General features: G+C 31.5%; 7 protein-coding genes and 1 long non-coding RNA gene across 10 annotated transcripts; 2 read left to right on the top strand and 6 right to left on the bottom strand.

The window, feature by feature from the left end:
* Positions 1–6,908: 6,908 nt before the first annotated feature.
* LOC134714209 (uncharacterized) lies at positions 6,909–9,344 on the bottom strand. The gene is made up of 3 exons (XR_010106511.1): positions 9,264–9,344; positions 7,228–7,383; positions 6,909–6,964 (listed from the first exon to the last, which is right to left on the bottom strand). It is a non-coding gene; the product is annotated as an uncharacterized LOC134714209 (long non-coding RNA).
* Positions 9,345–18,147: 8,803 nt separating this feature from the next.
* LOC134714208 (uncharacterized) lies at positions 18,148–28,143 on the top strand. Its single transcript, XM_063575449.1, has 6 exons — positions 18,148–18,258; positions 22,429–22,538; positions 23,141–23,228; positions 24,795–24,908; positions 26,968–27,116; positions 28,055–28,143. The coding sequence occupies exons 1-6, from the start codon at positions 18,210–18,212 to the stop codon at positions 28,064–28,066; spliced, it is 522 nt and encodes a 173-aa protein (XP_063431519.1). The 5' UTR covers positions 18,148–18,209; the 3' UTR covers positions 28,067–28,143.
* A 1,992-nt stretch (positions 28,144–30,135) lies between these two features.
* Positions 30,136–41,474, bottom strand: LOC134716030 (DET1- and DDB1-associated protein 1-like). Its single transcript, XM_063578702.1, has 5 exons — positions 41,429–41,474; positions 36,509–36,589; positions 35,633–35,684; positions 34,772–34,833; positions 30,136–34,349 (listed from the first exon to the last, which is right to left on the bottom strand). Exons 1-5 carry the CDS (start codon positions 41,429–41,431, stop codon positions 34,251–34,253), a joined length of 297 nt encoding a protein of 98 aa, XP_063434772.1. The 5' UTR covers positions 41,432–41,474; the 3' UTR covers positions 30,136–34,250.
* Positions 41,475–48,977: 7,503 nt separating this feature from the next.
* Positions 48,978–63,354, top strand: LOC134716028 (COP9 signalosome complex subunit 2-like). 2 transcript variants are annotated; one of them, XM_063578698.1, is made up of 14 exons: positions 48,978–49,072; positions 51,981–52,094; positions 53,746–53,826; positions 54,468–54,593; positions 54,872–54,889; positions 55,029–55,196; positions 55,567–55,671; positions 56,219–56,288; positions 57,607–57,706; positions 58,413–58,544; positions 59,280–59,377; positions 60,190–60,272; positions 61,134–61,192; positions 62,769–63,354. In XM_063578698.1, the coding sequence occupies exons 1-14, from the start codon at positions 48,998–49,000 to the stop codon at positions 62,908–62,910; spliced, it is 1,371 nt and encodes a 456-aa protein (XP_063434768.1). In that variant the 5' UTR covers positions 48,978–48,997; the 3' UTR covers positions 62,911–63,354. The 2 variants fall into 2 exon arrangements, with proteins under 2 accessions (XP_063434768.1, XP_063434770.1); XM_063578700.1 differs by lacking the exon at positions 54,872–54,889.
* Positions 63,355–63,474: 120 nt separating this feature from the next.
* On the bottom strand, positions 63,475–66,821 carry LOC134716029 (protein TTE1956-like). The gene is made up of 4 exons (XM_063578701.1): positions 66,333–66,821; positions 65,576–65,700; positions 64,696–64,826; positions 63,475–64,046 (listed from the first exon to the last, which is right to left on the bottom strand). The coding sequence occupies exons 1-4, from the start codon at positions 66,779–66,781 to the stop codon at positions 63,810–63,812; spliced, it is 942 nt and encodes a 313-aa protein (XP_063434771.1). The 5' UTR covers positions 66,782–66,821; the 3' UTR covers positions 63,475–63,809.
* Positions 66,822–71,806: 4,985 nt separating this feature from the next.
* Positions 71,807–77,164, bottom strand: LOC134716027 (translocon-associated protein subunit beta-like). Its single transcript, XM_063578697.1, has 6 exons — positions 77,051–77,164; positions 76,162–76,325; positions 75,612–75,710; positions 73,711–73,822; positions 73,002–73,079; positions 71,807–71,969 (listed from the first exon to the last, which is right to left on the bottom strand). The coding sequence occupies exons 2-6, from the start codon at positions 76,323–76,325 to the stop codon at positions 71,859–71,861; spliced, it is 564 nt and encodes a 187-aa protein (XP_063434767.1). The 5' UTR covers positions 77,051–77,164; the 3' UTR covers positions 71,807–71,858.
* A 5,884-nt stretch (positions 77,165–83,048) lies between these two features.
* On the bottom strand, positions 83,049–86,509 carry LOC134716026 (zinc finger protein 234-like). Of its 2 annotated transcripts, XM_063578696.1 has the most exons (3): positions 86,443–86,493; positions 86,331–86,386; positions 83,049–84,441 (listed from the first exon to the last, which is right to left on the bottom strand). In XM_063578696.1, exon 3 carries the CDS (start codon positions 84,315–84,317, stop codon positions 83,166–83,168), a length of 1,152 nt encoding a protein of 383 aa, XP_063434766.1. In that variant the 5' UTR covers positions 84,318–84,441; positions 86,331–86,386; positions 86,443–86,493; the 3' UTR covers positions 83,049–83,165. The 2 variants fall into 2 exon arrangements, with proteins under 2 accessions (XP_063434766.1, XP_063434765.1); XM_063578695.1 differs by having other exon boundaries at positions 86,331–86,509.
* Positions 86,510–88,047: 1,538 nt separating this feature from the next.
* Positions 88,048–93,023, bottom strand: LOC134716025 (uncharacterized). The gene is made up of 2 exons (XM_063578694.1): positions 92,816–93,023; positions 88,048–91,130 (listed from the first exon to the last, which is right to left on the bottom strand). The coding sequence occupies exons 1-2, from the start codon at positions 92,816–92,818 to the stop codon at positions 89,187–89,189; spliced, it is 1,947 nt and encodes a 648-aa protein (XP_063434764.1). The 5' UTR covers positions 92,819–93,023; the 3' UTR covers positions 88,048–89,186.
* Positions 93,024–130,183: the final 37,160 nt, after the last annotated feature.

Raw genomic sequence — 130,183 nt, 5'->3', positions numbered from 1 at the left:
AAATTGTTCTTATGTTGCAAAATGTTTATATGGGTGTAAAATGCAGTTATCTGAGGAAGTTGTAAAGTTACCCGATAATGTATCATTTCTTTCCGGAAGTTTCACGATCCAGCTGCCACCTTGTCCGTGCTTCCTTTGCCAATGCACAGGAGAATCTATATGATTATAACTGCAGAAATCACTGGTAAAGTCGCAAGATAATGCGTTTAACAAATCATCATGTTCTGGTTGACAGGATGACGTTTCTTTGAATGACATGGCAGGTAAAGTGGGCGTTGTCGGTCTAGTAGTAGTAGTCGTTGTTGTCGTTTGCACGTATCCGTCACCTGGATGTAAATTATCTTTATTTTCAATGAATGTATAATTGACATTTGTACCAGTTTCATTTAAGCATTCACCTCAATGTTACGGAAACTAATTATACATGCATAAATGGGATTAAAACATATTTGGTGTAACAATATTAAAACAGTTAACCATCAATAAAAAGAACAAAATAGTTTAACTAAATACTAGTACGCAGACTTCAAAGAATAACGCATTTACACTTTATATGGGCCAGTTTTTCTTTTTGGGTAAACAACTTAATTTTGATCTTTATCGATGTTCAAGATAAAGTAAAAAAATCAGAAATAACGGCAATCGCTGTTTAATTTTCAAAACAGATATAACAAAATAAAAAAAATTAAAAAATTGACGAGACTATCGTCATCATAATGCCAAATCGGTACAAAGAAACATATCTATATCTTTACTAATGTCTGCAATTTTATAAATACAATACTTCCTTACGTTTTTATTCTTTACAAAAACGTCTTTACAACCAATTTAAATAGTTGTTCCTCCTGTAATCATAAAAATCCATTACTTACAAATGCCCTCTTCTAAATGTATATCATCTATGGTGACTATACATCCTGGTTCTCCTGTGTAAGCGCCTTCTATGACAATCTGTAAAACACATTTTCCTTTTAACATAAAATCCCAAAATCAAGTCGTAGAAAATAAAATTAATTCAACAGAAACTTTATACAGAATAACCATGCACAGAATTAATGGTACGGTTTCATACGTCTTACTAAAAAAAACAATATTATGAGAGGGAGTAAAGCAAAGTGAAATAAGCTATACTATTGTTTTAAAAAGTTGTCTTTTAATAGTGCTCATTGATTACCGTGGTTAAAAAGATTGAACGAGTTAAAAAGCTAGAACTGATGAATCTTATGTAGACGAAACGCGCGTCTGGCGTACTAAATTATAATCCTGGTACCTTTAATAACTATTCACACCACTGGGTCGATGCCACTGCTGGTGGACGTTACGTCCCAGAGGGTATCACCAGCCCAGTAGTCAACACTTCCGTGTTGACATGAATATAAATTATGTGGTCATTTCTATAAATTTCCTGAATATAAAACTTTGACTTTTCGAAAAACTAAGGATTTTCTTATCCCAGGAATAGATTACATTAGCCTTATTTGGCACAACTTTATGGAATTTTGGATCATCAATGCTCTTCAACTTCGTACTTGTTTGTCTTTATAAATATTTTGATATGACATCACTGATGAGTCTTATGTAGACGAAACGCGCGACTGGCGTACTAAATTATAATCCTGGTACCTTTGATAACTATTATTAGTTCGATATTTTAAACCTTGTAAATTACTCTCCCAAAAATGAAACCGAAGAAATAAGTATAAAAATAAATGTAATTCCTTACCTCTAGTGGGTCAATTGATGGTACGAACTGTACAAATGTTGACTTCCAGTTTGGACCATGGTAGTCCGACACTTGTCTCATTAGTGTAGCAGTACCAGTATTCGTATCTGTCTCAAAAACTTGTAAACTACCACTGGTGTGGCTGGGAAGACTGTAAGCAAATTTCAAACACGTCATATTCCTAGTACGTATTGCAGGTAAATATAAATTAGCTTTGTCTCCACTCAAAGCTGTCTCTTCGTCTATAGTTAACGAAAGATATGAACCTACAACATAAGAAAATATAATTGATATACTATGTTGAAAATATACAACCAGAACACCGTAATACTAGTGTTTTAAACTTAAAGAAGGATTTTTTTTACAAATATCGGCTTGCTAAGCTGTTTTAATCTATTTTAATATTCTTCCAAGAGACATCAAAACTTTAAAAACATTCTACACATCCCATTCGGTAAATCCTATCAGAAACAAATTGCTTTCATGATAGTGACATTGAGAATGGAAATGGGGAATGTGGCAAAGAGACAACAACATAATCAAAGAGCTTAAAACAGTAGAAGGCTACCACATTTCTGAGATCACAATATTGAAAAGGTATGTTTTATTCGTCTTGGTGTTTAATATCTTATTTTTTAGAAGTATTTAAAAGAGTTTAACAAAAATACTAAACCTTCAAGAGAAATCCATAAAAACTGAAAAATCAAACACTATACTTTATCCACCATCGGGTCGAACTTAAAACAACTGTCACATTTCTAAATATGTCGACGATAATTGTGAGTTTGAGTTTAACCTGGTTTGAAAGCTAGCTTAACCTTCCACTTCTGTGACATTTGTTTATAGTTCAATTAGTTTACTTCCTATAATCTTTTAACCAATTTGATATTTAGAAGAACAAACGTATGTGGGTTTTTTTTTATTGTAAAATTAACAAAAACAATTATATTAAAGTCTCTTAAAGTATTGGAAGAAACGTGTTCTTGCAATAGAAACATTGTCCGTCTTCTACCATGTAGATATAATTTCTCAAACTGTTTTTTCCAAGCGACATGGTTTGACGCCATTATAATACTTCCCTTAGGTAGAACTCTAACCTTTCATAAAATATAAATCGGTTGTTCTTCTTAGAGCTCTCATGTTTAGCATCAATTTAATTTGTTTTATTGCTTAAATGTGTTCATAGAAAAAAATCAATAAAATATTTCTTTTGTTTGTGCCTAAATAAGCCGAATATGTATGTAGTCACAAAAAAAACCTAATATTCAAAATATAAAAACAATACACATTATCTGTATAGAATACTGTCCATAAAAAATATTTTCTTTATTCGTGTAATCTTAAAATACTGATGTTTACCAGTGCCTGTTGTATTATCACCACGTAAAAACACAACATTCCCAAGTGATTCTGTTCCGCTTTTTCTTGACCATAATACAGATGGAAATTTCTTATTATCAGTATGAAATCCACAAAGACCATCTTCGAAATTACAATGAATTGGTAATGAAGCAATAGTAATAGTTGTCGGAGATGAGGTGCTTGTTGTCCACAGTGAAGACGGAGATGCTGAAGAAAATTACAATAAACATAAATCTGCATACATGTACGAGTAACACATTAAAAATCAAAAATAAAGCAAACATCATTTTCAAAATCTACAAATGTTAAAATAAGCACAGATGATATATATTGTTCTGATATGTAAATTCAAGGTAGCATAAAATTATATTTCCTACTCTAAGGCACAAAGGGATTGACCAATTAGTTTGACGATACTTAAACTAGATTATCAAATCATATGTTTTGTTCAATCTTTACTTTATTTCAATAAATTTCCTTTATCTATACTACTTCAAGAAATAAATACAATTCAAAATATGTGTTTACCTTTTGTCAAGGCTATATCATCTATTGCAAGATCGCTACCATAATGATATTTTGCTGTGGCCTCAAATTCTATCTAGAAGTAAGACAGGATTTCAATTATTGCACTGGGATAACAATGCAATCATACAAATGAAAGTTTATGAACGCTTGATAGATTGTAAAAATAATTACAGAAACATGGATTTGAAAAGAAGTGAAGAAAATACAAAGTACATAGAACGTGATGTTCAAATTTCCATTATAGATATTGTGTTGTTCCAAAAGTTACGGAAGCCATTTTGGAAATTTTATAATGTCAAATGCCACAGCTTTTTGACATTTATGTAAAATTTTATTACGTTTGATGCATTTTGATATTTTTTTCAATGTAAAATGACATAGTAGTTCCCCAGTTTGAATTTCCGGTATTTTTTTTTTCAAAATTGAATTAAACTATTAGTATGTTAATAGATATATATTTTGTATTCCAGATCTTATTTATTCATTTGAGTTTTCATTATTCGTGTATATAATAATGACCTGGAAAACTGTTTAAGTTGGAACTCAACTTTCGTGCATTGAACTGTTTAAGCTGCCAATAATCTAGCAATGCTCTGAATTCAATTTGTATTTGTTTATAATTTACAAACATAAATCAAACTAGTCTGACCTCCTTTTTTTTCGAGACTTCCATTGTGAAGAATAATTAACTTTGGTCTTATCAGTAGTTTAAACTTTAACATGGACAAAATATGCCACAAAACAAGTCCTTTATCATTTTTATATGACAACGGATGGAGAGTTTGCCAAAACATTTATCTTACAAATAATGTTTAACATTGAAAGTTCTCTGCTCTTGTTTAATATCATAAATATGTTAGTTTTTTTTTTAAATGAAATTTAACCTAATTTGATAAGTTGGAATACTAAATACGTAAACGTCAGACATGAATGAAGTATTATCGTTGCTTTCAATCCTTTGATAAGAACGATTTAAACTTTTTCACACTGACCAGGTCATTGTGTGCAATCGTGCTAACACAATATTGATAAAAATTTAGGATGATCGTTTTATCTGTAAATTACTATGACCAGATTTATAGTAATTTTTAAAGAGTCGTGGGAAAAAAATGAGAAAAGATAGTAAGTTCCGAATTCATTGCGATGTTTTTATTATTGCGAAAAATGCGTCAGGGTTATAATCGCAATAATCAAAATTCGCATATTGGAATTTGTATTAAGACTTTTTCTAAATAAAGCAAAACTAAAATCGCATTTTAGCCTAAATTCAAAAAATAGCAATAATAAATGCACGCAATAATTTCTGAATTTACAGTAAGTCATTGCTGAGCAGTGCATTTAAATGTCATTTCTCATAGAAAGTTTGTAATACTGAATTAATTGCATAAAGTTATGATTTATCAGTGTTTTCACAAGTCACAGCTCCTGACTAAATATATCGTAACGTCACGTTATCATAAACGGGTTCTATGTTTGCTTTCAAAAAGTCAGGGATTGTAATTAAGTGGTTGTCGTTTTTTCTTATAAATCATATATGTTTATCGGTCATCATTTTGTACATAAATCAGACCGTTAGTTATCACGTTTGTATTGTCTTGCGTCCTATGTAGCTGACTACATGGTATTAGTTTGGCTTATTGTTGAATGTTGTACAGTGACTTGTAGTTGTTGATTTCTATGTTATTTGGTCTGTGATTGAAAGTTTTCTCATTGGCAATCAAACATTTTCCTTTTTTTATATATATCTCATATGTTACACATATTTCTGTACAATCATGCAGACATCTTTGGCTCATTGAACTATAAAAAAAATTGAAAAAATACAATTGATCACTTTTAGTGTCTGAAATATTATTGCTAGAATTTTGTCCTAATTTGTGAACATTTGTATAGAAAGCATATAAAATAGGCAAAAAAAAGTTCTTAGATCGATCTTACAATTATTAAACTTGATTGCAAGTCCGTAAACTTTCGTAAGAAATTATATGTTGTTATACAAAAAATTCGTGTTTAATGATCTGAAAAATGATAGGCATATTTTCTACGATATATTCATTCAAAGCAGTGTTCTTGGTGGAAAAAACGTTGGAATAATCGTAACGTCATTTGCGTCGTAAGCCGTAAACTTTGATTTTTGCGTGTTTCACTTCCAACTAGGAAACAAATTGTAATACATAAATAAATAAATGTCGCTGAACATACGATCTTTTTTAATCATTTACATGGAAATTTATGTGTCATCAAAGTATATCTTTTCAAGTGAAACCTATGGACCAGCCTTTGAAGATTTGATGATTTGGAGATCTAGTGATTTTAAGACAAATGTCGGAACAACTTTCACCAATTGTACGTGCCTTTTACACTAATTTTTAGTTAACTTTTTTTGAGATAATTTCATCAGAAATATTTAATTACATAAGAGATATATTATTTTTTCGATTTTTAGTTATAGTTCAACGAGAAAACTTCATGCTAAAATGTTACTGTACTTTTAGGAACATGAAGAACTGACCTATGTTAATTCAGGAGTTCCGGTTTCTTTTAATTAATGGTGGGATATACATTGTTACCACTCAGTTGATTGTATTTGACATTAACAAGTCCTCAATTTTCCTAATATGACAACTGACTAGGACTTTGCAAAATACTTTTACTTGACCTCCTATTTTTCCACTTCGTAACCTCTATGACCTAAATGAATTTTATAGGAATGTACATTTTTAAAGCATAACCTACTTTGATAATTTGACAAAGGCGTAGACGTCAGACATGAATGAACTATTATCGTTACTTTCAAGTGTTTGATAAGGACAGTTTAACCTTTTTCGCACTGACCAGGTCATTGTGTATAATCGTGCCAACATAATATTTATAGAAATATCGTACGATCATTTTATCTGTAAATTACTATTACTATGAAACGTATAGTAAGCTTTGAAGTGTCGTGAGACAAAGATTGGGTACCAATTCTACGTCACTATTGACCTATATATAAGACAATGCTAAACAGCACAGTCCTCTTGTTCTCAAAATCTTATCATTATTATTCTATTTAAAAACATGCTTTATTACTATAAATATTTTATTTTACCTGATATGACCCAGGACTAACAGGTATGGTTGCAAGTACCCAATCTGGACTCTGACGGCCGTTTTTCTGCCATATTCTCTGGCGGGTGCCTTTACTAACTAAGTAAACCTTCAAGCTTCCGATCCCATTTCCGTTCATGTGATACCAAAATGAAAGGACATTGTTTCCAGTCAGTTCTATGATTGGACTGTGTAATATTGCGGTACAGGATGAATTTCGAGAACGGCGACCATAGATTACAACATAAGAACCATTGGAGGCTAAAACGTATTATAATTCTGATCAATTTAATAACAAGTTTTATTCGCTTAATTTCAATTGATCCTCTTTGCTGAACCATTTTGTTATTAGTTTCTGAAACGTTTCACACCATATAATAAATTAACTTTTTCGTATTTTTTAATTTTTTTTATTTTCACTCTTCAATATCATATATAGAAAGAATTTTACTTGTGTATTATCTGGTAGATGCTCTACCAATCTTTCAATAGTTGGGTTAAACCATCATTACAAATATACTCACACCCAGTAGAATGATCTGCTATCGGACCAGAAGTTTTGTCCACTGATTTTCCGTTACCAATCGTCCAATTGAAACAACTGTTTTCTTTATAACCCCAATCGCACCAACCATTCTCAAAATTACAATTTATTGTTGCGTTAATTGTCTCTGAAAACACTTTAAACAGACTAAAAATTAGACATTTTGAAAATCTTGGAAAAGGAACTAGGGCAGTAAAACATATTTGTAATAACTCTAATAAGCATATCAACTCCAAAAAAACAGAAATTAGAAAACTATCAGACGATTCATGACCAAGACTAAAATATATCACCGGTTCATGAGCAACATTTAAAACTGAGGTGAAGAGTGAGGAACCTCCAAAGACTATGTATGTACTTTTTGCACAGCAAGATATGAGAAACATCCTCTGGAATATTGCACTTTCTGTCTGAGTAAAGAGTTTAGAGTTTCCTATAGGTTATGACTCTTCAGTCACAGCAAAATGTGATAATAAAATTTAACTATATACCAGTAGCATCTTCTGTATGAGTAAAGAGTGAGGGTCCTCCCATCGATTATTTTATTTCTGTTATAGCACAACGTGGGAAACATTCCCTGGTAATATATACAAGTAGCATCGTCTGTCTGAGTAAACAATGAGTATCCTCCAAGAGACTATGAACCTTCTGTTTTTAAAAGGTGAAGGACATTCTTGGAACTATAGACCTTAGGCTTAACTAATGGTGAAGAATACCCTTTGTACTATGTACCTTCTGCTATAGTAAATGATGAGAAATATTCCCTTGACCTATATAACTTTTGTGTGAGAACATGAAATTACAAAAACCTTTGTACCTTCTTTCATTCAAAGTGCAGTGAGCAACTGTCTGTGTTTATACACACATAACCTTGACATTTAAAATACAAATGGGCTTATTTCGTGATGGGTCGTCCTTCCTTAAAGTCAATCAGAGTGCAAGCCAGTCCTCAAGAAACATTAGATATCGGTCATTATCATTTACAAAGAAAGATAAACTGTAGATCTTAAATCAAATATAAAAGATACAAGATAATTAAGTTTGAAGGACACCATTTATTGATAATGTTTTCTATCTATCCACCACTTAATACTTATTTCAACTGCACTATAATTACAGGCAGGGTCCAGAATATCAAAAGTACCTGCATGAATAGTATAAGCTATTTACGAACGAAAATCGATTATATTATAAGAAGCGATAGTATCACCAACATCGTAAACTGTTTCTCTGTCCTATATTTTTTCCCATTTATCTGTTTATTTATTGTAATCCTGTCGTGTAATTTTGTCATTTCAATGTTATAATTAACACAGCCATTAAAGCGGGAGGTTTGGCATGCCACAAAATTCACCATTTTTTTTTCGTAAAATGCCCTGTACAAAGTCAGGAAAATGGCCATTGTTACATTATATTTCGTTTCTGTATGCGATACATTTCGGTGTTGTGTCTCTGTTGTGTTGTAGTTCTCTTATATTTAATTCGTTTCCCTCAGTTCTAGTTTGTTACCCGGATTTGTTTTTTCGCTATCGATTTGTGAATTTTGAACACGTGTATACTACTGTTGCTTTTATTTAACTTATTTAAAATTCATATCCTTTTACTAATTCGCGCGTAAAATAAGATTGGACCGGGATTAATATATATTACTTTATATAAGATAAGAAGATGTGGAAATATGTCCAATGAGACAAATATCCACTAGAAACCAAATGAAATAGTTATGGATCCTAAATAAGTAAACTAAATAACAAAAAAAACTTAAATATCGTTAATAGTCACTCTTTTAATAAGCAGGTTTTTCTTTAAAAAAATCAATCTTTAAAAATTATGTATTTGAAAAAAGAATGCATTTCATTTTACGTCAAGTTTTTACTTATAATTATGTTCTTTTGATAATTAAACACATAAAATTCGTACTAAATATATTTTTCATAGTTGTTTACGTCATGCAAACACATTTGGTTTCATTCATTATTTTATTTTTGGAGTAAAAACTATTAAATGTTACTTTACCTGTAAAAACTAAAATCAGTCCGAAGTGAATTAAAATTAGCCTGTCCATTGATCTAAGTATGAACTGATACTAATGCTACTTGTACAACTGTAAATAATCTTCAAGCAAATTGATAAAGGCAATTTAAATAGATTATATCCAGTAATTATTTGTACAACTGTTCCGTAATCAACCTCTATATAGATTATCAACTTAACCTTTTTTATATTTAATTGGGATCCTAAAACTAGAACTTGAAATATGTAAATGTGTAAAAAAAAAAAAAAAAAAAAAAAAGAAGACATGTAATTAACGTCTGTAATTCGGTGGTTGTAGTGTGTTGCTATCTTACATTTTAGTTTTTTGTGCATTATTTTATTCATATATTAGGCGGCTAGTTTAATTTTTGAGGGTCGGTTGAAAAAAAAGTTAATTAATAAAAAAAACATTTTTTGTTTATTTTTGATCTTTGAGTTTGACTGTCCCTCTGTTATCTTTCGCCACTCTTCTGTCATGTTGAGCCTTTAATAACGGACTAAGCCGTATGGTCTTTGCTCCTTGTTTCGGGCCATACGATGTACTATAGATGTTAATTTCGGTGTCCGCTGGTCTCTCGCCACTTCTTCGTTTTTCATAATTAACCTCCATTGGATATTAAAACTTTTCTAATATTTTGTCCAAGAAATTTAACCCAAGAAGCATCTGGTAAACAAGTAAGACTGTTATCTTCTCTCCCTCTTAATATAGAGTATTCTCCTTTTACCCAATATGTAGTTTTTAGTTCATCTGAAATAAACTGATTTTGTGCGATGATTGGTATTGAGATACATAACTATATAAGAAGATTAACATTGAAGTCTTTGCTTTGACTAGGCGATTTCACGGATCCATTCATACAACAGTAGTTAATCTATGTTAAATTTCGTGCATCGACAAAATTCTGAGGTTAATTTGAGCCAAAGGGTTTTCCCACTGGCATTTTCAAAGCTATTCAGCAATAGAGTGTATTTAGTATAGTTTCTATTTGGTGTTTATGCTCTTAAAAGCTTAATGATTCTTACATCTTTTTCATATCTCACGAAAAATTAAACAGATATTTGTCGCGCAATCGGAATAGTTATCAAAGGTACCAGGATTATAATTTAGTACGGAAAAAAGATCTATGCGCTTGTGTTTGAGCAATAATAGTTCACTGTGATATAGTGTAACTGTTAATTTTTTATCACATGTATTAACCTTGACCGTACAATACACATAGTCTTAATTCGTGATGGACCGTCCTTCCATACAGTCGGAGTCAATCTAAGTGCAAGCTTTTCTCAGGAAATCATCAGTTATCTTTCATAACTATTTACAAGGAAAGATAAACTTTAGAACTTTATATCAAATAACATGATACAGAGATAAATATAAAAGGACATCATTTAATGATACTGCTTTCACCAATGCACTATGACTTTAATACAAATAAAAAAATAAATGTAGAACACTATGTACTTGTATTTAGAGCTTATAATATTGTATACTAAATGGTTCAACGGAAAGAATAACAGAGCTATCAGCAAATCCAAAGTTTTCTAAGATTACGAGTTTCTCGTTGGCCGAGAAGTCTAAGTTGTCTACCTACTGTATAACTAGCCTGTCAATACTAAGTACTGAGGTTAGGGGTTTACATCCCGAACATGGCAGATGCGCTCGACTCTAATCTTTATTGACTAGGATTTTCAAATGTTTTCCTACCGAAAGTCTATGGTTCTCTTCAGGGACTATCGTTTCCTCCACCAAGAAAGGATGCCCACAAAATACCAACAAGTGCTGAATGTAGTGATAGACACCAATCAACCGATCGATCAATCTAAGATCGATTTTGTGTGTATTTAGTTTTTTTTTGTTACATATTATATTATGATTCATTTTGAATTATACTCTGTACAACTGATTATATAAATTCATTCTTGTGTTGAGCTGTTAAACCACTTTGTATGATTAGTTGATAATGTTTAAGCCCAATCCCTTCACATTCTTTGATTTCTTTTTCATCAAAGCCTTTAATGTTTGATCCATACGAGGTGTCTTTGTCCAAACTAACTAAGGACATTTTTACCACGTGTAAGATTGTGGTTTGTCATTACGTGTGATCTTTTACTGAACGTGACTTATTCTCGATTGCTGCATGTGAATTCGCATTGCTATTAGACGTGTCACGGTACTTTTTATCCAAAATTCATGTATTTAGTTTTGATGTTATATTTGTTATTCTCATCGGATTTTGAAAAATGTCTTATAGTTTGTAGTTTTAAATCTATTTTTTTCTGTTGCATTCGTGTGTTATAGAATAGATAAATAATCACTAAGTTCATTTATTAGAATTGAGTTTGGGTCAACTAAATTTATATGATATATTTGGTTTACAGTTTGATTTAGAAGAAACGCCGACATAGCTAGATAATACAATAAATTTTCTAATTACTACCACAATTTTATATAAATTAGTATACGTAATTGTCATTGTTATAAATAAATGTCATATCAGTATTACAAACCATATCTTGAATTTTATCCTAATTCTATCCTATTTTTTGGACTTGTTTAGAAAATCAAATGTGACGTCACTTTGTGCGTTTATCGCTTTGGCTAATTCGGCTGTGATTTTTTATGTGCTGATATCGGTTGTTTTATGTATCCGTTTTTATTATAATAAGTAGTTAGTCACCACCTCCGTTTTATCATGTATATCTATAATATATTCATTTTATAAAACAATTTACTGTTTGCAAAGGTATGGATTATTCTAAATAATAAGGATGTTCTTATCTCAGTGAGAAAACTCTAGCCGTTTTAGCAATAACTTTTTAGAACTTTTGGTCTTCAATTCTCTTCAACCTTGTACTCTTTTTGGCTTTCGAACTTCATTCGTGTGTTTCTCTGTCATATATGTTCTCCCATGTATGTGTATTGTAGTCCTGTCATGTAATGCAATGATTTTAATGTTATGTTTAACATTGCCATAAAATGGGAGGTTTTGCATGCAACAAAACCAGGTTTAACCTACCATTTTTTTTTAAATATTCTGTACCAAGTCAGGAAAATGCCTATTGTTATATCATAAATCGTGTCTGTGTGTGTTACATTTTAATGTTGTGTTTCTGTTGTGTCGTAGTTCTCCTTTTATATTTGATGTGTTTCCCTCAGTTTTAGCTTGTAACCCGGATTTGTTTTTTTTCTCAATCGATGTATGAATTTTGAACAGCAGTATACTTCTGGTGCCTTTATTTACTTATCTATGTTAAAATCTCGTATATTGATTAAGAAAATACAATCAACGTGGTAAAAAAACTGAGGGACTCAATATTTTTATGACTTTTATTTGGTATTTTGTACTATACATTCCGTAATATTTTATTTTTTCCAGGAAAGAAACAATTTTAAGTTTTACTAGTTTTGCCTTAGAAGCAGGAAGATACTAAGACTGACAACATTGTGACTACAAAAAGAAATAAACAAAAGGACAAACAGCAGTAAACAAAACACTACATTTAAGACAGAGCAAAAAGTATCGCACTTAAAACTAGGAGTGAATCTCAGGTGTTTTGGATAGAGAAGCAAACAATTGTAAATAAAGGTAACAGTAGTATACCACTGTTCAAAACTCGTAAATCTATGGACACAAAAAAAATGGGGTAACAAACTAAAACTGAGGGAAACGCATTAAATATAAGAGGAGAACAACGACACAACATTAAAATGTAACACTCACAGAAACGGACTAAGTAGTAGACAAAATCCGATGAGAATAACAAATAAAACATCAAAACCAAATACATGAATTTGGGATAGAAAAGTACCGTGACACTTCTTATAGTAATGTGAATTCACACTCAAGTATAAAGAGAAAAAAACGACACAACGGAAACACAACGTTAAAATGTTACACACACAGAAACGAACTATGATATAATAATGGCCATTTTCCTGACTTGGTACAGGACATGTTTAAAGATAAAAATGGTGGGTTGAACCTGGTTTTGAGGCATGCAAAACCTGGCACTTTAATGGCAATGTTATATATAATTGAAATGACAACATAATATGACAGGACTACAATACAAATAAATAGGAGAACGTATTAGACAAAGAAACACATGGTTAATAGATACCAAAAGGTATCAGGTTTAAAATTCAATACGCCAAAAACGCGCCTCGTCCATTAAACGTTCATTAATCAAAAACTTTGTTTACACCTACAATCAAAGAGTATTATTTCAATCATGCCTGTACAATTGGGCATGCTACTTTGTCTAAAAGAGTATAACCATTACAAATAGTAATTATCTAATTTAGTTACATTAGACTCATTTCATTATGGTTGCAATGCCGAAATCATTCTGCTCTGTCTATTAAAGACTAATCAGTGATACTCAAATCATAAAAAGTTTAAAAGTGTAAATGGATAAAGAAGTTAGAGAGCATTGAGGATTCATATTCCGAAGAGTTATGCCAAAAATCTCTGATGTAATATGTTCCTAGGGTATAGTCATTTTGAATTTAGGGGTTGAACGATACGTGTTTCAAGAAAAATCATTCAAGAAAAAACATCTATAAAGAACGCTTGATACCAATATAATATTCAAACCAGTCATTTTAACACAGATGTGAAACTAAGAGTTCTACTTTGGTAAATATTTCACAATTTTAAAATACATCGATTATACGTTGCAAAATAATGTTCAGATAACTATTTTTGTAATATGATTTTGTATATCAATCACAATATTTGATTATATTTTCACCCAGCATAAGTGGTAAACAAGGTCGGTATGAATAACATTTTATCGTGATTGATAAAAAATTGTTCAAACCGAGTTTGTTGAAAATGTAATAAGAACTAGAGATGCACGAATCGGTGTATATTTAGGGTTATATTTTTCAAAAGACATGATAATCCATAAAATTACTTGATATTCGCTAATGTCAATATACCCGTCATATTTGCTGTTTGTTTACATTGGATTACCTGGGTTTGGTTCTTTTTTAGTTGGAAAGGAAGTGCTTTTTTGTAATGAAAGATATTTCTACTAAACATAACACTTTACCGAAACTGGCATTGACAATTAATTTTTGACCGATACCTTTTCGTGTGGGTTTGAAAGGTTAATCCTCATTTTTTTTCCAAAAATTCGTAGTTTTAACAAGAAACCAGAAAAAAAAGACCATTTAATTGATATTCATGTCAACACCGAAGTGCTTAAAGGCTTCTTATATTTTAAAAATGCTTTAAAAACATTTCAAAGTAACCAGGTATATAATTTGATTTTTTTACGCCAGACGCGCGTTTTAAAAATTGGAAATTCAGAAAAGTGTTGTATTAATTATATACTTCATATAGAGAGGGTTGATCAATTAGAATATTCTCATTTTCACTGAGACCCTAAACAAATACAGACAGACAGAAAAAAAATCCACTTTTTTGCAATAAATTCCCAGAGTAGTCTATGTTTATTCGAATATATATATTATAAAATAGTTGTGAATTACAGGCAAATATTAACTCATTACGTTTATAAACAAAATTGATATTTCATTAAATTCATTAAGTTTGTAAACAAAATTGATATTTCATTAAATTCATTAAGTTTATAAACAAAATTGATATTTCATTAAATTCATTAAGTTTATAAACAAAATTGATATTTCATTAAATTCATTAAGTTTATAAACAAAATTGATATTTCATTAAATTCATTAAGTTTATAAACAAAATTGATATTTCATTAAATTCATTAAGTTTATAAACAAAATGGATATTGTTCGATGAGATATTCTACCATAAACGTTTAGTTTGTTCTTCCCAGCTTAAATTTTAATCAATGTCAATTCCAAGAAACATAAAAGGAATGAGCATTTTTTCTTTTGGTGTCTTCCTCCTATTCCCACTTTTTAAAAATACTATTCCTTCTATTCCCACTTGCAAATAACAATAGATATTTTGATAAGTAATTTGTTTTTATAACAATCAAGGTTAATTAGAATTTTATCTAAGATTTACCTGTATTTTTTTAAAAGCATAACATATTTGGTACACTGTTTATGTATACTATCTTGTTTAATTGTAATATGTTTCATTTTTCATCAAAAAAATACTTAAAAATGAAGAAAAAATATGAAAAACAGATTGGGGTTAGATTTATTTAAATTTTTTTGGAATTTGTACTAAAAAAAAAGAAAAAAATATGATAAATAGATTGGAGTTAGATTTATTTTTAAAATTTTGAATCTGTACTTAAAAATAAAGAAACATGATGAATAGATTGGAGTTAGATTTATTTAAAAAAAAATCAATTTGTAACCTTGAAAAATTGTCTGCTGTACTTATAAACTATGATACATATAATATTGTAACCAAGTATAATCTTAAGATGTGGAATAAAAGTATACTGTAAAAATATAATTACTTGGACCAATAATCAACTAACAGACAACACAGTAGGGCGTATGCTTATCTTCTTATACACTTTGCTGAGGTGGAAGATGTGAGGTTTTATGCCCTCACAGACATAGATCAGATTGATACCAACATCAACTATACACAGCCTTTACAAACTATGTAACAGCATACTGGATTGAACAGAACAGTCACTTTTGGAACCACTACTTAACACAAGGACCAAGGACAACAAATCGTCAAGAGGGATGGCACAACAAGCTGAAGAAACATGTCACACATCCACATCCAAACAAATTAAACTTCTGAAACATGAGGAAGTCTTCAATGCCCTGACCATGATCCAGTATGCAGCCGGTGGAAAGAGAGTGGCCCCCAAAAAGAAGTATGTAGAAATCAACAACAGACAAGACATACTTAAGATTAGACATCGCAACCAGGAAGTCACAACAGTAGAGTTTGTTGATGCAGCCTCCCACCTTCTTCGCGTGTTTGTGCTACAATGTGGGATTTGATTTAATGCTGTTGTATAATTTGTGTTATATTATGCTTGCTTGAATCTTCAGTTTAATTTGTGTAATAAAATAATTTACTTATATTTTTTTAATTTCTTTCATATTTATTTTGTTTAAAACAAATAAATTTACTACCTGTTCTAATAAAAAAAAAAAGGAAAATTAACAGTTGATTAAAACATGTTTATACAGTATAATCCTTTGTTTGCACAAGTTTTCCTCCTATTCCCATATGAAATTTAACCTTTTCTTACCAGATTTTTAAAAAGTAGAAATAGAGGGAATGAACCTTTCTTTTTTCTTATGATAAAAAGAAATGCAATGTTGAATCATTAGCATTTTAATCCATGTTTGAATGTTTAACAAGAAGTGGTAGATAATTCATATGATAGACATTCTGTAATTACTGTTTGAAAATGTAATTGAAACTTAGTAATCTATGACGTACTTATAGAGAGGGTTTGGTATGCTTAGTTATGGTAATTGGTTAATAACATAAAACGTATAAAAAAATGTTTTTGGTTGTTTCGAATTTTTACAGCGTGACATGTGTGGTAATCATATTAAATATAGATTGTTTTAGTTCAAAATTATATGATTTTGCATAGTACTAGAGAAATACACTTGGACTTAAAATTAAACCAGGTCAAAGAAAACATATAACGAAAGACCAAGCAAGCTGTTGTTAATATCCTCCAAATGCCTATATTACATATAGTAATTTAAGTGTAGGCAACATATAGTATTAGAAAGATAAACGTGATCAATTTTTGTACAGACTTAAATTTAGCCATATATTTCAACAATCAGATTTTGTTTATGTTAGTTGGCACCATCTACACATACATAACTAGTGCAATGTATTTATCTATTCTTGCGAAATTAGTAATACTTGAAAACATGATCTCACAGCAAAAGTAATAATTTTCAAGACAAACAAAATAAAACTATAACACGTTATCAAGATTATAAACAACAGCAGTACCTATAATCTATATTTCAAGGTCAACGTGTATTATTTGTGAAGTTAATACGGATTATTTATCTTCAAGGTCTTGATATCTTCTTATGGACCTTTTTTAGAAACGAGACATTATTTGACATAACCCTGGTTAAATATCGCGATATAAATCATGTTCTCACAGGATAACTCATATGAGAGATCCTTGTTAGACGTCAAGGACGTTAATGATTTTATGAAGTAGGCAGCCAAAATACACAAAATTGAACTGTTTGTTAGTACTACATCTACTTCAAGGTTATATATGTATGTTTGCGTCTGTTTTGTTGCACTTTAGTTCAGTATACTACTATTGCCTTTATCTATATGCAATGCATATACGTTTGATATACATAAATCATATTGAATGCTAGTATTTTGCCTGTTTTAATCGATCTTAATAATACACCATCCTTTTAGTTGCTAGTATGTATATGGTAAAGAGCATTATCAGAAATGTTCATCCTCCTTTGTCGTCCCTTTAGCTCGAACTGCATCTACTATGACAAAAAAACTGTTATTGAAAAAAACATGTAAAAGGACCAAATATAAGTTCAACATTCACATAAAGATATATTTCATTCTCATAGATCGATGTTGAACGTATTTTAAACGTTGTCTGTACTAATTGGTTTAAATTGGAGAGAATAGTTGAAGGGATGAAACTTTGCATAAATTCAATAATCTCCTTGGTGCTAATTTACAGCACTAATGTAAGAACAAAGAATCGACACAAGTATATTTTGACAGTGCCATGCTTTATCGAATCGGTTATTCTTTTCCAGTAGCAGTGACGGTTTTGTCACTTTGTTCAGCAAGTTCATATGTTAAATTACAAAACCTTAAACAAGAGAATAATACGCGAATAAACGGAACACCATTTGACACAACATCGACGATATCATTTCTAGAATGTGCAATGGTATGTACCGATAGAGATAGCTGTTCATCTGCCTGCTATGAAAATGGTTCAAATCTTTGTCATTTACATTCAGCTTGTTGTCCTGAAATGGAGGTTACTGATGGAGCACAGACAATGAGGAAGAAACCAGTAGCTGGTAAGTTTTTCTGTCAATATATCCATATAGTAGTTTTTCAAATTAATGTTCGTATTCTTTAATTTTTTAAACAATCTTTAAAAAAATCTGTAGGTGTTTGATCATAATTTTCTATTCTTAATTATGTTGTAACATTCACTCTAGTCTATTATTTATAATATTGTATGCCTGTTTATATCTGTTAACCTCATCCAAATCATATATATGTATAGGAAATATTTCTTAGTACGATATTATTACATACATGTAATGTATAGGAAAGAATACGGTTGTCCATTCATGAAAAAAAAATCAGTATAAGCAATGCAAAAGAAAATACATTTGCATATTTTTCGAGGGGTTCCAATCTGCTCTATCATTTTCTCAACTATGTGTTATTTAATTTATTATACAGATAATTAAATCTGAGCAAAACGTAGAATTTAAGCATTGTATTTAATTACTTGATGTAATTTCAATTCATTGTCCTTTAAGTTAACGATTTTTGATTGGTCTGGACAAAAGGGTGACATTCAAAAACATTGTCACCCGCTCAGCCATTTGAAAGAGTAAACCAACACCCTCGTATAACAAATCAAAATATGGCATTTTAACGTGAGGTATAATAATAACAAATGACATTATAGGCAACCAAAACATAAAAATTAGGTTTGTTTGTCCTTATTTGAGCTTTGTTGTCTGATTTTAAATTCCAATATTTTTTTTGTCTCCAATGAGTTGTCAAGACAAGACAAGTTTATTAATACACTCAGGCACATTGTGTGCAATAAGAGCAACAAAATGTAGTATACAAATAAATAAATTGGTCAATAAATATTATAAATAAAAAATAACGCAACCCTTTTAACGAAAAAAGTATTTCAGTATTTGTGAAGTAAGTTCGGGATAGTACTAGCGTACAATAAAAATTTAAGATAGATTATAGATAGAGTTCATGCAATTCGGATAGATCTAATATTGGCCAGGCTTTACGAATAAGGATCGTTTGAATCAATTGTGTTCCGCTTCTGATTTTTCCGTTGTTTTAGTATCGGACGATTCTATGGGTAGAAATCACTGGGTTGCGTTGAATTAATGAATGGACTTTTATCTGCTTCGATATTTTGGGTGTTTTTGTTCTTTGTTTCTTGTAGTCCAGTCAAACTCAGATTTAACCTCAAACTAATTGCAACAGAAAATGTTTAAGTTCAAATCTATAGCATTATGCTCTTTATATACAGAGAAAAAAGTCCCGTAAAATCCAATTTTAGGAAAACTCAAAATCAGCATTTTTAATTTCCTATGGAAATTTACATTGGAAGGGGAGGTAACTCTTACAAAAATTGAGTTTTTTTCAATTTTTGATTGTTTTTCTTGAAATTTATGTAAAGTATGATACTTTAATGTGGTTAAGAGTTTGTATTTGACTAAGTTATACAATCTTCTGCTCATAAAATGTACAGAACCGAAGTGTTATGGGTAGTTTTATTTTTTTGGTGCATTTCTCTTTAAAGAAATTGCAAATTTGAAGCTTTGTGACTAGTTCGAAAAAAGATATGAAAACACCTTTAGAATTGTTTGTTATACTCTGAAGACCGCTAAAAAATCAAGAATCAACTCATTCTGATGAATAGAAGCGGTAAAGTTGTAATTTTGTATCAATTTTTTATGATATTTCTGCCTTTTTGCAAGAGTTATCTCCCTTTTCAATGCAAATCTCCATAGGAATTTTAAATGATGATTTTTTAAGTCTTCCTCAAGTTAGATTTTATGGGACTTTTTCTGTGTATATTTGGGGTATAATGTTAAAGATTAAAACTTAAAAATCTCCTGTTGCAATTACTTTCTGGTTAGGGTCAAATTTATGCTAGATTGACTGGACTATTGTCAAGAGACAGATTGACAATTCTTTAAACGGACACTTGATAATGGGGCGTTCACATAGTGCCGATTATGGTCCTGTTTGAGATCAGACAGCGCTAATACAAGGAAAGTGAAACAGTCGGATCACTATTACTGAATGGTCTTACATGTCCTATAATTATCTGAACGCAGTCGTATACGTTCGTAACAGATTCCTACAGATTTTGAAAGGTCCAGAGAGTTCGGTCAAGCAATCCAACAGTCGGTCCCATAAGATTTGAGGAAACTCAGCTGATTTTGTCATATCGGACTATAATCGTGACTTTGTTGCGACAGATTCTGCTGTACAGGGTCAAAATCGTAACAATTTTCGGTGTTTTCTTGACGGTGTCACGATGAACGTGCACAATCTGGAGAAATTTATCATATCATAGCTGACTTTATGCCGTTTGAGTCCACATCGTCCTTGCCAAAACCATTCCGGAACAGTCCCCTTATTAATAAGAAATTCGAAAATAATACTCACATCAGAGTACCGACAATTGTATAACACGATACGAATGAGTTTAGACAAAGCCGCTCGCAATGCGGTACAACATACTGTGATACGATTGTGTTCTGACAATACCTGATCATCTTGAATTATTGGCCGTTTTTTAACGGATATCTTCCGTAAGCGTCGGTTCACTGTCTGGTCACTGACTAATCTCAGTCAGATGACTTTCGGTAGAATCAGGACGCTGTCGGGGCAGATTTTGTCGTTTTTAACCATGAGAAAAATACAAATCGGATTAGAATCAAATCGAGAATGGAACATCGGAACAAATTCAGCTGGAAACGGCTGAATTATGATGCTTCCTGAACAATATCTGATTGTAGTCATTTTACTTATTTTATTTAAAGTTCGAATTGCCAGTCACGATTCACAAGGTCTTGATTAGACTTTTGACAAAATTTTAATCGAGAATGATCCTGTCATCTTGAAAAGCGTTAAAGTATGACACCGGCTTTAGACCTAATTATATATAATCAGCGGTATTTTCCTAATTTTATAGGAATGCGTCCTACAGTAATAATGACAAAGATGATTTTCCGATTAAATTCACATGTTTCTAGTGTGTAGCGTTTTGAAAAGGAAAAAGATTTGTTTTGCCTACTTGTGTCTCTCACGCCTAAAGAAAAGTTCGACCAAAATGTGCACCCTATTTATGCTAGCTAAAAAAGAAAGTATATGAAAATTAAAGAATCATGATCGATTAAAGGAAATTTAGAAAATCACGGAACAAAAACAAGATTATCATATTTCAGAATAATATATAAAAGAAAAGAAAATAACATCAAAGTGAATTGTATAGCATTTGCCACCGTAATATGAAACGCAAGTAATACGACTTTAAAGAAAACAAAGAAAAAAAAGAAATTAAAGATATGTAATTCATACGACAGTTTCGTTTATTATGAACCTATATATGTAACGTCTTAAAAGAGAATCAGACATAATTTTTTGTCACGTAGATGCTTAGGTTAGACAAATTTGTTTCAAAATCCTGTTAAAAAAGGATATGTTTCTATCCAGTATTACATTTTCCCCAAGACTATCAATATCCTGACAGGGATCGGGTGATTTTAAGAAAGATTTATTCTGGCTTGGTAATATCATTGCCTATGACGAGATGAACAAGAATATTCAGCCTATCAAAAGTATCTGATTATGGTCCTCTTATCTCGTCTACTACTCACAGTTTTTACCGCATTGCATACATTTATTTCGCGGATAGTATGATTTAAACATTATTACAGAGTTATATAACTATAAATCAAACACCACATCTACAGATTAAACATTAGAAAAAACAAATGCTGAAATATAAATTTCGTACAATATAAAGTTGATCCTAATAAACTCATCAAAATTACAAGGATTAAATTTTGTATATGACTTAGCTTTTGCTTTCGCTCTCCCGATTGATTGTTTGTTCTTTTACTGATATGTATCCATATGTACTTTGTTTTTATAATGCCCTTCAAACAAGGAACTACTAGTATTTTATAAATCGTTCGGGAAAAGCGAATTTATCGAAATTACGTGCATATTTCCGTAATACATATAGTTGACAAGATTAAATAAGTTTTGCTTATAATGTTCGTTTTCAAAATAAAATATGCATGTTCTGGTAAATGGATATGTTGAATCGAATGACGATTGTACAATGTTGATGCTAGTGAGGGTTGTTGTCCGTTCACTTCATGAGATTTGGTGATTTTTACAATGCTTTTTATAAGCTCTTTGCCGATGTTAGCACATCATGATTGTCGTTTTAATTTTAGCATCGTGTACGTGTCCAAATGGATACACAAAGCTGGATAATCAACAAATTAGTCGTAACTGTTACCTCTTTGGCGGAATAGATCACTGTCTACCATGGCAGTCGGCTGAGGTGAGTCAATAATACAATTACTACATCTTTTTTATCATTTTGCGTAAAATAGAAAATTAAAAAAAATAACCAACTAAAATAAAACAAGACACGTCTAAAAAAAACACACGTTTAACAAACTAAACAGTTTGGTTCATTAACAACAAAACCCTATACCTGCAAGCAAACGCAAAACGAAGTAAATCATAACTTTTGTGGATGAATGAATCGGCATAGTAATTCATTAGAAATAGTGTATTTTAATTCCTTCACAATTGTTACAGTAAAAGTGTCGGTAAGAGTAAGTTTCATTGATATGGTTCAAAATAATGAAATTGAATTTTGAAATGCTAAAGATCTTTTAACCCAGAAAAAGATTTCTTTGGCAATGTTTGCAGAAAGTTTAGAAATTATGGGTTCTCAGTTCTCAACTTCTTATGTTTATTTAGCCGTTATAACTATTTTTTTAAACGGGCTTCACATTAGTATATTGTGAGCGAAACGCGCGTTTGGTGTACACAATTTCAAACCGGGTATCTATGATGAGTTTAAGCAATAATAGTGCTAAATATTGAGATTATGGTAGTATTATTAGGCTTAGGTGAAATTTGCTATGATTCTAGGATATATGTATGAGCACTCGGGGCGCTCACTTATGGGTTCCTGATACCGAAGACGAAGCGGAGGCACTACGGGAAAAGTTTGGAATAGGTAAGTTTATAATATTTGAGAGAAAAAATATATTTGTTTTGCTGTTGTAGATTGAATCAGAGTTTTGTCTACTTAGTTGGTAAATAAAAATAGTATGTTTAGAAGTTTTTGTTTCAACAAACGTAATAAATAGATATAGGAAGATGTGGTATGAGTGCCAATGAGACAACTCGCCATCCAAATAACAATTTATAAAAGTAAATAAACTCATCATAGATACCAGGACTAAATTTGGAATATACGCCAGACGCGCGTTATAGGTCAATGCACGGTCTTCAACACAGAGCCTTGGCCAACACCGAACAACGAGCTATAAAGGGCCTCAAAATTACTAGTAAATTTATTACTTGGAATCACACAATATCGTGTGTTTCTATGCTGTTCGTAACGATACTGTATGGAATACTATATGACACATATATTTTAGTGTAAGTTTGATGATTCCATATCAATGTCAAGTACTTTGCATTTGTTGCTGCGACTTTCCTTGACATGGAATGACATACATTTATTTATTTCTTTATGCTGTTGTTTAATCCTGATTTATAGTTACCCAGTTGCTTGTGTGGTATCTTTGATAACTATTTACACTAATGGGTCGATGCCACTGCTGGTGGACGTTTCGTCCCCGAGGGTATCACAAGTCCAGTAGTCAGCACTTCGGTGTTGACATGAATATCAATAATGTGGTCATGTTTATAAATTTCCTGTTTTCAAAACTTTGAATGTATCGAAAAACTAAGAATTTTCTTATCCCAGGCATTGATTACTTAAGCCGTATTTGGCACAATTTTTTGGAATTTTGGATTCTCAATGCTCTTCAACTTCGTACTTGTTTGGCTTATTACTTATTATTTGATATGAGCGTCAATGATAGTCTTATGTAGACGAAACGCGCGTCTAGTGTACTAAATTATAATACTGGTACCTTTGATAAATATTGTGCTGATTTATATTTTGCAATTTCTGATATATACTTTTTGTCAGTCCTCTGATCGAAAGGATTGACTTCCCATTAAACTAGTTTATCTGGGCAATATGAGCCTGAATGGCACCTATGCAGTAATTGTCTTCTGTTGTATTCTTATATATTTTTTTTAAATCATTTTTAAAGATTTTTTGTTGATGAAAGCTCTATGGTAGTTACTGTATACCTTATCGATTCGCAGTTTTGTTGTACCGTATGCGCATTTTGCTGTACATACAAGATGCTTATTTTGACAATAATTGTTTCTTCAGTGAAGCTCGAGGTCAAAATATTTGGTAATCCAAAAGTTTTTTTAAATACAATCATTGAAGAGTTGATCAGCAAAAGGACCTACAATATAAAGAACTTACGTCAATAACATTGATGTATAGCTATAAAGGATGTAAAGACATATAAATGTTGTTGAAGTCGGTATATCTAAATGTCTTTGGTTATTTGTGTCGTTTGGTCTTTGATCATTGATGTATCTTCTTCCATGTCCAATTAATCAAGAGTTTTTGCTGAAAAAGTCCAGTTACAAATAAGGGGCTGGATTTTTACTACATGAATGTAGAAACATTCAGTTCTATTCCTTTTAGGTGATGACGATGCAGATGTCTGGACCGGGGCCAAAGATCTGAAGAATAATGGTACTTACCTGTTTACAATGACCAATACACAACTCGATCTTGATAATCTACCGTTTGGACTTGGTGAGTGCTAGTGATTATATACTTCTTTTCAGAGATTATCTTAAAAGCCAGGGTGTCCTGTCTTAAAAGTGTTGGTTTAAAAAGAAAAGATTCTTTGGTATTCACCTAATATATATGTAATATATATGAACGATGCTAAGAATTCGGTTTAATATGGTCATTCCAATGAATGAAAAATTGGAAAAGAATATTGACCAAACTACTCGTATATGTTTTATTTGTTCGTACCAATATTTATAAATATATCATGTATATGTGAGCGTCAAAAAGTATGCCAACAAGTCATCAAAAATGTAATGAGAAATCTTTGTCGACAACAAATTAACATGAACTACTTGTATGGTGTATTTAAAGAGTAGATCATATAACCGTTCGATCATATCAATACATAATGCATGATGCCAGCAATATATATATGTTTGTGCATAGGAATATCATGCTAACTATACTCAGTTGCATAAAAAAATACACGATTTCCTGCATGGGTAAATTATTTATTTGAAGACCATGTTCTGTTTGGCATTAGTAATGAGTTTAGAGAATTGAAAAATTTAAAAATTAAACTGCGGCAGTAGACAATTTCAAACAGTGCAAGAATTGAAATTGAACACAAAGAAACATATAGAAGATAACAAATAGGAACAACGTTTCGCGTGACAGTTGCTTTAAAAAATTCAAAATAATTTCATTGATTGTCTATCAATGCATTTATTTTGCTTAAAACTTTTTATTTCTAGTCGTTATTGAATGTAAAGTTTGTTTATTTGGGAAAATATAGTTCAGAAAATACATGACATGTTGAGAATACCATGCACCTGAACAAATATAATTCAATTGTCCTATAACATAAGCCTTTGAAGGTTCATATCGTTTGCTTTCGACGTTTTTTTTTTCTTCTTTTTTTCGGATATGATAGTATACCACTATCCAATGAAATACGTCGAAAGTAAATAATGACAACAGCAGAATACAGAATGTTCCAAAGTTATAAATCGGTTGAGAGAAAACAATTACACTGAGCGTCACTGATGAGTCTTATGTAGACGAAACTCGCGTCTGGCGTACTAAATTATAATCCTGGTACCTTTGATAACTATACACACCAAAACCGAGGGAAACACGTCATTCTAACATGACGTCCTTATTACGCTTTGTAAACAAAGCCGTGTTCTAATGAGCATAAAAAATATGTTTGACACATGCGCACGAACTTACTGTCTATATTAACGTTATTTCCATCGTCATTCTTTAAAATGTATACATTTAAGCAGCTGGCATATATTTTTAATATATATTTTTATAAAATAACTTATATTTACCCTGCTCGTAGTTTTTAAAACTTATCAAAAATGAAATGTAATGCACAGACTCCTTGGGGAGGAAACGGGAAAAGCCAAAAAAATTTACGGTATTTCGTACGCTTCGACCTATAAAAATACTGTATTTGTCCTATTAGAATCGAAATAATTCCTTCGTGTCATGCTCTATGCTCATTTTAACATGGATAGGCATTATATTTGACCACATTTTACGCCTCGCTAACGCTCAGTGTAAAATATCGGCAAATATAATGCCTATCCATGTTAAAATGAGCATAGAGCATGACACGAAGGAATTATTTCTTAATCAATAAGATAAAACAAAGGAACAATAGGAACACTGAAGTAAAACAAATCTAACGCCAACATACATAGAAACGATCTATTTGATAACATCTGCCATATTCCTGACATGGCAACGTAAAACGATATGAACCTCGTGGTTCGGCATTGATAGTAGAAAAAATATCCGATAAAAAACGTCGAATGCAAACGATATGAAAACCTACCTATGTCATAATGAGACTAACCATTTCTATGAACACGTAAACCATACATATTTCATTCGACCAGCGAGTTTACGTCGGTTTGAGAGTTCATTGCTTTAAAAAAATGAATATCATAGTAGGCGACATATGTTATTGTGTTCACTCTACTGTACGCGTCCTCTTTTTGAGCATGTTTTTTTAGTTATGTGATTTGTTTTCCCGAATTATTTCTCAACATTTATCTACTTACAGAAGAAGGATCGAACCGTGGCAGATGTGTAGAACTAGAGTTTAATGATGAAGAGTTTTATGCAGATGGTTACTGGTATGATATATATGGTTGGTTCTGGGATGCTGATGAGTGCGACGAAGATGAGCTGTATGTGTGCGAGTTTCCAGTTGTAAGTTTAGATAGAAAAGAGACAGATATTATAGTAATTCAAAGTTAAAAACTTATTGATTACCTTCCTCAAGCAAATTAATAGTTAACCAAATTTTCCATTTAGCAGCCTTAAAAAGAAGTCCTTACAAAGTTATTGCAAATTTTTTTTAATTTTTCTTCCTTGAAAGGAATTTTGCGTACTTATTCATCAGAGGCGTGGCTGTGTATAATCATACCGGAAAGTCAAAATAAAACACTATTATAATTGCATTGTTTTGCTGTCGGAAGGGAGAAGTTCTGCTAACTGACCACGTTTGTATATCCAAGGCAATTTATGTGATTAGAATCCATACGAAGGAATTACTATTACTATTATAGTAATAAAGATTACTTGTACCAGAGACATAATGTATTATATAACTTTCTGAAACCGAATAATTTATTATCTGTTGTCATGATTTTTTACTTAAGGTGATATGCAGATATGATATCTTTTTTAGTCAATCTCATTCAGTTTTCTATATCATAGAAGATATAACTCGACCAAAGAGCAGAAAACACCAATTGGTCTTCAACGAAGGGAGAATATCTCTCACCCATTGGCGGGCTTCGGGTGACCCCTAAACAATAATGTAAACTAGTTCACCGAAGTGACGTCACACTTACCTCAGAAACAAACAAATGAACAAGGATTAAAAAAACATACAGGATAAAGGTTAGACTCGGGACAGGCTTAAAATTGAGGCCAGGTTGATATATGCCTCCCTTAAATCAACCCCGTCACTGGGTTTTATGAACTACAATGATATAATTCCAACCTATGATAAACTGTCTGAACAAAGTAGGTTAACTCAGAACTGTGAGGATAATATACATAGTTCCTTGTATACACTGTAAACAACATACTTTCCGATAGTATATGTAAATTGACTAAAAGATTATTTTTTTTTGTTACAGGAATGTCTATGACGATTGACAGATTTTGTTTCTTATACTGAACTAATTTCAATCAAAACTGTCTGATGAATAAAAAATTTAAAAACTTCGATCTACATGGCAAGCTTTTCACTTCATTTTTTTTTTTGCATTCTTATGTTCACGCTCAAATTGTTTGTAGAGCTTTTTTCTGAATTGGTGGGAGCAGAGGTGTTTGTCGATAAATTTGGTGTTGACGTCAGATTTTTGGTTACAGTTTATTGTAATTTATACATAAATAACTTGCTAAACAGTAAAAGTCCTCTCTGTGTATATGGCTTAGATGTAAGTTTGGTTTTTTTTGGCTTTGTGTGTTGGCTTGTTTATTAAAGATGTGCACTTGCACCCAATTTTCTTTCTCAAAACTTTGTGAGTTGTTCTAGTTGAATCTAGAGATTGTCAGTACAGAACTATTAGACTATCATACCCATGCCGCAGCTAATTCTCCATGAATTTATTTCACAATATTGGTATATGTATCTCTCAGTCATATACAAGACATAATTTATACTTTCAACATTATTCATCATATCAATATCACTAATCCCTCAGAATTGCATCTGATACAAGAAACCAAATATAATCACTTACAACCAGGTTCAATCCACCTTTTTCTACATAAGAAAATCCCTGTACCAAGTCAGGAATATGATAGTTGTTATCCATTCGTTTGATGTCTTTAAGCTTTTGATTTTGCCATTTGATTTGGGACTTTCCTTTTTGAATTTTCCTCGGAGTTCATTATTTTTGTGTTTTTACTTTTTACAACTCAATTATATATTTTTGTGCTGGTACAAAATCTGGAATTTTTTAATAAGCTTTTGATTTTCAAATATTCTGGCCTTGATTCAAGATTTGTTATTTCTTACAAAACCAAATAGATGGTACAAAGAGAGAATATCTAAATTTATCATATATTTAGTACAAAATACAGCTATTTTGTATATCTAATAAAGGTTCTTTTTTCCAGTCTGTATCACCTACCCTGTATCGCATACCCCGTATCGCATGGCTAAACCCGTATCGCATACCCCGTTTCGCATGGTAAAACCCGTATCGCATACCTTTTTTTTTTTTTTTTTTTTTTTTTTAACTAAAGTCAGTTTTTTAGGGGTTCTTTTTGCTTAAGAATTTTTTTTCTAAAAATAGGCAATTTTTTATAATGACGTCATTGTTTGGTATGTAACGTCACGTACATCAAGTTTTCATATTGTATGTGACGTCACGAACATCAAGATTTTACAACATATTTTTTGGCACACTCAATGCAACTTTAAAAAATACAAAACACTTAAATATATACAATAATAAACAATTTTTTTTCAAAAGAACAGATTGTAAGGTAACCTAGGTGCTTCGTATAAATAATTGAGCAGTTATTTTTTAAAAAGCTTTGAAACAAGACAAAAGCAGAACTGAAGGTAACCCAGTGCTATGGATCAGAAAACAGTTCATATACTATAATACATTACTCTTCTGTTGAAATATATGATAAAGCGTATAATACATGGCAAAATCCGTATCACATGTCGTATCACCCTCGACCAATATCATCCCTCGGGCCTAAAGGCCCTCGGGCTGATATTGATGTCTCGGGATGATACGACATATGAAACGGATTTTGCCATGTATTATTCTCTATATAATAACATACAGATTCTGGCAATGACAAGATTATTCAAAACGAACATAAAAGATGAGAGATTGATGATCAAACCAGAAGAACATACCTCTATACTGATAATTCTGATTCATTTACACAGCATCACTAAAGAGACATGTGTTGTCTTTATGTACATCTGGTGCAGAAGAAATTGGTACATAAAGACAACAGTTAATGTTATTACAAGAAGTTATCACATGTCACTATGACATAATGTAATTAAAAGAAATGGTTTGCCCCTGTAAGATTTAAAGTAGAAATATTGTACAGACAACTATTGTTTGGGACTGTATGTTGCCTTCTAGATATAGTTTGATCATTTGAGTCTCATGGTTGCTGTGTAATTAATGCATATCTATAGTTTATTTCATTCCTATATAATAAAGACAAAAACAAATGATTAAAAAAGTGTTAACATTTTTATTGAATTATATACATGTATGTCATGCTACCAGAAGTAAAGCTTTCCTCCTTTGCATACAAAAGCCATCCATTAATTCCACAACAATTATTCTCCATATTCAACATACATATGTATATATGAAACAATAACAAAAATGATTAGAAAATAGTTGTTTTCAACAAACAGTTGACAAAACAGGTACATCACTAAACAATATCATATGATTACACTACTTTTATTAGATGCACTAAAAAATTGCAGTAATTACATCAATTTTCTTCAGTTGTACTACACTGTCAAATTTTAGTAAAAACTTTTGTTCTAATTAAAAAAAATCTACTATGAAATTATGTGTAGAAGCTAATACGGGAGGTAAATTTCTTGAAAATGAAAAAAAAAAATGTTTGCCTATTAAGCATATATTTTTTTCTCCATTCTATAATTTATAAACCAAACTATGAACTTTAATGTTATTAAACCCTATTCAAATTGAGATATACTGCTTTAGCTTGCGTTTTCAACAAAATCACTTGTTTCATTGATACAAATATTTAACACAGTATATAATGGATTTCAAATATAACTTTATATAAAACAACTTAAAATTAAAAAAAGAAGTTTATTATTTAAAAAAATCCTTGCCATGCTGAATATTTGTGTAATAGTAAAACATGATGTCATTAAAAAAAATTGACATTAACTCGATTAATAAGTTCAGTTCTGTTTTTAGGAATTGCATCTATTTTTTTCAATTTAACAGTAAAACCATATAAATGAGTTTGGTTGTGAATTTTTCTTCATTTTGTTTTTAGAACAAAAGGATATTTTCTACAGTTTATGGAACAAAACATTTATTTATTCAGTTTATAGAAAAAAATATTCAATTATTCAGTTTATCATGTATATAGAACAAAACATTTAATTATTCAGTTTATCATGTATATAGAACAAAACATTTGATTATTTACTTTATAGAACAAAACAATCAGTTCTTTAGTTTATAAAACAAAGTAATTATTATTCCAGCTTATAGAATAAAAGAATAATTTCTTCTGGCGGTAAAAACAAGTTGTTTACTTTAGTTTTATAGTACTATGACTGCTCTAATGGCCAGAATGTAAATTAAAGATTTTATAGGAAAACTTAAGATTTTCTTTGCCTCTTTAACATGAACCATTTACTTAGTTTCATTATGGTATAAATATTATTACTAAATATTTGTGATAAAACATAAATTTAAGAAGAAGGATAAGGATAAGTGATGAGATTTCATATTGTTTTAGAATTGTTGAGCTTAAAAAATCACTATAGGGAAAATATGCAATACACAACCTAGCTAGTATAACATAATGATAATATCATTTGAAGTTCCCATAATTTGGTGTAATAAAATGGCAACCAATTGGAACACATGCTCACATATTACAAAAAAGTAGAAACATAAGTTGATGTTTATTTTATTCTATGAAAGTCCCAAAGTGTGCCAAAATTCAAACACTTTTCTAACCATTTGCAAAAATCTTTAAATCCTGCTCTGAAAATGTATGTTGGATATCAAATGTTTAGTTCTACAATTTTTTGGTCAAATTTTAAAATTTTAAGTTCAAAATGTTAAAATGCTAAATTATTTTCATATTTTTTTCTGTGATCATTCATACAGAAGCAGCTGCCAACACATTATGCTTTATCAAAATTCTTTATTAGTGAATTTCTCTTGTTTTGTAATTTCATAATTAAACTTTCAAATAAAATAAACATGACAGATGTATTCCAGCACTTTGTCAATCAGTTTGGAAAATCACAATGAACCCAGTAATAATATATTAAGGTGGTACCTAACACTACAGGGAGATAACTCCGTAAAGTCAGCTAAACGTTTTAATAACGTTGTGTTGTAAAGGGAATATTAAGCTTCACAGTGATAAAAATTGGTGTTTGGCAAACTGCTATATAACCAGTGTATTTTTCTGATAAAATGGTTGGTTCAAAATTTTTGAAATTTTTATATTTTTTGTTTATGAGTCAAAGTAGATACTTTGTCAAAATTTTATGAAAATTAAACGAGCCAAACTAATTTTAGTGAAAGTGTGTGGTACCACCTTAACTGGACATAATTTATCAGAGTAGGTATTAATAAATACAATTGCACTAAGTCACACTATCCAGATTGAAATAACTTATTCCAGAACTTTAAAAATTGTTTTGATGATATGACAAAAAGTTAACTACATGCATATAGCTTGCCCTTATATCAAAATCTCAACTACATGTGCACAGTATGCAATTAAAATACTATGTTTTTTTTAAATGTAGTGTAATTCCTCTAACATAAATAAAACATAACTAACTGTTATATCACCATTATCATATGACACATGTATAAATACACTTAACTTCATTCTTACCTACCAATTCTATTATTGTAAGACTATATATACAAAATTACATCAAATTACATCAAATATACACTATATACACTATAATTAAAAGTTTAAACAAAACATCTAAAGCACTATCATAAAAAGTTTACTTTTCTTGAATTATCAAATTGAAGTTTATATAATACTATCATGTAATATGATAATTTTTACGATTTCTATAGAACAATTGATTCAATTTAAAGTGCTTCAATCTTAAGACATGCAACCATACTATTCTTAACCTTGGAGGTAATTCAGGTATTTGATTATTTTTTTCTGAAACTATAATAGATCTTTAACCATGTGTAGTGTACCATTAAACTTAATTAATTTGAAGCTTAAAATTCATGTTTTAGTAATAAATTCAACTATTGAAATGTCTTTCCTTTTTTACATTAATGAACATATGAAGGGTTTAATGTAAACCAATATTTTCAACAATACAGTTTCAATAACAACACTTTTCTGTTTAAAACAATAAAATAAAAGGCCACCCGAAACCTCTATTGCCAAACAGACCGTCCTCCTATACATAGTCATTGCAATGAAAATCATAAAATTAATGTCATTGGACTATTACATAGAGAACATTGTGTACATTCAAATGCAATTAGTCTTGTTCAATGCCACAAATAAAATATATGTGGTTCCTTTTACATTCTTTTAAAAGTAGTGTGTAGAAATAATAATTTATGATATTATAAAGTGGGATTTTTACTTTAACTGAGCTTCTTTTAAAAGTAACTACTGTAAATTCAGAAATTATTGCGAGGTTTTTGTTATTGCGAATAATGCGACAGATTTGTAAACGCAATAATTCAAACTCGCATTTTGTAATATTTTATCTGAATATGGCAGGACTTTTCTCAAAATCGTAAAAATTAAAATCACATTTAAATTTAAAATGACAAAATCGCAATAATAAATGCACGCAATAATTTCTGAATTTACTGAATTTTCTGAATAGGAACTGTAGTAACATTTTATTTAACTGATTTAAAAGAAGACAATCTATAACACAATGCTGAACAACCAACAAAAACACTGCCCCTAATTTTTTTTTTTTTTATGCGGAAAAAGGGACTTAAACTTTACTGTGTTTCAGCTATGGTAGCAATGGCCATATCAGTTTACTGTTTATGAAAAATTTCATTAAGATCTTTTGAAAAATCTAAACAGATTGCACTTTCAAGTGAATGTTGATTTATTGACAGTTAAAAAGTGATTGCTGTTTGCAATTTATTATATTTTTAGAGATATTTCACAGTGAAACAAAAGGTATCATCACTAGGGCTGTTCCAAAATTACTTTAGGTGGGGGAAAAGCTGGCAATCAAATTAATGTATTATGGGTGGTTGCATTTACCTCAATTTTTTTTAGGAATTATTTTAAGTAAAATAAAAAAATTATATATTGTACTTGATGGTTGGGGTTTACAACTATGCCTCCCATGCCCCTCTGCATTGAATTCTGGAACAGCCCTCGCCATTTACACTAAAATACCCTTATGTGTTTTAAATCTCATAGCGAATTGATATTTTTTTGCAATGAGAGTTCTCCAATCAGTATTGTCTCAATATTACAGGAAACTCATCCACTTGACAACACTTATCCATCTTCAGCACCTTTAAAACTTCCATACATTCAGTAGAAATCACCATTTGAACACAATTGACATAAAATAAATAGTAACTATGATGCATCGTCGTCACCTAGTCGGGGCATTTTTGATGAGGTTTCCGTACTTGTATCTAAACTGGCTTTACTGGAATCTCTCTTTTTATTGGAATTCTACAAAAAACAAAAACAAATATTATCGTTACCAAATAAATATACATGTATTCCCTCCATTCTCAACTAATTAAAACATCAATATTGTTGTGTTTAAATTCATTATCCATCTTCAGCACCTTTAAAACTTCAGTACATTCAGTAGAAATGGTATAATTAACATATACCATTTTATCAATCTATATTCTCTAAACAGAATGCATGACTTAAATAAAATGTCTGACCCTGATATTGTCCACAGTGCATTCTACAGATCAAGAAAATCTATACAACAAGAATAATAATTATTTCTTGGTAAACACAAATCCCTATTTTGCATAAATATTGGCCTGTTTGATTGTTAACTTTTAATTTTTAACCTTACTTTAGCAAGAAGTTTGGATCTGTAATTATAATCTAAGGACATTTGACATTTCACTTACCTTTTTGTCCCATTGCTGGTGTAGATATCGAAGAAGTATATTTGTTTTTTCAGTTGTTATTACTGTAAAAGACAAACAAACATGTTAAAATGCATAAAAGTAGCTGTGGAACCGTAGCTCTTAGGTCCTAATGATATTTTTTTACTATTAGCAGACGTACTGTTCACCAGCTACAGTAAAAGAACATATGTTTACCTCTAGATCTAATTTGTTTTTTTGTGTTGCTGTCAAATCTCTACTCCACATATATGATAAATCCCCTATTTTCTTTATTCACATGTGCATTTCATTATTTAAACAAGAACATGCTGTATGGAGTTGCTTATCATTGAAGGCAACCTGTAGTTGTTAATGTAATTTCTGTGTCATTTGGTCTCTTGTGAAGATTTGTCTCATTGGCAATCATACCACATCTTCTTTTTTATAAGAAGTTCTACATATTGTTATGTTGAGCCTATCCTTATTCCTAATTCTTAATATGGGAAACAAGAATCATTAGAACAAGTGAATTTCTGACAGGCTGAAAGAGTGTTTATACATTAGGTCAGCAATGCTAAGCTAGAATGCCTAGAAGTTTATTCAACACATCAAAATTTTAAGTGTAAGTCTGTGACAGCCAATACATGAGAAGTGTTGGAGAAATATTTAACAGCCACCACCAGCAGATGGATAGACAGGCAAATAGCAGACAGGACTAGCATGGGGATTGCAGTATTGTCCTCAAATCCTAGAATTTTGGGCTATGAAATCTGCTTAAAATAAAGCAAGAATACTTGTAATACTGTTGAGTGTTGTAAGTGTGAAACAAGATGATTGATATTTAAAGCAACATCTGGTTTATTATATTTGTTTTACATGTACCTTGTTCTGATGGATAATCTTTTGTTGAAATATAAACTGTGGGCTTTCTTATCTGAAATCAAATAAGTAGAATTGTAGATATATATGAAGTATTATCATGATTATACTATATATTTAACATGGATAACACTATGTGAATGTTGCATTAAATGGAATCTCTATGATCTGAATGGCATGCTTGTGCATTCCAGTTGTGTTGTATTTAATGAATGGCTATTATTTGTTTGAGATTTATTGAACCATAAAATTAATTTTTGACCGTTCACATTGAATAATTCGTGAAGCGGGTTATGTAAAGGAAATGAGAAGAGTCAAAAATTTATTTTATGGTTCAATGAATTCAAAATAAATTATTGCCCTTCATTATAAATAAATTTCTATCAAAATTAAAACTGAAAGAACTTTTTATATTATCTATATTAACAATAACAATGTACACACATGTTGGCGTATAAATACACAAGGTCAGAGTAGGCTTGTCGCCAAAAAATTGACAACATTGAAAATAAAAGTAATACTTTCAACAAATCAGAAGACAGTAAATACACCACATTTATTTATTCAGCTTTAAATAAAACATTGTAAAAAGAGTGTTCATACATGTACATTGTGTTTCTTTTTACTATAAACATGTTATTTTCAAGAGTTTCAGCAGTTTTTTAAAACAAAACAAAAAATACTCAAATAATTCTGAAGTGTTACCACATTTCTCTTGTTCATGAAATTTTAGAGTAATAGACTTAGTTTTAGTAACTAGTTCAAAAATGTTAGGAAATTAAACACACTCAATACTTATGACATGGCAATGCACGCAATGTGAAACAATAAAAATTACGTATATATAACACAACACGATTATTCATCTGTAAAACTTACACTTGATTTACAACTAGCATCTGTGTGATATTTGGTGAAATTATTCTCATCATGTGACGGCAAACCTTTTAAAAAGTCAGCCTAAAAACAAATAAAATGTAAATGTATTAATATTAATCATGTTATATTATCTAAAATAAAAAAGTAGTATTTTCAAAAAGCTTAACTAAGAATTTTTCACAATTTACATGACATGCATGATGCACATGTACATGTATAAACATTAGTATTATAGTATATATGTACGTGTAGCATGTACTATAATGTTTTACTTCATACAATTTGTACAAGTCAACATGGTAAACAAATGAATTATTGTTTGAGAACATCTAACAGAACAGAGGTCTCAAATTTTTTTTAAAGTGGTTGTTGGAAAGTTTACAAAGGACGAAGGGCTGACACAATTATGGTATTTTGCAAGAGAAATACTAGAGAGAAGCAGCAGATTTTCTTCCAGTACAACCAGAGAAAAAGATTTGAGAACCAGTTGCATTGGCTCAAAATCCAACAAACAACATGACCAATAAAATGCTCCAAATAGATCCTGTCCCTTTTCAGGTTAATGTACCTTGACAGGAGGACTTCCTCCAGGAGGAATGAACAGATGCACAGACCCAAAAACATAACTGCCCTATTTCATTGTATTTTAAGTTTTTCTTTACCAACATACTTAAATGCTAATTACATGTATGATATCCAAACTGCTAAATGCAATATTATGGTTTCCTGTTGATTTCAATTTTAATTTTATTTATATATAAACATGATGAACATGACATGCATGAGAGAGTAAAGATTTTAAAAGGAGAAAAATTAAAAAAAACAGATGCTCTGCAGGGCGCAGCTTTATACGACTGCAGAGGTTGAACCCTGAATGGTTGGGGCAAGTATGGACACAACATTCAAGCTAGATTCAGCTCTAAATTTGGATTGTGATTAAATAGTTGACACAGCATAGGTTTCTGACACAGAATGAATGTGGTCTAATGAACTTAAAATTTTTGTTTTGCCTTTGAGCAATTCACTATGCATTTGAATATTAATCCTCTCAAAAAAATATTTGAAGAAATTTTCTATCTTTTTATTTATGAAATTTCAAATAAAAAAATTGAACCCCCTTCCCCCTCAATTTCTTTTCACATCCCCCTTTCCTTTCTTCCAAAACCGATCTCAATTCAAATTTCCAATGGAGTTTGCAACACTAATTACTCATTTAAATACATCATAAAATATTTAAATGTAAAAAAGTGCTTGTTATCACTAAATGGTAAAGATTGTTTTAATTTATCAGTTGGCAGTAAAAGTGAATATACATTGTATATTGTATAAAACATTGATTTCAGTTGATTCAACTACTATTATGGGCAAAGAAAGATAACTCCTATTGATTTCCCACATTGTATATTGTATAAAACAATGATTTAAGTTGATTCAACTACTATTCTGGACAAAGAAAGATAACTCCAATTGATTTTTTGCTATTGCACAATATTGTGCAATTAGATATTTCTTGCTATTGCGCAATACTGTGCAATGGAAAATACTTGCTATTGCACAATACTGTGCAATTGAAGATTTCTTGCTATTGCACAATACTGTGCAATTGAAAATTTCTTGCTATTGCACAATACTGTGCAATTGAAGATTTCTTGTTATTGCTGAGTACTGTGCAATTAAAAATTTCTTGCTATTGCACAATAATTAATATATTATTTAGGATCCTGATTTGGACCAACTTAAAAACTGGGGCCATAATCAAAAATCTAAGTGCATGTTTGGATTCAGCGTATCAAAGAACCCCAAGAATTCAATTTTTGTAAAAATCAAACTTAGTTTAATTTTGGACCCTTTGGACTTTAATGTAGACCAATTTGCAAACAGGACCAAAAATTAAGAATCTACATACACAGCTAGATTTGGCATATCAAAGAACCCTATTTTTTTAATTTTTGATGAAATCAAACAAAGTTTAATTTTGGACCCCTATTTGGACCAACTTGAAAACTGGGCCAATAATCAAAAATCTCAGTACATTTTTAGATTCAACATATCAAAGAACCCCAAGGATTCAATTTTTGTCAAAATCAAACTAAGTTTTATTTTGGACCCTTTGGACCTTAAAGTAGACCAATTTGAAAACGGAACCAAAAATTAAGAATCTACATACACAGTTTGCTTCGGCATATCAAAGAACCCCATTTGTTTAATTTTCCATGAAATCAAGCAAAGTTTAATTTTGGCCTCTTTGGGCCCCTTATTCCTAAACTGTTGGGACCTCAACTCCCATAATCTTTCCCAACCTTCCTTTCGTGGTCATAAACCTTGTGTTTAAATTTCATTTTTTTCTATTTACTTAAACTAAAGTTATTGTGCAAAAACCAAGATATTGTGCAAAAACCAAGAATAATGCTTATTTGGGCCCTTTGTTGGTCCCTAATTCCTAAACTGTTGGAACCAAAACTCCCAAAATCAATCCCAACCTTCCTTTTGTGGTCATAAACCTTGTGTTAAAATTTCATAGATTTCTATTTACTTAAACTAAAGTTATTGTGCGAAAACCACTTTTAAGATAAACACTTACAGGGATCAGATGATGTAAAAATACCAGGGGTTCAAATTAACATTTGGTACTGGAAGGTCCAGGACCTTTGACACTCCAAACTGAAAGGTCCACAACCTTAGTTCCAGGTCCTACTTTTACAGTTTTACTTGAAATATTTTATAACACAGTAAGATACAAAATTAATGTGCCTTTGGTGTTAGGTTAGCTTGTTTCATTGTCAGTGTCACTGTTGTATAATATGTTTTATAATAAATGTTATAATTGTCTTGTAAAATATGAATTCATATATAATCTTTTTGGTACATGTATTTGTCCCTGTTGGTAGGTATGTTGTTACACTGATTGGTAATTAATTACTAATTATACCATTATCTCAGTGCTCACACTACTTCAGCTCGATTTTAAAAGCTCACTAGAGCTTGTGTTGCTTTGTTACTTTTTATCATGTCTATTCGCACTATTTTTGAAAATAAACTACAAGACTTCCAGCTATTTACTGGCCCCTCAAAATTGAGAAGAAATTTCCCCTTGGAATTGCAGTAATATGTTTATACTTTAAAAACATCTACATGTCATATCAGCAGTTATTAATGAGAAATACTATACGTCACATTGTATTGGATGTTGACATGCAATTTTGTGAACTAAAAGTTATTTTGAGTTTCTGCCTAAAATACTTCTGCTTTTTCTATTTTTTTCCATATATCTTTGGGTTTTCAATTAATGATTATATTTAATACTCTTAGATCTGTACATATGTATGTATGTATTTTGACACCAGCCTAACATTATGTTTTTTATTATTATTATTGTATTTGATTGTCAAACCCAGAATTACCCTTATCCGTCCCTAGAATCTGATCCGGTTATGTAATTCTCTTCGTTTCAGGTTTATATGGCATCCATTGTTTTTCAATGTTGATTTTGTCAGTCAGAAATTTTGGTAAAAAGGTCTGCAAAGTTGATCTTTATTTCTTTCAAATGGAAGGTCTGTCGGGTGTAGCTAGTAACCAAAACTTAAGTCCGCTAACAATAGTGGAAGGTCGCAGACTTCAGACCACGGCTTATTTGAACCCTTGGATACTGAGCCCAAGGGTGAAAATGTGGAATTACAGTTATCCCGTACCATTGTAAACTCGTACCAACGTCAACTCGTACCACTTTACAAAAACTCGTACCAATGCAAACTCGTACCACTGCTAACTCGTACCAACTTATTTAAATGCATTTAAATGGTGTTTAATGATGTATGTAATTAACTTTCACTTAATACCTCGCAAGTCTGTAAAATGTATATAATTTGAAAGTACATTGACCAATTTGCAGCTAATGTTCCCTGTCTATTGGATAGAAAATACCGTGGCAGATTTGCTTTGTTGTCTCCTTTGACTTTTTTAAACTTTTACTGATTATTATTGAATTTAATTTTTAATCATTCCAAATTAATTTTTCATGAATAAATCCTAGCCTAGCAGTTAATCAAAATAATCAAAATGATTTCCAAAATGAAATTCTTACTTTTTATAAATAACAAGTTACAATGAAATGTAACCGTTTCCTGTTCCCGAATTTTCCCGCCAAAAAGCACATGGCTTTCAACAATTGTAAACATAGCATTCAATTTGAGATCATGGATTACAGCGTTAATTAATTTAATTTGGATAATTTGGATATAGACATTCAACTTAAGGTACAGTTAAAGCAATGTTTTTTCTTTCTTCTGGATTATAACTACTTTGAAAGTTCAGCTTAAAAATAAAGCTTTTTAGAAAAACATTCGTATTTTTGTCTATAAAATCCAGTATAAAATTCAAGTAATTCAACATTAATTTTATTAAGTTTAACTAAAAAATAACATAAAATATTCGTAATTTTTAATATATTTTTGATGGTACGAGTTTGCAGTGGTACGACATCCCAGTGGTACGAGTTAACTTTTTTGGTACGAGTTAACATGGTACGAGTTTCCGTTGGTACGAGTTAACTTGCTTCCAAAATGTGCATGTCACTTGTGACACATATATATGGCACAGTTGGCAAAAGTATCATGTCGAATACTAGGTATAAATACACAGAAACGTTTTTTATAACTGCAAAACAACCACTCTTATGAAAAGGTCAAACACTCATTTTGGAGACATATTCTGTGACATTTCAAATGTAAAAATTATATCCAGACATCCACAGACTAATAAGCAGTAAGCTCCTACAAAGTTTCAATAGAGTTATAACTTTTGCATTGTTATCAATTAACACAATACGCAGTATGTTATGATTGTCTTTACTTTGGATATACCCCGGGTACTTAAAAGTGTAAGAAAACACTATAACAGTGAAAATAATGGGATAAATATTACCATCGTCTTGCCAAACGTCTGTGGTGTCCTAACCGGAAATACAATAATTTCGAATCAAAGTCGGATAATACAAAAAAATCCGGATTCCTTATTAGTAGATCAGTATAAATATTTGTGATTATTGTTGTATGATCAATTTCCATTTTTCAAATTGAAAAATAGAAATTGATCATACAAAACAAAACAATATAATAAACGCATTTCCAATTTACGAGGAAATGAAATAAATATTTAATTAAGAATAGACTCAATAAGAACAGTTTTATTTTAAAACATTCATTCATGCGTTTACAAAATTTTATAGTTTTAAAACTATTAAAATTGAGTTAGAGACTTTTGAGACAATATATTCAAAAATTAGATAAATGAAAATTTATGGTTTGGTACACAAGAGATATGGGTGTTCTAATTTCATTTGCAAATTTCTGTTAACAGGTTATTTTTCACCACCATATATCGTCTAAAAGACACATGGGTTTAAGTGCAGTGGCCTATATACATTTACCAACACAAATATTTTAAACTTGACAATTAACATAAACATACTCTTATATCTGCATGCTCTGGAATTGTTTTGATGTATAAATGTTTAATTTATGTATATTCGGGAAAATCCTGCTAGTAAAGCAAGTCAGTATAGACATTGGCGGATCCAGGAAAGGGGTGACAGTGTCCGGGGGTTGGCCGACTCAATGCATTTGAATAAGGGACATAAAGTTGGACCCCCTTTTGTACTGGATTGGGAACCCCCTCCTTCGTCAAATGGCTGGATACATCCCTGATAGGGTGAACATGCCGCACATGCGATACGTGTCAATTGGGATATATGTAAACGCCATCATGACGATGGGGCAGATGGTATGTTGGAATCGGAATGGATAACATAAGCTATATTTGGCAAAACTTTTAAGGAGTTTTGGAATCCTCATTGCCATAAACTTCGTACCTTGTTTGGCCTTTTTAACTTTTTTTTATTCGAGCGTCACTGACGAGTCTTTTGTAGACCGGAAACGCGCAACAGACGTACACCTGATTTCAATCGTTATACCTATTATTTATTTGCATGCAGCTGATAAACGGAAAGTTAAAAAATGGAAAAATGAAATCATCGCGTTACTCATAGATTCTAGTTAATAGTCGTTCATCTGTGTCAATATCTGGTAATGACTAATGCGATAAACATATGAGTAATAGATTTCTAGTGATTATAATATTATCCTTCATCTTAAATTTACTGGGATATATGTATGGGAAGACATCATCAATATCATCTGAAAGATAAATTATAGTAATATGCTAGGTGTTTTTTGTTTTTGTTTTTGACTCTTCTATGGTTTTGAGTGAATATTGCTTTAAATTAGTATAAAATAAGTAAGCCAGAAGTGGTGCACAATCATTATCCATTGGAATTTCGAAATTCACTCCCAACATATATGGCGTGTGGATCAAACATTCAGGTATCAAACTGATGTCATCCTCAGTTTATTTGTAATTGGATTCAGTGAGGTTGATCACAAAGTGATATTTTTCATGACTAATACAAATGTTTGTATTTGCGATTGCAATTTTTGCTAAAAGCATACTTTCTATAACGAAACCATGTATTCGATCTTTTAATTAAGTATGAGGAACTAAATATTGTGAAAGTGTGACAAGTTTTGATATTACAAAATAATTGGAAAGTTTTATTTTAGATAGAGTGTGATTCAGTGCTTACAAGGGAATCATTATACCAAGAGTTCCAAGTTGTGAAGGTGAATTCGGAATTCGGACGTCAGCACGAGTTGGTTGACCATTGTAGAATATAATTTTGATTTTTACAGATGACGATAGATATGTTCCAACTGTCATAACCATAATCCTGTCCTCCGCTTCTCGAATATGACCTACCGAATATGACTCATCATGGCACCGGTTTTGCACGTACACGTTTACAAAAGCAACACGACGGGTACAGAACGAAGCAGAATCTGCTCATCCTTCAAAAGAACACAAGATCATGATTTTGTTGGGGTTCCTGTTGCTTATTCTTTTTTTTTTTATGTTTTTTTATACTGTTTTTGTCTTTTGGTCGATTTTCTTAGAAAGACAAAACGACAAAAATGAACCTAACACAATAAAACTTGTAAACAGCAACGAAACCCGTACATAACTCCGTATATAGAGGAATTATACAGACCACCAACTTATTGCATTGAATATTTATGTCAAATACCAAGAGATGATAGAAAATCCCACAATTCGAAGATAAATCGACAACATAATTGCCATAACAAAAGTGTTTGATACATGCAAAAAACACTTCATCGAAATCTAAAACCGAGCAATACCACCCACTTTTCCGCCCCAAAAATTGTATGGATATTTAAAATTTGCCAAAAGGGTTAGCAGATCCTGCTCTACAAAATGTGGTCAGGTGCTCATCGTGTTACTTTTGGCAAGTTCCCAGTAGCATTATTTTATAAATCTTTTCGGTTATGTCTCAATCCATGCTATTTGGAACAAATCCTTGGTCATCAGTCACACGTTTAACCAACTTGGAATGCACGTTTCCTTTCACCATGCACTTCTTGATTACTCAGAATATCATTTCACTGAATGGGAGCTACATATTCACTACCAGGCGTACTAACTGAAATGTTCTAAGTTTAACAAATTCGTGTTTGATAAGATGCATGCATTTATAAATATAGTCATCAATTAAACTTGTATGAAAGAAATATATGGTCATTACCAGTTTGCGGTTTAAAATAAAATTGAGAATGGAAATGGGGAATGTGTCAAAGAGACAACAACCCGACCAAATAAAAAAACAACAGCAGAAGGTCACCAACAGGTCTTCAATGTAGGGAGAAATTCCCGCACCCGGAGGCGTCCTTCAGCTGGCCCCTAAACAAATATATACTAGTTCAGTGATAATGAACGCCATACTAATTTCCAAATTGAACACAAGAAACTAAAATTAAAATAATACAAGACTAACAAAGGCCAGAGGCTCCTGACTTGGGACAGGCGCAAAAATGCGGCGGGGTTAAACATGTTTGTGAGATCTCAACCCTACCCCTATACCTCTAACCAATGTAGAAAAGTAAATGCATAACAATACGCAATTAAAATTCAGTTTAAGAGAAGTCCGAGTCTGATGTCAGAAGATGTAACCAAAGAAAATAAACAAAATGACAATAATACATAAATAACAACAGACTACTCGCAGTTAACTGACATGCCAGCTCCAGACTTCAATTAAACTGACTGAAAGATTATGATTTCATCATATGAACATCAGGCACAATCCTTCCCGTTAGGGGTTTAGTATCATACCATCATAACATATATGAGAAGAACATAACCCGTGTCATGCCAACAACTGTTTTTAGAATAAATGTGTTAAGTTCCGACGCAAAGACCTTATCAGTGACTCAATATTAACGCCAAAATATGCAATCTTTAATGACTTGACAACAGTATCGTAATTATATCCCCTCTTAATAAGTCTATTCAAAGGTTTAGCAAGTTTCTGAGGTGAATACTGACACCTTTGTGCTTTATAAAGAATATTTCCATAAAAAATTGGATGTGAAATACCTGAACGTATAAAAAGTCTGCATATTGAGCTATATTTACGAATGATGTCTTTATACCGATGATAAAATTTAGTAAATGTTTTGACTAGTTTGTGATATCGAAAACCCTGGTGTTATAATTTTTCAGTAATACATAAATTTCTCTCGTTAAAATCTAAAACATTGTTACATACACGAGCGAATCGTACAAGTTGAGATATATAAACACCGTAAGATGGTGACAAGGGAACGTCACCATCTAAAAACGGATAATTAACGATAGGAAATGAAAAATCATCCCTTTTATCATAAATTTTAGTATTCAGCTTTCCGTTTGTGATATCGATATCAAGATAGATGAAAGGGCAGTGGTCATTGTAAGTATTAGCTTTATTTAACGTAAGTTCAGCAGGATAAATTTCATTAATATACATACTGAAGTCGTCAGCATTATTGAGAGCCAAAATATCATCCAAATATCTAAAAGTATTATTAAATTTGTTTATCAGATGTTGTTTTGATGGGTCTTTGCTTATTTTTGTCATAAATTGTAACTCATAACAATACAAAAAGAGGTCCGCAATAAGTGGTGCACAGTTAGTCCCCATTGGAATTCCCATAATCTGACGATATACAGAATCCCCAAAGCGAACAAAAATGTTATCTAGTAAAAATTCAAGGGCATATATAGTATCAAAGCATGTCCAATTAACATAGTTTTTTTGTTTATTGCTACTAAAAAATGACCTAAAAGAGTTTGAACATATATATTCACATTTAATTAGGTGTGTGAATTTTTTCTTAATGAGAATGTGAGGCAATGTGGTATACAGGGTAGAAAAATCAAAACTTTGAACAGATTCAAAATCACCAATATGAGCATGCAATTTATCAAGTACTTCCAACGAGTTCTTGACACTCCAAAAGTAATTTATTCCACTTTTTTCGAAGGCCTTATTTGAACAATGTATTATAAGGTTTTTAATTGTACCAAGTGTGCTGGTAAGAAGAATAGACAATTTAGTAGTTGAACAATGGCTTGAAGACGAAATAAATCTATATTTGTAAGGGGTTTTGTGTAGCTTCGGAAGCCAATACATAGTTTGGACTTTCATTGTATTTGGCTCTGCTTGTAAAGCGGTGGCTAAAAGTTTATGTTTGTTACAGATTTCGTTTTCTGAAAATGGAGTCAGTTGGAATGTTGGTGAATTGGTGATTTCCTTTTTCAGAACCTCAATGTAAAATTTACGTCAAACAATAATAATATTATTAGCAGCTTTATCGGCCGGGACAAAAACAAATTCCTTGGCTAGTTCTTTTAGTTTATGTTTAATACGAGAAATAGGTTTATTGTGGTTATTGTTAATAGTAAAATGTTCTTTAAAATGTTGAATACGTATATCAACTATATTCATTACAGAATTAAAAAAAGAGTCCAAAGATTTTTTGTCAGCTTTTTCCCGTTTTATCCATTTCATACAAGTATGGAGTGAGTCGTAGATGATATTACGACACTCATTCCAATTAATAATTGACGGGGCACGATATTTAGGTCCTTTACCGAGGAATGATTTTAACTCTCGGTCTTGAACGATGTTAAGATCTCCTATTATAACATGGGAAATGGGTCCATAAATATATTCGGAATTACTGCAATTACATGAAGTAGGTATATTTTCACTGATATTAACATCTTTACACAATTGACTATAATTAAACACAAATTTCCGGGTAGATTTCTTGTAAATATAACAAATAAGAGGCAGCTCAGTATTGTCAAAATATCCAGGAATTTGTTCTTTAACAGAATGGTCGTTAAATATACCGGCAATATTTACAAAATCAAAGCCTTTATTGACATACTTAATTTTAATAAATTGTTTTTTATGATCTTCAGGGCGATCAATTTTGGGAAATAATTTAGAATAACAATATGCCATAATAATTTGAACAATTTCATACTTAGGACTGCTATATGAAATTGTGTTGCAATCCTCCAAAATTTTATTTAACTTATTAACCGGTAACGAACAGAGTTTTGTTAACAGATAATGTCTGCCGTTGTTTTTTGAAATAGAAATTAGGTCCGAAATATTGGTATGATTGGCCCGAAATTTTCTTTGATTGCGATTTGTTCTACGATCGTGAGAACGGTTTTTACGAACAGTTTTAGAAACTATATCCAAAATGTTAACGGAATTGGTTCTAGATATATTACCAATTCCCATGATATTATCATTTAGACCGAGAGGGTAAACTGTCTAATTTTTTAATCCAATTTAATTCAATTATTTTCCGTGATCGTACAAACTTTGAATGCGATTCACCAGGCTGCTTATTTATTACTTCTAAAGGTTGAACTGCTAAATATTTAAAAGGATGGTTGTGCTTCTTAAGGTGTTGGTAAATGATACTTTTGAATTTATTAGGTCTTTTAAAACGATACAGATGTTCTTGAGTGCGTTTAGATAAATCATCGTCCAGTTTCTCCTACGTACTGAATACCACACCCCGGTTTGTTTCATGTGAGTAAATAAATAATACTGTTTGTTTTTCAAGTTATATCAGTTTCAAAATTGAAAGAAAATGTGCGACCATTAAACGTGGACCTTACCGTATTGTTGGTGGAAAGACGGGGACATGTAAGTCATTTTTTGGCATGACACTTATCGATAGAAGGGTAACCACGATTTTTATGGTTAAAAATGTTAGCGATGGTAGTATTTTTAGATAACCGATTTTGAAGATTGAGACGTGTAGATACCCTTTGAACAAGTTTAGTATTTAGTATTTTTCCATTTCTAAGCTTCATAATTGTTTTGTTAATGAATTACATAATAAAGGAGCAAAGATTGGCGTCCAGAATATGAACCAGCATACAATAATTTAAGTTATGTAAAATTGATAAATTTGTTCGGCTGAAAATGTCAAACGCTATCAGTATAAACTACCCGAAAAAGATGGTGTATATCAGGGTAGGACTGATGGCTGACTGAATAGTAGAATGGGGCTGAATATTGAAATACTACTTTTTGATAAATATTCCTAAAGTAATGAACTAGAGCAGTTCTCGCTCGGACACACACTCCATAATCTAGTATATTATAAGAGCATAAACCTGAAGCACGGGGAGGCACTCTACTGCCTCCACACGGCACTAAAGACAAACTATTTATCTTTATAGCAAACTGTTCGTTCACACTATATATGTTAACCTTCAAGTTTTTATTTCAAATCATACACTTGGTTTAATAGTTATCAAAGGTACTAGGCTTACAAGTTAATACGCTAGACGCGCGTTTCGTCATATGTAAGACTCATCAGTGACGCTCAGATCAAAAAGTTATAAAGCCAAACAAGTACAAAGTTGAAGAGCATTCAGCGAGGACCCAATTGCAAAAAAGTTATGTCAAATACGGCTATGGTAATCTAGTATGCCTGGGATAAGAAAATTCTTTCGTATTTCCAAGGATTTGTGAAAAATTTATGTCCTACTATGATCAATTTTTGCACGACCCGATGCTTGTCTACGAGTTTTTTTTTTTGTAGTGATGGATTTTGAAATTGCTTAACTTGAGGTGTAGGCATATTGAATACTGTTTAAAGGTTTGTTAGAGAGTATTTTGACTGTAAAACGTTTGTACATACCGTGCAATGGTTCTTCATAGCGTATTTTGACTACACAAATATTGTAATCATCCAAAGTTATCGACTAATTGCATGAGAGCAACTGTCCAAATATGCGTGCCGCCGAGAGTGTAACAAAAATGTTATGAAAGAGTATAATGTTTATGCTGCATTTGCAAACAAAATATGAAGCAGATCTTAAAATCTAGTTAAATATTTCATTCAGTTAAAAAAAAACTAAATTTTATAATTCATAAATTTAGTTTTATCAATTTATTGATTAGAAATAAAATATAAGCAAGCTAAGAGTTGACAGAAAGGGGGTTAATCAAGGCCGTTACATATCCCGGAAAGTGCGTTCCGTTATCAGATTGTTTTGATGTTTATAACACTCACAGAAAAAAATATGTCTGACGATGAATGCATGTACGATGACGACGAAGAATATGATTTAGTACGTTCACCAAGTCACATAAGATCATTAATAGTATTTCATATAGCACTTGAACAAATATTGAACATACAAAAATCCCAATTTGTGCCATTTTTATTACAGAAAGAAAAACAATCTCGGATAAAACCGGCATCAAAATAATTTATTATTTTAAAATCTTTTTTAGATGACCGGTCTCTCATTTTGTATGGGAAAACCGACAAAACATAAATGACAAAGACTTTGTAGTCGTTGTAACTTACAGAATTGTTTGAATATTGAAACAAATTCATTGACATAGTCAAAGAGACAGATATGCATGTAGATGCAGCCTTCACTGCTTCAGTATCACCTTTTAAAATTATATATATACGGTGCAGTCCGGTGTATCCGCGCACCTAAGACTTGTGACTTCACTTCATGCAACTGATAAAACCAATAATTGGATAATATTGTGTGAACACATTCATAACATACTTTTATTTCATAAAATCTTCTGTTTGTATGGTTTCATCCTCTACGGCTCTAGATTTTTTGAAATGTGTGTCCAAAATAAGGGAAACCCCTGTTCTGAGAGTTCCTCCAATGTCCAGTGATTTCGCGCATGCCTTCCAAAAATAGCTTATTTTAAATAAAGGAAAGATTTTATACTACGAAATATAGCTGAGTTTGAACCAAATACACTGCCAAGGATGCAGAGCAAAAATTATTTCATTCTGATATACAAAGATATAAGTTTGAACTAAATAAAACAAATTTTATCTGATGATGTATTTTTTTTTATGGAAATTGGCCAAATATGGCAAATCACTGGATTGCAGTTATTAATTATCTCTTGAACTTATCAATTTTTTTCTTTTTTATCCTTTCGGAAGGCTAAAACAATAACAAGAACGATTTTGTTTAAGTTACTGTGTTGATATGACAAAATCAGCTAATGCGCGATATCACGGGCCGCGCGGAAACCGGGGACTCCACTGTACATGCACCTATATGTGTGTGTTTACTTCAGTAATTTAATAATGTAATCGTACACTTTCATTTTTCCATTACACTACTTTCGTGAAATTGATTTTCCTTGGATAATTTACTAAAATTATTTTATAAAGATTCATTTTCAAAGGGAGACAACTCTGTTTTATTTAAATGTACCATCTTCTGCCTCACCGGGCAGTGACACCCCCTTTGGATTTTACTAACCCTCTGTCATGTCTATGGATCTGAAGGGGGTCAATAGTTAATCATATAGCTTGTATTATCCTGCACATAGTTTCTTTCAGATACATTAAAAATCAACCCATGTGTCGCTTCGGGTCGATCCAGCCCCACGTTGATCTGGCCCAAATGTAAAGTCGATCCCGCCCCAATAAAAAATGTTTTTATAAGAAACAAAAATAAAGATATATATTAATTGTATTTCATAAACATGTATGATTTTTATTATAATGTAAAAGGTTTACGGTAAAAAAAGTCCTTTGAAAAATAGATGAGTATAAAACAACTAAAGTGTCTAGCAAGATTTTGTGAGGTAGACGAAATTGATTTTAAAACGATCGTATTGACTATTGATGTCCAGAAATATTAAAGCGGATATAGTTCTTTAACTGGTACTCCAATATTTCACTTACCTGTTGTCATCCCGACACTTTTTGCAATTTCCATTTATACTATTAAAATTTGTCACAAATTCCTTCATTCAAAATCAATATAGTTTATTCATATTTTATTATGGGGCCGGATCGACTTGGGGCCAGATCGACGTTGGACGGATCGACTTTGGCCGGATTGACTTAGTGCCGGAATGACCGGATACCCATGTGTCAGTCTACCATATGACATGTCGAACATGTACATAGCAGAGATACAAATCATTACATATTTGATGATTTCTTATTATCTTACTCATAATTAACAAATAACAGCTATTCAGTTTGATGTTTTACTTGTTACTTATCAAAGATAAGATGACATTGAGCAGACAACAGCAGAAGGTCAACAACAGGTCAACAACAGGTCTTCAATGCAGCAAGAAATTCAAGCACCCGTAGGTGTCCCTCAATTGGCCCCTCAACAAATATATATAGGGGATAGTATATACTAATTTAGTGATAATGAACGCCATACTAAACTCCAAATTGTACACAGAAACTTAAATTAAAAATAGTACATGACTAACAAAGGCCAGAGGCTTCTGACTTGGGACAGGTGCAAAAATGTGACGGGGTTAGACATGTTTATGAGATCTCAACCCTCCCCATACCTCTAGCCAATGCAGACAATGGCAGAAATGTACGTATAACAATACACACATTAGTATTCAGTTCAAGAGAAGTCCGAGTCTGATGTCAGAAGATGTAACCAAAGATAATAAACAAAATGACAGTAATACACAAATAACAACAGACTTCTAGCAGTTAACTGACATGCCCGCTCCAGACTTCAATTAATCTGATTGATAAACTTTTCTGAAACCCCCAGTCTTCTCAACAATATTTTCATTAAGACACATAGGATTACATGTGTTATTTGTTATTTGCTTATTAAGTTACGACATTGTCAATTTGTCAGCGCCATCATTGTCCAATGACATTTAGTTTTCAGACAATAATTTAAGAATTTATGTGTATGTACAATGTACCACATTTAGCATACTTTTATCAATCAGTCAATCTTCATGATCTTTATTTGAGCATTTTTGTGTTGAAGTAGATTCTATTTTTTGTCTTATGTACATAGATATAGGAAGATGTGGTGTGAGTGCCAATGAGATAACTCTCCATCCAAATAAGTTATTTGAAATAACAATTTAAAAACTAAACCATTATAGGTTAAAGTACAGCCTTCAACACGGAGCCTTGGCTCACACCTAACAACAAGCTATAAAGGGCCCCAAAATTACTAGTGTAAAATGTATGTAATTTTATTATAGGAATATTCAGAAGAAAGTAACTCTGAACCAGATGTTGACTTAGAAAATCAATATTATAATTCTAAAGCACAGAAAGATGATGACCCAAGACAAGCCCTGGAAAGTTTTCAAAAGGTACAAATACTCATTTATTTGATCATTGTTGAAGTTTTAGAAGGTAAGATTGAATAGTTATGATAATAAGTGGTAAACTCTTGATTGATTGTTGGTGCTTCAACAACACTTTTTAGTGCCACTTTTGAGAAATAATTAACTTTTAAAAGAGATACTTGGTCTCAAAAAATTTAAACCTATAATTTACCACCATATAAGAATTTTTTTTTGAAAAGCATTCCATTGTCTCATAGCTGGTACAGTTTGATTTTTTACCTGTCAAACAGGAGTATGGTTTATTATATATTTCTCTTCCTGATTATGCATGATTAAGTTGCTACTAGACCTAATTATCAATCAGTTAAAGGCATACCATACAGTTACAAGGGAGATAATGACGTTGCTAACATAAATTGTTATTTTCATGACGTCAAACAGTGACTTTTCAGGAAAAAGATGACGTTTTTGGCTGATTTTTATCATTCAATCTGATAACTGATTGAACTTAAAAACGAGTTCATGGACCCCTCCTTTTGAAAATGACATTTGGTTTGATTACATAAGAAGGTTATGTGTACCAATTTTCATAAAAACTAAAATAGTGCAATTTTTTTTTAATTTAATTAATATGCAGCAAAAATGACGGGTTTTTCCTACATTCATGATCATTTGACTAATTTGAGTTACTTGTAAAAATAAAATGTACAAAGGAGTAGGGGCATGAAGGCCTGGTTTTGGCCCAAGAAAATAAAATGTTTGATTACTTTCTCAAATTGGCACATGATGTTTAGAAATGCATAGGGTCAAGAAATATCAATGAAAAACATTAAAATTGTTATGTGATGACGTCACAATTACGTCATAATATGTACTGTTTTCACAAAAATGATGGAAAATATAGAATTTATGCAGTTTTCTATCTTTAATTCTGTTGTGGAAACATTGTGTGCAGTCAAGAAACAACACAATAATTTAACAGAAGCTTTATTATAACTATTGTCAAAAATTTTACAAAATATAAAGATGTTTCTTTGGTGCACACATACTTTTTCAATCTAAAACATTCTTGAAAATTTTATGAAAAACAAAGAAAATCACGATTTTTTACAAAATATGCAAATTAAGTCATGATTTGTTGTCATAGTAACTTGTTCAATGTCCAAAATTGTTTTGTTTTTCTGAATACCTTGTACCTTAGATATTGTACAGTAATTTGAAAATATGTATGATAACTTTTAAAGTTGCAGTAATTTTTGGGCCAAATGAGGGCCTTATTGCCCCTACTCCTTTATGCAATATTTATATTAAACATAATTATAAGTTACAAATAATTTAACAAAAAACAGATCGTGTTTATCTTTTAAAACAAAAAAGTTATGTTTTCTATGTAAAGCCGGAAAGGAAAAATACGTCCACTAATCCATATTTTTAGGAAATATCTGAAATTTGAACCTCAATTTACTCAAAAGGTATGCTGCACATAAAGGTATATTTTGAATTACATATTTGATTTAATCAGGTAAAAAATAGCCTACATGCAAATTTTCATCAAAATTTAGATAAGGGATCAAAACTGTATTGTATGCCCTTAACTAAACAGGAACCCAATAACATTAGCATAATAAGAAATTTTGCTTTTACTATGTTTATATATTATTTTGTTTTTTACTAGGTTTTAGATTTGGAAGGAAAGGATAAAGGAGAATGGGGGTTCAAAGCATTAAAACAGATGATCAAAATCAACTTCAAACTGGTATTTATAATTTATAGTTTATTTGATTTTAAACAATCTAGCTGTTTGTTATAATTTTCTTCTAGTCCCACAGTATTTTAATGCCCCATCTAGGATAGTAGAGGGGCATTGTGTTTTCTGGTCTGTGCATTTGTTTGTTCATCCATCTATCAATCTGTCCGTCCTGCTTCAGTTTCTGGTCAGGGTAGTTTTTGAAGAAGTTGAAGTCTGATCAACTTGAAACTTGGTACACGTGTTCCCTATGATATGATCTTTCTAATTTTAATGCCAAATAAGAGATTTCCCCCCATTTTCATGGTCCATTGAACATAGATAATGATAGTGTGGATAGGGCATCCGTGTACTAGAGACACATTCTTGTTATTTATGAATTATGAAATTTAATTATATTATGTGCAGAAACCTTGCATGACACTTTATGCAAATGTAGAATAATAAACATGTGTTTATTTATTCATACATACACAGAATGTGGATAACTTAAGTGCTTTTAGGTTATCAGGATTTTTATTATTCTCAAATAAATTCTTTGCTGTACTATTTGTTGACATATGAACACATTTTTCTTCACAAGTCTTATTTGAATTATGTGATAGATATTTCATGAACTGTTATCTGTCATGCCACTGTGATATTTACAGGGGCACTTTGACGAAATGATGAGACGTTATCAGCAGCTACTGACCTACATTAAATCAGCCGTGACCAGGAATTACTCAGAGAAGTCTATTAACTCCATCCTGGATTACATATCAACTTCAAAACAGGTACAAAATGTATATTGTGTAACAAATAAGTACCAATATAATTTATCAGTTTCTATCAATTGATAGTGTTTTCATCCTTTTGGTCTTGTGACACATTGTCTCATTTGGCCCATTAGCAATGATCATTACAAATATCTAATTCATATATAAGTTTCTGTTAACAGTCTGTAAGGTACAAACGTTTAAATCAGACGTAAAATTAGGCTTGTTTTAAAATTAATGCTAATTTTTTTTCAAAAACTGCATGTATTCTTTAACAGTACAATATCATGTTTTAGATACAATTTGATTCATTGGTAAGTATATTGTTCATTTTAAAGAATTTGATTTCAATGTTACTGTTTGGTTAAGGTTCCAGTAAAAACATTTTCTGTTTTAAAATTGTATTTATTATTGTGAAAGTTATATAATTTTGCTTCCACTTTTACTGTTCAGATGGAGTTACTGCAGAATTTTTATGAAACAACGTTAGATGCTTTAAAGGAAGCAAAGAATGAAAGATTGTGGTTTAAAACAAATACAAAGCTTGGTAAACTGTATTACGACAGAGAAGATTATAACAAATTACAGAAAATATTAAAACAGCTCCACCAATCTTGTCAGGTGAGAAAATAAAGAGTTATGCTCATTCAACATTACAACATTTAACAACAACAAATCAACTGTCCCAACTGACTTCTCAGTTGAAAGTTCGAAAGACAAAAACCTGTTTTTATTATATTGTATCTTTTTACTAACATTTATTAAAATTATTTGTTTTCTAATTATAGATTTCTTTTAATATCATGAATATTGTTTAACTCTAATATTAATATAAAGTTCTTTTTTTTTTAAAGATATACACATGATACATGTAACATATTTTAGGTAATTCTTAAGTTTCTTCCATAATGATGGTAAAATTAGATTTCCTGTATTAGACTGACTTAACTGTAGTAATTCACAATATATGTACGAATATGATCAATTTCAGACTGATGAAGGTGAAGATGATCTGAAGAAAGGGACACAACTCTTGGAAATTTATGCCTTGGAAATCCAGATGTACACAGCCCAAAAAAACAATAAAAAATTAAAAGTATGTTAAAAACAAGTTACCAGCACAGCCATGCAAATTTAGAAATGAATTCCTTGTAAATCTTGCTACACATTTATCCCAGATTTTACATGTTGTGGTAATGTAAGTTGAAAATGCAACAGTATAAATATACATGAATTCAAAATTCAATGCTAAGGAAGACCAAAAATGAAGGGAGGGGTAGTACAGAATTTAAGTATAAGGTTAAACTCTTAAGAAGTTTTGGTCATATAACATGTATAAATTTTGAAAATATGCACACAACACTTTATTTTAAACTTTGAAAAAAAACTTAGTGCTTATGAACTTTCCATTCTAGGATAATAACATTTAAAATTTTCATAGTAAAAGTGATACAGTTTTTAATCATAAAAGGAGCTCCTATGGTAAATTGCATTGTCTTTATTTACAGATGTGCAACCTGTAATTATATTTTTTTCATATCAATATTTAATTTGATATGAAATTGTTGATTCCTGAAAAAAAAGTTATGTTGACTGTGCTTATTGATTTGTCCATTTTATAAGAATATGTTTGTGTTTTGTAGGCATTATATGAACAGTCCTTACATATTAAGTCAGCAATTCCACATCCTTTAATTATGGGAGTAATAAGAGGTAAGCTTGTTAAGCTATATATTGGAATCAACTTCAAGACTTTAATATCGGAATTTGTTACATAACTGATGAATCAGTCATTTAGAAGAAACTAAATTAAATAATTAAACTTGAAAATATAGTATATATACCAATACACATAATTAACGGCGCCTGGTGATATTTCATAGCCTGACCGGTTTCGGTCCAAAAAGGACCTTCATCAGAGGCAGAATGGTGGATTAATGTTTGCACACTATTTATATAGATATGTTAACCAGCAGTCAGTTAACCGGCTGTTGAGTTAACTGGCGGTTCAGATTTAACCGGCGGTTGAGTTAACTGGCGGATCAAAAAGTTATCCAGTGAATGAATATATATCTGGTTGATATCTAAACAGGTTCAGTTATCCTTTCAGTGAAAACTCCCAGTGGGATTTACCATGGTTACAGTTATCTATTTATATTTGGCTAATGTACATGTTACAGTAAACTTTTTGACATGTTACTGTAAACATGATACACCTAAATATCAAGTCTTGAAATAGTACTTCCTAGTAGTCATGCACACTTGACGTTAATGCTTGTGATACTCCAAAACATCAAGTCAAAACTATAACCCCCCACCCCCCCTTTACTTAACAAAATTTGGTTTAAGGGGGGGAGGGGTATTCTTATTAAGAAAATATATAAATAGTGTGCAAACATTAATCCACCATTCTGCCTCTGATGAAGGTCCTTTTTGGACCGAAACCGGTCAGGCTATGAAACATCACCAGGCGCTGTTAATTATGTGTATTGGTATATATACTATATTTTTATGCTTTTACATTTTTCTCACTGATATACATAAATAATATGGCTTCTACTAACAAAGCTCCATTTGGAGTTATTGTGTTTAGAGACTACTTATGTCAGTACATCTTTCCTATATTGCCTAAATAATTAAACTTGGCTAAATTTCCCAATTTCCAAATAAACCCATGCATTTTTCCCCCAAAAAAAAGGGTAGAGGTAGTTTTAAAAAAAGACAACAATATCACTGGGCTTATGTTTTGTTAGCTAATCACTGATATCTTAGTCTCATAACATTCGTGGAAAGTATAAAAATGTCATTACATAGTGATTTTTAAACATACTTACTTTCCAAGTCAAACCAGGATTTATTTCAGACAAATCAACAAGAAACATGCTGTTTAATGTTTTACATTCTTGCAATAAGAAAAGTATAATAAGAAAAAGTATAATTTTTCTTCCTCTTTTATAAGTTTAAAACAATGTTACAAAAATGAATGCACTATTGCCTTTTCTCCATAGTTTTAATGAACATTTATTTCCAGAATGTGGTGGCAAGATGCATTTGAGAGAAGGAGAATATGAGAAAGCACACACAGACTTTTTTGAAGCTTTTAAAAACTATGATGAATCTGGAAGTCCTAGGTAATAATGGCCTTGAAAGCTTATTAATAGTTTATTTTTATTACCATAGGATACAAATACTGTGTCAAAAGTCTTGCCTTTTGCAGAATAAAATTACAATATCATTTTAATTCATTAAGTTGGCAACAATTTCCAGCATCAATGGTGTTGCTGAACTTCTTGGTTGCATATAAAAGCTACCTGCAAGCCACGTTTGATTTTTATTCCAGTAACATCAAAATGACAATGTATATTTCACTTGAAATTAATTAATTAACAAAATGACTACTTTTATATATCAGACATTTCAAATATATACATAACATCTTATGACTTACTGATATTATATAGTCGCTGTTGTTAATATTTGTAAAATTAATAACAGCGACTAATATCAGTAAGTCATAAAATGTTATGCATATACATGTAGTTAAAATGTCTGGTAATTTGAGGTAGTGCTTGTGTATCTTTGATGATTTATGCAGTTGTAGTCACATTAAATTTAAACTTTAATAGCATACATGTTCCAATTTTGATGTTTTGTTAATGATGTGCCCAAATTAGGGTTTTAACCTAGATTTTACAGTTCACTGAACATGAAAATGGGATACCGGTAGTTTGATTTGACCATGGTGTCATGTGGACACATATACTTGTTATTTCTATATTGACTGATATGCTTATGCTTTTTAAATAACTTATTTGACTTATTAATTTTTTTAAACAGGAGAACAACTTGTTTGAAATACCTGGTTCTGGCTAACATGCTGATGAAATCAGGAATCAATCCATTTGATTCACAGGAAACTAAGCCATACAAAAATGACCCAGAGATCCTTGCAATGACTAATTTGGTCAGGTAGGTCAAACAACCCAGGAATCCTTAATATAATTTTATCGGTAGATTAAACATGGATTCTACAAAAATGATCCATAGGTGAGGAAGATTCAATGGAGGCATACAAAAATGATTCAGTCTAGTCATATAGGTAAAACAGTTCGTAATAATTACCAGACATACTTACAATAGTTAATGTCAGTAGAAAAAAGTGCAAGAATGGGTTCAGTACTTCCATAGTTAAAAACAAAACAAAAGAACAGAAAAAGATTTAGAATTGAGATTGTTATAGATTTATAGATATGAAAGATATTTGAAAATATTAGTACAATGTAATAAAATACATTTAAACAGAAATTGTTTTTTTCAAATAAAAACATCAACAAGCAAAAAGAAAACAATTTTCAGAACACTTCTACTTAACATGCTAAAGTGAAGAATAGAACCATTACATGTTTGCAAACATTCTTCAATTTTCATACATTTTGGTTAAAAGTAATATAAAAGAGGGTACCTTTTGATGAATTGTTTTTTTAAAGAATGAATATCCAAAGCGTCAAAAAAAGGAGAAAATTATTTGTACTTTGTCATAACAAAAAGTGCAATTTTTTTTTTTTTTTTTATATGTGCCAATGTAAAACATGTATCAAGATGCAAAGGAATGAGTTAGTGGAAAACAAAAAGATGACATGCATTGCATGTTTATTGAAATAGGTACCTTCTTATCGCAGTCTTATGAATATTGTGTATTTTCAGCTCCTATCAGAACAATGACATAAATGAATTTGAGACGATACTTAAAACAAACAGGAGAAATATAATGGAAGATCCATTCATCAGAGAACATATTGAAGGTAAGCAATATCCAATTATCAAACCATTAACCTTTTTAAATGAGGATACTAATTTTGGAACAATTTCATATGTGTCTTTTTATCCTTTGAAGACAATTGATTTTAAATACTAGATTACATATGAATACTGTAAATTCAGAAATTATTGTGTGCATTTATTATTGCGATTTTGTCATTTTACATTTGAATGCGATTTTAATTTTTACGATTTTAAGAAAAGTCGTGCTTAATTCAGATAAAATATTACAAAATGCGAGTTTTAATTATTGCGTTTACAACTCAGTTGCATTATTAGCAATAATAAAAACCTCACAATAATTTCTGAATTTACAGTACCATACATTAAAATGCAGCTAAATGGTTAATTCAGGGTCAAATGAATGATGTAAAGTAACATTTTCTTTTTGCAAAATAACTTGGTTTTTACTAGTTCATTGATATATTTTGTGCATAATTTTCAATGTTACCTTTGAGGTAAGAAAAGTTTTTCTTTTAATATTTATCAAAACAAGCCTGCCAGAAGTTGAACTATTCATTTTAAAATAGATAGACCTGCAATTAATAAAATCCTTTTGCCAATGTATGATAAAAGAATTTGTCTTGGTTGTCTTTTTAGCTTTTAATAATTTTAATCTGAATGAATGTGCTCTTAAATTTAGTGTTTCAATGAAAGGGAATATAAATAGAACTCATTTCTCTTTGTTCTTGTATTAGAGAAACTACATTGCTATCAAACACTCAAAGATCAGAAACACCAAAAAGCACAATGCATAAAAATACAGGTAAATAATTCATACTGCTTTAACTTTCAGATTTACTACGAAACATCAGAACACAAGTGTTAATTAAACTCATTAACCCATACACCAGAATACAGATTCCTTTTATATCAAAAGTAAGTTGTATTTTATTTCATTAAATTTGTGGCTAAAAATAGACACTAGTTGTCAATTTCTTCAATAGAAATTACCTTACTATGATCAATATTCATAATTTATAGCTATGAGATACATATATCGTTTGAATTTTCAACAATACTATCAACTGTTTAGTAGTGATGGCACTTCAATACAAAATTTGCTTGTCACACCCAGAAGTTTGCCTCCCTACTTTTCATTCTTCTCCTATGCCACTCAAATATGCAAGAACACAAAAGTTTTCAGAAGATATAAGGTCAATACGATTCAAAAACCCTCATCATATCAATATATGGAATGTTTAAGATGAGTACCAATATTTCTACAGATAAAGAAAGAATAGAAAACAATGCCAGACTACAACAGTACACTGTACTTATCAATTAGTGGGAGAGTTTTAGCTGCAATGGGATTGAACTGAACAAACTTAACCCCTTTACCCAGCTATGCAGTAGATATTTAAACCTGAATTAAAAAGTAAAATTAGTTTGCTTATGGTCTATTATATCATACAAGTCATGAAACATTCAAAATCAGTATGCTTGTTAATCTAACAAAAGAAATGATGACTAATTGCTGTTTAAAATGAAAAATATCACTTTTGCAACACATGATACATGTACTTGCATTCTTCCCCATGTTTGCCCTAATTCAATGATTAGAATTCTATTCTTATGCAGGAAAAATATTGAGGGCCTGATACCAAATACCGTCAGTCATCTTATGTCATCTACCATGTATACTTGTGAAAGTCAAGACTTAGTTTTGGTTTGGCGAGCTGTATTTATTAAAAGAACAATTTCATTAAATTACTAAAATAATAAATGATTCTATTACAGGAATTGAATATAGAGCCAGCAGAAGTGGAAAATTTACTGGTTTCCTGTATACTAGATAAGTATGTGTTGTTTTAGTTATAACTTTTTTTTTAATTATGTCTTTATGTGAAATTATGACTTGTTATGTTTGAAATGAAGTGAAATCACCAAATGAACAAGAAATAGAGGACATTAGTTGGATGACAGCTTGAAATGATATTGTGGTGAAAGGGAGACAAATGCGAAATGCTGAGTTACAAATGTAAAAGTCACTGTTTAACAATAGATAGAATATTTTAGTTCACTTGATCAAACAAAATTAAATATATATTTAGCCATTAAAAAAGCAAGAACATAAAAATATGACGTCACTTAATAGTCTAAGCATTGTTCATAGTTATTTTGTTATCTGTCTTTTGTATGACCTATTTAACAACAAATACTGTTCAAACCAGAGATTAAACCAGTCTTGAATTAGTTTAAATATTAACATCTTTGTCTTTGTAAGCTCTGTAAAAATTACATGACAAACAAGCTGAATGTGTCTTATTTCAATTGAAGCTTTGTCAATAAACAAACATATTACACTAACCAAATTAGCAAACAAATTTTTAACTGGATGCTCACAACTTATTGCCAGAAAACAAATAACATTAAAAAATTCTGTCACAGTTATGCATAAATTTTTATTTGAATAAAACACATGTATACTTCATAACTTATTTATTTATACCAACGTAACAAATTAATGTTTTGACCTATCATCAGACATCAGCTACCTCATTGTATTTGTTGCCAGGATAGTTATCTTCAAATTTGGGTTAAGGTTTCAAGTTTCAACACATCATTACTGCAAATGATGCTGATAATGAGAAAAAGATCTTCATATAAAACAAGTACAAAATTCCAAAAAGTTGTGCCAAATACGGCTAAGGTAATCTAATTTTGTTTTTTGTTGTCTCATTCTAATCATTTTCTGTTCTTTATTTTGTAATTCATTCATTTGATTGTATAGGTCAAATTTTGGGCACCATGATTGGTTAATAAAAATTATCTTATCTCATCTTATCTTACTCCTGGAATCAGAAAATCCTTAGTTTTTTCGAAAATTTTCAAAGTTTTGGAAACTGGAAATCTTTAAAAATTACCATATAATTGATATTCATGTCAACACCGAAGTGCTGACTACTGGACTGGTAATACCCTTTGGAACAAACGTCCACTAGCAGTGGCATCACTCTAGTGGTTTAAAATAGTTATCAAAGGTACCAGGATTATAATTTAATACGCAAGTTTGTCTTCATAACTCTTGAGTGACACTCATATCAAAACAGTTAAAAAGCCAAACAAGTACAAAAGTTGAACAGCATTGAGGACCCAAAATTCCAAAAAGTTGTGCCAAATATTGCTAATGTTATCTACTCCTGGGATAAGAAAATCCATATATAAGACCATATTACTCTGAAATCATAACTAAAAAGATTCATTATTAACAAGACTATGATGGTAGGTTGTTAAAGCTTTCCTTAATGTGGAGCAAGGAGTGTATATGAGCTTATTTGCTGAAGGTTGTATCATTTCATTTGTTTTAGTACTACCTGAATGATTGTAATACGAAAAACCTTATTTGTGTATCTTTATGTTATTTTATTTCAGTGCCATTAATGGAAGAATTGATCAAGTTAACCAGGTTTTAGAATTAAAACGGGAATCAACTTGTGCCAGATACAATGCTTTAGACAAATGGACACAACAACTATCCAGTCTCCATGTGGCCGTCATCAATAAAACAGCTTAACTAGATAAAAACTGTACAGTGTGAAACAAACATGACAGTGTTGCACTGTGAAATTCATTTTAAAATTAAAGTGAAATAATAAAACTTGCCAAAGTTTGATCTGCATTCATCTAAAAAAAAATCAGTGAAACCCAGACTCATAAAGATGAGCAGGACCATCAATAAACAAAGAACAAAAATATCATGTAATAGTTGAAGAATCAGGAAGAATTTACCAACAGGCCTAGTGAAAATATAACTGACTGATGTCCTGCTTCTGTTTGTATAATTTTATTGTCTATTTTCTATAAAAAGATCAATACTTTTTACAAGTGCTATATATTGAGTTTAACACTGATTACAAATAAAAGTAACATTTATTTCACGGTGTCCCTACACTTTTAATATGTTTTGTATGATCATTCATTGTGAGATTGTTATAATGCAGTAAATTTACAAATTCTGTGCTTTGTCAATTATTTTTTACCATAATAACTCTTTAAGACTTGGTTCAATCAATACATCCTGCTCTGGAGGAAATGGAAATACTGGATTGACTGAAAAGTACATTCATCTTCATAAGGGCTTTTCTTACGGCCATAAACCCAATTATTGCATTTTAATTGCATACATTATGGCACAATTTGAACTTTGTGACATTCTACCACACATACAAAAATTATTGAAGTATCATCAAACCCAAACCACATATATATTTTTTCTGGAATAGCCCTTAGATAATAAAAAATTGATAAGATAAAATACCATACTATGTTCACCTCAATATGCACATTAATCTGTTTTTAAAAAGATAAAGTACACCTCAAAACATAAAACACTCTCCTTATTGATACATGTAATAAAAAAAAACCATGTGTTTAAAGGCGTTTTTATTCAACAAAATACAAAAATATTATATATTATAAGGAATCATGAATATGTGAAGTACTGAGAAATGAAGCAACCATCATTCCGTAATAACTGGGATGATAATTTGCATAAAGTGTTGGTTTCCATGATGACAATTCCCCAGCATGCATCATTCCATGAAGCATGACAAGTCCAGCGTATCCACATGATAAAGCTTTATCAACATACTTTGCTGCTTTTACAGTCAGAACAGATTGGTCCAATGTCATTACCCACTGTCCTATTGCCTAAAATGGAAGAAAAAATTGTATTTACCAAACTTATGAAAATCAAAAAAGGAGGAAAAAACATATACTGGCTGTAACTTCTAATATTTATCAAAGAATGGAATACTGAATTTATGTATTTCATGGTGCAAATTTCTATCTACTTAATCTTTTTTATTGATTTTTTTCTCCAAAAACTGTTAAAATACAGCACTATATTTTTTTATCTAAGAAAATTTTAACTTTAAAAGTAAAATAATTTAATGACGCCTTTTATGCATAAAATAATGATATCATTTCTCCATTATTGTCTTAATAGGATAAAACATGAACAAATGCAGAAATATAAGTGTAGGCATTATACACACATCAAAGTAATTTGTAATATGTTGTTTCTACCTGCAGTTAGGGGAGGATCCACAGGAATTTTTGTAAGTGATGGTAATTTCATAAAACAGATTATAACAGGCTAAGCATATCAAGGCAAAACAATTTTGGACAATTATTTTAAATCACATAAATTGTAGGCACCCACTCCCTTATGGAGCTACATGAATGGTTAATTCTTAAAATTTTAACAGGCCCCTCTTCAAAATTATGTTGCCTAGTTTGTGGACCCAAGTTCACCTTTTTTTCAAATCTGGGATCTGCATCTGGATCCATAACTCACCTGATCAAATGGTTCTGCTGCATCTGAGTAACCATAGGGACCAGACTTGAGGTGTGTATGAGCCAAGTCAGCACTTATAATGGTCACCACTTTCTGTGGTAAATTTTCTAAGTATTTATATAAGGTAGATCCTGAAACATGATGTTAAATAGTCAAAACAATATTATATATTATTAGAGGTCTCCTGAAAGCAAGGTTATTGTAACAACAACAAATTTTTGCAACAAATTTTATAGGCAAAGATGTTTTGATGTGCAGATATTACAAATACTTCTGTACATAACCATTCAAGATTTTTAATCACAAAACAAAAAATTCAGTTAAATAGGTTTTTAGTAGCTTTGGATTTGGAATGCAGTATTTGACAGCAATTATCTCTTCACATTTTAAAAGTACCATAAATCTTCAACTATTAGGCTATGTAACTAACTGTTTTAGGTACAGACAAGACAAGACTTGTTTTTATTGTTAAAACTTTTCATGCTTAGAAAAACACAAACAGTATATGATTGATATATAAATAGAATGTTGGTTTTAGTGTGCACTACAGATGACGTCTCTGAAGTAACCTTCATCAGGTATGCTTAGTTTAGAAAACCCATATCGCAACATATGTAAGAGTCTAGTAGCAAAACTGACACTGACCCAAATATGCTGTTGATGGAACTTCAATTCACAAATAAATTCTGAAGGAAAACTTATTGTAGATTTATGATAGCATGATTTCAGCATGTCAGAAGTTGTAAATAATGTCAAAATTATATGACAGTTCTTATCCATTCGTTTGATGTGTTTTGTCATTTGATTTTGCCATGTTTAGGGACTTTCCGATTGAATTTTCCTTGGGAGTTCAGTATATTTGATATTTAACTTTGTATACCTAGCTTTAGTAGTTCAGGAATCATAGTAACATCCTGTGTATATCTTCTACTGGGTTGAGACAGTATTGCCACTTTAACTCTATTGATATTTGGTAAAAAGTGCAAAGGAATAACTTCTCCCCACCTGAAATGAGTAAATATTTCAGAAATGCAGATTTTTTTAAAGTGATATTTATTAAAAAAAAACTCTTGGGTCATTTTACATTCACATTTATTATAAATGCTAATTACTAAGTGCTTAAAAGGGGCTACTAGCTATAATAATATTATTATAAAGCAGATATAAAGTGGCTGATAGCCTTTGGCTTGATTTATAACTGTATTTTAATATATATATATATATACATGATCTTAATTGATGATAGGAAACTTTTGAAACTGAATGTAATTTAACATTCTATTCCATTTTTGTGTCCTTCAATAAAATAAAATCCATTTGAACTGAACACTTTCACTCATCCCATTTGATGGTGCCCCAGTTTTCTCTTTCTCCTGGTTTATTACCAACACTCAAAGAGCTTTAAAATAAGACTTATAGAAGTTGCAGTTGGGTAAAATGATGGGTACCACTAGTGGAGCAGGAAAGATAAACTTGAACTTGATTTCTATGTAGTGGCTTTGATATTTTGTCTCCTTGGTATTGTACTAATGTATGTGCACCTTTTGTTGTTTTGGGGTTGTTTTTTTTTTTTTTTTTGTGGAACAGTAACTTGGTGTTATCTATTTTACAATTTCCACTAACACCTTTATGCGTACCTTAAAGGAAATAGTTCTTCGCTCTGACCTGGTGGACCAAATGCACTTAACCCACTTATATTTGAATAAGTCTTCATGGCTTGGATTAAATCAATAGAAGTAGAATTGTCTATTTTTATCTTTATTGAGTAACAGCACGATGGGCACTGACAGTTGTCCGTATCTGCCTGTCCATATCCAGCAGGATTCAGGTAAAATACAAAGTTATTTAAATCTGATAAACCATGTGGTGTGCTTAAGAAAACAAGGTCAGGGTCCAGTGAATCAATCACTTGTCCAACTTCTTGACATGATTTGTGTAATATCTCGGCTTCATTCTTTGCAGTTGCATTGGTAGTGTTGAAATGCGTTGGATCCAATGCAATACCACCATGTGGCATTACAAATGTTCCAATAATTCTAGCATGGATGAGCTTTAAAACGATGAAAATGACAGCGGTAAACAACATTTCTACTTTCGGTTTGATGTTTTGTTGACCTGAAGTGATCGGAAATTTAGCGGAAAATAACGATCGACACTCGGATTTAAAATGAAAGTGAAAATAGACGACGTGTCGCGAGTAAAAGATAGATTATATAAAGAAGAAGTTTTATTCATCTAATTATATAGCCTTTGTGAACATATTTTTAATTTATTGAATTCAGAAAATAGGAAAAAATGTCATGATTAAAACAAGGATTTTTATTTTTACTATGATAAACGTATTAAGATAGTCCCAAATCCTTGATTAAAATAAAATAAATCCACTTGTATTTTTGTCCATCTGATGAGTTAAGCCTTTTTCAACTGATTTTCATATTTCGCTCTTATGTTGTACTGTTATACCACCCTCCCAGGTTATGGGGAGGATTGGGATCCCGCTAACATGTTTAACCCTGCCACATTATTTATGTATGTGCCTGTCCCAAGCCAGGAGCCTGTAATTCAGTGGTTGTCGTTTGTTATGTGTTACATATTTGTTTTCCGTTCATTTTTTTAAGGTAAACAAGGCCGTTAGTTTTATCGGTGCCTTTTATAGCTGACTATGCGGTATGGGCTTTGCTCATTGTTGAAGGCCGTATGGTAACCTATAGTTGTTAATGTTTGTGTCATTTTGGTCTTTTGTGGATAGTTGTCTCATTGGCAATCATACTGGCCACATCTTTTTTATACTACATTACAGTCTTCTTTTACGTGCGGCCGTACCAAAATTGTACCTGTTCTTACATTATTTTCACGTAAGTAATAAGTTCATTTATGATACAGAAAAATCCATGCAAAGTTTATTTTGTAGATGTATGATTATTTACTACAACATTCCACAGGCGCTTGGATAGACTGATGATGCAGATATGATATATATATATATATATATTTTGTTGATTAAAATATTTAATTAAGTACATATCATATACCCAATCGCCTGTGTAAAATTCCACTAATTTATTTTTGAATCCATATTGAATTATACGGAATATTGTGTTTGAGCTACCTCCTTCGACCTCCATATTTCTAAAGATAGTAGTTCTTACCCAAAGTTTCATTCTTGCTTAAATTCATGTTTGTATAAATCGAATGACTAATGCTGCACCGGCAGTATCAGACATGTCACAGCATTTTGAGCGCTATGGGCAGTTTATTGCAAACCGGCAAGGGATAATTCAAGATGAAAATTGTGGAAGAGATGTATATATATATGAGTTGGTGTCATGATATCACAGAAGCATGGGTTCGCATCCCGGCGAGGGAAGAACAAAAATTTTGCGAAAGCAAATTTACAGATCTAACATTGCCGGTTGGGTTGATGTTTAGACGAGTTGTATAAAGATAATGTACACAGCCATGTATCACCATCATTGATGGCGATCCGATATATAAATCTATTGTAGAGTTGTCACTGTCACGTTAAATATAATTATTTTCTGTGACTGTATCTTACATTAATTGGTAGGATCCTTTACTACAGATAATTGAGCTGATCTGTAACAATAACATCTTCATGCCTTATATATCATGTACTGTAGTACGCCGCTAGATTAAAACTGACGAGGAAAGGTAACACTCGGCCACTGAAAGCTTTATTTTAGAGGCCAGGTGGTCGTGTGGTCTAGCGGGAAGGCTGCAGTGCAGACGATTTGGTGTCACGATATCACAGTAGCATGGGTTCGAATCCCGGCGAGGGAGGAACAAAAAATTTGCGAAAGCAAATTTACAGATCTAACGATTGTTGGGTTGATGTTTAGACGAGTTGTATATATGCATATTCTGTGAAATGAGAGTAAATGCATTGCGTTTAATTTTCATAACAATTGGTAAAAGCAAACTATCGGAATTCTAATGGGGAACAATTGTGCCCCTCTTCTTGCCTACTTTACCTTTATTCTTATGAGGCGGACTTCATACAAGGACTTCTTAGGAAGAACAAAAAGAGACTTTTCCGCTATATAAATGATGTTCCATCACAAATGATTCAAAAATTTAGTGACTGTTGAACGCATATATTCCATCGAACTAGACATACAGGATGCAACAAATACAGTTAAATCTTCTTTTATCTTTACTTACATCTAGCAAATTGACAATGAGGGTCGGATGAAAACAAAACTTTACGACAAAATAGATTATTTCAGCTTCCCAGTTGTGAAATTTCCATTTCTATGTAGTAACTTTCCAGCAGCGCCTGCATACGGAGTATATAATATCTCAACTGATACGATATTCCTGGGCTTATTTTTCCTACCATGTTGACGCCATCACGTGTTGTTTGACTGTTGTGGATATCGGATATGTTCCTTATGTCGTAACTACCCCGTTTCCTTTCCACTAATGCGACCTACCAAATTAGACTATTGACCGGGTTTATAATAATATGACTCAACACGACAGGTGCCACATGTGGAGCAGGATCTGCTTACACTACTGGAGCACCTGATATCACCCCAAGTTTGTTTGTGGGGTTCGTGTTGCAAAGTCTTTAGTTTTCTTTGTTGGGTCTTGTATACTATTTGTCTATTTGTCTTTACTTTTTTTAACCATGGCGTTGTCAGTTTATTGTCGATCTATGAGTTTGAATGTCCCTCTGGTATCTTTCGCCCTCTTTTATGAAGCAACGTGACTTACGTGTGTACATCAGCAGGACAAGAACAGCACAGTTTATGTTACCTCTGCTGCGACAGGGACGTAAATTCCCAAAAAAATAATCATGGGAATTTACATGTTTAATGGGAAGCTTCAATCTTGCGATGCACTTTTCTTCTCACAAAATATTATATATGAGGACTGAGGCAGTCCATACGAAATAGGACAAAAAGTCTTTTTAATAAACTTGAGTCTTTACAGGACATTTTGATAAAGTTCGTTAAAATATTTTCAGAAAAAGGTTTTTATCCACAATTTTTTTTATAATAATGTATTTGCAACCAAAACGGAAAAAGACATAAAATAACAATTTTTGTACTTCCAAGTGTAGAATCTTTGTTACCAGGAACAAAGCTATACTGATAAAAAAAAAACTATTTTTAAAAGACACTTTAGAGACAAAAGGTACACAATTTTCATCATCTCTACCCATGTTTAAAGAAAGGAAGAACATATTAAAACGTTAGGAAAATGTCAAAATAATGTCATCTCATGCTTTTGAAATTGAAACTTAAGCGCTAGCTTTATCCCCACTGCCACCGGGGTAAACACCTTCATTAAGCAAGTTTAAACATTTAAACTAATATAAACATGGAAAATGATTGAAATATATGTAATAGTTCACCAAAATCTTAATTAAACAAAAAGGGGGGAGTGGGGGTTGAAGATGTGTCTAGCTTACAGCTTATGAATATGAAGAAAAGTAACTGTATTTTAGATCACAAATCTGCTACCAATAATTATGAACTTTTTGGAAATTCGAATTGTTTTAGTTATTGTACTTTTTAAATGGACTAGCTCATATGTGCATAATGTGAAAATTGATATGTACATTGCTGTGAACTAATCTGATGATTATGAAGGTTGCTGTGTTCGTTATCATGTCCATAACCAATACAATTTGTCTATGTGCCAGTTTACAAGCTTACATCTTAAAAGACTGTAGAATTAGTAGTCGTTGTTCTCATACAGAAGATTTAAATGTGAAAAGCTGATGAATTAAGCCTATGTTGATAAATTTGAAGATCACATCTTGCTGATCACTTTTGCTATTTGATGTTTCTCATTATCAATTAGTGTTCATGAAAATAAGAAAAGAAATCATTGTAAATATAAACATCAACATGCAGACATCTTATAGGTCAGGTTTTCACATTAAATCTTTTATGGTATTATTCTTTACAAAGCACACAAATGTCAGTATTCATCTTTAAAGTAGCAAAACCTTTAAACAGACTTATTAAGAAGAGATATATACATGTAGTTACAATACGGTTGTCAGGTCATTAAAGATTGCCTATTTTGGCTTTAATATTGATTCACTAATAGGGTCTGTGCATCGGAATAAAACACATTATTCTAAAACCAGTTGTTGGCATGACACAGGTTATGTACTTCTCATATATTTCATGATGGTATTATACTAAACCCCTAACAGGAGGGATTGTGCCTGATATTCATATGATGAAGACATGATCTTTCAATCAGTTTAATTGAGGTTCTGGAGGTGGCATGTTAGTAACTGCTAGAAGTCTGATGTTATTTATGTATAATTGTCATTTTGTTTATTTTCTTTTGTTTCATAGTCTGACATCAGATTTCTCTTAAACTGAGTTTTACTGTGCATATTGTTGTGGGTTTGTTTTTATTCTACATGGGCTAGAGGTATAGGGGGAAAGTTGAGATAAAAAAAAACTCTTTAACCCCACCACATTTTTGCGCCTGTCCCAAGTCAGGAGCCTCTGGCCTTTTTGCTAGTCTTGTATGATTTTTTATTTAAGTCTCTTATGTATAATTCAGAGTTTAGTATGACGTCCATTTTCACTGAACTAGTATACATATTTGTTTAGGGGCCAGCTGAAGGACGCTTCCTGGTGTTGGGAGTTTCTCGCTGCATGGAAGACCCATTGGTGGACTTTCGCTGTTGTCTGTTCTATGGTCAGGTTATTGTCTCTTTGACACATTCCCATTACCATTTCAATTTCAAAATTCACAAAACTTTTCAGGGTACCAGCTCTGTAAATGAGCCAACCAAACATTGGAATATTAGTAGAACTTGTCTTGTTTATCAATTTTGAAATACAAACAAATATTTTCTCTCTTTTATACTTTTTTTTATCTAATCATTTATATTAAAATTGCAAAAATATGGGATTGTCAACCATGGTTTTAACAATGCTTCAGTAGCATTGCTACCTATTGCCAAGTTTGGTTCTAATTGGCCCAGTGGTTTGTGTGAAAGTTTATGAACAAAGACACCTGATGAGAATAACTCACTTAATTCTTAGGTGTAGCCCTTTCACTCATGCAAGCTAACAACAATCAGTTTATAATTGTTCACTGACAAAACCGGTGATAAAATTAAAAAAGTTTTTATTAAAGAAAAATTACAATTGCATAGACAAAAGTTAATTTTTCTTTGGTTTTGGTTGGTCATATCGGCTTTTGCTTCTGTAAAATAGTAGAAATGGAATGACTAAAGATGGCAGGGTCATCACAGCAAATACTGACCAGTCCAACTGAAAAATAAATAATACATGTTTAAATTTCATTCAAATAGTTTATTTCAAACAGATTCATTTAAGAATTGAATGCTTCTTTTTTTACATTATTGGGATGTAAAAGCGTTGACCGAAGTACATTTTGTATGAAGCACAGAAGCGCTTCATTCTAAAAATGTGTGCACGGTCAACGCTTTTACAAACCTATGAAGTTACAAAAAGAAGCATTCAATACTTATAATTACATTTTTTAGCTATAATCATGAAAACACGAATTTTATATTTTTCTTATTTAATTCATCTGTGCACTTTGTTGTGGGACCAGGGGTTATTATGAATGAAAAAAATGCAATTGCTGAAGGAATAAAATGTGGTGTGCAGTTAGCCAATCAGAATAAAGTATTATAATGAAACATATCTAATGTAATTATAAAAGTATAAAGGTACTACTTTATATGTTTTACAGCTAAACTTGTTTTTATGTGTATGTTGTGAAATGTACATGAATAATAAAATTCAGAATGGAAAGTATGCTTGAGTGTCTACTAATAAAAAAGAGAATAAGATAGATATCATCTAAGTTTTAATTTTAAATTATCTGTCCAACTAAGTTAAACAGCTGATACCCTGATTTTTTTTACTCCTATAGGACATACAAGATTATGATATTGTGAAATACTACATGAATAGCATACTTGTACATTAGTGTTAGTGTGTAACATTGTAAAACAAACATAACTTTTACTTCTGAGTGACTTCTATAAATCTTTTTAACAAAAACTGCTCTTTTCAAAAGCACTAATGATATTTACACCAGTTGAAGCAGCATGCACTGTGTGCCACTTGTCTGATGCCCCAGACTAGTAAAAATTGATTCAGACTAGAGAAAATTTCCAAAATTGATTTTCAAAATTTTATATAGTCATATTATAGGGACAAGTTTGGATATTTACATGTAGTTTCTGGAATAGTAGATGAAAAAGATTTTGATGCAGACTGGTGGAAGACTTATTTGACAATACTGACAAGCTTATAATTTTTAATACTTACTACATGAGGTGAGAATTTTCTATCAAAATCTTTACTATTTACAATTCCTCCTTCTCCTGGGGCAGAGGTGTATCCAAACTAAAAATAGAACAACATTATCTTCTTTGTGCATAGAACAATAAATTAATATAAAACTAATAATATCATAAAACTGGAGGCCAGAGTATATAATGATTTATCTGATTACGAGACTGTCTCATTGGGAAAATGAGAGCAGTGTTCTCCATTTTGCTTTTTAGTATCATGATAAAGTAATGCTATCTTGTTTGAATGTGATTCTATTTGAGACTATTTGCATAGAGATAGTGTTTTGAATGTAATGCTTTAAATTTTGAAAACACAATGGTATTTAAAAGTTCCCATTTTACTGTGATGCTTTATGAAATAATTAGGTAGAACACTGCAGAGAGAAAAAAATAATTCAAAAATGCTAAACTTAAAAATTTCTTTTTTAAGGATTCATGTTCTTTCTCTTAATTTCCATGTAGATTCTTATACAAGGTTGAATTTGTTACTTGCAGGTCTAAGCTTTTTTATCAATATGATTAGTACATGTTTATGTTTCCTAGTGCATATCATGACATTGAGTACAAATTATATTGTCAGATCAGAAAGTGAAATGTGTAAATATGAACTGCTTTTTTTGTAACAAAAAGACGAAAAAGCAGAAATGGAGTCTTGACAAAACAAAATTTATTCACAAACTTACTGTGCTTTCAGCTGCGCCTTCTGTTTCCTTGTAACTAACAACACCAGATGAGAAGTTGAAGTATCCATACTGAAGAGGTTTCACTACAACTACATGTGTAACATTAGATGCACTACAAGTTAAGGAAAGCTCATAACTGTTTTTCAAATGTAATAATTTATTTGGTTCTCTGTAAGGATTTTTGAAGGCAAGTCCAGGGACTCTTTATTTTGATGGTGACATGGTGAGTTCAACAGTAAGGAGAACTCAGAAGATATTGTAATGCAGTACAATTCATTATTTGAGTCCCCATGACATAATGGAGCAATGAAATAACATTAAAATTTGATTACTTTTAAACTTTTGCTACAAAATGATGTGTGTTATGTTTATACAAAATGTATATATATATTATATATTTTAGGGGGTCTCTTATTCTGTAAACATTTTATTATCACCCCTTTTCCTCTAATCTTCAAAAAATTAGACCACACATTTCTCTAATCTTCATTTTTTTGCCCGTTAGTCCCTAATATTCATTTTTTAAGGGCATTATTCTTTAATCATTTAACCCCATCCAAACCCTCGTGGACTTGCCTTAGTGAGAACCCTGTTCTTTTAATTGTTCTGTATTCTATGAATGGAACAAGTTTTAAGGTCAAGTGAAAGTAAATGGGCTATGTCACAGATTTCATTAAAATCTTACATGCAACTCTGGAACAATGAATTAAAACTGAAAATCAAAAACATAATGCAATCCTATCTTTTATTATTTGAAATATATTGGATTGTATTCTTACAAAATGTGTGAACATTTGTATTTATAGAAAACACATAAAATCAGCAAATAAACCTCTAAAATTTGTCTTAAAATCGTCAAATCTTTAATTCTACTCCATAATTTTTTCTTAAAAAAAATTCTGTTGTTGATACATTAATTTCCATTTGAACAACACATAATCAAGATAGTCACTGACTTCGTTTTTACAGTAAACATCATTCAAAGTGCTGTTCTTCAAGAAAAAATCTAACAAAACGTAGAAATAATTGTAATGTCATCCTGTTGCAGGCCATGTTGTGTTTTTTTTATGTTTTTCACTTCATTCATGGAAATAAATGGAGCAATAGACCAAAAACGAATTTCGGTGACCATATGATTATTTTATATCATTCTATTTTTTTGTTTTTTTGCCAATTTTCTGTGCATAAAGCATCTTTGTATACTAAGAAATTTATGTGTCAAACACATATAGTTTTTAAGAAAAATATATGGAGAAGAATTTAACACTTTTAAGACAAATTTAGATGTTTTTTTGCCAATTTTCTGTGCAGAAAGCATATTTGTATACTAAGAAATAGTATACAAATATTCACCCTTATTGAAAGATATTAATCTGTAATATTTCGTATATTAAAATAAACCAATGCATTGTTTTCTTCAATTTTCAGTTTTAGTTTAATGAACCAACATGACCAAGGTTGCTTGCCAAATTTAAGCAAAATCTGCAACATTGACCATTTACTGTTCCTTGACCTTAAACTAAATTAATGTTAGAAAAATTGTTTCTCATAATGTCCGTATATCAGGGTATTAATTTGAGCTTCAATTACACTAATGCAAAAGTCTCATTTGTCATGTTTGTAGTACATGCCATTGTATGCAGTCTTAAATAAAAGAAAAGCAATATTGAATAGTTTCAGGATTTAACCATTTATGATAATATCATTTATCCTCCAGATTTAGTGAAAATATTCTTGTTTTGTAAAGGCCTTCTTTTTAAAAACACTTCAAAAGTATAAAAAGTTCAACATTTTGAAAAAAAAAGAAAAGATAATGATTTTCAAATCAAACACATACATGTGTAGCTAATAATAGATCTTATGATGGTGAATGTATGTAACACATGGTTGAGAAAGGATACGGTGCAATTCTGTCCCATTTAACTTCTAAGTTTCCACGAACTACTTCAAAATCTGCTTCAGGGAAACCTTCATCCCGCAGAGCCACATCTAAGGCAGCACTGAAATCATAACAAAATACAATGACTTTTAAAACATACATTACAAATCATTTAAATGTTTAAAAAAAATGTTTTTATGTACAACTGTCTTTTATCAATGTTTACATGTATGAAATTAATGTACCATACATGTATATCTTCATTTTCATATGTGTAATTACAAAAATGTATATAAAAGCACTGGGTCAGTACCACTGCTAACAGCATAAGGGTCATGCAAACATGTAACATATCCATGCCATAAGGTTGTAAACATAACTTAATTTACTAGTTACAATGAATGGTACAACTTTAAAATTGACCAGTTATCATGGTTTTCTTTATTTAGTGTAGCCTACATAGGGCCTTTAATTAGCGGCCTTTATGATTTTATTCTCCGCCCTGTTTTATATCTTTACATACTTCTTGTACTTGACCATAAGTGTATTTGATGTTATTTCCTAATTCTTACCTAGCTCCAATATTAAATATTTTATATTCTACAGTTAAATCTCTTCCTTCTACTAAATACTGATTGAGTATATTTTTAGATGCTAACAAACGAGCTGAATTTTCCTCATCTCCAAATGTATAACAGGTAAAAGATAACAGTATAGCTGCCACCCACAACTTCATCTAAAATTAAAACTACAATAATTATTCTATACATCTTTGTTGTACATGTATATATATATATATATATATATAGTTTTTTTGTTAAAATTCCATTCTTACAAATGTATAAGTTTTATTGTTCAGCGTAAGCGCTTAGTTTTTACATTGCAAAACCCTTATACTTAATTTAATGTCACTTAGATAAAATCAACACACAAAGTACTTGAATACCCCCTCCCCCTTTTTTGTTAAAATTTGGATATGAAGGTCTAGCCAAAGCCTTCTTTGAAAAACCAGGGTCAATGCATACTACATGCCATTACTTAAGATGCTTCCATCCTCATGTATTAACTTAACAAGGAAACTGTCATTGAATAGTATTCTAAAAAAAGGGGGGAGGTTTCAGGAGCACCACAACAGTAATACAGCTGTAACTGTTACAAACATTTCAGGATAAAGGAAACTGTTTAAGTAAATTTCAACTTTCAAAATATTGATGTTATAGCATTATCATTACTTATTGTGGCAAAGCAAATGGGAAAATATCTTGCGTCAGGCATTGTCAAAAATTATTTGTACAGCCACGTCGACATACGAATCACTGCATGGGAAAGCATTTAAACAGTGCAAAACACTTATCTAAATTGACGAATCGAAACAGTTGCCATAATTTCTTTACAAGAAATTGATTTCATTAAAAAAAATCCCGAATTATTAATAATGTTCACAATTTTTATAACACAAACCTTGGATCTAGTACAATGCCGGTATGAAAAGAAAACGGAAGTGAAATTGGTGTTGGATATGGATTCGAATAAAGGAAAGATTTAACATGTTCAATCAACGTGGCTGTTTTGCCGCAAGCTATGTAAGGTTGTTTTTACACGTGAATAATACCAGAAGCAATTTCATACAATACAAATTAAATTTGAAAAATAAAATGACTGGAGGAATTTTCTTGAACCATTGCCATTTGGAATAATTCAAAATACCGGCTAGATTCATTTATATCTCCGACATTATTTCGGCTTATTTATCAGTAAATACATTTAAAGTTAGTGTATATATAATAGAACTTTCAAGAAGATACAAACATGTTTTTAAAAAGCGTTTTCTTGTTCAAAGAAAAATAAATCAAAACTGAATTTCGGACTTTTTATCCTGACTTTTTGTCTGTGACTTTTTGTCCTGTGACTTTACTATGATATTCTATCATTTTCATGATGTCTATATAAAAAAAATATATTTGGTATGATGCCAATGAGACATCTCCCAACAAGACACAGAACTTAACAAGTAAATGTAATCGTACGGCCTTCATCAATAAACAAACCCCATATAGAGTGGGTTAGGGACTTTCTATACCAAATGCTCATTTTCGCCATAACTTTCCAGGTGTTCTGCAGTTTATGTTGAGGTCTTTATTTTTTTTGAAGTTTATTGATATTTCTTTATGAAGATTACACCAAAAACAAAATATTCTTAGCTTGAAAATGTGTTTTTTTTGGATAAAAAAAATCACATAAAAAGTTAGATTAAAGGCTACTTGAAAGTTCCCGTTATGTCAGTTTGTCAAAGGGGGACGCATATATATTCGCCGTTTAATACATCTATTTAAAACCAAATAGCTGCAGCTTTAAACAATATTTATCAAATTAATTTCATTATAAATGAATAGCAGACATTTTGACAGGAATGAAGAACTGGAATTTAGGGCAATCAGTCAAAGAATTACTACTGAGAAGTATTTTTTTGAAATCACTTTTTTCATTTGTCTTATTGTTAAATTTATAAGCGTACTTACTTACTTACTTACTTACTTACTTACTTACTTACTTACTTACTTACTTACTTACTTACTTACTTACTTACTTACTTACTTACTTACTTTACTGCATAACGGACAGCTATAAAACTCATAAAATAAAAGGCTCGAAATGACAAATGTAAAACAATTCAAACAAGAAAGCTAATGGGCATAATTTACGTACAAAAAATGAACGAAAAACAAAATATTTTACACATCAACAAACGACAACCACTGAATTACAGGCTCCTAACTTGGGACAGGCACATACATACAGAATGTGGCGGAGTAACATGTTAGCGGGATCCCAACCCTCCCTAATCTGGGACAGTGGTGTAACAGTACAACATAACGGGAAAAACTGTAAAAAATCAGTTGAAAAGTCTGATGGATACAAATAGAAATACATCTAACAAAAAAAAGAGTGGACGTGGTATGCCTTTGACAAAAAAAGGAAAATACATGTACTAGTGAAAGAGTTTGACACTGAGAATTCATAGATATCATGATAGCTATGAAGTCTTAGTGTATCAAACAAGTTAAAAAGGCCGAATGAGGTACAAAACTGACTGAGAGCATTGAAGACCAGGCATACATTCAGAAACGAGTGCCAACATTTTAAGCTTTTTTAGTTTCCATTTATCTATATTCCATTAGGCAGCACTTGCATATGGATCATGTATGAATCACCTTGTTTATGCAAGATTCCAGGTATGCCTTTCGTAGTTTACGTGATATCATAGAGAGTTGCTTTCCGAAGCACATGCTTTCATTCCAGTGGAATTCGTGTTCAGACGACCTTCTGTAGAAGAATTAAATGGTACACACCTGGATTGCACTTTATCGTTCACTTACTTGAGCAGCATAGTAACATCTGAAGGAGGAACAGACAAAGTCATCAGAGCCAGAAAAGAATAAGCAAGCACTGCATTTTTTAAGCTACATTACATCTGGAGGTCAAGCAACATCTACAGGCCGTTTTACTATGTATTCTAATTTCAAGATATCTCATATACTGAATACAACAGATCATTTAAGCAAATTTACATTTAAAATTTGAAAAAAAACAAATGTGTAAGGCGAGGGGATACCAACTGACAAAAAAAAAAAAAAAAAACATTTGCAAAAAACATTAGACCACATGCAACAAAATTATACCATACCTTATATATTCTAGGAAAAGGATGTCTATGCAATCATAGTTACGCTGTCATTTGTATGGCTTTCAAATGCATAATAGTTCCAAAAGCGCAAATGCCTTTTTTATTGTTGTTTAAATTTAGTCTTACCAGATGCTTGTCTCATATTGACATTGGCAATTATACATCTCCCGTCGGCTTATTTTTACAAAAACGCAAAAATCGTCATTCAAGGAAAACTTATATGAAACTCGACAAACGATTGTCTTACTGGTCATTTTGAATTTTCTCTCAATTATAGTTTTCAAGATATTAGGCCCCCCCCCAAAAAAAAACCCCAAGTAATTAAAGGGCAATAAAATGCTTCGCAGAGCGCAGTCTGATACGACCGTAGAGATTGAACCACAAGCACTCGTCTCAGAATTTTTTCCCCTATATAAATTTTCATAACACAAAGGTTATACAAAGGTATAAAGAGGGAAAAATCGGAGACGAGTGCCTGTGCTTTGTAGTATGGACTTGTAGTACAATTTCAGAGAGATCATTACACTTACAAGTTATTATCCATAAACCACAAAAATGCTTAATTGTTTTGGGCCCTTTTTGACGCCTAATTCCTTCATGAATGGGGCAATAATCCTTAAACTCAATCCCAGCCTTCCTTTTGTGATATGGAACCTTATAGTGTGGTACAATGTCAGAAATCCATACACTCACACATAAGTTATTGTCCAGAAACTACAAAAATGCTTGTTGTTGGTCTCTAATTTCCTAAACTGTTGGCACCATAACCTCTAAAATGAATTCGAACCTTTTACTTGTGGTATTCAACATTGTGGTACAATTTCAGAGCAATTGAAATACTTGTTGGCAAGTTATTATCCTAAAAGTAAAAAAATGCATTTTTGGGCCCTTTTGGGCTTTGCCTCTATGTAAATTTGCTACTTATAACTATCGACTGAACTGTGCCTATTATTGCTTATTATAATGTTTTATGTTTCATTACAGATGACATGTGTGAATAAATAGACATTGTTCTTATTTATGACCACGGTCATCAAGTAATGAAACATAAAACATTATACACAATAATAGACACAGTACTAGTTCAGTCAATAGTTATAAGTAGCAAATGTATATAGGCAATTATAACCCTCTAATTCCTAAACGGTTGGGACCATCATCCCCAAAATCAATCCCATCGTTTCTTTTGTGGCATTGAACCCCTTTTCTAAATTTCAAAGAGATTTATTGATGTAAACTAAAGTTATCGTCCGGAAACCAAATGTGTCTTCGGACAATGACAACATCATACCATTATATATTCGATCAAAACATATTTGGGGTCGTAAAAAAACTAATACTAGTATAAGAAGTTGTCAGACAGTTTTGTTAATAATGACATAATCTGACATATATACCATTACTGGTTCCCTTCAGACTGATCTCATCACAAACTTTAACAAATTGATGAAGCTGCTGTTGCCACTGGAAACACAACACCTAAGTTTTGTTTTCACTACCTCATTGAAGGGAGACAGGGATATAGCTACATACTAATATCATTGACTTACCTTTAGTGGTTCTCCTCCATCTGACCTCTATAAACTTGAGTTGAGCAGACCTGAGAGCAGTATATCATGTATATATATATATGTTCCTGGGCATACCTAAAATTAATTCCATAGATTTTCGGAGTTATTTTTTTAAGTCAAAGGGCCATAACTCTGCACTAAATTATCAGACCAGAACAAAATTCAACCTTGATCTGTAACTTGTCATTATAAAACAATATACCAATTGAATTATCAAATCAATAATTCAATATCTTCAAGCATGAAGAGAAAAAGTTTGAAAAACTGATTCACCAGACTGACAGATGGTCAGACAGACCATGAGACAAACGGAGTGCAAACATAAAGTCCATTTTAAAATTCTGAATTTGTTAATAGGAGACTAATTAAGGAAAAGTAATTAGCATGTCTATAGATATTTACACTGTGCTTAAAAGTTACTAAAATTGGTTGATGCAAATTAATCTTGACATATTATCAATAACATTCTACAATTTGTGGTAAACAAGCATGAAACATCTAGAGAACAATGCCATGAAGATATTTAATTTGAATATTTGAAACACATAATAAGGAGTACTTTATTTTTTTTGTCATTGCACCATAATAGAACTAAAGATAGTTGTCTCATTGGCAACCATACCACATCTCCTTTAAATTTGTATTTGAATAGATCTAATAAATAAGATACAGGTGTCTGTAGATATGATACACATAAAATGATTAACATTGAAATTGATGAAAACTGACCATAGATGATAGAGGATACAATTTTAAAAACTAGACAAGTTTTTTCAAGAGTTCTCAGAGTTATGTCCCTTCAATGGCAAAATTTATAAATGTCTTTGGTACATGATAATCATTGTCAGTTACATGATTAAAATATCTTTTAACATTTCTAGTTGCATCACTTGAGTTACGCACATGTTACATTTAGACACAAGAAATTTATCATGTTTATAATTCTCTTAACTGTAGGACTGTTGTCGCATAAAAATATTGTCTATGACTATGGGCATGAATGATGATGCTGATTCAAAACCAATGAAAACTCTGCATGAAAATCTGACATTTTTACACGTTACTTCTTCGTGACATTATATATGTACCACACTGGATAAACATTACTTTTACTAAAATTTAAGACATAAAAGAATGTGTCCCCAGTACACGGATGCTCCTTCTACATTAGCATTTTCTATGTTCAGTGGACTGTGAAAAAAGATCATATTATAGGGAACATGTGTTCTAAGTTTCAAGTTGATTGGACTTTAACTTTATCAAAAACTACCTTGACAAAAACTTTAACCTGAAGTGGGACAGACGACAAATGAACGGTACGACGGACAGATGTACAAACCAGAAAACATAATGCCCATAAATGGGGCATAAAAAAACCCAGAGTTTTATAGACAATAGACAGTTGGACAATATTTATTTGAACACACACATTAACATGTTATAGTTATACAATGATACACAGTCACCAACATAAAAGCAATTAACAATCATATGCCAGTGATTATACCAGTGACAGTCATTTGTGACAGTAGCTTTCATATATGCATATCTAAAAACAAATATTTGTGTATACATGTACAATCATTCACATACTTCATATTTAAACAGATTTTCTTTAAAATAGTATGAGACAATTTTGCCTCAATTTATATATTGACAGCTGATTCATGTCATTAGAGTGGACATATGTGGGTTACTACATTTATATGCAAAATTGAAGTTTTGAAATCAATGTTAATATTTATCTTCATTTAAGTATAAATTCAAAAGGTACCTCACAATAAAGCATAGCATGGACAGCAGTGGCTGATCCAGGGGGAGGGTTCAGGGGGTTGGAACCCCTCCTTTTTTGGATGAACAATGCATTTGAATGGGGACATATAATTGGACCACCCCTCTTTTTGTCCTGGGTTGGGAATCCCTTTTTTTAAGTTTCATTGTAGTTATACATGGTGAACCAGCACCTGGACTGGTAATGTTGTGGTATGATACATACCTACCAACTGTCACTATTTGCAGGGGATTTCCCCCATGGAGGCTCCAAAATTGAAATTTTGAAAGATCAATTTTGTCCACAATTTAAACAAAACAACTAATTTTACAATGCCATTTGGCTTTTAAAAGTATGAAGAAGCCAAAAAACAACATTAAAATGTATTTCCAGGCCCCCTAGAAGTTTTTTTTTATGACTATGACAGCTATCTTGCACGCAAAAACCTCATGGGCATTTTGAAAAGTTGGCAGGTATGATGATAATTAATAAGTTGATACATTTGTACGGTACCTATAGGTTTAACAATTGTTACACACATATCTTTAGTCAATTTTCCTCTGGTTCAACTTTAATGATAACATCCATGGTATCAAACTCAGCATTTGTTTCATCGTTACATTGGTTACTGGTTTCATCCATTAAAACTTCTTCATTTCTTTTTTCCTTTAAATTCTCTAATTGTGAACTCTCACTTTTATTTGCTCCTCCCATTCCACAAGTATTATACTCTTCCCGATGTTTTTTATTAATATGATTTTCTAATCTTTTGTCTCCCTTAAATATTTTTCCACAAAATATACAATTTCTACTCTTATCTTCTTTTGTTTTTTTGCGAGATTTTTTACAATGGTCATGTTCTTTGAGGAGTTTAATTGTGCTAAAACTTTTACTACACACATTACATTCATGGATCTCGGGTAATATTGAATGTGTTAACATGTGACTTTCAAGATGCTTTAATTGAGCAAATAGCTTTCCACATTCCCCACATTCATAAGTTTTTTCTCCAATCGTATCTGTTTTAGTAATTTCTGGAATTTCATTTTTCTCACTGTGTAAGTCCTTTATGTGTTTTTCCAAACTTGAACCAACTTTATAACATTTTCCACAGTAAGGGCACATTTTTACACGAGAATTCGGTGGTTCGTGTGTTTTCATGTGTACTTGAAGATGGTCTTTTCTATGAAAATCCAATGCACATATTTCACATTTAAACTGTTTTTTAGAAGCAGAATGAATAGCCATATGACGAACAACATGATGTGATCGATTAAAAGTTTTACCACATACAGAACATTGATGGGGACGTTCTCCCGTATGTATGCGACGATGAAATTGCATGTTCTGTTTCATTGCAAAGGCCCATCCACATATGTCACATTTATAGGGTTTTATTTTATCATGTATACGCATATGTTTTCGTAGATTTGTCTTGTTGGTGAAAGGTTGTAAACATGTGTCACATAAAAATAAAGTCTTTTCAGTGTAATCATCAGTAGAATTAGCTGTCACAGGAGCCTCAATATTGGAAGTTACAGAGGTATTAATCATGTTCGTATCAGTTTCAGTGCTAGCCATCAAGTTCATAAAATCAACCTCATCTTGACAATTTTCGTCCATTTCTAAAGGTTCTTCTTTCACTTGTACAAATTCATTGCCGGAATGTTGTTCATCTGTATCTTCGGTAGGATCTTCCATACTGCTCTAGATTTGATTTTAAGCTTTACATAGACTTATAAGTTGAAAGTGTGATTGTCTATCTACCCCAGTACTCTATTAAAAATTACCTAATTTTGTTTTCACTTGCTGAAGATCTCTCCATCTGAAAAAAAAAATCAACTTTTACATTACTTTATACAGAAAGATAAAAATGAGGCTTGAACATGTTGAAAATGTTCGAAATAAATACACATGTTATTCTAAAATAAACTATTGACACAAAAATGTGTATCAATGGCTTTTATGTATATTTCATTATATATGTATAATCATGATAATGTAAAATGTTGAAATTAAAGTGCCAATATCCAAACATTGTAACTATGCAAACATTCAAAGTCAAAGAACAATTTCTGATGGTGCAGTGTCAAAACCACCATGAAGAAATACAAATGCTTATAAACTGCATACCAAATACCATAAACTTATCATAAGTGATTCCAACACAAACTTAAACTTGTGAACTATGCAAAGTCAATGGAACATGATGTCAGATGTTGTGAGGTCATATAATATTCATGGAAATGAGATTTTCAAGTGCTCATACAACTGCATACCAAATATTATAAAATCAAAAACCCTTCTACCATGTCTACATTCAATATTTGGTATGAATGTTGTAATTTACGAATCCGGGTCCGTTCGCGCCCATTCACGGTCGCACCCACTCATGTTCACCCCCTTTCACTTTCGCACCCAAAGTCCGTTCGCACCCTACATGTTCGCGCCCAATTTTAATTGGTTTTGTGTTTAATAACTATAGCTTTGTAATCAAGTTTTGGCACGTGTATTATTATATTTGTTGTCATTGTCTCAAAATAAAGTGAGATAGCATTTTTTTTTGTGTTGAATAAATCTTAATCATGTTTTGGATAATTTATAGTTAAAAAAAAAAATCCTTTCTAAAGAAAGTCGGTCAACGTTTTATTTTGTGTTGGTTAGTGTATTCCTATAACTTTGTTTCATTGACTTGTTTCATAATAAAGTGAGATTCTGACTACGTTTTTATGTGTGTGTTGAATAAATTTTATCATGTTTATCTTTTGTGTTTTTCGTTTAAAATCTTTAGTGTTTTACTTGCATCAAAGCAATTTATAACAACAATCATGATTTTCCAATTATTCAACTGGAATTTGAATTAAAATTGGGCGCAAACGTGTAGAGTGCGAACGGACCTTGGGTGCGAACGTGCGGGTCCAAACATGTAGGGTGCGAAGTGTATTGGGCGCGAACGAACCTGATACCGTAATTTACATGGTTTACATGGGATCTGTCATTAGCAGGAGGAGGAGTCCTGGACTTAAAATCTGTCTGGACTCAACATTATTTCCATTGTAAGTGCTAATTCACAAGGTAACATTCCACAGGAAGACATGTAACACTTTAGTTCAAATAATTATGACGTCTGGCAAGGCTATTTTAATTTTTTTCTGGGACCCCTAATAATTTGGTAATGTAACACTACCAATACCTGAACACAATATTTTGCCTTTGAGCTCACCAGTCTTCCCTCTTACTTTTTAAGGGCATATAAAACAATTACAAGGGTAGTAATGATGTTGTTAACATCAAAAAATTATCTTGGTGTAAAATATTGGGGAAAAGATGATGAGATAAATGTAGTCCAAATAATTATGACGTCTTGAAAGGCTATTAAATTTTTTTTCTTTGACGCCTTACTTCGTCATTGAAGTAAGGCATAAAAGAAAAAAACTATAATAGCCTTTCAAGACGTCATAATTATTTGGACTAAGATAAATGAACAAATTGATATCTGATTTATATAAGTCCAAGGCCGTTAGTTGGCACCAGAAGTGATGAAGCAGCGCAACTATTATGGGCAAGGTCAAGCAAATATCCACTTTTTGATATGGGACGAGCTCTGACGTCCCATATCAAAAAGAACATTATTTATATATTATATGGCAAGTAATTTTTTTTTTTACAGTCTAAATTTCAGCAAAGAATATTAAAGCCTAAAATAATAATTACCATGTATTTTTTAAAATAAATTAGTAAACACGTTGTTGATAAATCCAAGGATTTGTATAGTTAGTCTAACTATACAAATCCTTGATAAATCTCACAACTGCCAAAGTGATGTTTATTCTTTTTTGTTATGTTGGTTTAACTGGTTCTTCCCTTATAAGATATATAGGTATATCAGAGCCAAACAGGGAACTATTCTATCCGTAGGAAAACAAAAATGCGGAGTTCTGTCCCTTTACTTAAAAGGAGATAAAAGTAGTTAATCCAATCCGAACCCATAACGTATTTGTCATAAGCTTTAGTCGGAGGTTAAAAGTGTTTCATCCAGCCGAAGTTCACGTCTCATTAATTCATGTAAAATATTTTTTATTTATAAGAAAAAATCAACTGAAGATATTTATTGTCAAAATTGAATGATTTGTTTTCCATTAAATTCAGACATGTCTGATGAGTGCAGTTATTTTTATATATATATATATATTTATATATGATAATCTATTTATAGGCAAATAATTTTTTATGACACTTGATTTCAATATTTGTATGAAAATAATAATTTCTCAGAAATGACATCATGTCAAAAAAAACATGTTAAACATTAATTTCATCAAAAGCATGTCGGCAGACCGCAAATTAGTTTTGACAATGTTTTAAATTAATATGTGTTTTTATATGAAAATAATAGGTGAAGTTACAATACGTGATCCGTTTTGACCTCTGACTGTTTGTAGTTGGAGATCCTGGATTAAATACAAGGTATAACATGTTTCTGTCACTTATTTCATAAGTATGTATTATATACAGATCAATCATGTGACATGGCATGTTCGAGTCACTACTCAGCTCGGATATCATCCCGAGTCGTCAGTCGAGTGCTTATATAGATCGAGGGATGATACCCAGGTTATATATAGAAAAGGACACATATACATCTTTTTTTTATCATAATTTTGTACTACCGACGAACGAACGCATCCAGGCTGATAACCCCATCATGAGTATCAACCCGAGCACGTGACACCACATTGTGCTGATATGAGTTGGTCTAAATGTCAATATAATCTGGCTGTATGTTTACTTTTTAATGCAAAAGACACATGCGTACACACTCTATTTGACTTGTTAGGATTTTTACCTGCACTGCATTAAAAAATATCCTGGCTACTTTTGATAAAAACTGTAAGACCTCAAATTAATTAATATGGCAGACCAGCTGACCTCTTTTGCTGTTACAGAAGTAAGTCTGTTGAGGCTACGAAAATTTCAGGAAAAGGGGCATTTAAATAAAATTTCATTGACCTTTTGATATTTCGAAACATCGAGGAGGACAGTAAACCCTCGAATGCAAACACAAAGCGAGTAAAATTAATAGAAATAATATAAAAAAGAAGATGTGGTACGATTGCCAATGAGACAACTATCGACAAAAGACCAAAATGACACAAACATTAACAACTATAGTTCACCGTACGGCCTTCAACAATGAGCAAAGCCCATACCGCATAGTCAGCTATAAAATGTTCCAAGAATAAAACGTTTTCAAGTTCATGCATTTTAATTACTATATATTTTACAGAAAACATAAGATAAAAGTCATATGATATTTTAATACTATAAAATCTAAGCAATATAATTGATACTAAATAACACAAATAACGATAAAACATTGTCAAACAAAAAAAGTTTGAATGTTTATTACTTTTTTTTTCCTTTTTTTCCCCTTATGTTTGGCATCATGCCTCTTATCAAATTATCACTACGATTATCATATTTATAGGTAAAAATGTAAAAAAATAGGGTTACAAAAGTCAACATTGTGTAATAATCTCAATCACTACAAAAACAAACAAACAAATCAATAAAAAATCACAAAAAGGCAAATAGTCAAAGCACATTTGCAAATATGAAAAAACAAGAATATAAAACATTTTACCATAGCACAAGAGATGAGAGGATTTCATGATTTATTTGAGATCTGTTTCAATATTGTCCAGCATAAATTATATGAATTTAAAATCTGCATCACAACTTTATTTTGAAGAACTCTGTTCCTCGGGCACTCGGGCATGACGGTTTTGACCGGCATTGCAGTTTCATTTTCAACGTTTGCATTTTGTTTTAAAATTATGGTGATATAACGTCAGAGATATAAAGTTAAAGCTCAGAAAACAAAAATAATGTAATATTCTGGGTTGCTTTCTCACCGTTGTTATCTTTTAGTCAGAGTATTGTTTTCTTCAATTTAAGATGCTTTACTTAACGAACATACATTGTACTATTTCAAACTATTTTGGAATAAAAACAAAAATGTCAAATAGAATTGAATTTAAAGTATGAGCCAATTCAAAGATCTATGGTAATGCGGAATTCCATTTTCTAAAGGGAGATATGTATGATTATTTGAATCTGAAGGTATTTTTTTTTTATCGAAACATAGTAATTAAGCCAACATAATTTGGCCAAGAAAAACCACATTGACGTTTTCGCAAAAGAATCATGGTCGATGTCTTAAATTAAATGAAAATCATAACAAAAAAGGTGTTTTTAACTACACAATGATGACAAAACAAACATAAAAAAATATACGAAAGACTTTGGTAAAAAGAAGTTTACAAAATACGTACAAGACGTATAAACTTGAAAGACTCTTGGTAAACACAATGGATAACAGAACATTTATGCATACACAAACCTTTAAGTTTATAAAAGTAAATGTATGTGGATAAAAAGTAATAAAAAACAAACATAAACGCGAGGAACAATAATACAAAGACCATGCATTGTCAAAAGCAATAGATAACTCATTACTCTTGAGAAAAAAATATACCCTTCCTCGAAAGAAAAAAAACATAATGAGGTCTATTGGTATGATTTACAGTGGACCTCAAATGAGGTCTGACGGCAAATGCACTTTGTAGCATGCCATTGCCACATTCGGTACTGTTTACGAGCATTCAACCACGGGTCACTGTCGTATTCTTCACTGATAGAATCAACATCCTTTGCAGCAACATAACTTTTCAAAACGCTTAGAAAATGCAGCCATTCGCTTTCTGATTCAAAGTATTGCTTCAGCAAAGGATTTCCAGCTTCATACAGGCGCATTGCTCTTCCGATCAACGGTTCATTTCCCTCATTCTTCATTTTTGTGACGTCATCCAGACGATCGACGAGTTCCTCAATTTTCTCCTTGTTGATATTGAGAAGTGCTGAAAATAGTTCTTGTCTGGAAGAATTTTGATCCTCTGAGATCGATCCTTCGTAGAACATTGTATCAAGTCTTGCTAAAAGTTTAACTCCTTTTCCTCTGAATGAGTTTGCTGCTTCATCTCGGCTTTCCATTATTCTTGGGATGTTTTCTTCCATATACGGACCATGCATTCCGGTTTCGCTATCCATGAACCTCAATACCTGTGCTCCACCAATTCCAATACCATCCACACCAGCATAAACAGCATGTTTAATCTCGTTGAATTTAAATCCCGCTGAGAAATATGTGACAAGTCCACGAAGATGTGCTTCGTGTACTATTGTTAGGGCCTCTTCAAATGTGAGCTGATACATAATACATTTAGAAGGGTAGGTATCGCTGGCTCCATCCCACGTGATCTTATCAAATCCACCGATGACGGTGATTTCTATGGCTCTTGTCCCGATTTCCATTCTTTGATTTAATTGAGCTGGATTTTCTCGTTCGTAGTCGTCTAAAATTACTTGATTGAGATTCCAGGCTGCAGACAAGCTTTGCCTTTTCTTTTTTATAACTTGACCACGGAGTGCCAACATGTATCTTACTGCTTGTGACGTCGATAGACCTTCCATGGACACCTTGCACTCGGCTGCACCTTGGTTAAAAGCGGCAGTTGCAGAGGCTGCTGTTATATTCACAATTTTCAGAAAGTCTTCTTTGAAATCACCTGAATCTTTAACACATCTTCCAACAAAATATGTTGTTGGTGCGTTTGGCCCTACATGAAGGCGAACTCTGGCAAAGTCAATTATCGACGGGATGCGATAAGATTCGATTTTTTCTCTGGGTAAATGACGTGGTCGTTCCAAATGTTCAACGTGTACAATAGCACCTTTCATCCAATCATTGAAACGTGTCGTACCAAGCACGTGGCCATCGCCTGGGTCTGTCAAAGACATATAGGTTTGGGTGTATGGTCGGAAGCCTGGAGTTCCAAGACATCTAGCTGTTGTGTGTCTTCCCTGATGACCATGTGCAATGTTGTAATAAGCAATCTGAAAGGCCACATACTCAAATAATGACGGTTGCCTTGACTCATTACGGAGTGTTTGTGATAAACCACAAACGGCGGGCAGGAAGTCTGATGATAATTTTTCGTTGTCCCAGTGGAGGTGTAGCTTGTTTGTTTCGTCATCAATAGTTGCTTCAAACAAGATGGTATCACCGGAATAGTTAGGAATTATTCCTACGAAAAGTTCATTTTCAACTTTCCATTCCTTTACTGTATCTGAAGCTAACTCTACCGCCATCTCCAGCTGATCAATAATATCCTTGACTCTTTTGCTTTCGATGATTTTGGAGCAAATGCCCTCAAAGCATTCTTTTCTTTCCTCTTTATCAGTAAAAATACCTTCAAGTCTGAGGCGGACGACATCACTTGCCGATTTCATATCTATGGCGCGTCTGGTCGGAAGTTCTTTGTTGGATTTGAATGGTTTATCCAAACTCTCGACTTTAACCTTGACATTGTACAGGTTTAGAAGAACATCTTGCAATATTGACAAAGAAACATGCCTCAATTTTCCTATTCCAACGGTACACGATTCTTTACTCTGTGAATAAAAAAGAAAGCAAAACTAAATATAGGCGAACAATCTCTTTTAGTACTTTAACTTCTTTATTCTAAGAAAATATTATCTTCATCTTATCGCTTTCTTAGTTTTGATTCATATCATTTTAACATCAATATTGTAAAAAAAGGCTGTTATAAAGTTTTAATCGATCGTCACTGACGAGTCATTTGTAGAAAAAACTTACGTCTGGCGTACAGAATTATAAACCTTGTAAATATTATAAATATTTAAAAAATAATAATTTGTGGTTAATTTATTAATCAATTAAACGATAGAAGGAGGTTTTGATCCGGACTTCATCAAAGGTTGTGTCACCTTTATAAGCATCTTTTTTTTTACATAATATGAGTAACATTTTTTTTGCAATTCTATTTTGTACACTAGAAAAAAGCGAAAAAGAAAATATGTGTTTGAAAAGTGCGAAGGACCCACGAAAATGAGTATGTTTTTGTTTCTTTTAAACAAACAGGTGTTACAAGTGTTACTTTCAATTTGTGTCCGGATTCAAATTATCAAAGATTTTATTAAATAAAATTGCGAGTGCCTTCTTTGTGCAATGTTTTGGTTCTACATGGAATGTGTTAACAATTCCATCATCTTACTTGAAAAAAAACATGCTTACGTTTATCGAAAATGTCTTTTTTAGTTTAATTTTAAATTGCCTACATCGACTTTTGTTAGTAAACATGTATTGTTTGCACACCCAACTTAATTTGGGTTTATTTCTGTCATGGCATTCGAGGTCCAGTTTCTTGAGACATCATTCATTATACATGGATCATTGCGCAAACGTTAATGAGACAGCAGCCCAACGTAAAATATCATCAACAGACAAATAACCTGTCAGACAAAACTTAACATATCTAACAAATATTAAGGTAACAAAATCGTTAACGAGCAGTATTTGTTAAAACACATAGTAGTTAAGGATGTTCGCTTATTCGTTTATTTTAAAAGACTGAACATCATAATTTCAAAGTGGTATAGTAAATAAAGAAAAGAAAAAAGTAAAGAAAAAAATATCAGGTCCATGTTAAATTGGTTTTATCTATAGTTAATTGTTAATTTCTACAGCTCAGGGTGTTTTTGTTCCGATTTTTTAAAAGTTCAAATGTATAACATTAAGGTACCCTGCGATCATTATATTTTGTATCTATACATTTATATGAACCAATAGGTGAGTCGCCGACCCTAAATAAAGTCATTTTGATTTTCCCATTTTCACAGGATATGAATGTCTTGGTACTTCATAATTCGTTTCCTTTCATTTAAGATAAAATTAAGATTGTGTTATAAACAAAAAAGCGAAAACACACCAAATAAATATGCATTCTGTTTATAAAATCCTTTAAGATGATATCCTTTTTAATATCAAGTTAAAAAAAAAAATGAGCAGACGCAAAAAATTGTGTTGTTAGTTGATTTTTTACTTCAAAATAGTTACTTACAATGATGGAAGTCTAGTGTTTTCTTTTTAAATTGAATGCATTATAAAATAAATAAGCATGCAATTAAATTTGGAAAAAAATTAAAAATAAAATACCAGCTTTAATCTTAATTATGTAAGAGAAATAATAAAGATAATAATATATCACCCTCATGCTATTTCCTCAAACTATATGTATGACCCAGGGCCAATTAAGTCAAAGAATGTTATAACTTACCATTGTCAGTTATTAGTATTAGATGCTTTGTATGCTATGTTTTTGGTCAATCTTTCAGGAGAATCGTATCAGTTTAAATCTCTCAGGTGATGAGTATGAATAAGGTTTGACGGATTGACAGATTAAACACCTTTATATAGTAGACTGTGTCCGGATTGTATTTTTAAACTCTCAAGGTGTGCCGGATACTTCAATTTCTTCACTATAGGTTCTATGAAAAAAGACCTACTTCCTGGATACATTCTGATTGGTTGTACTTTTTTCTCTCATATTTTTAAGTACACAATATTTGATTATTTGAAAATATTATGAATGACCCTTACTTGGGTATACGTGACCTAAAACAATTTTAAACGTGAACAGAAGAACCTTGAATGTCAAACATAACTTTGCAAGTTTAACCAAAATAAACGATGATTCTGATATAAGCGCAAAAACTATTGAAATATATTTTTAAATGAAATATAAGATATTGGTTTTAGCTTGAAACATCTCTTTAGAAATATTATATTAAGAGAGCAGTCTTAGACGACATAAATGATTTGTATAAAATGGCAAACAGAATACGAATAGGAGACACAAAATTCTAAAGGGAAAGCATACCTTTTGATCCCCGATTGAAATCGAGATTCAAACAGTATTATACATATAGTAGAGGAAAAAAACAATTACCACCATTGAGATGTTCACATCCATACGATGTCAGTTTTTATTTTGTGGAATTTTGTCTTTCATATTTGGTGTAGGATTTCTACCTTCTTTTTTGAAATGTTGAATTGTCAACCTTATTCAATAGCCTCGTATTGAGAAATATTGTCACATCTGTGGCTTACCTACATATATCAACAGACGTCTTATGCACAGATGCTGTTTTGAGTAAAACTTTTTTATTGTTGATAAGGGTGTGAGGTTTATTATGCAAGACATGTGATTACGATCAAGTATATATCTAGTAACAGCACACTTACCATAGCTGGACCTAACTACGCAGAATATTATAGCATCCCATTCAATTGCCAACATAAGCTTGGTTTTGCAATATGAATATTGTTACTGTTTTTCTATTTACCTTGACCCGATTATGACTTTTATCGAACCTACTCCCTTCGAAGACCATATCTTTACAATATAAACAACTAATGATATGTTCATGCATGCATAGCATTATAAACAGACTATTTGGAACGCAATTATTTATTTCAACATTAGCATTTTTCATCTCAGTTAGGAGATTATTTTCCCCTGCACCTACAGTCATATAGTAAAGTGATTTTGACTGTCTTGCATAGTTTACTTGTTGAAGTTTTGCCCTTTTAAGTTTCAATAGACGAGACATATTTATTAACAGGTAATAAATCAACTTATATAGCGTTTTGTATGAAGAAAATCGGCTGTAGGTTTCTATATCTTAGTCTTTGGTAAAATTGAGAAAGGAAATGGGGGAATGTGTCAAACAGACAACAAGCCGACCAAAAAGCAGAAAACAGCAGAAGGCCACCAATGGGTCTTCAATACAGCATGAAAATCCCGCATCCGGAGGCGTGCTTCAGTTGGCCCCTTAACAAAATTGTAGGCTAGTTCAGTGATAACATATATAGTATATGTCAAATTTTAGTTACAAGGTAAGTTAGTAATTATTATAGAGTAAGACGACCAGGTAACTGGGATTCAACGTATGACTTTAAACGCAAATATCGGCGACAATGGTACCCGAACTCGTATTCTATTAACAAAAGTAATGCATAAATAATAATATTATGTCACATTATATAGTTATGTCTTCTATCTTTGAATATGAATTTGATAAAATCTGGGTAACGCCCCTCTGAGTTAAGATACCAGGAAGAATAATAACGAATACATTAACTAAGTGCAAACTTGATAATTATTTCAATCAATAAAATACACCTGTAAATCGACATGCACATTATTGCAGTTGGATCATTTTGTTAATTTTTTTTTGGAGAAACTATTTGTCACGTAAATTCCACGAACTAAAACACTAAAACAAAACACTTTCCGATATTACTAATATATATATATTTTCATAATACGAAATTAAAAATCGAAATGTAAACACTGATGCATATACTTCATCAGTCACAAAAATAGAAACATTTTTATCAAACGCCAACACAAAGATTTATAAAATCCATAAACTTTAAATTTCTCGGAATTTGAGATAACAACTACAATACGTTTAAATAGCAATAACGTACTAATTAACCTTATTTTCGTGTGAGATGCAGATTTGGCTTGAAAAAAAATAATTTCCGTCCGGGCATGAAAAGATGACATTTGGAGTAAATTTTATTGAGAACATAAATGTACCCATTGCCTTTGCCATACCGTGTCTGTTCCCTACCCACAACGATGACCAAGGTGGAAGCGATATTTTATAAGCGAGAACAATTCTGATAGCACTAAGTAAAGTTTTAAAAACTACATAAAAATCATTTATAAAACAGCTATTTTTAAAAGAAAAAAATAATCCAAGTGATCTATCGGTAAACGTAGGTAGGTAAACAATCAAATGAATTACAAAAATAACTTGAGAACAGTGATTAGAATGATTAAAGTACATTAAGACTAAAAACATGAATACACATTATAGATAGTGAGATAATAAAACGCGTGGCTATTTGAAGTCACCAGAGATTTTGAATTCCACGAAATCAGAAAAATGGTAGAATTTCTTGCACCTGCAATACCCCCGATTTTAATTTTAGTGTTTCATTATCATTCAATCAAAAACCCCAAAGAAGTTTTAAAACTACACAGTTAAACCCTTTACATGCATAGTGTATGACTTCTTTTAATTTTCATTTCATTGGTGGTTTTTAGTATTTCAAAGCGCCGAAAAATAAAATCTCGTCTGCACGTTACCATGACGACATAAACAATAAGTATGCACATTATCTTTGTTTTAAGGTGGTATGGGTGTAATTCGCCATCTTGGATTGTAAAAAACAGAGAATCTAAGGTCCATATTTTCTATCAAATTAGCAAAATTTGATGCAAGAATGCTGGTATTTCATGTGTTTTTACATTTAAAAGATCCAATTTATAAGAATATCACTTATAAATATAAATATATGTACAAGTGTAGATTATTTTTGGTTGTTTTAAAATATTTTGAAATTGTCATTTTAAGGGGAGGTAACTCTAAAACAGTGCATTTTCTGTTGGATTGTTCATGGAATTTTTCTACTTTGTATTTTAGCCGGAAAAAACGCACGGTGACCCTATCTTTTCTTTTGATATTATCAAAGCATTGTTTGAAAGCTATATTTTCCTAATTTATTTTACAATTCTATCATTTCGTTTAGTTTCTATTCACAAAATAGTGTTTTTTCCTGTATAATCCATACAAAATTTGTCATTTTGTCACGACCCGTAGCTTGAAAAAATGCACGGTGACCTATCATTTTAATAATATTTTTTAACATGTATCAATAGATACTACATTTTGGCAAAGTATGAACAAATTCTATCATTTTTATTTTAGACTCCCATACCACCTTAAGTCCAAGAAATTGCAAAGTACCATACAGTGCCCACACATGCCCTTTAAGGTGCAGACAATGATCTTCTCAAAACTGTTTCAGATTTGTGTATGTAAATCACTTTGCAGCCCAACATGTACCTTAAGATCTGTGAAAAAGACAAAAGTCTAGAAGTTAACAACAATGTTTTCAAATTTGAAATTTTAACCAGAAGTGAAACGGAACCCTTCAGCACTTCTGCAAAAGTTTTCCTACAATCTACTTTAATAAAATGATTCTCAAGAAACATGTGCATGCCAATGTCAACAAAAACTGATTCATCATGACTTTTTTAGACACATTTTCTATCTGGAAGTGGTTAAAGCGTTATACTTTTAGAAATTATTTCTTTATACAATGTTAACTTTTACATTTGACTATATATATATATTAATATATAACTCGTGTAAACATCAACCCAACAATGTTAGATCTGTAAATTTGCTTTCGCATGAAGATGTTATTGGTACAGATCAGCTAAATTGTCTATAGTAAAGGATCCTACAAATTAATGTAAGATACAGTCACAGAAAATAATTATATTCATAAGTACGTCTGAGTCAGTGACAACCCTACAACAGCTGTATCCATCGGATCGCCATCAATGATGGTGATACATGGCTGTGTACATAATGTATATATAACTCGTCTAAACATCAACCCAACAATGTTAGATCTGTAAATTTGCTTTCGCAAATTTTTGGTTCTTCCCTCGCCGGGATTCGAACCAATGCTACTGTGATATCGTGACACCAAATCGCCTGCACTGCAGCCGTCCCGCTAGACCACACGACCACGTGGGCTCTCAAATAAAGAGCTTGCGCTGGCCATGTGTTACCTTTCCACGTCAGTTTTAATCTAGCGGCGTACTACAGTACATGATATATAAGGCATGAAGATGTTATTAATATATATATTCTCTTATATGTTATCTCATCCGAAATATTGAATTTTATGCATTTTTAATACATCTTTATTTCTTGTATATTATATTTTAACTTCTCTGTAACCTTTGTATTTGCATGGTTTTATGAGAATAAACTATCCATTTATCTTTGTTGCGAGTTGTTTTGTCACTAAAGCCTTTCCTAATATTTGATTGCAATTGCGTATTGATGCATTGATTGGGGAGGGTCATAATTTGAAAAAAAAATGCACATTAAATGCCTTTGACCATTACAGTATTTCTTATAGTCAGTAGTTGCACTTGTCGGATAAACGTAAATCAAGAATTATGTTGTAACTGTCTGATTAAATCGAACAATCTTCTTTTAAGTGCATATCTATTGTTATAGATATAACTACTACTTTGTCCATGTATATAGTTACATAGATGTTAAGTTTATTCAATCACTTAAGATTACTGGCAGCGAATTTAAAGCTATGATTGGATAACCGAAAAATAAAGAATACCAGTTTAATTCCCCTGATTTTCTTTAAAGCTATCTGTTTTTAAAGTACATACAAGTACCCCTTGTTATATATGTACACAGTTTAACACCTATGCCTAACAAGGAAGACTTTGCTTTACGTCGGCAACATGTATATAATTTGTACGTTATTGATATGTGTCCAAATATCCTGCTTATTTTTTTCTTAACGTATATGTTTACACAAACTTTACGTGATTAGATCCAACTTAAATTGTATTTTATTCAAAACTAAAAAGTAACTCTTGAAAAGTATTGTGTACGTGCGCATGAAATAGAAGTTTAAGTACAAAATGGTTAAAAACAAATGGCCCGTAGTTCTTCAGTTTTCTTTTCGTGGAACCTTGTTTTAACTAGTTCAATCAATCTTTTAATGTATATACTACTACACTCTGAAAGTCATGTAGGTTGTTAACAAGTACAGCAATAATTTGCAATCTTTAGCGTTATTGATTGCCGATATGGAAATTAAATAAAGATGTGGTATGATTGGCAATGAGACAACTCTGCACTGGACCACAAGAGAAGAAAATGACGGATAAGATCAAGGATTTTCTTTTTACAATAAAGTCCAAAGTCCATTTACACGTGTTTTATAGTAAAATTTAGTCATACAAGTATTCATAAAATATTTTCAACTCTTTTTTAAATTTGAAGTACATGCATCATATGACTTTAATATATAACCTCGTACCGTTTTTGTTGTTATTACATGTCGTATAAATAAATCCCCGAAATCTTTGCATGTACGATAAGACCAATGTATAAACAAGAAAGCATCCTTTTGTGGTTTATTTTGTTTAATAATTTTTCACCACAGCTAAACAATGCCTCATTAGGATGGATAACGCAGTGTTTTCCAGAAAAAAATCAAATCTATTTTAACTTTCACTTAGTGGAAACCCAGGACTAACTGTTAACCTGAATTTCTGTCAAAACAATGTTAATGAGTTAAGGATGTACTTTGTGAGGTTAGGTACAAATTAAGAAATTAAAATTGATACTATCAGCTGGTAGAGCATTAATTAATGATAAACATAAGCTAAAAATATTGATAGGTCATGGACTAACCCGAATAATCCAGTCGTTATAGTCCGACTCACTATCGATCGCTACATCGAGAGGACACTGACCGATAGAGGGCGCTGAATTATTCGAGTTAGTCATGGACCTCCTTTTCGCTCTCTAGATATTTGAGAATTAAAAATATGTCGGGAAAAGGCTGACTCGGACTTTTACCTTATGTTTGCATTGGTATTATTTGGGTCTTAAAACAAAAGAAAGAAAATCAAGAATCTTCTAAAATTTTGGTAAATGACATTTCATGAGCTATTAAGTCTTGTATGAAAAAAATAAATGGGTGTTATGGGGCAAAATATTTTACATTGTATTGTAGGGAAAACACCAAGGAGTCCGAACATTTAACACAAATTCCAAAACCTCACCTAAGTATATCATTAACATTGGTTACATTCAATGGTTGTCATAAAGAATCATTATACATGCACGCAAACGTATCAACTGAAAGTTTATGGCCAAATTTTAAAAAGTTGAGTCCGTTTCATCTTAACCCAATTCAGAAAACACTTACCGTTACTTTGATGATATTTTTTGTTTTAATAATCAAGAATGTTCTTATTAAACTGTGGTTTACCAAAAAGAACTACCTTAAAATCTATATATTTTAAACAGCAAAATTTATCAATTTCTATACTTTGATTTTTCAATTTAGCACGGGAAACTCTTTACAAGGAATGACGACACAAGAGAAGATATTTCGTTAATTTTCCTTTGGTGTTCATTTTTGCATCTTCCTGCCGGGATTGGTTGTATTTCGGCAACCCGTTCGCTATGCCTGTGTCTGTAACGATGTTTGAGACTTTAATAAACTTATGAGTATAACTGGTAATTTTTTAGGTCAGAGATTTCGATACCACAAATAACGCAAAACCTTAACTAAATACTTTTATAAATACTCTCATAAAAAACCAAAAAAAAAATGGTTTGGAAGTTTGGTAGCACACAATGTACAGATAATATACGCCTTATCACAAACGGTATGTCAGAACCTAATTTTTTTTACAGCATATACTGTATATAGAGCTCGTAAAAGATAATATCCATGGAAACGTATTCATTATTTGAAAGTTGATCAATTTACGACTGTGGTCAAATTTTTGTTTACCGTCTTCATCGGTTCCACATACATTTGGTTTCTGTAAGTAAACTTGACACATGTAGGGTTCTGTCTGAAATCGGACCTATTTAAACATATATCTAATTAAGTGTTGCTATTTACTTATGAATATACAATAAAATTGCACAAGGCCACGCTTTTATCAGACTATTCACGTCGTGTTTTAAAACCCTTTATCCATTAGATGTTAACTAATTGATATTTGAGTCTTGAAAAAAAAACAAGAGTTTTTAGCTTTCTGTTACAACGAGTAATCTGAGACCGGTTAAATCTGTTTTCTGCCATTTTTTAGTTTATTTTTGGTGCTACCTGCCGATCTGATCACAATTCGTTCTAATCTTCTGATTACTGTTTTTTTACAGTTTGTTCGAATGGTACAACTGCATTCACATGTCTGTCTCAGCTTAGATGTGTTGAATGCTCACAAACATATTCAACCCTCTACAGTTCTAAGTCAGACGTCTCTCATTCAGTAGTTGTCGTTGATTGATTACTGTTTTTATGCCCCACCTACGATAGTAGAGGGGCATTATGTTTTCTGGTCTGTGCGTCTGTTCGTCCGTGCGTCTGTTCGTCCGTGCGTCCGTTCGTCCGTCCGTCTGTCCTGCTTCTGGTTAAAGTTTTTGGTCAAGGTAGTTTTTGATGAAGTTGAAGTCCAATCGACTTCAAACTTGGTACACATGTTCCCTATGATATGATCTTTCTAATTTTAATGCCAAATTAGAGATTTTACCCCAATTTCAATGTCCACTGAACATAGCAAATGATAGTGCGAGTGGGGCATTCGTGTACTGAGGACACATTCTTGTTCATATTGTTTCAGCATAAGTCAGGTTTTCTCTGTTATGTTGTTTTTATTTTAACATGCCGTGGCCTTTTATAGGTTACTATACGGTATAGGTCTAAGACATTGTTGAATGCCGTAAGGTTGCCTATTGTAGTTGTTACATAATCTTCCCTTGGTCTCTGGTGAGTAGTTGTCTCATTTAAAATCATATCACATATCATCAATTTTTTTTTTGGGAATTTTGGTTCTCAATGCTCTTCAACTTCGTACTTTATTTGGCCTTTTTAACTTTTTTTGGATTCGAGCGTTACTGATGAGTCTTTTGTAGACGAAACGCGCGTCTGGCGTATATACTTAATTTAGAACATACTCACCCCTTCTCGTCCAATGAAAAGTCATTTCTTTCCCCTCTAATTTTCATAGTACATGGTTTTCCATGCACTATGAAATGCTATACATGAATGACTTTTCATTGTCAGTTAATTATGTGAACTCTTAAAATAACCGCACTAATGAAGTGTACAATCCCCTGAGGCATTTTCCTTAGGAAAAAGGACTATACTGATTAAGGACGAAAGAGCAAAGATTAAAACAAAAACCTTTGGAATTTTACAAATTTTCAAACACTTTCTAATGGTACACATCCATTGTATATATAAAATAAACAAAAAAATATATAGGGTAAGGATGGAGGTAAAAATAATTTTTATTTAATTTATATACCCAAAATTTGAGGGAATATTTGGGTTTTTTTTCTCAAGAAAACAATACCAGACTGCTGATATATAAAGAAGAGGATTTTTTTCTCGCAGAAACACAAAACATGAAAATTTATCAATAAAAGGTAACATTTAACGGTGAATGGTCTGAATTCAAATATTCATATAGAGAGTTTTATGTTTATAAAAAAAATAATAAAAACGGGGATTTATATAACAATATGGCGCTTTTTAAAATTAGATCTAAAGATATATAAGTATTAAATTTTACCTGAAGCAGAAGAAAAACTATTAATCCTTTTGGTCCTCACAAACTATGTCAGTGCTATTTCATTCCATCCATTGAAATGATCATTACCTATGTTTTATTTTTAGTTAATTATAAAAAGTGAACTCTTATTTAGGTTTGAATATTACAATGGGCAAGGATCATTTTGTAAGGTCACTCGAAAGTGTGAATATGTTCTAAATTGGTCAGACAATACTTGGTCATGTTTTATGAAGATTTAAGCCCTCGGCTTCGCCTTGGGCTTAAATCTTCATAAAACATGACCAAGTATTGTCTAACCTATAATTAGTCCTGGTATCTATGATGAGTTTATTTATCCATTTAAAAAAAAATGAAGGGTGAGTAGTTGTATCATTTAAAATCATATCACCTATCATTTTATCCATTTAAAGGAGCAGGGGTCATGATCATTGTGTGATCTTTATTCGCAGGAACCTCATTGTTCTACATGTTATTGGTTTTGGAAAACACTATTTTACTTAGATTTCATCGTCTGTTCAATAAATTTCCTATCATGATTTATTTAAGTAGAATTCGAACTAAAGAGGCCCCTCATGGGGGGTCCTAGTAATCACATAATCACCATTTTTTTGCCAATATAATCACATTATCATTAAATATTTGCTTATCTTTTGTAATCAAATAATCATAAACTAAAAATACAGTCCTAGGTAATCAAATAATCATGAAATATTTGGCTTAATAATCAAATAATCATTAAAAAAACGGCCAAGTAATCACATAATCAAAAACCCCATGAGGGCCCTCACTAAACAGGAACCGGTCTAAACAGGAGATGTTTTTTTTGTATGAAGTGTACATGACATTACAAATGTATTTACAAAGAAACATGTTATATTGTATATCATAGAATACAGACAGTTTAGAATTCAAAGACTGTTAAAAGATAAGAAAAAGTTGATTCGAATAAATTATAATAAACACTTGACTAAGGTTTGGATGTCCACAGTCAAAAAGAAAAACTGTTTTCTCATGTCAGCGTTTTGTTGTATTCAAGACATACGTTTTTACCTTTTTTAGTTTGTAAAATTACCGTTATGATAGTGATTTTTTTATTTCGATGACTTTTTATAATTGTATATATATATATGCCTTTTTTCTTTTCAAACTTATAGTAGGTTTTGTGATTTTTTCATCACTTGTTCAAAATTGACCTGTTAAAATATGCATATTGAGAATACTATAAGTAAATAGTGTTAAATTTTGTAAGCCGTTTTCATTTCATATTGAAGTTTGTTTTGGTGGAGTCTTCTTTGCAGATGACGATCGATTCTGTGTTGTTTTTTTTCGTCTTCTCTTCAACGCGATTGATTTTAACAAAATTGTTCGAATGTGATTTTATTTCATATTCCGTTCTTGCTTAAACCATGTTTTCATCTATAGTTTAAGCTTACACATATTATATCTTATTGCTTTTATATTAACTTTTCTCTATAGGCAGTTTTGTTGTCATGTATGTGGTCCTTCTGATACTTTACTTGTTGCACTTCCTCCATCCCTTCGCAACCAATCAAAACCAAATATTAGAAAGTCAAAGATAAAAAACACAAACGAAAAACTACCAAAAGACCATGACAATACACAAAGCACAACATACAAAACTATCATAACTACAATATCCTTCCCTTTTCACGAATATGACCTAACGAAGAAGACTATTTACTGGATTTGAAATTGAAAAAAAATCAACACGACTGGTGCCAAATGTGGAGCAGGATCTGCTTACCCTTTCGGAGAACCTGAAATCACCCTCAGTTTTTGTTGGGGTTCGTGTTGCTTAGTCTTTAGTTTTCTATGTTGTGTCTTGTGCACTATTATTTGTCTGTTTGTCTTTTTATTTACCTTAACAGTATAAGTTTAAATTGGCTACTAGCTATACATCTTGTAGATTAGATATTTACATCCGACAACCTGAAATTAACTTTTGAACCTAAAGTAAAATAATCTAAAAAAAATAAAGTAAAATTATGATTTTTTATTGACCTCGTGCTCAAGTATCGTAACGTTATAGAAAACACATGATCACGTAAAAAAATCGGATATGTCAAATGTTATTTGCCATAACCAAATTCTTTGATTGACTGTTTTTTGTTTTGTTTTGTATTTATATAAAAACATATTATACCAGCACGACTCACATAACATTACATTTTAAAGTGAATAAGTCTCATTTATTGGGTCAAGGTTTTGGCACAACTTTTTGGAATTTTGGATCCTCAATGCTCTTCATGTTTGTACTTGTTTATAACTATTTTGATATGAGCGTCACTGATGAGTCTTGTGTAGACGTATGACGTACTTAATTATTATACTAGTACTTTTGATTACTATTGCAAATGGATAACTCTTAGTGGCTTCTGAATGTTTCTCTCTGACTTTTTTTCATATACCTGTAATATAAAATGTCAATCGGAGGTGAATCAATGAATAAAGGCTGTGTTTGATTGATTGTTGGTTGCTTAACGTCGATAGGCAAATACATCATGCTTGTTCAGGACGATGTTTTGTTTGAATGTCAATGCATACAAGGTTTGAATAAAAAAGTACACCTTTTTTGGATCAATACCAAAATTTTGCCGACAGCTGTGAACATTGTAGTTTTGTTGGTAAACCCCTAAAATAAACACACGAATCTGTCATGTCGTCATTTTACTTTCAATCAAAGGTTTATAAAATAGCAATGCTGTAATATGAATTCAGTAGAAATTTCCCTACATCTTTATTTATATAAAGCCAAAAGACTTCCTAGTTCAGTTACATATTTTTCTTTCATAAATTGTTAACAAACTTTTTTTTCTCTGTAAATCGATGTTTATTCATAATTTAACAAGAAAGTCCTGTCTTTTCTTGACGTTTAAGTTATGCTCTAAGCAAATACGTTAGAGTTAGATGAATGTTATAAGGTGCGTCAAATATGTTTTTAATCCGGATAACTGGACTGGATTCACTTTCTAAAGAAATAGATAACCAATGCCGATATAGAAGTTTACCTTCTGCTGTTGAAGTTGTGTCTACCATATAACAAAATATTTACTTGCCGCGTGCGTATAAAAAACAGGATAATAAAAAGAGATAAAATTGGGAGGCTTCTATTAGGACACCACTTAATTCTTCAAATCAAACGCAATAAGATAGCACATTTAAAAAATGGTTATTAATTCGAACCAATAAGTTTATTTTTTACCTCCAGACATAGATTGCCGAAGCCGTACTTGGTACAACGTTTCGCAATATTCGATTTTTGATATTCATTAACTTCAAACTTCATTTGGCTATCGAACTGTTAGCATTAATTGTAATGCCACTGATGAAGAAGTTTGGTGAACCACTATTTAAATAATCTTGTAGCATTGATAAGTTTTTACTATGTCTGTCACAAGAATAGAAAGATGCGTTATTTGTCAAGTTCCAGAGAACAAATTAATAATACATACAATAGGAAGTTTCATTTATATAGACCGTGATAGATGAAGTTTAGGTAAAATTAAACTTCCACTGGAAGATGAGGGTAATTATCTCATCCCCAGTGACCATTGGGGTGCCACTAGTAGAACATGATCTGTTTACAAGTACTCGGAAAGAGGACATGATATCGGCTATTAAATTTTGATGTCTCCTTGGTACCTTCCGCCTGTTCTTATTGTATAGCAGCAACAAATAAGTTTAAAGTTTAAAAAGCAATTTAAGAAGTGGAAATATATATATGTACAAAAAGAAAGAACTATAGTTTTCTGAATAATTATATATTAAATGTTCCCAAATAGCATCAGTCAATATAGGACAATATTTAGTTTTTTCTGCAATGTGGCGCTTTTTTCTTTCTTTTTAAATATGACGTTATAAGTAACACATGTCTTAAAGTTTGATTAAAGTAAAATGATTAGAAACTGCATGAACTGATTCGGATTTTGTTAGACCTACTCTTATATCTCATTGACACTGATTCGACACTTTTCTTTTATTTTCAACACTTGTACGTGTACATATATATAACATGCATTTAAATCGAATGATCTATATTTGTCGGACCACTCCTCTTAATAATCGCAAATAAAAAATAAAAATCCGGAAAACAAATAGATTTATGACGTATAACTTGCATTTGCTTAAGTATTGTAATTGGTTTCGTAATAAATTGTCGAAGTAGTAAAGAGGTACATAATATTTAATAAAACATCTTTTAACTATCAAAGTAAATCGTTATATACTTCCTTTTTCTCCTTGCAAAAGATGAGGCAGACTTCATACGTGGCTGTTTAATATTATAACGAAAGGAAGGTGCATAGAAAATCAACCTAACAATGTAAGAGTAGATCTGATTTTTTTTCTTTTTGCAAGGTGAAAATTAATTTTGAACCTCTCAGTGAATCCTTTCCAACCAATTAAGAATAAAGGCAACAGTAGTATACCGCTGTTTGAAATTCATAAATCGGTAGAGAAAAAATAAATTCGGGTTACAAACTGAAGCGTACAAAAAAACGAAATATCTATTTTTGTATACCAATAAAACGGTTACTTTTATCACCAATGTATTTAAAAATATTGAAATCCATTTAGATTAAAAAATATCACTGAGGAATGAGGAAGCAAGGTGCATTTGCATACTGTTTGTTATCAAGGTCTTTATAAATAAAATGTGAAATAAAATGAACTTAAAACCTCGTATCATGTGTCTTTGTATCTTTCTATTGTTCACTTTTTTTCAGTGCAATTGTACAATAAATTACCAGAAAATTGTAACGGTAATATTTTTAATATGTCAAAAAGACAACAATCCGTCCAAAGAGCAGAAAACAGCATAAGGCCTCGAGCTCCAAATGGAAAATCTTCCACAGCTAGAAAATGCTGCACCCGGTTAAGGGCTTCAGCTGGCCCCTTAAAAATGTTTACTAGCTCAGTGAAAAGCAAAACAATAAAAAAAAAAACCAATACGAACAAAGGTCATATATCTCAAGCCAACGTGCATATGCATACAATTTGTTATCAAGGTCTTTATAAATAGAATGTTAAATCAAATGAACTTAAAAAATCCCGTATCTTGTATCTTTCAATTGTTCCCTTATTTTCAGTGCAACTGTACAATGAATTATCAGAAAATTGTAACGGTAATATTTTAATGTGTCAAAGAGACAACAACCCGACCAAAGAGCAGATAAGTATCCAAGGCATCTAAAGGGTATTTCTAATAGCTAGAAAATCCAAGATGACGGGCTTCAGCTGACCCTTCAAAAATCTTTTTTTTTTTTAGCTCAACGAAAATCGACGTCAAACTTATCGAATCATTTAAATGCACAAAAGAACAAAAAAAAAAACACTACAAACATAACTATTATGTATTACATACATAATAATAAAAGGCCAGAGGTTCTCGGTTTGGAACAGGCGCAAACATGCAGCAGTGTTAAACATGATTTTGCGAAATCTCAACTCTCCCCATATACCATTAGCCAATGAAGAATGAAAGTTTTATGACCGAATGACTGTTTTTTTCTTTTGTTTCAATAGAAGACATTTTGAAATTTACCAATCACTAACAAGACTTGCTTCTGATCATTATAAGTGCTTCATATTTTTATACGGCTGTGCCAAAAAAATGAACATTGCTTGGTACAACGTCGCTTCACAAAATCCTTCCACATTGATAATGTCTAATCTGTCAGAATCATCGACCGTCATATATTTGTATGTAAGAAATTCGAAAGACTATCTCGGCTGACGTTACAGAAATATATGTTTTATAGGTTACTATATGGTATAGGTTTAAGTTATTGTTAAAGGCCGTAAGGTGGCCCATTGTAGTTGTTACATTATCGTCTATTGGTCTCTGGTGAGCTGTTGTCTCATTTGGAATCACACTACCTATCAATTTATCTTTTTTTTTTAATGTGAGAAATATAGTGATGGGGAAGTCTTTATGTCCGGCAAAAAGGACGAGTTTTGGTTTGTTCGTCGGAACAAGACAAAACGATAGTGCACCAAACGGTATCTGAATCCGTCCGTCCATCGTTCTCTCGTTTGCTTGTCCCTCTGTTTCTCTGTTTGTTCGTTCATCCTTCTATATTTCACTATTTTCCACAAGTGATCCTAATTTCACATAATCTTAAGCACATAATGTGCTTTTGCACGTACTATTTCTTTTTTCATTTGCATTATTTTGTGGATTTAAAGGAGTAGGTCTCAAATTTCAGGCTCATCTGACGAAAGATTTTGACCAAATTTTAAACACTAAAGTGTCTGTTTCATTTGAATCAATTAGTTTATATGAAAGATTTTAACCGATTTAGTCATTAAAAACGATCCAATTCAAGCTCAAATATGAAAATATGAAAAATCTACCAAATATGCCGAAAAATGTCACTTTTCGGATGGTTTTTGTCAAAAATGAAAGTGGCCGCATCCGTGTTCATCCTCAATGTTATGTATTATCATAAAATACAACTTACATTTCAATATTATGGATGAACACGAATGCGACCACTTTTGTTTTACACGAAAACCGTCTATAAAATTTAACTAAAATGATAGAATTGTGTAGATTTGACCGTTATGGAATAACCGTTTCACAAATAATATCGGATATGTTCCTTACGTCGTAACTACAATCCCCTTCCCTTTCATGAATTTGACCTACCGAATTAGACTATTTACCGGATTTGTAATCACATAAGCAACACGACGGGTGCCGCATGTGGAGCAGGATCTGCTTACCCTTCCGGAGCACCTGAGACCACCCCTAGTTTTTGGTAGGGTTCGTGTTGTTTATTCTTTAGTTTTCTATGTTGTGTCATGTGTACTATTGTTTTTTCTGTTTGTCTTTTTCATTTTTAGCCATGGCGTTGTCAGTTTGTTTTAGATTTACGAGTTTGACTGTCCCTTTGGTATCTTTCGTCCCTCTTTCAGTAATTTAGCATGACTTAATGGTGCTAGTACCCGATATATGTGCATTGTATTGTCAAAAACAGCCCATATTTATGTAGCAGAAGTATTCTACTGTCAAATAAACACTAAAAGTTTACATTTTAACAATTTTATAAAACTGCTATATTTTTGGCCAAAAAGGGGTCTTACTGGACCTACTCCTTTGTTTTTAGCAGAAACTTTATCGTTGTTTTTTTAAGGAAATCGTGTGCTAACAACACGTCTCCTTCTCTTCTTAAAAAAAACAGAATTGGATGAAGCCTCATCCCTTTACAATGCTTGTGTGCATTTCTATTTTGTATCTCAAATATTTTTGACGGTTTCAACAACTCAGAGTTTGCAAGGGGCCGGGGTCATGCTCGTTGTGTAATTTTGGATCGGAGGAACCTCTTTATTCTACATGCTATTGGATTTGTAAAAACAATTTATTTTACATAGATTTTATAGTTCGTGCAATAAATATTTCTAATATGATTTATTTAAGTACAAGTCAGGAGGTTTTTTTTTCAATGAAGTGTACATGACATTACAAATCTATTTACAAACGTCTTGTTCATGTTGACCTTATAATCCTATTCGACATCAGATGACAAGAAGGATATGACTGGATTGTTTTTCAAATATTTGTTCTATATTTTTTTTATCAAAGAATACATGAAAAATTAGAACCTATTTAGACATTTTAGAAAATCTAGACTTTGAAAAGATAAGAAAAAGATGATTCGATTAAATTATAATAGACCCATATGGTTATAGTTAATTTCCACATTCACAAGAAAACTTCCACTGTTTACTCATCTAAGCGTCTTGTCGTAATTCATGCGTTTTTAACTTTTACTTTTGTAAAATTCCCGATATAATAGTACATTTCCTAATTTTGAGGATAATGCATTTTTTTGTCGGTCGTTTCTGTGTTTTTTTTTCACCACTTGTTGAAATTGAAAATATGTATATTGAGATTAGTACTATAAAGTGAATAATTGATGGTGTTAATTTCTGTCAGTCGTTTTTATTTCGGTGGAGGTTTTTTTCTGATGGACGATCGTTTCTGTGTTTTTTTCGTCATCTGTTAAAAGTGATTGATTATGAAAAGTTTTGTTTCGAATGGGTTTTTTTTTATTCGATTTTTAAAATATGTTTTCATTTATAACTCCCTATACAGTTTAAGCTTACACATATATGCTACTAGTACTGCTTTTGTATAAATATGTCATTATGGACAGTTTTTTTCTTGTATGGTAATAATGATAATTTACTTGTTGCACAGTGACTTTTCACAGGCATACATGTAAAATACATGTAGTATTATTTCGTCAATGAAAGGTTTTATAAATAGCAATGATGTAAAATAAATTCAGTAAAAGTTTCCCTACGTCTTAATTTATTTAAAGCCAAAAGACTTCCTAGTCCAGAAACATATTTTTCTTTCATACTTTGTTTACTTAAAAAACTTTTTTTCTGTAAATTGATGTTTATACACAATTTAACAAGAAAAGCCTGTCTCTTCTTGACGTTAAAGTTATAATCTGAGTAAACACTTTTGAAGAATGTTAAAAGGTGCGCCAAAAAAATCCAGATAATGAGGAAAAAGCTAGGTACACTTTCTAAGATATCCAATTTCAGTATACATTTTAAATATACTTCTATTGATGTGGTGTCTACCATATGCATGTAACAAAATAGTAACATGTATATAAAAAAAATTTAGTAAAAAGATATAAAATCGTGTGGCTACTATCAGGACTATACATAATTGTTGAAATCAAATGCAATAAGATGACAAATTAAAAAAATAGTAACTATTTATAAAAAGTATATTCATTCGAAATAATAAGGTTTTTTTTTAGATTGGCGTAGCCTTATTTGACACAACTTTTCGGAATTTTCGAATTTAAATCCTCTACAATCTTAAGTCATCTAATTGTTTTAAGATTTGAGTTCATCTGATGAATCTTATATAATTAAAATATGCGTTTCGTGAACCAATTAATAAACCAAGCAGCTTTTATATCTCACAATGTCGCTGCTTCCTTGCAATTTCAAACCAATAATATGTTTTTTATATTGTTTATGTCGTATCTATTCTAACGACCTCATACTGCAAACGTGCCTGTTTCCTTGGAATCTCATGCATACTGTTTATGAGATTTTTTGCGGTTGCACACAGTATATGTGTCTTTCTCCTTGTGATCTAACATTGTTTATGTTCCTTTTCGCATTTGATCTCACATTGTGTATGTGCCTGTTTTCTTGTGATCTTACATTGTGTATGTGCCTGCTTTCGTGCGATTTCACATTGTTTACTTTCCACTTCTCTTTTGATCTCATATTGTGTATGTGCCTGTTTCCTTGCTATCTCACATTGTTTACTTTCTTTTTCTCTTTTGATCTCACATTGTTTATGTGTCTTTTTCCTTGGATCTCAGAATTATATATATATATATATCTACAAATAAAATGTGCCTGTTTCCATGCGACCTCAATTTGTTTATTTGGCTTTTCCTTGCATTCTCATAGTTCATATGCATGTTTCTTTTTACAATCTCACACTGTTTATTTGCGCATCTGGTTCAGACTATTATATAAAATATAAACACAGTTGATTCAAATAATTCCCACCAAAAGTTATGTTAATGTATCTTCAGCGACAAATATTTGAAAATCTTAACTCTTATACTTGCATGAAGGTGGTACATTTCATAATTCAAAGATTATAAGGTATCGATACTGTCGTAGTAGATAAATTAACGATACAAAATTTGTTCACAAGATGTTCGATTATTTGTCGCTTCGGTTGTGCTCGAGGTCAAAATGAACGAAAATTCAAAAGTTTAATACAAATCAAAAGGTATCGAAATTATAACCAAAGACAGAGACGGAATAAGAGCTTTGTATGTGAGGGATACATTCAATAATTTAAAAATAGTTTTCCTTTACTCCATTATGACAGCCCCGATTAAGACTGATCACCTAATTTGTAATTACCATGAACAACATGACGATTGCTACTATTAAAAATAATTGTTTGTTGGTTGCTTTTTAGTCCAGTAGCACATATTTCATACATGATCAGAACGAGTAACACTTCATACAATTGGAAGGCTATAATAGAGGCCGTGATAGATGAAGGTCGGGAAAATTTCAATTGCCACTGGAAAATGAGGGTATATTAGATAGGGACATAATTTGCCTTTAAACAGACTATATACATATGAACATGATGGACCCCTCAAAGAGTTTTAACAAATGTTCTCAACATGCAGAAAGCGTGGCACTATCTCCTCAAGAGGAATCGTATTTAACGTCCCCATTCTGACCGGACTTGACTGCATCCTTGTACATTCCGCACAGCCAAACGAATGTCCAACTTTGCCGTTCGGAAAAAGACCTGTAGTGACCCTATTCCTAATCCCATCCTTTTTCGGGTGTAACTAGTAGAAGAAAATTTGTGAAATAAAATTTTAATATCTTCTTTGTACCTTCAGTCTGTAGTCTTGTACAGCAGCAACAAAATAGTGTAAAGTTTAAAATCAATTTAAGTACAGGAAATATGTAAAGTTACAAAGAGAAAGTACTATAATTGTTAATAGTTATATAAATATTAAATGTTCCCAAATAGCATCAGTCAATATAGTACAATGTTTAGTTTTTCTGCAATGTTGCGTGTTTTTTTTTTTTTTTTTTTTTTTTTTTTAAATATGACGATATCAGTAACACGTGTCTTTGATTAAAGTAAATTTAAATTACTTTAAACTGCATGGACTGATTCAGATTTTGTTAGACTCACTCTCATAAATCATTGACACTGATTGGACACTTTTCGTTTATTTTCAAAACTTCTTTATACGTGAACATGTTTATAATATGCATTTAAACCTAATGATCTATTTTTGTCGGACCACTCCTCTTAAGAAATGCAAATAAAAATAAAAATCCGGAAAAAGAATAGATTTATGACGTATAACTTGCATTCGCTTAAGTATTGTAATTGGTTTCATAATGAACTGTCGTAAAGAGTCGCAAATATTTACTTAAAACATCTTTTACCTCAAGTATAAACTGTATAAAGATTTTATTGAATCGTAACATAAAATGCAATGCAATGCACTTTTTGAAACAACTCATTTAAATGTTGTTAATTCACATATATGCTCATGCATGACATATGCAATGTGTAATTATTTTCAAAATTTATCATCAAGACATTAATTATTTGGAGAAAAAATTCAGTGGTCGTGTGACTGTGATGATCGTTGGTACATACTTAATAAATATTTTTTCTCTCTTAATATTTTGACCATTCATAAGATATACTACTATTGTATAGAAAAGAAAATTTAAACGGGGAAAGTTTGACAACAATCCGACCAAACAGCAGAAAACAGTATATGGTCACTTTTAATCTCCAACGCAGCACGAAACTCCCCGAATCAAAGGCGGGCTTCAAATTTGAAAACATGATTTTCATATCCTGTCAGTAAAACACATGCTAAGGAGGGGATTCTGTTAAGCAGTGCAAGAATAATTACTATGCAGCCAAGTTTGCCTCAGCTGATCGCGAATGAAGATTTTTATTTCCTTTTATTTCTTGCCACATATGAGGCATACTTCTTACATGGACGTTTAAAAAATAACGAAAGGTATTTTACCTTATCAACCTAACAATGATTCTTACTATATATATATCGGCTATCTATGTGTATGCAAGGTGAGACTTTTTGATTTTGAATCCCTCAGTAAATCCTTTTGCAATCAATTACATACGTAAAAGAAAGATTTATATTGTATACAAATAAAACTGTTACTTTTATCACACATGCATTTAAAAATATTGAAATCCATTTAGATTAAAAAATATCACCGAGGAATGAGGAAGCAAGGTGCATTTGCATACTATTTGTTATCAAAGTCTTTATAAATAGAATGTGAAATCACATGAACTTAAAACCCCGTATCATGTATCTCTTCACTTATTTTCAGTGCAATTGTACAATAAATTACCAGAAAAATGTAACGGTAATATGTCAAAAAGACAACAATCCGTCCAAAGAACAGAAAACAACACAAGGCCTCGAGCTCCAAATGGAAAATATTTCAATAGAAAATAGAAAATGCTGCATCCGGTTAAGGGCTTCAGCTGGCCCCTTAAAAATGTTTATTAGCTCAGTGAAAAGCAAAACAACAAAAAAACAATACGAACAAAGGTCAGAGGCTCCCCATATATCATTAGCCAACGTAGAATAAAGTAAAGTTTTATGAAATAGAGCCAATGACTGGTGTTTTTTTGCAGTAGAAGATATTTAAAAATTTACCAATCACTAATAAGACTTGCTTCTGATCCGTACGACTGTTTTTTTAATTTTAATCGGGCCGCTGTATATTGATTGGTACATGAACAACACTATTATGTAGACAACTGAAATTACAATTAGATAAAACAGGTTTTCCCTCACATGCAAATGTATACTAAAACTCTTAGATGGAAAGTCCACTGAAGAACAAGGAAGCAAAATGGATTAGCCTACATTTTGCCCTCAAGGTCTTTAACAATATAGACTGTGAGATCAAATGAACTGAAAAATCCATCACAAAACCTTTCAATTGCATCTTGGTTTCTAGTTTATTTGTATTGTAAATATTTAGAATAATTTAAAGTTATATTTTTGATGCAATAAATATTTCAGAAGAATATGTTTATGCAAGCAAAAATATTGATGATATATATAAAAAAATCACATAAGTGAATTATATGTTATATTTTAAAGTTTACATTTAGTTCGACTGCCTTCATAAACAATAATTTATTTAAAGGTTGTATGATTGCATATTGAACAATAAATTAAACCCCTTAATGTCACATAATGAGTCTCATTCATCTTATTGAGCTTATATGACGAAGGTGTTAGTTTGACCTGAGCGTCACGGATAATCTTATGTAGACAAAACACGCGTCTGGCGTATTAAATTATATGCCTAGTACCTTTGCTAACTATTAACATGTCATAATGATCTATTATATTACTTATTTGTGCATTTCTCTGTTCTGTATGTTCCATTTATTTGCAGTTTAGTTCTTTTATGTAATTTTGTCAATAAGTGATATATCTAACATGCCATAAAAGCGGAGGTTTGGTTAGCCAACCATTTAAAAAAAAAAACGGTACCAAGCCAATATGGCAATTGTTATCTTATACTTCGTTTCTGTGTGTTGATTGTCGTTTGGTTTTTTGTTGTACATTTAGTGTTTCTATTGTTTCGTTGTTTTCCCTTATATTTGATGTGTTATCTCAGTTTTAGTTTGAAACCCGGATTAGGTTTTCCTCAAACGATTTACAGCGGTATACTACTATTGCCCATATTTAGTTAATTGGATCCAAGGAAGCAACAATCAGATAATCCTTTTATTAACTCTTAAGTTTATTTGAATAAATCGATAACTTAAACTTCAGTTTTATGACAGTTCTTGTCTCTTCGTTTTTGATGCGTTTTGTTATTTGATTTTGCCATGTGATTATGGACTTTCCGTATTGATTTTCCTCTGAGTTCAGTATTTTTGTGATTTTACTTTTTTCAACATGAGTCTTCAAATCAGATTTCAAAGGATTAACATAGCATTGACATGGATAGTAAAGCAGTTATCAAAGGAACAAGGATTATAATTTAGTTCGCCAGACGCGCGTTTCGTCTACATAAGACTCATCAGTGACGCTCAGATTAAAATAGTTAAAGAGCCAAACAAGTACAAAGTTGAAGAGCATTGAGGTCCCAAAATTCCAGAAAAGATGTGCCTATACGGCTAAGGTAATCTATTCCTGGGATAAGAAAATCCTTAGTTTATCGAACAATTCAAAGTTTTGTAAAAGATTGATGATAAAAGACGGTTACCCTGTTGACGCATCCGGTCTCGATCTTTTAGGAAACAATGCGACTCCCTCAGGTTTCTGTTTAATGTAACAATTTATCTCTACGTGATTTGAACATCGGTCAAATACTGTCGCTTTTCTATACGAGGAAATGCATGTACTAAGTACCAAGGCAGGAATATGACAGTTGTTTTCAGCTCGTTTGATGTGTTGTTGATTTCATTTTGCAATCTGATATAGGACTTTCCTTTTAGAATTTTCCTTAGAGTCTGAATTTTTACTATTTTACCCTTCATACAACCCAAATCTATGATCCTTTTTTTAAGTATTGAAGCTTTCAGTCTGTCAGTCAATAAGTCAATCATTTCGGTTTTATAATTTCAACTCATATATTTAAAATCGGATACAAACATGCTTAAGCATGGCTATGTTGTCAAATATAATAAGAGATAGATTCTTATTGAAATTAAGGACACTACCATCAGATTCAAAATATACCGTGGGTTTCTAGACTATTTTTATGATGCTACATCAAATACTACACACGAGATTGTAACCTTACACAAAATATAAGCACATATGAGAAGAAGATCCATATTTGTGATAAGGCAATGACGTCGAAGGGAAAGGTCAAAGTTACAAAAAATGTGTGATTAATTTATTTTAGAAATTTGTTGTGTGGATGCCAAATCATTGATATTTTTATGCGATTGTTACATTTATTGGATATATGTAAAAAAAACAACACAAAAAATACCCAAAAGAAGTAATTTAAGACATTTTATGATTTCAAAACAGCTAGGAATTCGGTAATTTAGATACTAAAACAAGATTTTTGAGAGATATTTTTCAACTGTGAAATTCTAACAGGACAGACTGATATCTTAAAGAAAGGAGAATAAGTACTCAATCACACAAGTATACAATCTTTCAATTTATATGCATAGGGAATAAAGTATGCAAACTTTCTCATTTAAAATTTGCTATATATTTTTTTTGATTTAGCTGTATTTTTTTAATATAAACTTATAATTGGTATAAAAAAATGTATGTGTTTAAGTCGATATTTCATTATAAATCTTTATATCTTTCTTTTACTTATGTCCAGTTGAAAAAAACCCAATAAATATGGAGGTTTCGCTTATGAAATGTTTTACCAGTTGAGGAAGCTAAACCAGATTGTATTGGAGTAAATGTAGGCTTTCATGTCTATTGACAGCTATTTCATGTATGATCAAGACGATATTTAAAAGTAACAATGATGTAAAGAGAAGTTGTTTCCGTTTAAAAGAGTTCTATCTAGACACGTCAAATAGTTGTCATAACGGTTTTAAAACGTTAAAAGATCAACTTCCTTCCAACATCAATGTATCCTAATAATATTGCTAATTATATTTTACAAATGAATGGGTGTTTATATATCAGAAACAGTTAAATACATTCATTTGTTTACAGATAAATATTAATTAAGACAACTGAAAAGTAACGCCCTCAGGAAAGTTGACCTTAGGTAGATTTGGTTATTACTTTTAGGTCCTTTTTTGGTAATATTGCTCTTCAACTGTTTCGGTTCGGCATCTTTAAAAAAAATTGGCTTTTGTGAGCATTCATAAGAAATTCAAAAAAGCAATTCGGACGTATGAAACTTATAAGGTGTTGTTTTCGTTTTTTTTATCAGTGTTTAGTAGTTTATATACTTCAGGTGAAACAAAAATGAATATCATGTAATATTTTTTTGACAATAGTATGTACTAGGATGTACCGACACATGTTTACAATGTACTGTCCACTTACCGCATTAAAGATAGGTTAACCTGTTTTGATCCAATGACAAAATGTCCAAATATCCTGTTTCACCTGAACGGTTAATTAAACGTAAATATCCTCTATTAAAAAAGTATCTTCAAGGTCAAAGAGGTCGTTTACAAGTTAAACCCTTTTTTTTCTTTCCGAATCAATAAAGTTCACACCGGACCCGGAAAATTTTAAGCGAAAAAAATATACCAAATCATTATCTGGTCATGCATAATTTCAAAACAATATAAGGAGTAAATAGTCTTTGATCCATCGCAAAAATATCGAACGCTGAAGAAAATTCAAAACAAAATTCCTATATTAACAAATTATTAAATTTTTTTTTACTAATTAATGAACAAAAAACACATTCTTGAGCAACTTTATTGGTTGTGGTGACATAAACATAATTATCCAAAATGAGATCTCCGACCTCAAAAGGCCATTTTTCACATATTTTAAAATTCAATTCTCAACATTTATTTAGGACATTTAAAGTGAAATACCTTTTTAATGAGGCTGACTTAAAATCTACTTTTGCAAACAAAATGGGTAAAAAGATATTGTAGGTCATTTCTTTACACCACTGACAATACCTGTCTTCGACCAAAAACAAACAATATAAAATACTGATATCTGACATACTTATGTCGTGTTAAAATCAATCTCAGTCTGATGTTTTTTGATAAATTTATAATACCTCTTGATTTTCAAATGGGTTTTAAATCTTATCCCTAAAGATTTACGAAAGAAATAAACTACCACTATTGACATTTCGTGAATGAAAGACTCTTGTGAATTTGCTACTTTAGATTTACTTTTCATCTGAGACAGAGACATTCATTAACGGAGCGCGATTGATATCCCCCAACCTTATGCCGACAAGTTATAGTTGTATTATTTTTTGTCATTTTGTTATAATTGCTGTGAATATTACAAGATTCAAATAAAAAAACAACTTTCATCGACAATAATTACGATGAATTTATTTTTAAACACAATTTTGATTATACACACAATTTAACACTCCTTAGACGCATTTAAAGGAAATCGTTCGTATTAAATAATTCAAGTATATCGTCCTAAATTGAAAACAAAGTCGTTTTAATAAACATATTTTGTGTCATCTTATTTGTCACCTGACATTAAGCGGTATATTTTTCAGTATGAAGAAATTAAATGAAATTATAGAGAAAAAGTAAAAGAACAAAAATACCGAACTCAAATATTTCTACTACGATAACGTTTCTTTAATTAGTTATCTTTCGGTGAGCTTCGTAGTTTTAGACAGAGACAATCATGGTTTTGAAAATGTGGTGTGTCAAGGAGCATTAAACCCTATACATTTTGACAAAATCTTGCATGAAAAGTGAAACACAGTAAGTGCTCGATATTCTTTCTATGATAATTTATTGTTGATGACTCATATAGGATTATATAGGACCATAGATAATTTACAGAAACACATTATTGATTACATCTGCGATGACACCCAGAGCCATCTGATATTGATAACAACAAAATACCCGCATATGTGTTTGAATAAAGTATATAAACTCTTCTTATGTAAATTATTCCTATTTAACAAAACAGCATTTTTCAAAACTTGTATTGATAGTATACACTAGCAATAGCATTATGTGTCTATCATTGATACTAATAACTGCTGAGACAGTAATACTTTTCTATCCCAAATTTATGTATTTGGTTTTGATGTTATATTTGTTATTCTCATAGGATTTTGTCTAATGCTTAGTCCGGTTCTGTGTGTGTTACATTTTAATGTTGTGTCGTTGTTCTGTTTCCCTAAGTTTTAGTTTGTTACCCCGATTTTGTTTTTGTCCATGGATTTATGAGTTTTGAACAGCGGTATACTACTGTTGCATTTATTTAATATCTTCATTATAAAAAGAACCCCTTTGTCAAGGAATTCATGATAAGAAATTCAATTGCGCAATTAAAATGGGTATTTTTCATCTACTGACCCATTGACTCGTTATAGCTTCAATATATGATTAATGAAATAATTTTACTTTGCCCTTTTGTTTTCATTCACAATGTTGACAAAAGGAGGCTTAGCATACCAACAGTGTAGTGATTCTGGACGTCCCATGCGGTAGTATAATCGATGTTGAATAGAGACGTCAACTTGGCTTCCAATGATGTAATATCTTTTTTTATAAAAGGTCATTAAGAGAAGGCTATCGTCTGCAAATAGCTTAGTTTCCGATGGCGTTGATGTTTCTGGCTTTTATTTAGGTCAGAAACAAGAAAGATCCATAATAAACGAAAAACACAGGTCATTAATTTCATACGTTCAAAGTGCTTTAATTAGGATTTTATATTTTGTCAAAATGGTCCATTAAATTGATGTGGAGTGTATTTTCTAAGACCTTGAATGTAATTTGAGGTAAGTGACACATGTCTGCAGCAGGAAGCTACTGGACTGTCGTCTTTCTTGAATAGGTGGACCACGTTAGTATCCCTCCAATCTTGTTGGACTTCACCGGTGTTGAGGAATATTTGGTACAGGTCTGTAATAAGAAAAGGAGCGCGTTGTCTTGTCGCTGTTTTAGAATGAACGATGGAATTGAGTCCATGCTGGGAAACAGATCGTTTCCTTTGTGTTGTCTTTACGTGTTGTGACGTCAACAATTTGTTCCACTTCATTGTCAGCTGCAATATCGAAGAAATCTAGGTTAGTCCTGACAAGATATTGAATATTTGTTGTGGTTTTTTCTGACCAGTTAATTGTCGCCTCCAATTAATTTGATTTCTTTCTAGTATTTTGTTCTGATGCTATTTATTTCATTCTTTGATTGAATCAAATATGTGTCCTTAGTTTTATCAGGTGGTCGATAGTAAGCACCTTCAAGCATGTTCTTTTTCCCTTCTTGGTTCTTTGTTCCAGTAAATAATTCTATATCTTTTCTTTTAGTGTTGTTATGCTTTTTCAGCAGCTATTATGATTTTTTAAAATATATTATGATTTTAAGTAGTTATTATTTCTCATCCGTGAGTTCTGTTGCGCGATACCTGCGTTACATATAAGAGTCAAGTAATCAGGGATTATCTCGCTATTATCTCGCAAGGTTTGATGTTTGAATCTGACCTTGTTTCTGTGCTAATGATTATTTTTGGTTCAGATGAATCAAACCATGTGTTTCGGATTCTGCGTTTTTTCCCTTAGAATTTGACAACTGATGTTTAAAAATTCGTATTGATTCTTTATTACTTGCTTGCTTGGTTCTTTTTTTATTTAGATGAAGATGTCATGAACGTAGTATCTTCTACTATATTCTACAACACTTAAATGATGAGGAATTTAAATTAATGCTTGATCTTGGTGTTGATGGGAATGGATGATTCTGATATACTGTTATTTGATTGGTTTATATGTTTTGCTTTGAATTGATAGAATAATATTGTGTCTACGTTCACTGGTACCTATGTTTTCTTAATAATTCGAAAAAGGTGGATAGAATAATGAGTTCAATTTCTCTTGTTCGACTCTGATCTGTATGCAATTAGATTATTGGTCAATGCAGAGCCAGTATTATTTGTTTGATGATGACTTGATTTAGTAAGCGCCAAGGTTGTACAAACGATGTTAACGATTCCAGAGGAAGGTCATTTTTCTTGGCATGCAGTTCTCTGGGTGAACCCTTTGCTGTCTGAGTCTGATGCCATGATTGCTGTTTTATATTTGAACCCTTGAGTATATTTGGGTTGCTTTGCAGTACATTTTTCTGAGTTCAGCTCCCTCAGGGAAAGTTGTCCTAGATGGATATAACAAAATTTTCTTTTTTTTTGTCATTTAGCTGTTCAACTCTTTCTAATGTTTCGGTTCGTATATACTATTGGCCTTTAACAAATTTTACTTTGAACCATCATGAGAAAGGTAAATCAAGAAAAGCACATCAGACGCATGGAATTTATAAATACACATGTAGCTATTTTAGTTAAGTCTTCTTTTACAGTGAAATGAGTAAACAAGTTTATATGCTTCGGGTGAATAAAATGAATTTCCATTTGAATTGAATTACATATAGAAAATGTTTTATTTTGTGACAATGGCTTGTACTAGGAAGTTACAATGAACTGTCCAATGACCACTGTGAAGTATCACCAGATGTTTACAATGAACGGTCCACTGACAACTGGGAATCAGGTTAACATGTTTTGATCCAATAAAAAAATGTCCAAACATCCTGTTCTACATGAATGGTTAATATAAAGTAAATATATTTGGTCAATAGTATCTCCGCGGTCAAAGAGGTCAATTACAAGTCAAACTATAACTAGTCTTTCAGATGCTGATAAGTTCATTTTGAATCCGGAAAACTTTTAATGACAAAAATATGATGGGTCATATCGTCATAGTAATAGCCATTACCTAGCCATGCAAAATTGGAAAAAATAAGGAAAAGTAGTAAATCACTTCAATCTTTTCAAAACAATATTTATTTTACTTATATATGAATAAGAAAACATGAATGTGCAAACATGTCGTTTATAATAATGTCAATATGGTGTCATTAACATGACCAAATTAAAACATTTGACCTCAAATGACCATTTTACACATATTTTAGGGCGAAATAAGGTCTCATTTACCATGATTTATTAAGGACAACTAGTGAGAAATCTTTTTGATGAGGTGGTGGTATATCTCCTACAAAAACCGTTGAAAAATGTATAATGGCATGTTATGTGATTTCTTTACATCAATGGCAACATCTAAAAATGAGTTTATTTGAAAGTTTTTAGTTTATTATCAAATTTATGACGACTATATGACAACATTCAAAAACATGAAAAAAATATAATGATATCTGACATACTTATATCTTTTAAAAATTGAAGTGATTTTATTTGATAAAATTAAATTATCTCTTGAATTTCAAATGCTTTTTTTTTTCATCTTATCACAAAAGATTGCAATTGAAGAGAGAAATATACAACCCCATTATTAATCTCTCGTAAATAACAGAAATTGTAATATTTTTACAAGACATTTACTTTTTTTATTCTTAGAAAGCCATTGATCGAAGAAGTGTGAACAACTTTCTATTTTCATTTGATAATTTTCTCCTTCCTTGCTGTGAATATTACACGGTTCAATGAAAAACAAATTTTTCACGGTGGATTTATTTTTAAACTGAATTATAATTATTCATAAAGTTTAACACTCCTACGAAACATTATAAGGACATCGACCGTATATGAATTTAAAGATTATCCGCCTATTTTTTTTCATAATAGTTAGAAGTCTTTTCAATAAGCACAGTCTCCTCTTAATAAATCACATTTGTCGATGAGCGTTAAGCGATTCTCTATTTCAGGTTTTTGAAGAAACAAATTTCATCCATTTTTTTCATTCAATTTTAACAGACATTTCAGACCAATATTGATTGAATTTGAAATTTGTTGAAGTCTTATTTTTAAATAATTTTCATTGTGCTTTTTTAAGCGACGATTAAAACTAGGACATAGTAATGAAAATATGATGGGGTTCAAACCGTTTTAAGGAGCACCCAACCCTCTTCATTTTGACAAAAGCTTGCAAGAAAAGTGCAAAATTGTAAAAGCTCCGATACTATTTATATGTGTATTTAATGTTGGTGAATTATATAGGACTACAGATGATTATATTCAACAAATGATAAATGATACCAAGGCTTAATTTAGATTGCAAAAAAGACGCATATATAAGACTAAACAAAGTACAAAAACCTTTCGCATTAGAATATTTTAACTCATCAGAACAACAAATGTTAACAGACTGTATTCCAGGTGAATATATGGGTTAATAAACCGGCATTAGCTATATTTCCATCATTGGTACTAACAACTTAATTGGCTTTAACATTTAAAATATTTCAAGAATGCGAACTACTCAATAAAGACTTATAACTTGGTTTGAACTTATCTAAGCAACACGACGGGTGCAACGTGTAGGTTAGGATCTGCTTACCTTTCCGTAGCACCTGAGACCACCACAAATACACCTACTTTTCAGTCCAAAATATATTCATTGAAACTGATGATAGTATATATAAGTATGCCGTTTATGATTCTCTTTCTTTTATTATAAATGGCAAAAAGACAAACATTTGATTATATAGGTTTTGATCCTAATGGCTAAAGTGGGGTTATGTACGAACATTGTAGACCTCCAATCCGCAGTAAATCCCATGCTAAATAGGGGTGTCCGATTGACTGTGTTAGAAGTATAAATCAGTAAATCCGACGACCCGTGAACGGAGAAAGCGAGCATTATTTTCACATTGCAAAAGCTCTTTGGGGTCCATGATGATGATTGCGATCCCAGTTTTGGCCCGAATCGATCATTGCAACCGGAAAAAAATCACTCGTCGCAACTTGGATAATAAACCTTTTTGATTCAACGTTGATTTGATTTGAACAATAGTCCACTTGTGCTTGAGAACAATCAATCAACATATGATATCTTGTCGATGAAAGCCGAAATGCTTTGTTTCTTTAAAATCTACCACTGTATTCCCGAGAAAAGAACAGTAACTCAGATATACTTCACATTAAATATTAAAATTAAAAACATGTATGCAAAATAAGTAAAAAATCTATACTTTTAAAAGACATCCGTAGTTCAATATATCGTATAGATAATACATCAAATGAGTTCTTAACAGAATTGTTTCTTTTTGTTCTTTTGTTTTCTAAAATTGGACAAGTTTTTCATTCGTTCTTGAACTACAATGGTTGACTAGGTATGGACCACTGGTATAGACATACGGTGATATTTGGCTCATCAAATAAATCACTTAACTCAAAGCTATATGTCAGTGTGGTTGTGCAGAGATATATTCCTGAATAGTCACTGAACAATTGCAACTTTATGAGAAGAAATCTGAAAGAAGACTGACATATTACCACTAATGTACATGCTTCTAACTTGGAATTTAGATTAAATAAGTATTTGTTGATATCACCCCTTCCGAATAGCTTTTATGTCATATAGTTACTATGTACGACTTTTCAAAACTGTAAGATTATCAACAATTAATTGGTTCTCTTTAAAAAGATTTGCGCTTATGTTTCATTTTCCAAAACTAGACATGATTTCCCGTTTTTTTTTCTGTATAGGAATGTGGTTATCGATGAACTTCTGTCGCCCGTTGCTTCAACACATGCTATAGAGGAGCGTCTTTATGTTTTGCGGGATGAATAAAAACGTAGTCATAACGATCTAATTAGGACATTAAATCGACAGTGCCCTATCCCCTCGTACCAACTCTTTAAGGGTCTGATGTAGTATTTGAAGGTAACAAAGATTTACAAAGGGTGATTATTGGTCTTTCCATTCGACGAAATATAAGTTCAATTATTTTTTTTACAATTAATTTGATGAACAATAATGTAAATATAGCTGACAATATCAATCAGTTCATGTGCATAATACCAGACACGATGTCATTCTTACGTTCTCAGTATTAACTGGTCATACTTAATAAACTCACATTGTCTTAAGCAAATAGTTATTAAAAATAAATAGATTTTTTATCTGTATTTGCATATCTTGCAATATAAACAAGAAGTTTGCCAAGCTGCTGACAAAATAAACTATGTTTAGTCAGCGGCTTGGCATTGATATGTTGGACGTTTAAGAGCTTTTCATATCTGTCAGATAAATAATGTCTGTGTTCTGATACTTTGCATAACGATGGCAGCATAACGATGTGGGTATCAGTAAACGGAAAGATTTGTCTTAAAATTTTGAATTTTGTTTTGTAAAATTTAATCAATACATAAAATTTAGAATGGAAATGGGGAATGAATCAAAGAGACAACAACCCGACCATAGAAAAAATATATTGAAAGTTTAAAGAATTATGTATCTGACAAATCAAATACTGTACCCGCGTTTCCACGTTACAACTCATATGTTTATTATCTGCTGACTAATACGAAGTTATTCTTTGTAGTAGTACCCGCAATATATGTGACAGAAAACTGTTTGATGAATGGACGGACGAACAGACACAGAAAATGAATTAAATATAGCTACCGCGCCTAGAAATGGGTATAATAATGGTATGTAGATATGAAATTAGAAATTCTTGTTTCTTAGTCCAAATTTAGATCTTCCTGATCCTATTTCTTTCTGTTCCAATCTAACATTCCCTAATTTCCAGTGTCGGAAAGTCGAAATTCCCGTCAAGGTCGACCAACATGACAAAAGATTTTATGGAGAATTCTACAAATGTGTCAGTAGCGAAACACTGACTATACTGAGCTGATGATACCCTTGGGGACTTGTTGTTTGCCAGCAATTGTATTGACCTTGTCCTGTAAAGGGCACTTTGATAATTTCTTGCATTCGAAAAAAGTAAAATCACAAAAATACTGAACTCAGGAAAATTCAAAAAGGAAAATCCCTAATCAAACGGCAAAATCAAAATCAAACACATCAAACGAATTGACAACAACTGTCATATTCCTAACTTGTTACAGGTATTTTCTTAAGTAGAAATGGTGGATTAAACCTGGTTTTAAAGCTAGCTAAACCTCTCAGTTTTATGATAGTCTCATCAAATTCCATTTGATTGATAACGACGCTTTTTTTGTTTTTAATATACCTCGAAGTATTTAATTTTCACTACGCAAAATTTCTATCAATTGTTCTAGCATTATTTCTTGCAATCATAAGATATTTATATAAAAAAGTAGATAAACTACATCTTGAAATTACTAACACACAAAAAAAATAACAACTCGCGCATTAGAGACACAGCATTTAATTCAAATTAGCTGATAGATATAGCTGAATTCATAATTCAACAATCCCAATTAAGTTTTACAAATAGAAAACTGTGTTTGTTCTGTTTTCATCAAATTTCTGTATAACAAGTAAAATGAGACAATGGTTTCAAGTTTGATATGAATAATTATTTAAAAATATTTCAGCTAATTAGCAAACAATTGAAATTGGAAGTGTTCTCAAAGAGACTTTATACGGTCCTATTATTAAAGCTGTACCTGACAGTGACAAGTGTAAAACATTTGCTTTAAGCATTATGCAAATACATCTTGATTGAATTCCTCATTTTAAGTAGAAATGAAACTCTAATTTTCTGTATTTACATAGCCATGGTTGCTTACTTTTAAAACAAAATTATATTTGTACAATGTCACCAAACTAATTTTTTTAAAAGATCAAACGAACAATTTTGGAATAATGAACGAATAGAGCAACATTTAGCATTTATGTCTACAATTTTACAATGTCCATTTCTTTTTTATGTCCCATTTATGGACATTATGTTTTCTGGTCTGTGCGTCCCTCCGTTCGTCCGTCCGTCTGTCCCGTTTCAGGTCAAAGTTTTTGGTCAAGGTAATTTTTGATGAAGTTGAAGTCTAACCAACTTGAAACTTAGTACACATGTTCCCTATGATATGATCTTTCCAAGTTTTATGCCAAATTAGAGTTTTTATCCCAACTTTACGGTCCACTGAACAAAGAAAATAATAATGCGAGTGGGACATTCGTGTACTGGGGACGCATTCTTGTTACCTATTATGTCTGTTTATGTTGTTCACACATCGTTGTCAATAAAAGTGAAAGGTTTAGATAGCTATAAAACTAGGTCAAACCCAGCATGTTCTACTTAAAGCAATGCCTGTACCAAGTCAGGAATATGACAGTTATTATCAAATTTTTGATGTGTTTCAGCTTCTGATCTTGCTTTTTTGATAACGGACTTTCCGTTTGGATTTTGCTTTTATTTTACTTTTTTTCTAGCCCGAGCGTTCATCATGTGTCAGTAGGCACTAGTTAGTATTAAAAGTAAAATGTAAAGGCTGATTACTTTAATTGTAGTTGTAACAAAGACGACAAAGTATTTTGCTTTATAATCAAAAGAAAAAGAAAAAGATATGGTATGATTCTCAGTGAGACAACTTTCCAGCAGATTAAAAATGAAATGCATGTAAGCGTTAATTGCTTTGAACTAGCTGTCAGGTAACTGCGAGTCCTCTCAGATCTGTTCATTGTGTCTTTTTGTGTCGGGATGTACCCGGCCACGTTCACTTGTATTTTTTGTCTGTCTGATGAGTTAAGCCTTTTTCAACTGATTGTTATAGTACGTTCTTGTGTTGTACTGTTATACCACTGGCCCAGGTTAGGGGGAGGGTTGGGATCCCGCTAACATGTTTAACCCCGCCACATTATTTATGTATGTGCCTGTCCCAAGTCAGGAGCCTGTAATTCAGTAGTTGTCGTTTGTTTATGGGTTACATATTTGTTTTTCGTTCTTTTTTTTTACATAAATAAGGCCGTTAGTTTTCTCGTTTGAATTGTTTTACATTGTCTTATCGGGGCCTTTTATAGCTGACTATATGCGGTATGGGCTTTGCTCATTGTTGAAGGCCGTACGGTGACCTATAATTGTTAATGTTTGTGTCATTTTGGTCTTTTGTGGATAGTTGTCTCATTGGAAATCATACCACATCTTCTTTTTTTATTTATTCAGTATAGGAAACACCAATTCGTATAAGCCCCGACATGAAAAATGTGAACCAATTAAAAATATTAAAACAAGAAAAATTACGGACTTATTTGTAACAAACAGGTTACGAAAAACAAATATGACAAACATGAACCGACAACAACCACTAAACTACAGGCTCCTGACTTGGCACGGGCATGTAGCATGAGACGGAATTAATATTGATTAGAAGATGCGGTATGCATGCTAATGAGACAACTCTTAATCCACAATTTACAATGTACAAAAAGATTAACAATTATAGGTCAAATTAAGGCCTTCAACACGGAGCATTGGCTAGCACCGAACAACCAGCTACAAAGAGCCCCAAAATGACTATTGTGAAATGGTTCAAACAGGAAAAGAAACAGTGCAATCTATGTAAAAAAAAAACCAACGAGAAACACACCACTATAAATGACAATCACAGAACAACAGCTTCCTGACTAAAGACATGCTTATGGACGCTTTGCCATTCCTAACCTGGGACAGTGATGTAACAACTGTAACTACAGTTTATTGAACGATGACAAAAATACAGATTCCATCATTGTAAAGGAATACTTGCATGAGTTTCTGTAAAATTATTTACATAAATGTGTTTTAGTAGCGAACATTTTTATATTTTTTTCATCTATTTAAAAAAAAAATTGTAAGGGTTACACGGAACCCAGTGTCTCGCCTTCTTTTGCTGTAAATCGCAGGCGTAACAAAAATGAGGTAAAAATCAATAAAAATATTCCTCTTGATACTATCTTATGATGGTAAGAAGCTTCTGTCCAAGTTTGGTAAAAATCTAGGATAGTTAAGGAATCTAATAAATGTTTTGAAAACTTTAACTGCAGGCTGTATGTAATGTTAACTGGAAGAAAATCTAAGTCCATTTAAAAAAAAAATACAGAAAAAATGGAGTTATTTTTTTACAAAATTTACTTCTGAATACTATCTTATGATCATAAATAAGCTTCTGTCCAAGTTTGGTACAAACCCAGGATAATTTAAGAAAGTTATTAAAATTCTAAAAACTTTAACCACAGAGTGAATGTTATGTTTCCCCGCAGAAAAACTAAGTCCATTTAAAAGTAAAATACGGAAAAAATGTATTTATTTTTTTACAAAATGTACTTCTGGATACTATCTTATGATAATAAAAAAGCTTCTGTCCAAGTTTGGTACAAACCCAGTATAGTGTAAGAAAGTTATTAAAATTCTAAAAACTTTAACCACAGAGTGAATATTTGTGGACGCCGCCGACGACGACGGAATGTAGGATCGCTTCTAGTCTCGCTTTTTCGACTAAAGTTCGACAAAAAGCGGAAATGTCTAGTCAAAAAAGCGCAAGCGTCCCGAGTCAGTATTTAGAATAAGACACACAGATTATCATGCATCATAATTTTCCTATTCCTTTTATTATAGACGTGATTGTAAAAACGATATACAGCAACCTGATTGTATCATTTCCATATCTGTAACTACATACAATAAAACACATTTTAATTGCAATCTTGTATTTTACAGATATTGGCAAAGAAAATTTCTATAGTAATTATATGTTGGATTTAGTTTCCTCAGCATTAAATGATGCTATTGTTCACTTTTAAAAAGAAATTAGATTTTTTTTCTAAAAATCGAATATTTTTTCCTGATTTGATATATGTTTTATGTTTTTAACGTTTCTTCATATTTGTATTCTTTTATATTTGAATATATACTAATAAAATTGTTTTAACTAAGATTCTGTTGATGGATTTTTTACCTTCTTTACATTTGACTATTGACAAAAATTGTGTTCGTCGCGACAATTATTTTTGTGCAAACAAGTGTTTAACAACGTTTGGTCAATCAATCAATCACAAATGGAAACGTAAAAGATGGTTACCGTGTTGCTTAGATATGTGGTCAATGTTATAAGCTAATTTAATTGTATATGTTACTTACGAATCGTCTGGACTTGTCTTATTTATTAGTCGACATGGGGTCCTTACTCGATTAATTAACATCAGACACTTGACTAACTCAATTTGAGGAGATTCAGATAATGAGCACCTGATGTACCCTCATTTATTTTTGCCTGAGAACTTGATAGATCTTTTATCCCAAAAATTATGGAGGTTCCAGCTCAATCAACAAATAGTATGTGTATGTAAGGTTATGAGTTTATGTGCTGATCTGTAAAAACCTCCAAATTCAATTACAATTGCAGAAAAATATAGGTGGTAAATATTTGAAAAGTTAGTTTCGCTCATTCAGTCTTTTTTGGGAGGGAACAAATGTAT

This window comes from Mytilus trossulus, chromosome 4, assembly GCF_036588685.1.
Source record: "Mytilus trossulus isolate FHL-02 chromosome 4, PNRI_Mtr1.1.1.hap1, whole genome shotgun sequence".
NCBI lineage: Eukaryota > Metazoa > Mollusca > Bivalvia > Mytilida > Mytilidae > Mytilus > Mytilus trossulus.
The sequence above is the reverse complement of the archived record's forward strand: the minus strand, read 5'-3'. Positions and strand labels throughout refer to the sequence as shown.

Coding starts and splice junctions, on each gene's coding strand:
- LOC134716029 (XM_063578701.1), bottom strand. CDS start 66,781: ATGTTGTTTACCGCTGTCATTTTCATCGTTTTAAAGCTCATCCATGCT. Junction 65,701..66,332: donor GAAGAACTATTTCCTTTAAG/GTACGCATAAAG, acceptor TACTCATTTCAG/GTGGGGAGAAGTTATTCCTT. Junction 64,827..65,575: donor TCCTGAACTACTAAAGCTAG/GTATACAAAGTT, acceptor ATCATGTTTCAG/GATCTACCTTATATAAATAC.
- LOC134716030 (XM_063578702.1), bottom strand. Junction 35,685..36,508: donor ATGCTAGTTGTAAATCAAGT/GTAAGTTTTACA, acceptor ATTTGATTTCAG/ATAAGAAAGCCCACAGTTTA. Junction 34,350..34,771: donor ACCAGCAATGGGACAAAAAG/GTAAGTGAAATG, acceptor TGTTTTTTGTAG/AATTCCAATAAAAAGAGAGA.
- LOC134716026 (XM_063578695.1), bottom strand. CDS start 84,317: ATGGAAGATCCTACCGAAGATACAGATGAACAACATTCCGGCAATGAA.
- LOC134716027 (XM_063578697.1), bottom strand. CDS start 76,325: ATGAAGTTGTGGGTGGCAGCTATACTGTTATCTTTTACCTGTTATACA. Junction 75,711..76,161: donor ATATTTAATATTGGAGCTAG/GTAAGAATTAGG, acceptor TTATGATTTCAG/TGCTGCCTTAGATGTGGCTC. Junction 73,080..73,710: donor AAGGCGCAGCTGAAAGCACA/GTAAGTTTGTGA, acceptor TTCTATTTTTAG/TTTGGATACACCTCTGCCCC.
- LOC134714208 (XM_063575449.1), top strand. CDS start 18,210: ATGGAGGTTACTGATGGAGCACAGACAATGAGGAAGAAACCAGTAGCT. Junction 18,259..22,428: donor GAGGAAGAAACCAGTAGCTG/GTAAGTTTTTCT, acceptor TTTTAATTTTAG/CATCGTGTACGTGTCCAAAT. Junction 24,909..26,967: donor TAATCTACCGTTTGGACTTG/GTGAGTGCTAGT, acceptor ATCTACTTACAG/AAGAAGGATCGAACCGTGGC.
- LOC134716028 (XM_063578698.1), top strand. CDS start 48,998: ATGTTTATAACACTCACAGAAAAAAATATGTCTGACGATGAATGCATG. Junction 55,672..56,218: donor AAAACAATAAAAAATTAAAA/GTATGTTAAAAA, acceptor TGTGTTTTGTAG/GCATTATATGAACAGTCCTT. Junction 56,289..57,606: donor AATTATGGGAGTAATAAGAG/GTAAGCTTGTTA, acceptor ATTTATTTCCAG/AATGTGGTGGCAAGATGCAT.